General features: G+C 40.9%; 1 protein-coding gene across 1 annotated transcript; it reads right to left on the minus strand.

Moving 5' to 3' along the window:
* Window positions 1-24,745: 24,745 nt before the first annotated feature.
* On the minus strand, window positions 24,746-76,547 carry LOC112859745 (RP1 axonemal microtubule associated). The gene is given in 5 exon segments (XM_025923001.2): window positions 24,746-24,808; window positions 24,810-30,435; window positions 33,131-33,302; window positions 34,126-34,761; window positions 76,527-76,547. Coding segments are annotated over 4 exon segments (6,468 nt in total). The 5' UTR covers window positions 34,750-34,761; window positions 76,527-76,547; the 3' UTR covers window positions 24,746-24,762.
* Between the last annotated feature and the right edge of the window lie 67,632 nt (window positions 76,548-144,179).

Below are 144,179 nucleotides of genomic sequence, written 5' to 3' on the forward strand. Positions count from 1 at the left end.
CCATCTCCTTTGGAAAAGTACTATAACACAAGATTTAGATTTGGTTTTTAAAATATTCAATAAAACTCTCATGTCCTACACCGTAACTGTGAGGATATTTCCTAGAAGATCTTTAATGATAAAATTAGAGAGATACAATTATCCTGCCATACTTGGTCATGCCTGGACTCCAAGAGAATTACTACATAGCTTCTCTTAAGTCCCCTGCATTTTGAAAAAATATTTCTAATACTGTCAGCTCTGACATGTAATATGTGCATTCAGAATTACATCTTTTAAGATCTTTTGAGTTTAGGTATTTTCCAAAGTAAAAAAAATATAATAATTTATATAAGCATAAAATAATATAATCATATTTAGGCAATCATAAAGTCATAAATGTATACATCATAAGATCATATATAATCATAAATGATAAAATTTATAAAATCATAAAAGGTTTAAATTAGAAGGAATTTAAGAAGTCATCTGGTAATTTCTTCAATTATTGTTTTAAGTATCCTTAATTAACAGACGAAGTAACTGAGTTCCACAAATGTTAAATAAATTTTATATCCCAGCAACAAATAAGCACAGTGCTAGAAAATATATGGCTATGATGAATATAACTAAGATTAACGAAACACTATAGCTACATTGATAGTGGTGTGATATTACTAACTAGAATTTTAATTTAATTAGGTTTCTTTGGAATAAACATCAAGTGTTAATAAGAAAATTGAAATAATGAGAAATTAGGGAATACACTCAAGATTATATAAAAGAAGTAAGAATGTGAGGCAATAAACTTCAGAACCCTGGATTTAAATTACAATTACTCTTCAGACTATGATTTTCTCTCTCCCATATTTAAATTAAAGTTTATTTCCCATCTTATTCAAATAGTAATCAAATTCCAAATTTAAGTTTTACTTACATAGTACAATAAATGTATGCTAAGTTAATGCATGTGTTTAAAAATCTATTTTGAAACAGGAAATTCTACTTTATTTCTCCAACACATGACAAAAATCCAAGTTAGGCTACCAACTCATCTTGGCGGACAATCAGTAAATAACCTCATTTTTAAAAATTGAAAGAGGATAACAGGCTATCTTTAACAATGGTAAAAGCAGTTAAAATGCAATTACAAACTACATAACTGGGAAAATTCTAGCTATTTCCTACAGAATAACTAGTATATTAGTGCTTGTTTGAATAAAATGAAATAAAGCTCTTCAGCTTCTGCTCTCTTAGAAATGCACCAAAAGAGTTCAGGGAAGAATCAATACTTGCTAAATGTACAAGGACCAAATCAATAGGGAAAGAAATTGCATTTTCCAACAACTAAGATGGAAAAGGATAAAAAGTATAGGAATAGAAATAAAAAAGAATATAATGAAATATGATGTCAGGTTACCATAAGTCCTTGCACCTCTTTAAATCATTAAAACCTTAACCTTGGAAGGGAATGTTGTAAAAACTGGAGTAGAATGTATGTAAGGATCATGAACCAAGACTCATCTTTACTTTTATAAATTATACTCCAATCAATCAATAGCCAACAGGTCACTGAGTCACGACTAGGTGTCCGGTGTCATGGGGAGGAGTAGATGGAAAACATAAAATGATGTCTTTGTCCTCTGTCATTCTGTAACCTATATGAGGTACTAAGGCCAACATGCTAAAAGGGAAAAAAATCAGAACTTTTTTTAATGTATTTTCTTTTTTAGTTTATTTTTAGAGAGACAGAGAACACACAAGCAGGGGAAAGGGACAGAGGGGGAGAGATGGACAATCTTAAGCAGCCTCCACATTCAGTGAGGAACTCGATCCCAGGACCCTGGGATCATGACCTGAGCCAGAATTAAGAGTCGGAGACATCCAGTGTCCCAGAACTTTCTTAATATAAGATTTTGGATAAGAGAGGCCAGATCATAGAAAAGCTAACAAAATAAATATGAAAAATAATTTTTGAAGCTGTTCCAAAAAACAGAAATGGAAGGAAAACTTCCAAACTCATTCTGTGAGGCCAGCATTACCCTGATTCCAAAACCAAAGACCTCACTAAAAAGGAGAATTATGGACTAATTTCCCTGAGGAACATGGAGGCAAAAATTCTCAACAAGATACTAGCAAATTGAATCCAACAATACATTAAAAGAATTATTCACCACAATCAAGTGGGATTCATTCCTGGGCTCTAGGGCTGGTTCAGTATCTGCAAATCATCACATTAATAAAAGTAAGGATAAGAACCACACGATCCTCTCAAATAGATGTAGAAAAAGCATTTGACAAAATGCAACATCCTTTATTGATAAAAACCCTCAAGAAAGTAGGGATAGAAGGAACATACCTCAACTTCATAAAGGCCATATATGAAAGACCCACAGTTAGTATCATCCTCAATGGGGGAAAACTGAGACTCTCCCCCTTAGATCAGGAACACAAAAGGGATGTCCCCTCTCACCACTGCTGTTCAACATAATACTGGAAGTCCTAGCCTCAGCAATCAGACAACAAAAAGAAATAAGAAGCATCCAAATCGGCAAGGAAGAAGTCAAACTTTCATTCTTCACAGATGACATGATACTTCAGGAAAACCCGAAGACTCCACCAAAAAACTGCTGGAACTGATACATGAATTCAGCAAAGTCACAGGATACAAAATCAACCCACAGAAATCTGCTGCATACACCACTAATGAAGCAGCAGAAAGAGAAATCAAGGAACCAATCCCATTTACAACTGCACCAAAAACCGTAATTTTAAAAAGAACTGGCAAGAAAAAATAGTTCAAATTAAACAAAGAAGGTGCAAAATCTCATGCTGTAATCTCTGTTAAGTAGAAGCCAAGAGAAGAGTGAAACAGAAGATTTTAGGAATTTGTAGGACACCTAACCCATCTTGCCCAGCAACATTACGGGAGAAAGAAGGTGAGGAGATAAAATTCTAAAAAAAACCTTCTTAATCTTCATATCCCATTAGACCCTAATTTGAAACAGAGTAGGTTGAAGGGGTGGTGAGTAAATGGACTGGAGAAAAACAGGATGCAGGGAATTGACAAAGAGCTTGATCAAAGACTCAAACACCATATCAAATATAGAACAACTCTACAATGTGAATAGTCCTATATATTCAAAAAATAATAAACTTGTAGTTAATTTCTTTTCACAAAGAACTGCAGGCCCAGATGGTGAATGATATACCAAACCTTTAAGAAAAAAAATACCAATCCTACACAAACCCCTTGAAACAGTTCCCAACTCATCACATGAGATAAGCATTACTTCAATACCAAAGACAAAGGCATAATAAGAAAACTACAGAGCAATAACCCTCATGATTATAAATGAAAATGTTCTCAACAAAATACTAGGAAATCAAGTTAACCACCATCTGCAGGTTTATCCCAGGAACTGAAAGCTTTTAAACATTTGGAAATCAATCAATGTAATTCATCACATTAACAGAATAGGAGAACATGTACCTGATCACCTCAACAGACCCAAAAACAAGCATCTGGAAAAATTAAACTCCCATTCATGATAGAAACTTGTTATTGAAAACGAAAGAAATGAGAAACATGTTATTGAAAACTGGAGTAAAGGGTAGTCTTGTTAGCCATGAAAGTGGCAAAGAACATGGCTAAATTGTGGTCTATTATTCAGGAGTGCAAACAGAACTTGTAATGATGAACTTGGAGATTTAGGTGAGATTTCCAATCAACATGCAGAAACCAGGGTAGCCTGGTTTCTCCTTGCTGCTTATGGTAAAATTCAAGAGGAAAGAGATAAATTAAGGCAGGAATTGTTAAGGAAAAGGGAACATGCGCTTAATAATTTAGAAAATTCTCAACGAATCTAAATATCTGTTCTGAAAACAGAGCCAAGGACATGGCAGGAAAACTGTTGGCTAAAGAGATCAGGCATGCGATTTATGGATTCAATCAACTCTCTCATCAGAAGCCAGGAGTAAAACTTAGTTATCCAGGAAGACTCTATAGAGTACTCTTGCGCCTACTGATGGGGATTCCCATGACATCCATGGAAGACCAACAAGATTTTCAAGAATTTTATTCCAGCAGATTAAAAGGACAGAGATGTAATGAAATAAAAGAAGAATGACTCTGAGGGCCAAAGTGAGTAGAGTAACTGCTCTGGGGCAAGGCTGCCATCCTGCTGGCCAAGAAGATGGGGCTGTTCCCCTAGTAAGACTGAGGGAACAAAGCAGTACACCATAGGGGTTATTCTCAGGACTTCCAAATGAATGAAATTTGCCCTTCTGGGTTAGACTTCTTGGGACATATGACCCCTCTCTTCCTTCTAATTTCTCCCTTCCGGATTGGGAGTGTCGTTTTTATCTATGCCTGTCCCGCCATTGTATTTTATTATTTTTTAATGTGTATTTATTTTTGAGAGAGCAGGAGTGCAAGTGGGTGACAGAAAGAAAGAGAGGGGGACAGAGAATCAGAAGCAGACTCTGTGCTGACAGCAGAGAGCCCCACATGGGGCTCAAACTCAGGAACCGTGAGACCATGACCTGAGCTGAAGTCAGACAGCTAACCGACTGAGACACCCCCCATCACTGTATTTTAGAAGCAGATAACTTGTTTTCCAGTTTCACAGGTCTGTGGATGGAGAGCAATTTTGGCTGAGAATGGATTATACCCAGTGTCTCACCCATACCTGATCCAGATGAAATAAAAGATGAAATTTTCAACTTTTTGAGATGATTATATTTAGATGAGTATTTTATACTTAAAGTTGATTCTGGAATCGTTAAGACTTTAAGGACTGTTAGAGTGTGGTAAATGCATTACCCACATGAGAAGGACATAAATTTTCCAGTGCCAGAGGAGAACTGTTGTAGGTTGAACTGCATCCCCAAAAAGATATGTTCAAGTCCTTACATCTGGTATCTATGAATGTGATCTTATTTGGAAACAGTCATTACAGATACAACCAAGATGAAGTCACACTTGAGTAGGGTAGACTTCGTTAATTATAACTGGTGCTTTTATAAAAAGAGGAAAAGAGACAAAGAGACACAGGGCAGAATACCAGGCAAAGACTGGAAATACCCAGTTGCAAATGAAAGAATGCCAAGGACTGCCGGCAGCCACCAAACACTAAGAACAGGCAAGGAGGACTTTTTCCCCCAAAGCTCTCAGCGACACCATGAGACCACCAACATCCTGATTTCAGACTTCTAACATCCAGAACTGTGAAAGAATAAACTCACGTTTTCAAGCCACACTGTCTCCTATAATTTGTTATGCTAGCCCTCAGAAACTAATACAAAAAGTGACAACATAAGCGAATTCTGTTATATAAATAAATATAATTCTGCAATTAAAAGGCACAAAATACGGATACGAAAAGCTGGGTGAATATCAAGCTTTATGCTGATCAGAATCTTGGTCACAAAAGAATATACACTATCTGATTCCACATAAAAGCTTCTAAGACAAACTTAGGTGCAGTAACAAAAAGCAAATGAATTCTCTTCTGGGGCCAGGAGTGGTGCAATTACCTGCAAAGAGCACGAAGCAACTATTTGGAATGATGTAATTATCCCAGACCTTGAGTGAAGTGGCAGTTACACAAGTAAGTTCAACTGTCAAAACAAATTACACTGGAGACTTAAAATGTGTGCCTTTTGTTTATGTAAATTATACCTCAATACAATTGATTGTTTTAAATGTCAAATAAACAAAAACTTGTAAAAGCCATACTGAAATTGGTAACGTTGGGAAAACAGCCACACAGATGAAAAAGAACTAATTTCTTTCACTTGCAAACATCTCATACAATCAATAAAACTAAGCTAAACATGAATTTCACAATAGGAAAATGGACAATATGAATGAGTAATTCATTAAAACACACACACACAAAGCAGCAAAGACAGAAAATATGCTTACCCTCCCTTACAATTAAAGACAGGCAAATCAAAACAAGACATTGTTTTTCACCTATCAGATTGGCATAAATCTTAAGTTTTAGAATATCTAGTGGCGTAAGAGTGGGCCTTCTCACACTGTTTGGCATCAGTGTACTTTCCTGAACCCTTTTTGAAGGGCAATTTGGCAACATGTATGAAAATTTACAACACATGCCCTGTCACTTAAGAGTTTTACTGCTATAATTTACTGTACAAATATACTCACAAAGATGACAAACTATGTGTACTAAGGATATTCTTCAAGATTCCTTGGAATAGTTAATATTTGGACAAACCACATAGCTTATAATACACAGGACAAATCACAAAAAAAGCTGCAATGAAATGCTACACAGTACAATGATTTTAAAAGAATGACTAAAGCAATACATGGCACAATTTTACATGGAATCTCAATTTTACAAATAAAAAGGATATCACAGATATATGGATACAGATGGTGACATATGCGTTTAAAATTAGGGGGAAAATTGAAGACCGCTTTGAGTAGCTTTTAGAAGTTGGACCTGGGGAAAGGTTAACTTTTCATTTTATATTTGCCTACACAATTAGATTTCTATCATACTATTTTCACCCTTTTAAATGTGCAAATATGAAAAGGGAAAAAAATAGAACTTTAAATGATGAATTGCATACTATACATGAAGAGCTCTTTAGGAACATCAGAATACAGGGAAATTGTGTCTAAATTCTTCAGAGACAAAATAAGGTTTTCTGTGGTTACAAAAATCCTCTCTAGAATTATTCTTTTATGCTTCCAGAATTCCTTACAATCAACTTGCCAACTGTTCTGCCCAGTAAACTATAAGCGACTCACAGACCAAAAATTCTTTGATGACCTACCAGCAATGTCAAACAGGAAGGACAGAACCATTCCTAAAAGTCAGTATGTTGGAACTTCAAATGCCACAGTAAATTATGTGTCTGTGGCCACAAAATAGCATGACTTTTCAATTAATTTGAATAATATCATTGTGAGGGGTGGAAAATAAGAGGAGGAGACTTTTGAGGTCACAGAAGAATACTGAGATCTACACTTTGAAACTCAGTTTTAGATAAGGTAACAACTCCTCTGTCTCAGTTTCTTTATTCAAAAAATGGAAATTATACACTCATTTGATTTTTATGAGAACTATATCAGATAAATGTGTACAGCACATGGTACAGTGTCTGATACATAAGAGTCCCTTAATAAAGGAAAGTTATTACCATTGTAATTGTCACTGAATTACCTTTTCTGTCAACTAGACCATGCATCCTCAATGGGGGCAATATCACTCTCAAAGGAGGAAAACTGGTTCTTAAAGGACAAAAAGCTTAACTATTACAATAGTTTGTGGCTCTTCTAAAACTCAACTTTTTCCAACAAAATATTATTCCTTCATATTTAATTTCTTTCTTAAAAATAATGAGGGGTTCCTGGCCGGCTCAGTTGGTAGAGCATGTGACTCTTGATCTCGGGGCTGTGAGTTCAGGCCCCATGTTGGGTGTAGACATTACTTAGAAATAAAATCTTTTTTTCAAAAGGCAATAATGAAAAGAAAGTTGGGAAAGAATGAATTAAGCTAATGACTTGCTTAAGAATTACATACAAATACTGCTATCAGCTTTGTAAATTTCAAAGAATCAAATGTTTATACAAATTAAAATTAATATCCTGAAGTATAAAACTACAGAAATAGTGCCTGTTCCCATCTACAAGCCTGAATGATTACAATTCATATATGCAGCAATAAAAAGAAACATAAAAGAAAGGGGATCGGCCTTCAGGACATAGTTATGTAGACAGCAGGGTCTATAAGGAAATTTACATTGGTGGGTGTTAGCCAAATATAAATCACAAATACTTGGAATTAAACCACTGGAAATCTTATTCCAAGCAAAGCAACAAGCAAAGAGTGTTTAATCTCAGCTACTATTGTTTGAAGAAGATTGATTGTATGAAATCAGAAGTAGCCATAAAATAAATAACTTCTGAGTAGTAAGAGATATGGGACTAATAGAAAAGAACTGTTTCTTCAATCATGCCACAAAAGACTTTCTTTTTGCTTTCTCCCTCCTAAAGTAGCAAAACACCAATTTGAAAGCCAAAGACAAAAATGGACTGCTTTAAAAATGGACAGGATCATTGTGTACGGTCCTCTGTTGCACTCTTTTGCACACTAAGTTGACCTGACTGCTGAGTTCTTCGATGGTCTCTATTTTCATCAAGGACTACAAGGACCAAGACCTACTTCAATGGCTCTGTAGTCAGCAGTGAGGGAAAATTCCAAGCTAGCTACTCCGGGCTTTGGTTTCTAGCTATGGTTTGAACAGAGTATGACGAGGGGAGAAATAAAAGAACATAGAGTAACTAAAGTCATTTTAAAAGAGAACAAAGTTGGAAAAAATCACACTATCTGGTTCCAAAACTTACTATGAAGCCATAGTAATCAAGACAGTATATTTGGGCATACAAATAGGAACAAAGATCAGTGAAATAAAACAGGGAATACAGAAAATACTCCCACATATATATGGTTGACTGATTTTCAACAAAAGACTATCCTTTCCAATTCAAAGTATTTCAATGGGAAAAGTATTCCCTTTTAAACAAAAGGTGATGGAATAATTGAGTATCCATATGAAACAAAATGAGCCCTGCCCCTTACTTCCTACCATATGCAAAAAAATAACTTTAAATGGGTCAAACAGACCCAACATAAGAACTAAAACTAAAAAATTCCTAAAACACAGAAGTAAATCCCATGACTGGGGCCAGGCAGAGGTTTCCCAGATAGAGTTTGAAAGACATAAACCACAAAAAGAAAATAACTGAACTTAACCAAAATTAAAAACTTTTGCTTATTGAAAGTCTCACCATTTAAAAAAAAAAAGGAAGAAAAGGCCAGCTATAGACTGAGAGAAAATATCTGTAAAACCTATATCTGAATATGTTGTGCCCAGAATACATGACTAGGACTACAAGCACCCAACAGAAGAGTTGAAAAGACACTGTACCACAAAAGACAGGTCAACGGCAAACATTAATAGTCACTAGAGAAATGCAAATTAAAACCACAAAGAGACATCACTAAACACACACTGAAATGAAAGGACCGATAATACCCAGTACAAAGAAGAATACAGAGCAACTGGAATTCTCATACACTGCTGGTGGGGATATGAAAAGGTACAGCCGCTTGTGAAAACAGTTGGCAATTTCTGATAAAGTTAAACATACAACCTAGCAGTTTCACTTCTAGATATTTACCTAGGAGAAATAAAAGCATGCCCTGTAAAAGGGCTTATATATGAATGTTTACATAACTTATGTTCATAATAGCTAAAAACTAGAAATAATACAAATAAATGTCCTTTAACTGGTGAATGGATAAACGAACATATAATGGCATAACACTCAGCAATGAAGAAAAAGTGCTGATTCAGGTTAACAACACTAATGAATCTCAAAAGCATTTTGCTAAGTGATAGAAGCAGACATCAAAGATTACATTCCATATGATACTGTTAACACAGCAGTCTAGAAAAAATATGAAACTTACGGAAAATAAATCAGTGGTTTCCAAGGAGACTGACTGCAAGGGGGCATGAAAAACCTTTCTGGGGTGATGTACATATTCTAGATCTTGACTGCACTGGTTACAGGACTGCATATTTGTCAAAACCATTAAAACATAGGCAAAATTGGAGAGTTTATTAAATGTAAGTTATACCTGAATAAAGCAGGATTTTTTTTTAGAAAAGAGAGAAAAAAGGAAAACAGGAAAGAAAAATTGAGGGACTAATTCAGAGATTCATCATCTTCAGATGATATTCATAGTGGGAAATCTAAAATGAAAGGACAAAGAAACAGTTACAAAACAACTCTCCGGAACTGAAGAATATGGGGTACTGAATGCTTAGTACAGCAAATGAAAAATATACTTACACCAATGTGCATCTTTGTGAAATTTCAGAATACCAGAATAAAGAGAAGGTCCTAAAAGCTTTTTGGAAAGAGAGTCCAATAGATTGAAGCAGAAATGAGAATGGCTTAGCACTTTTCACACTGGGTTGGAAGATAAAGACAAATGAAGAAAGCTTTCAAAATCTTATTTCCAACCTATAATGCTGTATCACTTTTGTCCGTTAAATATGAGAACAGAATAAAGGTAGCTTCATATATTTAAGATCTCCCAAAATTTTACCTTCTGTGCATTCTTCCCTATAAACTATCAGAGAATTTGTTCTATCAAAACTAATACCTAAACTAATAGTAGGATGTGGGTTTCAAGAAATAGGACATTCACTATAGAGAGGGAAAGATTCCCAGGATGTTGCTGAAGAAAAGCTTCAGAATGATAGGTGTGGAGAGCAAACATTCCATTTTGGATGAAAAGAGATGGGGTAGGGTATGAAGGAACTTTAAGAAGAATGCCTCCAAGACAACTAATGTCCCCAAGGAGGGAAAAAATAGAATAAAAGAACTGACACACACATCTATGTTGATAACAGATTAACAGCCCTGGAGAAGGGCTGTAATGAATGCGTGATAATCAATTTTTAACTTCAGGGAAAACAAGAAGTAGTCAAGAAAGGAAATACAGTCAAAGCACATAAAGCGGCTCAATTTAGAAACAATATTTACATGGCAATTAAAATAAAAACTCTGAATAGTGATTTTTTTTTTAAATGTTTATTTATTTTTGACAGAGAGAGACAGAGCATGAGCAGGGGAAGGGCAAAGAATGAGGGAGACACAGAATCTGAACCAGGCTCCAGGCTCTAAGCTATAAGTATAGAGCCCAGTGCAGGGCTCGAACCCACGAACCGGGGATCATTACCTGAGCCAAAGTTGGATGCTTAACCAACTGAGCCACCCAGGTGCCCTGATTTTTAAAAATTATAACATTATTGGGAGGAACAGGGACAGAAGTAGAAGGTGGGAGATCAATAAACAAAATCTAAAACTGAAAAAAATCAGTATTTTCCTAAATAAATAACAGAAGAAAGAGTTAAAAGTTTTAAAAAGTAGATGCCTCTATGGAGTCGGAATTAGGTATGTAAAAGGTCAGAAAGTGGTCTATTACTTTTTATTTTGAGGCTTGTATTTCCTTTTTTTTTTTTTTAATGTTTATTTTCAAGAGACAGACAGAGAGAGAGAGAAGAGAGGGGCAGAGAGAGAGGGAGACACAGAATCAGAAGCAGGCTCCAGGCTCCGAGCTGTCAGCACAGAGCCCGACGCAGGGCTCGAACTCACGGACTGTGAGATCATGACCTGATCCAAAGTCAGACACCTAACCGACTGAGCCACCCAGGCATCTCTTGAGCCTTGTACTTCTGACTTTTCAAAACTAACTATACATGTACAACTTTAATAAAAAATAAAAATATAAAAGGAAGGATTCACCATTCAAAGAACTGAGCCGGATAATCTGCCAGTGCAGGCCTACTATGTGGTTTTGGCTCTTAATGCCCTACAGAAACTAGTGGACCAGCTGTCTGCAGATACCTGCCAACTAGGCAGTCACTGAGGATCCCATTCCTATCTCATTCAAGACCACTCCAGGGTTAAGTCAGTGCTATCAAGATGTTCCATATCACTCCACATACTTCATATCAATTAGACACTTTGTGTTAACCCAACTTAGCCCAGGTCAAAGCCTATGCTAGAATTACACCTGGTGGACCGCCAACAAGGTGTATCAGGCTGATTCCAATAATAACCTTTTGAAGGAATAGAGTGGCAGCCTGAAACCACACAGTGCTACACTATATCGTACCTTCCAGAAGGGTGGAAAGAGGGAGCATAAGTTCAATGAAATATAGGCCAGAGCTCAGTATGCACATCGGTGTAAAATAATGAGTGAACAGAGAGAAAGTAAGCAAAGCCATGAAATAACAAATCTACAGAGCTTTCTGTTGGTCCAAGTCATTCTATTTTTTTGACAGAATTCTCACTGCCTTACATTTAAACATGGGTATTCCCAATATCATATGAATGAGGTGGAATTATTCCTTTGAATTTTCTACACCACATTCATAAGAATACATGGGATATTTTTTGCACATAAGTATGCATGTGTGTGTATGTGTACTCCTTTATGTGAATATATAGAATTAAATGTCACTTATTTCTTATTAGCCATTTTCAGTCTTAATGTAATAAAATTCCTGCAATGTGCAAGTCATGTTTCTCCATAAATCTAACATCGTAATTTATTTGGTTATTCTGATTGACCTTTAGCTTTAAGCACTCTTATTTATGTAGTAGTCTATAGATTCCAGCGATCCATCAATATTACTCTGACAGGAGAGACATCGCCAAGATGATGGAGTAGGAGACCCCGTCTCCATCCTCCCACAAAGATCAACAATTAGACAGCTATCCAAGCAAAAACAACTCTGGGAGAGCTCAGGAATCCACTTGAGCAACTTCAGCAACAGAGTGAACCAAACCTCTGAAAATAACCACACAAAAAGGAAAATACAGCTTCATTTGGTCTATGTCATCTCATCACCCAGGACACCACTGCCCAGCACCAATAGGAAACGCCACAGCGACAAAGAATTTCCCTCACCAGGAAAGGGAGAGCAGGGTGAACAAACAGCTCCCCCAGCCCTTTGGGGAACCACCTGAAAGACCCACTTTGGTTTCACCCCACCTAGAGACTGGTAAGGCTGAGACGGACAGAGATGGCGAGGAACAAGGACTAAGAACGGGGGCTCCCAGTATAAGCCTTGTGGCCCAAGTGCGATCACGGTTTCAACTGACCTGCTCCCCAGAGGATCTCAGCAGCTTTCACCACTGAAGAGATCAATGGCCAGCAGAGCCCCCACAGGCCCCCTCCAGATTTCACCAGTTCTGCCCCTCAGGCACTTGTATCTAAACGTACCAGCCACCTGATCCCTTCCCCACTGCCTCCCACCCACCCCTTCTGAAGACTGGGATCCACACCAGCAGCTAACGTACAGGCCTGTAAAGCTGTGCGAGCGCAAGATGCCAGTCTAGACGTTTGTGGCTGACCTCCACCACGCACGCTCAGGGCCAGCATCTCTGGCTACGTACCTGCTCTCAAAGAGCCTGCCTCTCGTCACCAGGCTCTACTGCCACATGTAGGCCCACCGCAAGTTCTTGGTGCCATTGCACTGCACGCTGACCGCCAAGGCCCCTACGGCTATCTGTAGGCCCAGATTCAGTCTGATTTCTAGTCACCAGCCTGAGCCACTGGGCTCACCTGTGGCTAGCCAGAGGTGCCAGCTGTGCACCTGAATGCTACCAGCCCAACCCTCACCATGGCCTCCACTGCCACGTGCATGCCTGTGGGAATACCCTGCAGCCACGGGGTGCACGCCAACAGACAGACCCACTGACGATTGTGGGCCTGATTCCAACCCAATTTCCTGTCACTGGCCTGCACCACCGGGCTCACTGTGCTTCTACATGCTCTCAGCCTGACTCCTGACAACGAGCCTCCACTGCTGGACAACCAAGGTGAGACCCAGCGGCCACGGTAGTGCATGCCAGCAGCCAGGGTCCACCTAGCTATTTGATAAAACACACACACACACACACACACACACACACACACACACACACTCTCAGAAATAAAATTTTCTAAAGTGTATTTTTAAAAGTCATGGACGCTAATGGCTCTTCTGAAAAAAAGAACTAACATGTGATAGTTCGGGAAGAAAAATTAGGAGAATCATGGGCTCACCTTGCTCCATGGACAAACTAAGATAACAGCTCTATCTGTACAACTAACTCTGAAAATGACCTGTAGCAGAACAGACCTTCCACAGTTAGTTGTGGAGAAAAGGCCATATCAAAAAAGGTATGAGGGGCAAAGACACAGTTGGGAACTAAACTCCTGGCAGCACTATCCACAAACAGGAGGGACGCCCCAAGCACAGAGAAGCAAAAGGATCAGACCCCACACTAAGCACCCCAGGCACTGGGGACCTGCACTGGAAAGATCACTCTCCAAAACATCTGGTTTGGAAAACCAGTAGGGCTTAACTTTGGGAGCTTTAAAAATCAGGGGTGCCTGGGTGGCTCAGTCACTTGTTCATGATCTCACAGTGGGGTGGGTTCGAGCCCCGCGTCGGGCTCTGTGCTGACAGCTCAGAGCCTGGAGCCTGCTTCGGATTCCATGTTTCCCTCTCTCTCTGCCCTTCCACTCGTGCTCTGCCTCTCAAAAATAAATAAACATTAAAAAAAATTTTAATAAATAAATAAAATCAGTAGGGCTTAACTCCAATAACTCTACAAATTAGTGAGCTTAATGCAAAAGAGCTAGAGGACAATAGGAAACTGAGTCTCTACTCTTAAATATCCAGCACAACAAATAACTCAGCCTTAGACACAGCAAAGCAGCAGCATTTTGAAAATCACCTGAGGTATATGTGAAGGTTTACCGACTAATCTTAGAATATGTGCTGGAGGGGTAGGGATCTTCAAGAGATTTTTCCAGAAACAAAAGTGCTGCCAGACGCCGTTTCTCTTTCCCACCCCCCAGTCTAGACAGCCAGATGTTTGTGGGAGCCAGTGCTAACACGCTCCTGTCTACTTTGTTAGCACCACATGCCCTACCCCAGTGTTCCCTTGCGGACCGCCCCACCCAACCTACCTGCCTTAGCAGCATCCCTCCAAAGCAGCTCCTGCCCAGCCATACCACGTGAGGATCCCTGGCAGGAACCAAGAAAATGGGGAGGGGATAGATAACCCCAGACACCAGTGAGCCCTGCGGTTCTCATAGCCCAGCCTCCTGGGCTGAGAGAGAGAGCAAGCCAAGAGAGCAAGCCCTGTCCTTCGGTGCACCTGCAGCTGAGGCGGGAAGCAAACTGCAGACAGCTAGTCTTACTGCTGGCCCCATCCACCAAAGAGCCTAGAGTGACGTCAGACAGGCCTCTCAACAGCACGAGGACCCTGCCCGGTGCACCCACAGTGGGCAAAATGGGTCACTGCAACTGAGTTAGGCTGAAGGCAACAGTGGCTCAGTCACAAGAGTAGCATACATGCAACCCACACAGGACACCAACAGAGCCTGATTCTAGAGACCAGGAAGGACTGTGCTAACAGATAACTCATGACCTCTTCTACACAAGACCACTACTCTCAAGACGAGCAGATGTAGCTGATCTGTTCAATACACAGAAACAGAGTTAGACAAAATGAGGAGACAAAGAAATGCGTCACAAATGAAAGAACAAGACAAAAATCCCAGCAAAAGAGCTAAATGAAACAAGGATAAGCAATATGCCTAATAAAAAATTCAGAGTAATTGTCGTAAAAATACTCACTGGACTTGAGAAAAGAGTGGATCTCAATGAGGACTTCAACAATGAGCTAGAAAGAACGAGTCAGACCTGAAGAGTTCAAGAAGTGAAATTTGAAAGTACACTAGAGGTGATTAAAAGCAGACTAAAGGATGCAGAAAGATAAATTAGTAATCTGGAAGACAGGGCGATAGAAAGCAACTAAGCTGAACAGCAAAAAGAAAAAAGAATAATAAAAAATTAGAATAGGTTAAGGGAGACCAGTGACATCAACAAGCATAATAACATTTACATTATGGGACCCTCAGAAGGAGAAGAGACAAAGGGACAGAAAACTTATTTGAAGAAATAGCTGAAAACTTCCCTCATCTAAGAAAGGTAACAGTCATCCAAGTCCAAGAAGCACAGAAGCCCCTAACAAGATGAACCCAAAGAGGGCCACACCAAGATATGTAATAATTAAACTGACAAAAAATAATGATAGAAAATGTTTAATGTGGCAAGAAGAAAGAAACAGTTACATACAAGGACATCCCATAAGGTTATCAGCAGATTTTTCAGCAGAAACTGTGCAGGCCAGCAGGAAGTGGCATGATACATTTTAAGTGCTAAAAGGAAGAAACCTATAACCAAAAATACCCTATCCAGCAAGGCTGCCATTCATAATGGGCAAGACAAACAAGTTAAAAGGAGTTCATCACCATTAAACCAGCCTTATAAGAAATGTTAAAGGGAATGCTTTCAATGGTAAGCAAAGACCATAACTAGAAGAAAATTATGAAAAGAAAAAGTTCCACTATAGTAAATGTAGTAAATTAATCATTTATAAAACCAGTATGAAGGTTAGAACACAAAAGCAGTATAATCAATTATGATTATATCTAAAAAAAATCAGTCAAGGGATACATAAAAAGATGTAAAATATATGGAGGAATAACATGGAGGAATAAAAACTTAATGCTTTTAGAATGTGTTCAAACTTAAGCAACCCTCAACTTAATACAGACTGCTATACACATGTTATATGAGAACCCAGTGGTAACAACAAATCAAAACCTATAATACATAAAAAATAAAGACAAAGAAAGCCAAACATAACACTAAACAAAGCCATCAAACCAAAGGGAATACAGAAGAAAGAAAGAAAGAAAGAAAGAAAGAAAGAAAGAAAGAAAGAAAGAAAGAAAGAAAGAAAGAACGAACTACAAAATAATCAGAACACTAACAAAATAGCAATACCATTTGACATACCCATCTTAAAATTTTTTTTATGCTTATTTATTTTGAGAGAGACAGACAGCAGGGGAAGAGCAGAGGGAGAGGGAGACAGAGAATCCCAAGCAGTCTCTGTGCTGCCAACCGAGATCCCAAAGAGGGGCTTCAACCCACGAACCATGAGACCATGACCTGAGCCGAAACCAAGAGTCAGACGCTTAGCCAACTGAGCTACCCAGCACCCCAAATTGCTTTAAATGGACTAAATGCTCCATTCAAAAGACATAGTGTGACAAATGGATTAAAAAAAAAAAAACTCATCTAATATGTTGCCTATGAGAGACTCACTTCAGACCTAAAGACACACACAGACAGAAAAACATGTATTATGTAAACGGAAGCAAAAAAAGCCTGGGGGAGCAATGCTTACTAAACAAAATGAAGTTTAAAACAAAGACTGTAGCAATAGACAAAGAGAGCACTACACAAGGATAAATCAACCGAACAAGAGGATATAACAACTGTGAATATCTATGCACCCAACACAAAATGCCTAAACACATAAAGCAAACATTAAGAGATATCAAAAGAGAAACTGACAGTAATAAAATCATAATAGGGGACTTTAACACCCCACTTACATCAATGGATAGATCATCCAGACAGAAATTCAACAAAGAAACAGTGGCTTTGAATGACACATTAAACCAGATGGGCCTAACAAATATGTACAGAACATTCCATCCAAAGCCAGCAGAATACACTGGTAACACTGTAACCCGTGTAATACACTGGTAACTTTTCAAGTGTGCACAGACCATTAACCAGGATAGATAACATATTAGGCCACAAAACAAGTCTCAAAAAATTTAAGAATACTAAAATTATATCAAACATTTATTCTGACCACAATAGCATGAAACTAGAAATCAATTATAAGAAAAAATCTGAAAAGAACACAAATACATGGAGACTAAACAACATGCAACTAAACAATAATGGGTCAACCATAAAATCAAAGAGGAAACCAAAAAATGCATGGAGACAAATGAAAATGAAAAGATAATGATCCAAAATCTTTTGGACAAAGCAAAAGCAGGTCTGAAAGAAAAGTTTATAGTGATACAGGCTTATCTCAAGAAACAAGAAAAATATCAAAGAAACAACCTACTCTTACACCAGAGGAGCTAGAAAAAGAAGAATAGTCAAATCTAGTAGAGGGAAAAAATACTAAAGATAAAAGCAAAACTGAATGAAATAGAGACTAACAGAATAACAGAAAAAAAAATCAATGAAACTAAGAGCTGGCTATTTTTTTTTTTTTTATTTTTAAAAAATTTTTTTTTTTCAACGTTTATTTATTTTTGGGACAGAGAGAGACAGAGCATGAACGGGCGAGGGGCAGAGAGAGAGGAAGACACAGAATCGGAAACAGGCTCCAGGCTCTGAGCCATCAGCCCAGAGCCTGACGCGGGGCTCGAACTCACGGACCGCGAGATCGTGACCTGGCTGAAGTCGGACGCTTAACCGACTGCGCCACCCAGGCGCCCCAGAGCTGGCTATTTTAAAAGATCAAGAAAATTGATAAACCTTTAGCTGGATTCATCATAAAAACAGACAGACACATAGAGAAAAGACTCAAATAAACTCAAAAATGGAAAAATAACAACCAACACCACAAAAATACAAAGAATTATAAGAAAATATTATGAAAACTTAGATGCCAACAAATTGGACAACCTAGAAGGATAAATTACTAGAAACGTATAATCTCCTAAAACTAAATCAGAGAGAAATATAAAATTTGAAGGGACCAATTACTTAGTAATGACATTGAATCAATAATCAAAAATCTCCCAACAAAGCCCAGCACCAGATGGTTTCATAGGCGGAGTCTACCAAACGTTTAAAAAATAGTTAATACCTATTCTTTCTATTCCAAAAGACAGAGGAGAAAAAGTTCCCAGTTTGTTCTACAAGGTCACCATTATCCTGATACCAAAGCCAGACAAAAGCACTACAAAAAAAAACAACAAAAAAAAAAAAACAAAAACAAAACTACAGGCTAGTATCTCTGATAAACGTAGATGCAAAAATCCTCACCAAGTATTAGCAAACCAAATTCAACAATATATTTTTAAAAAGTATTTACAACAATCAAATGGGATTTATTCCAGGGATAAAAGAATGGCCCAATATTCACAAATACATCACACTAACAAGAAGAAAGAAAAATAACATTTGATCATCTCAATAGATGCATAAAAAAACATCTGATAAAATACAACAACTGTTCATAATTTAAAAAAAAAAAAAAAAAAACTCTCAGGGCACCTGAGTGGCTCAGTCGGTTAGGCATCTGACTTCAACCTCAGGTCATGATCTCGCAGTCCGTGAGTTCGAGCCCCGCTTCTGGCTCTATGCAGACACCTGAGAGCCTGAAGCCTGCTTATGATTCTATGTCTCCCACTCTCTCTGCCCCTCCCCCACTCATGCTCTGTCTCCTCGCAGTTTCAAAAATGAATAAATGTTAAAAAAAATTTTTTTTAATTTTAAAAAAGCTCTCAACAAAGTGGGTTTAGAGGGAACATACCTCAACATAATAAAGACCACATATGACAAACCCACAGCTAACATCATAATCAATGGTGTACACATGAAATTTTTTCCTCTAAGATCAGGAGTAAGACAATAAAGTCCACTTGCACCACTTTTATTCAACATAGTACTGAAAGTTCTAGCTGCAGCAGTCAGACAAGAAAAAGAAATAAAAGATATCCAAATAGTAAATAATAGGTAAATCTGTAACTATTTGCAGATGACGTGATACTATATTTAGAATACCCGTTTCCAACAAAAAAACTATTGAACTGGTGAATGAATTCACTGAAGTTTCAAAATACAAAACTAATATACAAAAATCAGTTGCATTTCTATACACTAGTAACAAAGTAGCAGAAGGAGAAATCAAGAAAACAATCTCATTTACAACTGTACCAAAAAAAAAAAAAAAAAAAAAAACCTAAGAATAAATTTAACCAAGGAGCTGAAAGACCTATTCTTTGAAAAGTATAGAACACTGAACACAGAAATGAAAGAAAACAAATGGAAAGATACTCCATCCTCATGGATTGGAAGAATTAATATTGGTAAAATGTCCATGCTACTGAAAGCAATCTATAGATTCAATGCAATCTCTATCAAAATACCAACAGCATTTTTCACAGAATGAGAATACTAAAATTTGTATGGAACTACAAAAGACCTCAAATAACCAAAGCAATCTTGAGAAAGAAGAACAACATTGGAGGTATCTCAATTCCAGATTTCAAGATATACTACAAGCTACAGTAATCAGAACAGTATGGTACTGACACAAAAACAGACACATACATCAGTACAACAGAATAGAGAGGGCAGAAATAAACCCACACCTATATGATCAATTAATCTACAACAAAGGAGGCAATAATATACCATCGGGAAAAGACAGTCTTAAATAAATGGTGTTAGAAAATTGGAGAGCTACATACAAAGGAATGGAACTAAACCACTTTCTTACACAATACATAGCAATAAACTAAAAATGTATTAAAGACCTAAACGTGAGACCTGCAACCATAAAATTCCTTTAAAACAAAACAACAACCAAAAAAAGGCATTCATCTCTTGGACATCGCTGTTACCAACATTTTTCTAGCTATGTCTTCTCAGGCAAAGGAAACAGCAGCAAAAAACTATTGGGACCATACCAAAATAAAAAGGTTTTGCACAGCAAAGGAAACCATCAACACAACAAAAAAAGGCAATGCAGTGAATTGAAGGAGATACTTGCAAATGATATATCTAATGAGGGGTTAATATCCAAAACATATAAAGAACTTACAACTCAACACCAAAAAAATAAATAATCTGATTAAAAATGGGCAGAGAACCTTAATAGTTATTTTTCCAAAGATGACCAACAGATACTTGAAAGATATTCAACATCACTAATCATCACGGAAATGCAAATTAAAACCACAATGAAACATCACCTCGTGCCTGTCAGAATGGCTAGTATTAAAAAAATAAGAAGTAAGTTTTAGCAAGGACATGGCGAAAAGGGAACCTTCGAGTGGCCAAGGGAACATGGCGAAAAGGGATCTCCCATCTACCGGTGGAGATGTCAATTGGTGCAGCTGCTGTGGAAAACATTACAGAGGTTCTCAAAAACATTAAAAATAGTGGGGCGCCTGGGTGGCGCAGTCGGTTAAGCGTCCGACTTCAGCTCGAGCCCCACGTCGGGCTCTGGGCTGATGGCTCAGAGCCTGGAGCCTGTTTCCGATTCTGTGTCTCCCTCTCTCTCTGCCCCTCCCCCGTTCATGCTCTGTCTCTCTCTGTCCCAAAAATAAATAAAAAACGTTGAAAAAAAAAACATTAAAAATAGAAATACCATATAACTCAGTAATCCCACCAAAGGAAACAAAAACAGTAATTCAAAAAGATATATGCACCCCTATGTCTATTGCAGCATTATTTACAATAGTCAAGATACGGAAATAATCCAAATGTCCAACAACAGATGAATGGATAAAGGAGTGGTATACACATACACAGAATATTATTCAGCCATAAAAAAGAATGAGACCTTGCCATGTGCAACAACATGGATGCACCTGGGAGGCACTACACTAAGTGAAATAAGTTAGTTAGGGAAAAACAAATACCGTATGGTTTCATTTATATGTAGAATCTAAAAAACAAAACAAGCCAAAACAGCAGAAACGGACCCATAAACACACAAAAAAACTGGTGGTTGCCAGAGGGCGGGGGGGAGGGGAGGGGCAAAATGGGATGGGAGCCGTAGGTACAGGCTTCCAGTTGTGGAATGAATAAGTCACAGGGATAAAAGGTACAGCACAGGGAATACAGTTGGTGCTATTGTAATACTGTTATATGGTGACAGATGGTAGCTACAACTTCTAGAGAGCATAGCATATAGAGTTGTCAAGTCACTATGTTGTGTGCCTGAAACTAATATAACATTGTGTGTTAGCTATACCTCAATTTTTTAAAAGGGTAACAAAATTTAAATTGTAAATAAAAAACAAACCAGCTAAAATGTATTAAGCACATTGTAACGTTTTTACAATCATTCCCTGAAGTGATCCTCTCGCAACAATCTTGTAAGGTAGCTACGTCATAAAACCTTTAAAGTGGTGGTCCCATTTTACAGATGAGAAAACTAACAAAATGAGTGTCACAAACATGAAACATGGCTTTGAAACCTCAATATAAACCCTGAAAACGGGACATGTGCTTTATGTCACTGAAAGATGAAGATATCTGAAAACTTCATGTAGAAATCACTGAACCAATGACTCATTAACTTAGTTTCAACTTGAGTTCGGATTTGGGGCTGTCCCCACTCTCTCAAAATTCACCTTTCCTTGGGATCAACTCTGAGGATTCTTGGACAGGTTGCATTTTTAATATCGCCTCTACTTTTGAACTTCAGCTCCTTGCTACTAACAGAATATTTCCTCTAATTCTGATTCTTGTTATGCCCTCTGGTTTAAGACTTGTGGGGGAGGGGAGTTGTACAAATGGATCCTCAGTTTTCCTTGAAGCAGAAGCAAACTGCCCAGAGAGTGTCCCAGTCTTGGATACACTCCCTTTGGCCTTGCAAGCCTCCTTCTGAGTGCTGCAACAGAGCTACTGGCAAAGCATAGCACAGCTGACATCTTGTGGGCATAAACAGTAATTACACCGTTCCACCTGGATTCCAAGATTCTGAACTTGGCTGTATGCTCCAAAACACAATAGGCTAGCACTTCATTTTTAAAGCAAAAGCCAAGTCGGTGTAACATTCTTAAATTTCTTCTGAAGCTTCATTTAGTCTTCTACCTCTCAATGCAAGTCTCGTGAAAAAAAATTTTAATCATTTGAATGTTAAAAGAAAAAAATCACTTTCACGGACCTTTTTAATGATTTAAATATTGCTTCAAAAAATACAAACAACTCAGTTCTATCCCTCAGCCTCTTTGCATATCTCCCTACATGTGTGGATCTGAAGATAAGGGGTAAAGAAAAAGCATTTGTAACCATCCAACACACATTTACTAGGTGCTTACCATGTTCCACGCCACATGCTAGAACTGGGAGAGAAACATGATATAAGATGCGATTCCAAATCTCAGAATTCAATGCATATCAACCCATTTATCTTAAATAAGAACATTACCCAGTCGTGCATTACCAATTCATGTATGTCACTCTCAACTTCTTTTTCCCAATATCATCTGGGCCCAGCCGGTAGTGTTATTATAGTAATGTAACATATGTAGTAAAACCGCTAAAAATCATATGCTACACGCCACATTTTCCCAAAAGTTCCCAGCTATTGTGATTTCCCCAATTGATACATCTAAATATCATTCTCTTTCCAAATTAAAAAGAAAAATAATTTCCTTCTCTCTCTTCTTTGGGGAGAGCACTAAATAATTTTTTAAACATTCTACCACTCTTTCCTCACATAAAAAGAACAAAGGTGTAGTAAAAGTAGCAGATTTTCAAGCACAAAGGTCTGGGTTCAAATTCTGACATGATACTGTGCACCACTGATGAAAATACTTTACCTGCCTGCTCTAGATTCTCTCACCTATAAAAAGGGAATAGCAAAGCCAAACTCACAGTCTTTATGAGCACAGAAGGATTACATTTAATAAATCTGTAAGACTACCACAGACACTACTATAAAGTACGCACAAAATGAATTCTTCCCCCCTATTATTTCTCCACAATTTCAGCCCTTTTATGTCAACAAAATTCTCACTGGTCATTACCGAAGCTAACGTAACACCACAGCTTCCGCTTTTCAATGGGAAAAGCATTATCACTTAATGTAAAAAAAAAGCATACTCTATGTAGAGGCAGTCTTTATCTGGTGAAATAAATAGCAACTCATATTTTTTATGGATTTATGACTCACGCTGAACTGATATTTTTTTATGTAATTAGTTACCTTTAATTACTCAATGCCAAATTTATTTTAGCACCTCCATATGTGGCTCCAAAAAACATAAACTGTTCTACTCTGAGTCAGTTTCAGACAAGAAACATAGACTCCAATGATTTATAAGACTTGTTTCTATACCATCATATAATCATTAGGTGTAACGAATTTTACTTAAAAGGTTCCCTGGATAAATCCCAGGCAAAATACCCCATGTATTCAAAACAAGCAATTTATAGTCTAATCAAATTTATTTATCCTTCTAGACATGTTTTTATTCATATCTAATTAAATTTCTTATTTATGCAGCTCGACATAAAAAAAAAATGTCAAATTCTTCACAGCAGTTCTTCAATGCTGAGAATTTTAAAGTCACCTTTCTCTTTTCTTTTCCAAGTTAAAATCATTCCAGCTCCTTTAATTTTTCTTCACAGAGCATACTTTAAGTTTTTCCTTGTTTTTTTTTTTTTTCTGATTTACTTGGATTTCTTGACATTTTACTGATGTATAAAAGATTATAATTTCAGGGCACCTGGATGGCTCAGTTGGTTGAGCATCTGACTTCGGCTCAGGTCATGATCTCACGGTCCATGGGTTCGAGCCCCATGTCAGGCTCTGTGCTGACAGCTCAGAGCCTGGAGCCTGCTTCCGATTCTGTGTCTCCCTCTCTTTCTGCCCCTCCCCTGCTCATGCTCTGTCTCTCTCTGTCTCAAAAATAAATAAAAACATTAAAATATATATATATTATAATTTCTAGGCAAAGTAATAGAGAAGAAGCATAGTAGTAAAGAATCTTTTTCTCATCATGAGAACAAGCGATTAATTCTGTCCCAGTGAAATGCTCACAAGTTCATTAGGTAGATGTTCCCAGGAAATTAGATTCAAGACATTGGCACAAGAAACTTACAAGAATGTTGTATAAACCTTACAATCATACCTTTATTAAATCAGTAGTTAAAATTAATAAAGGAAGTACATTTGAGGCTAAGTCTATTCCATTTATTCACCAATATATTTTATTCACCAATATACATTTTACAAAAAAACAGACAAAAAAGGTATAATTCCTGTCCTTAGGACATTTGTGATGTCCTAGAAGAAAACCCACAGTTACAGGAAATTATGTACACTCAGGGAAAACACAGACAGAAAATTCAAAAATAACAATAAAAACTGAGTCTGTTATTTTTGGAAAAATAAAGAGCAGTGGAATACTTCAAGTCAAACAAGATTATCCAAGTGCAAGCTTTCTAGAGTAAGCTCATTTTAAAGAAGTGGGAAATTTTTAGAGGTTATCTAGTCTATACCCAACCCAAAAGGCGGCGCTGATATTAAAATTATAAATCTTCTTGTTCATCAGTGCTTTCAAGACCAGTCAAATTGGTTTTCCTCTTCCCAAATGAAAAGATCTTCATCCTCAAATACATAAAATATTTCTAATACATTTCTGTTGCTAATATTTAAAGGTGTCTCAACTTTGTAAAATAGGCAGGCTTGACCACGCATTTCAAAGAAATGATAGTTGATATTTTCTCTTACTACTTGGTTGAGATTTGTTCTTGAGTTCTGGAATCTGTTATTTAATAAGTTGTTATTCTCATCCACTACTTGAAAGATTTCATTCGTCTGACTGCTGGGGTCCTGTGTATTTGAATTCACAATATCTACAACCAACAATGATGGGTGCAAGAAGTTCACACAAAACGTTTTCTTTAAATATAATTGAAATTTCTTTAAATTATTTTCTTCCTCTAAGTCCAAGGAGCTACTTCTTTTTAATTTTCTTAATTTCCTTTTATCCATCAAGTCAAATGTATTATTAAAATAAAACCGATTAAAGGTATCATCAATGGCATTATCAATAAATGCTTTTCTACCACTTGCTTTACCGTTCTTATCTCTAAACACGGTTTTGTTCGACTGTAGCAAATATGGGTGTATTTTCATCCACAAATGGAGACCCAGGAAATTTTCAATATCAGAATCTTTGCAATATGCAAATCCTCGGTCTTCTTCATTTATAGGTTGTATGGTAACAGTCAGTATTGGGCAATGCTGACCACAAAGAGCATAGAGTTTATCCAGAGAGTCCCCTTCCTGAAGTGCACCATGAATTACATTATTACCAGGCAATGGTTGGTTTTTAATAGTATCATCAGAGACAGGATGGACTTTGCTACCAGCTGATGTGAAGACCTGAGTGACTGATGTACATACTCTTTCTGACTTATGACTAGCTTTCTCCTCCGCATGATCATTGGGCATTCTCTCCTTGGCACAAGTTCTATTTTGAACATCTAGCAAATCCTCACAAAAAGGCTCAGAGTCACTACAATGAGGCATGTTGAAATAACTGCATTTCAGTTCGAGGGGCTGAGTCAGTTCCTCCAATTCTGAAGAGGATAGCTCAGCCATGTTTGGTCCTGGGGCCAAATTTCCAAAATGTGAATATGGTACATCAGTGCTGTTATTAAGTAGAGTATCCACTGATGTGGTGTCTGCATTGCCACATAAGCCAGAATTTTCAGGAGATGATACTCTCAACAAATGATTTTCTTTCAGAAGCCACTTGCCTTTATCAATCAGTACTCCTTCCTCCAGATCTCTGACAAGTCTGTGATGATCATTTTGTTTTGTACCATGTCCTACAATGTCTCCCCCATGATAATTGGCCCTCACACCATTAAAGTCACATTTATGTTGGCCTTCTTCTGGAAATTTCTGCAACACAGATGAAATGCTAGATACCTGTTCAGAAGAGCCAAATGACTGACCTTCAGAATCATAAAGACCTACTTTCCTAGCACACTGAAATTCCATAGAATTATAAGGACAAACCTGAGATCTGTGTGTAGACCCAGGAAAAAAAGATGGTTTAATAATCTCCCCTTTAGCATAAAGTTTTTCAATTGTTCTTTTAACAAACCCTTTATTGTATTCTTTCTCTTGGGCGATCTCCTCACAACTGCCATTGGGGCCATGACTGGATGGCTGTTCATTCTCACTGTCCTGTCTAAAGTCTGACCAATCAGAAGTCACTGGTCTTGTGAAGCAATTTTTAAAATCAAGAGAGGACTCTGAATAACTTCCAATTTCCATGCTTCTCACCATCATTTTTACTCTCATTTTCGTTTCTCCTTCATTGAGTTCCTTTTCACTATTTTGCTTAGAATCATAGCAAAAAACTAAAGATGGTGGTGTTTCCAGCCTCCTACTGACTGTCTCACCAATCACACCACTTCTTTTTTCTTCTTCTGTAATGCTCCTGCGAGAGACTTCCACCAATTCCAAATTTTTACTAGCCTCGAATTCTTTTTGGATCAACTCTTCAGTGGCCTGTTCTTCTGCATGTATCTTTGTGTTAAAGATATCAGTGTCTTGGTTTTCTAATTCTTCAAAAGATTCCAATTCTGAAACGCTTCTTTCACTGGATGTCAAGCTATTGGTTATTGAGCCTGGTTCTTCAGACGTCTTTGAGTCTTCCTTATCAGAGGATGCATATGCATTTCGACCCTGAAATTTCTTCAATGAATAATTTTTAAATTCAGCCAGAGAGCTATGTTCCTCATCAAATTCTGGTTTGGTTTCATTTAGGGGAAAGCCACAGTGGCTTAAATTGCTGATATTTTGGTGTGACACCAATGTATTAAAGCCATGTTTACACCCAGGGTCTGCCAAAATAGTTAGGTCTTTCTGAACTTCATCGACTCTTTCTAATTCTTCAGTCAATTCCAAATTATCAGTACATGTGTTTTCTTTGGAATTTAAAAAGTCATCGGTATTGTTGTCTTTTGGGGGAATGTAGGCCTCATCAATTGGGCAAGCTGTTTCATAAACACAGTTTTCCTCATAAGCACAAGCCTTATCAGAAGACAGAGCATGAGTAAGTGAACAGACCTTTCCTAGGAGACAAGCCTTATTCATGGAGGTCTGATCTACGGTATGATTGATGGTATGGCCATCAATAGGTGAAAAAACGTCACTGAGGTTACAAGACTCTTTTGGAGGATAAGACTTATTCCCAGTGCACATCTCACATGTAGAGTAAGTCACCTCTGAAACACAGACTTCAGAGGCATGGTCCTCACTGGCAGAGTAGCCTCCATCTATAGAGGAGAGTTTCTGTGTTTTTTCATTCTCAGTGCACTCAGGAACTCTCTGAATGTTGGGTGTGGAACAATTTGCAGGAAGTCCTATTGGAACCGTATCTTGTTCTTTCTCAGCAAGTCCAAGGTGATTTGTGGTGGCCTCCACTAAACTGGCAACAGCAGCCTCCAAGTCATCAGCTTCCTCTGTGATGGCAGTATGCTTTAGGACTTCTAATAATGCAAGTATTTCTGAAGTTCTGGTGGTAGTCTTGTGAGCATCACTTTGGCAGAAGCTATTTATACTTCCCTTTAAGGTTAGCACCAGAAGCCAAGCTAGAAGGACATTGGTATATGACTTAGATATTGGGGAAGGAAAGGGAGTATCTGTAAGTGAACCTGGCATTTGAATAACTCCATTCTGAGTCTTAGGAATACTAGGAAGTAAAGCTTGCAGTTGGCGAAGCAACAGGACTGGTAAGAGGTCTTTTGAAGTGTCTTCTACAAGATCTACTTGAATAGCAGCCTCCACACTGTGTCTTTTTGTAGCTAGGTTTATTTCTTGGTAAACAAGGCTTACCTCTGGTCCTAAGTTTTTAGCACATACCTGGATTTTAGTATTACGATCATCAATAGCTGACTGTGACACAGCACAATTTTCATTCAAGGGAAGTAAGCAAGCATCATTCAGAGATTCAACCTGGCTGTCACAGAGATCTTCAGTAAGTTCTTCACTGGTACCTTTGTCAAAAGATTTACCTATTTTTTTACCTAGATTATTTCCTGCCAAACCAGCATTTTTACTTACGTGTTTATTACTTTCCCTAACAGAACTATTTCCTTTTCCAGAACTTGAGTGGGAATTCATTTCTGCAAAACTACCGTCGTTACAACTTACCACACTCCTTTCCTTTTTGCATACTGGAGCTAATTTTCTAGGTTGCGAGGTTGGATGTGGATTTATGTTCTGCAACCATCTCTGTATGTAATTTTGAACTGAATGATGGCTAAAATCCTCAGGAGAAACAGCTTTTTTCAAAGAAGCTAAGGAATTTGCCCTGGTTGTAACATGTTGTTTACTTATAGTAGTACTTAATTTCAACTTATCTCCTTTTTGTTTTTTCTGAGTTTTCAAAGTTGTGTGTGAATTATTAACTTTTGAAACTACACTTCTCTTTGTCATTCCTCTCAAATACCAAGATGCTACTTCTGCTTGAGCCTGTGGTCCACAAAAAGCATTGGGGTTTTGCTCAAGGAAGTTAAACACATGAAATAAATTTTGATCTCCAAAACTATTTTTGCAACACCTAAAGTCATTATAGGGAAATACTTTATCTCCTTGACCAATTTCATTTTTTGCAGGTCTTCCTAAACTTACTTTATTTAGTGGTCTGGATTTTCTTTTGGCTAAAAGTCCTTGAACTTTCATAGGATTCTGTACGTGGATATTCTTGGGATTCACAGGACTGAGATCACTTTTGGAACAAGAATAATTTGATTCTATTACCATATCACTTGCATGGAGATCTTCCTCACAAAGTATTCCTCTTTTAAGGGAACTGTGTGAATCCTTTAATCTGATTTCCTGTGCAATTCTACCTCCTTTGTTTATTCTCTTACTCTTACTAAGAATTGCTTTGGTTGCAACCTTCCCATCCTGATGCCTGGAGTTTATCACTTGTTGCTGACATTTCATCTTCTTTTTGCTGGCAGCAGATGATGAAATCTGCTTTTCATTTGCTGGAAATTTTGTTAAATCACGCTGAGCACATTCATTAATTAGTCTGTCAATTCTTGTGGTGACAGTGGAGGACCCTACTGAAGCTGGGGTCTCAAAAATAGTTATGTCAGTTCCAGAGTCATTACTTAAAGAATGAGTTGTATCTGCTAAAACAGGACCGAATCTATCACTGGTGTTACCATAAGGTCTTAAGTTTTTGATACTAGTTTTGGTGTCTGACGTTACACTATTAACTATACCTTCCTCCACAACTGAATGTTCCGATGCAGCCTGTGGCAAGCCATTACTATGAGACATCTCTAACACCTTTTCACTTGTAATTTCTACAACCTCAGCATGTACTGCACCTGACTTGAGCAGTCTGCTTTCCTTTTTCCTTTCTAAAGATGCCTCTATCTTCTCATTGTTATCGATATGAACAACCACTGGTTTGTTAGATACTGATGACATTTTACTGCAGGAATGTGTAAACATGTGATACTCAGATTTGTTTTCCCCGTCTTCCCTTTCTTCACTATAGGAAAACTGTCCAATCATTTCCTCTTGAACTTCAGTTTCAGATACCAAGGTCACATGCCCCTTCACAGATTTCTTTTGTCTCACCCTCCTTGGCCCAGGTGTAGGTGGCCGATAAAAATGACGCTTCGCTTGATCCTGAGTTTCCTGGATGGTGTTTGTGTCCATAGCAGCATTCTCCCAACTAGCAGATGTGCAAGTTTCAGCCTCTAGAGCTGTCATTTGAGTGTTTATCTCCTCAGCCAAACTGCCCTCTTGATCATGGCCTTTCCTCAGAGATGAGACATCTGCAGACAATGAGCATGCTGCAATCTTTAAACCAGAGGAACAATCATCTGTTCTTCCTGGAAAACTGCCTACTTCACTCTTTTCATCATTATTAGAAAGACCAGCTCTACTGACAGTGGTCCATTTTATGGTTTCCTCCTCTTTTATCTTAAATCGAACTTTCATCTCAACTATCATGGTGCCATCTTGATTAAAAACAATTGATTTCTCAATATCATCATCAGACGGATATATCAATAAATTCTGAGAATCTTTTTTTTCTAAGGCCAAGTAATTTTCAGAAGCAAAAGAATGGTCTGAGTAGCAATCACTATTATGCATTTTGTTGGAAGAAACAGAATAAATCTGGGACTTTGGGCTTGAAGGCACATGTGTGCTCACTTTCAAGATTTTAAGAGTAAAAAATGCCCCACATCAAAGTGTAGAAGATAGAGAAGTTATAAATATCCAATAGAAGAGGCAGCAAAGAAAGAAAAGAAAAAAATAATTAGTATAAAAAATACCACATTTTCTAAATTTTATAGTAAGATATTATTAGCAGGTTTCTCACTTCTATGTATTCATTTGTTATTTGAATTCGAAGTCACTGTAATATCTGGTGCATCTCTACAAGCTACTTTTAAAACGAGAACCTTTAGGGGTGTCTGGGTGGCTCAGTCAGTTAAGCATCCAACTCTTGGTTCAGCTCAGGTCATGGTCTCATGGTTTGTGAGTTCGAGCCCCATATCGGGCTCCATGCTGGCAGTGTGGAGACTTTTTGGGATTCTCTCTCTCCTCTCTCTCTGCCCATCCTCCACTTGTATGCTTTCTTTCTCTCTCTCTCTCTCTTTTTCTCTCTCTCAAAAATAAATGAATAAACTTTAAATAAAAATTTTTAAAAAGAAAATCTATAATCCTACTAAAATAACAAGATTCACAGAATTTTAATTTTAATTAGTTTAATTAGGCAATTTTAATAAGTATAAAGTAGAAATTGCTAAATATTCTAACAAAAAAAAAAAGATTTTTATGGGATTCTGTTTTGTTGTTTTGTTTGCCAGTACTAAAATTGGAGTCTAACGAAGTGCTGCTTACCAATGCAAACAAAGCAAGTAAAAAGTTACAGTAATATTTATTTTCCTGTCTTTGTATTTCCAAGAGAGGCACTATAGCATTATGAAAGCTAAAACATTTTTAGACTTTATTTAAAAGTCAGGATTAATCAGGGCACCTAGGTGGTTCAGTCAGCCAAGAATCTGACTTTGGCACCTGACTTTTGGTTCTCACAGTTCATGAGTTCGAGCGCTGCATTTGGGCTCTATGCTGACAGTTCTCTGTCTCCTCTCTCTCTGCCCCTCCCCATTTACATACAGACTCTCTCTCTCTGTCTCTCAAAAATAAACAAATAAATAAATGTCAAGACTAATCAAGTAATAATTATTAATTTAGCATTCCCTTTGTATAACTAGTGCATTGATTTGATATAGGGCACAAAAGAGAATAGAGATAGACAAAGATCCAGATATCTGGTTATATTTTTTTAATTTTTTTTTTCAACGTTTATTTATTTTTGGGACAGAGAGAGACAGAGCATGAACGGGGGAGGGGCAGAGAGAGAGGGAGACACAGAATCGGAAACAGGCTCCAGGCTCTGAGCCATCAGCCCAGAGCCTGACGCGGGGCTCAAACTCACGGACCACGAGATCGTGACCTGGCTGAAGTCGGACACTTAACCGACTGCGCCACCCAGGCGCCCCTCTGGTTATATTTTTAATGTGCATCCTAAAGACAACTTTGGTACTCATGCTTCTTAAACTCAATCAAATTCTTATAAGCAGGTTGCATATATTTGCATATTCTTGGCATCAATTAAATACCTTTAACATTTCAGAGTATAAACCTAAAATATGTTCTCCAATTTTTGGTATACATTTACCAAAATTGCAAATCAAAATGTTTCACTTACAACTTTTTAAAATAAAATTTAACAAAACCCTTAGATTCCCTAACACCATCAAAAATCATATTCAGCAACCCATATCAAACACAAAATAATAAAATCATTTTAGTAAAATGAGCACAGTGAAATAGTACAACCATATGCTTAACAGACAACTGGCAGCTAATGCCCACAAAATAGAAACATTAATAGATATCTATTGAGTTTATCCCTAATAAATGAGTTTCACCCATGTTAGCAATAAGTAGAGGCATTAATACTACTTAAAGAGTGTATTATTCAGTGCCTACATAAAACCCAAAATTTAAGTATAAATGGCATTCAGTTCCTTAGCAAAAGAGCTAAAAAAAACTGTGCACAATGAATAACGAGATTAAAATATTGAGCACAATGAATAATACAATTAGCCACACCTTCATGAGAATTTATAGCCCATCCCACACTCGTATCAATAAACCCTCCTCTCCCCTACCCAAAGGATAATGCGATATTGTGTAGCATTTCCTAAGGAACTGTCAACCTGGATTATTATTAACCAGCGTGAATTGACTACGTGAAATTTTTTTAATAAATAAAAAATGGATCCGAGGCCTGTAATTTTTACTGTAATAACTTCAGAAAGTAGACTTCATATGTAGTTAGAGACTTTTGAAAATACACTCAACTAACCTGCTGAGCTCAGCTATGATGCCACATAGTATTATTTGCAAAAATCTCTACAACAACCAGAGATGTCACTTCTACAAATTCCATAGAATTCCTCTCCAAATCAAGAAAGGCTGCCATTTTTATTCTTTATCTAGGTATCAAATGCCCGCCCCCCCCCCCCCCCCACCAAATAAAGCATACCTCATCAATTTAAACAAATATATCATTGATCGATTTGGGAAAATCTAAAAAAGAATCATACAATCTCTATGACTCTTTCCAACTATTCATATGACCAATTCCAGTTTAGAATGTTTTTGACCCCCTCATTTTCTCTCATGTGATGAAGAAAATTGGCCACTTAAGCATGGATTTTTTTTAATATTGTGGCTAAAACACACACACACACACACACACACACACACACACACACACACACACACACACTTCAGGGCTAAAAATAAGGGCTACATATTTAAGTGACTTACTCTTTCTTCTTTCTGACCTAGCAGTTCCCTTGGTATACACATGATGAGAGGCCCCTGGTAATCTTGAAGAAAGCAAATACTTCTGGATGTCATAATTTCCAGGTTTAAACGGCTCCCTTCCTGCTGCCACCACAGCTCCAGAGCTCAGGATCACAGCCTGGAGACTGGGAACCTAGAAGAAACCAAAGAGTTAAGGTCCTTATACATGAGCAACATGAAATTTTGTTCTTTTCATATGGTCATTTTCTAGCAGAAGGGATCAATTCAACAGCCTTTAGGGCTTGAAAGAGATAATCACCAAGCATTCCTTAGGCATCAATACTGTATACAAAGTTACCAAGTATCAAGGTGAAGGTGGTTAAATCAACATCCTACTGAGCCAGCATACTAGCTGAAGATATCGGTCTTCTGGTCTTCTGCTATAACTAAAGACTTTTATTTATTTTAATTTTTTTTTTATGTTTTAAGTTTATTTATTTACCTTGAGAGAGAGAGCAGAGGAGGGGCTGAGAGAGGTAAGGAGAGAAAGAGAACCCCAAGCAGGCTCCAACCTGCAGTACAGAGCCTGATGTGGGGCTCACTCACAAAACCGTGAGATCGCGACCTGAGTTGAAACCAAGAGTCAGAAGTTTAACCCACTGAGCCACCCAGGCGCCCCACCAAAGAAACCTTTCAAAGGTATGCAGTACTGCCTCTGCATTCGCCACCAAAATACCCAGCTGTAGCCAAAGGTCTTCCTTGAGCCAGCTGAGAAAAGGGCCTGGGGAACATGCTGTCAGCTGCAGGTGAAATGCAGCGATTTCAGATTTCAATCTGAAATGCAGTGATTCGGATTCCGACCAGAGAAGGACGGGGCCACCCACCCAGGTGAGCCCCCGCCACCCCACGAGGATGGGAATACACACACACAGGCACAAGAAGCCTTCCTTCTCCAGGGCCTCCTTCCACGTACCACACGGCGGGAGCTCAGACGTGAGAAGCACCTGAACACTCACCCTCCTTCCGTCCGTGGCGTACAGCTTGGTCACCGGGAACCGCATGACCTCCATCAAGTGCTGCAGGAAGGCCTGGAAGCTCTGGGTAACCCTTCGGTTCAGAACGACCGTGCGCCTCGTCTTCGGGTCGCCATTTTTAAAGACCACGAGCCTCCGCGGCGCGCGTAGCACGCCGGGAGCGGCGGCGGCGGGCGCCGTGGGTGGGGAGCTGTGCGCGTGCGTGCTGATGGCCCGGCTGCTGTACCAGGGTCGCGGGCGCCGGCGGGCCTTGTCGAGGTCCACCGGCTGCACCTTCCTCCGGTGGGAGCACAGGTACGATTCGCCGTCCTCCAGCTCCTCCAGGCGTGTGATGCTGTGCCTTCCCCGAGGGGTGCTGATGTTCCTCACCCCGAAAGGTAAGGGCACCTTCCTTGACAGGTTATCCAGCAAAGCATCAAATGTCTTAAAGGAACGAGGGTTGACCACCACCCTGACCCCACCGAATTGCGGGTCTCCGCTTTTGTAGAAGCTGATCTTTTTGGCCACAACAGGATGCATGACGCTCAAATGGCGAGGAGAAGGACCTTGACCTTCAGAAGAGGTTGGATGAATCACGGAAAAACTAGTGGAAGAAGTTTCGCTCATTTTGGCCGAGACCTCGAAAGGGAAAAAATTATTCATCTCGACAGTGACAACACCATAAACAATATATGATAATTCAAATGTAATCTAATTATAGTTGTAGGTATCTGGGCTGTTCCTAGGATTTCATGAATCCATGTATTCATTCATTATTCATGATTATTTTGCCTATTTTGAATGATAACTTGTAAGGGGCTTACAATAAAAAGACACAAGTAAAACAGTTAAATAAGGATATGTGTAATTTAAAGATGAAAACAATCTAAAGACACCAATAGGGGTGTCGTTCAATAAATTATATATACAGCCATGCAATGGACAGCTGTACAACCATTAAAAATGACTTTATGTTTATTGGCATAAAAAATGATCATAATTTATTACTAAGTGAAAAAGCCGTTTATAAAATATATGTGCCATGCCATTTCCAGTATGTGTGTGTGTGTATGTGTGTGTATATATACACACACATACACACATATGTATTTGTTATACGATAGATAGATGTATTTGGGGTTTTTTTCCTTGACTGCCAGGAAAAATGGGGAGACAGGAAAAGTTTATCAAGCTCAAATTATTGCATACAACCAGATGAGTTCACCAGAGGAAAATGTTTCTTGACATTAAATTCTAGAAGAAATGAATCACGTGAATCCTTAAATGGGGGCCATTTTAAGATAATGTAAATGTTTCCATTACAGATATAAAAAAGTGCAGGGAAAATATCTAACATACCATTAATCTATTTTTGGAAACTCTGCACTAAACAAATATTTCTTACTACAGGGCAGCTTTGCTATGAGTTGCTAAAAATGATGCGATCTAGGGACTGCTCCCATCGGTGGTTCTAAAATTAAAACTTTAGGAGGGAATTTAAAAGCCCTTTTCAGCCAGTCACTGAGGTTTTTGTCTGTACTTTCCAAGTGAAGCCAGAGTCTGACTGACCGTTGAGCAGCTCAGGGAAGGGTGTATCTGTTTCTGGGTTCATTTCTCATTTGTCACACTGTTTGTGTGACTGTTTTCTGTTGTTTTAGTGTTTATTTCTGAGACAGAGAGAGACAGAGCATGAGTTGGGGTAGGGGCAGGGAGAAGGGGAGACACAGAATCTGAGGCAGGCTCCAGGCTCTGAGCTGTCAGCACAGATGCCCGACGTGGGGCTCGAACTCACGAACTGTGAGATCGTGACCTGAACCGAAGTCGGACGCTTAACTGACTGAGCCACCCAGGCGCCCCTCTTTTCTGTTGTTTTAAATCAATGTAATTATTAGTATCTTTTGACAGGCCTGCAGCCGTAAAGACAAATTGAACAAACTAAATATAAGTGGTCAGTATTACAGAGATGAAAAAGGCATGTTTGTCATTATAAATCAGCTATAAATTTGACCCAGATCACCTACTTAAATGTTTGCAAACTGTTGTCTGATTCTTCACATATCCCCAGGACGACTTACAAATTTTATTGATGTGTTATTTAGGAAAATAAACTCCGAGATCAGCCTGGAAGTTCCATATGTGCCCCCTACTCCCTCCCTAAGCAGTTTACAGTAATTATAGTACTTAAGACAATGACGGATGTAGCGGGCATGTGCTCCCAGAGCTGGAGAATCCACCTTTGCGATGGAGTCAGCAAAACTGCACCTCTTCTTATCCTCAGCTGATAAACTGTGCGCTGACCTTGGGGTGCTACTTAATCTCCATGCCCTCACTAACTATCAGAGATAAATTCTTTCCGTATTTAAATAAAAGACTTCAGAATTCTGCCTCCAGTAACTTTTTAGGTTGGTGTACTTACATACTCATTTTAAAATAGTTTACATTAATAGTGTTTGAAACACATTTTCCACTTAATTTTGGAAAATTGTATTTATCTGTAAGTGTATAGTGAGATTTTTTTTTTAATTTTTTTTAACGTTTATTTATTTTTGAGAGAGACAGAGTGCGAGTGAGGGAGGGGCGGAGAGAGAGGGAGACACAGAATCTGAAGCAGGCTCCAAGCTCTGAGCTGTCAGCACAGAGCCCGATGCAGGGCTCGAACTCAAGAACCTCGAGATCATGACCTGAGCTGAAGTCTCAGACACTTAACCGATGGAGCCACCCAGGCGCCCCATAGTGAGACTTTTAATTGCAATAGTCTTCTGCCTGGTTGGCACTACCTGGAGAGCTGTTGACCTGATAATCAAGTTAGGACACCGTTATGTAAGCTGATAGGCTAAGGGGGTTGTTTTGGGGGTGGCTTTGGTTTTTGTTTCCTTCTGTTTTGTTTTGTTTTGTGGCTCAAATAAAAGAACGGAGATTTTGTGCTGGCACCAGGAAGGAGAACATAGAACATGAGGACAGTTGGAGGGAAAAGGTGGCCCCCACTGTGCTACCCTACTGCTGCCCAACCCTGAGCACTGGTTTTAAACCTGATGCATGAAGGGAAGAAGCTGAGGGTACCATGTCCTGTGAAAATGCCATATGCCCAGGAGTGAATGAGCACTTATAGAAAAAGAACCTGTAGCAGGATGGCTGCTAGGCTTCTTGAGGAGGAGACTGTAGGAAAAACAAATAAAATATAAATCCAGATGGTCCTCATTGCACATAAGAGGATCTCTCGGGATGCCTAGAAGTCAGCGGGGAAGTTTTGTAATGGTGAGATTTTGTATACATGCAGGTGAGGTTTAAGAGTCTACAGTAAGGTGGGCATCGTGTGTGTAACACAGAACATGATAAAGATTCAGTGTTATTGAGTTGAAGGATCTGTGGGCATATAGTGCACAGCATTATCATTATTGGAGAAGAAAGTACAAGCCAGATTCCTTCCAGAGGAAATGTCTCAGCCTCTGCCTTGACATAATCCTATGTATCTTCTACAATTTCCCTGAGAAATTCGCAGGGAAGTGACTAGCCCAATAAAGGAGGAGCAGGGCGTCATGAGAATATGAAGAAGGGATTGGTAGCCCAGCCTGTGGGAGTGGCACTGAGGGTGGGAAGGAATGGCCGCTTCCACAGGAGAGCCTGTGTGAAGCTGAGATGCCAGAGGCCGAGTGGTGGAGATGCCCTGCAGGAAGATGGCAGGGATCAGTGCAGCTTCCGCCAAAGACACAGGTGCACCTTTTTTTAAAAAAAAAAAAAATCTTTTTAATGTTTATTTATTTTTGAGAGAGAGAGAGAGAGAGCACAAGTTGTGGAAGGACAGAGAGAGAGGGTGACACAGAACCCGGAGCAGGCTCCAGGCTTTGAGCGGGGCTCAAACCCGTGAACCGGGAGATCACAACCCTGGGCCGACGTTGGATGCTCAACTGACTGAGCCACCTAGGTGTCCCACATGTGCACCTTTCTTAATCAGCCTTAAAAACCAATCAGAATGTGAATGAAAATTTTAAAATATTCCTTTCTATACTTGTTAAATGGTAAGGTTTATTCTACACCCACTGAAGTTGGGATAAGGCAGTAATATACTTAGGGGATATCTGGAAACAAAGTAGCCTGAAGCGGTCTGATTCTTCTCCCAGCAGGTTAGGCCGGTGCAAAGATGTACCAAGAGGAAAGCAGATTCCTACTTTCCTAGAGGACCTGGCTAACAAAATCTCCTCCCTGCAGTCCACGTTATAGTGCAATGGGCTTCCAGTGGCTCGACAGCCTGCTGCTAATACCTTCCCCTCCGCTCCGTGTTCTCTTCGTTGCCAAAAGTCAGACTGTGGAATGATCGTGAATTACTTGTATTGCTTTTTAAGATCAAGCAGATGTCTTCAACACCTTTTGGTTCACTGGGCTCACCCATGGTTATGGCCTCCCTGTGCCGTCGTTGCTCTCAATATCTGTACCGCCCAGAGCTAATAGTTGCTCTACCAAGAGGGCTGTGCCTGCTCCCACCACCATTCACTTGATAAAGCAAATTAGAGACCTATAAGCTGTACGTGTGTCATTTCACTAATTATATCTTAAATTTAATGTACAACACGCTAGGAATTCAGGCAATTCAGAAAGAAGAATGAAGTAGACAACAAAATAAGAATATTAGTATAGTCATACGGTCAGTTCTGTGGCAATTCAGAGATTTGACACTACATGAAAAATTAGTTCATTACACAGATTATCATAATTCTGTGAGGTGGGCTTGGGGGTGGGAGTTCAAAAAGGAAATACACCAATTATCCCCTATGGTGATCATAAGCATTGGTGAATTAAAAGTAGCTTCCTTCTTTAATGGATTGCACAGATTCCTCCAATGAGTAAACAGTGCCTTTGTAATCAGAAAAAAACAAAGAACAAAACTCTACCCCCGCTTGAATATACTAGACTTTCTTGATTTCCTGATCCTGAAGTTCCCTCCTACTTCAATATCAGCATATTGTGAAGGTTTCTGGCATGTTTGGATAAAAAGTAATGATTATTAGCAAGGTTGATTCCTTTTTTCTAACGGTTAAAGATGGAACACATATGTAGTCTAGATATAAGATGGAAAATAAAATACAACTAGCTAAACACAGATTGTTTTCAAAATAAAGATGCAAATAGTTTTGTACTTACCAGAACTTGAAGCTTCCCTTTTAAAGAAAAAAATGTCTTAAGTTGTTTGTATAATTCATGTAAGGTTACTGGATAGGTAACCTGCTCATTTCATGCAAGGAAACTAATGTCTTTGGATTTATTCTTAGTGTATCCACTCAGGGATTGAGTACAGCCAATTAATTTAATCCAAGGTGATGCTAATCACCAGACAGAATTTACCTTAAGGGGACCACAGCCAGAGACAAACTAGTTCCTAGTGTGCGGCACAGCTCTGAAGTCTTCCTAATTAAGAGTTTTTCTGGCAGTGTCTTGCTTACCCAGTCTCATTCTCAGGAGAAGATCACCAATTCATAAGCTTTTCTGTCTCAGACAGCCTTAAGTTCCCATTTATTTATGTTAAAGAGAAAAGGCTGTTATGCTGCTAAAAATGAAGTCGTTTGACATTTTATCATTCTTTGATAAGTATTCCAAGTCAGTGTTTGCTCATGGTAGTCATTTAAGCATTCCTGTTTATCACTGCATCAATGTAGTTCTAATGAAAATGGCTGTGTGAACAATTTGGCTACTCAGCCTAACACAAGACAAATAAGAGAGGCACCACTCAAAGTGATTTTATGCTTCTGCATACACAGCACTCTTCTGCTTTGCTTAATCATGATGGGATTTGAGCAAGTTGCAAGACTTTGTCACACACGAGGTCCCCAGATGCACCTGCTGCCTCTAATGGCTACCTGTAGTCTAATCTGATTTGAAGATACCTCACCTAATCAGATTTCTTTCCAAGCTTCCTGCCTCTGCTCTGAACCACAAAAACAAGGTAAGCAGTCCTCCAGGAAAAAAGGATCAGGTTCAAACATGTGCTATCGAATGTTGTCTCCAAACAGATCACAAAAGGAAAAAGATTATGAAATGGCACGCTCTGCCTGGTAAACACTGACTTCATAAGAAGTCAGCTATTAAAAAGTAAAAAAGAGTAAGGGAGGAAGGAGAAAGAGTCACCAAGTGAAGGAAGGAAAGATGGAGGGAGGGAAGGAAAGAAGTTGGGAGGCAGGGGTAGATACAAGAAACGATAATGTCTAACTTTGATACAAACGTCCATTTATAATCATCACTATTCACACAAAGACATGCCTATTGACTCAATAAAGAAATTTATGTTTACAGGGTAGAAATAGGCATGGATGGCATCATTACTAGCTCCAAATTGAAGTGCACATTTACAAAGTTTAGAGTTAGATATAACCAGCCCTGAAATAGTTAAGACTAATGAGGCATTTCTGTTGACATTATTTTGAATCCTACAACCCACATCTGATAAACAATTCACATCCATCGGTTCTAATGAACAATGAAAAAATGTCAAGTAAAGAACTTCTTCCGGGCACTTTTAGGAAAAGTAGAATTTCATACATCAGCACAAAGGAGCTCTCCTTTTCTAAGCATCTCCCATGGCACATGCCGCATTCCCACGACTCCAGTTGGGAAGAGGGACTAAGTGCACCTGTTGCCCAATCGTGCCACCGTGCTCTTTCCCATGGCACTTGTCTCTGGCAGACGCCAGTGTGGAAAGTCTACATCATTCTTCCTCAAGCTTGAAGTTGCAAATGAATCCCCTGGGGATGTTGCTAAACCGTTGCGTCTGACTCAGTAGGTCTGGGGTGGGACCCTTGAGTCTGCATTTCTGATCCGCTGATGCCAGTGGCTGCTGGCATTCCACCACACTTTGATTATAAGGAGTCTAAGAAATGCCAGAAGCCTCTATGACACAGCTCACTTTAAGGTTCTTCCCTGCTAATGGCTTCAGTGGCCATGATATCTGAGGTGACCTGTCTGACATACGTGGACTCCATTCCATTCTACGTGGTCACCACTGGCAGAGAAGCCAGATCCCGGGGACTGCAGTCCACAGTGGTTGAGCATACGTGCTTTGAAGTTAGTCAGACTTCAGTTCACCTCCTGTCTCCTCCTTCCCCCTAGCTTTGTGGTCTCAGGCCATTGACTTAGTTTCTCCTCCGCCTGTTTCCTGGCCATGAAATGTGAGGAAATCCCTTATAGGCTCATCGTGAGGATTAACTAGGATAATACATGTGTTTGGCAGAGAGTGCCTAAATGTCCTAATAATTAATGGAAATTATTTTTTCCAAGTTAATCTTTTTAAACACTCTCACGGTCCTTGCAGCCTTTGCTCAAACACCCCACACCCTGCCCCGCCACGCCATTTATGATCTGACCAGCTTACCTTTCCAGTCTCATCTCAACCCACGAGTCTGACTCTGGATTGAATTATTTGATGCTTCTTAAATGTGGCTCAAACTTTTGGGCCTACTGTTTCTTTCACTTGGAATGCCTTCTCGTAGCCCAAACTCCCTGCCCTCCATCACCATCCACCTTTGCCTCTCTTCGTCCAATACTCAGTTCACCTCAGAAACCTCTCATGAACCCCTTGCCTTCCCACTACGTGAACATTCCCTGCTGAAATAGATACCCTCCACTGTAATCTCTTATTTGTAAAAATACACACTCTTGCACATTTCATACTGCCCCACAACTGGTGATTTCTTAGTAAGCTCATTAAGCACCAGAAGTGCAACTTATCTATCGCCTCAGAATTTCCAGAAATAACTCAGTGCCTTGTACACGGTAGACAATCGATAAATGTCTACTAAAGGAATGCTCCTCTGCTTGTGTTTAATACAGTAGGTTATAGAGAGATCGATGCCTGAAGAACCCTCCCTCATCTTAACTGCTAGAATTTACCTCTCCAGGCAGGCCCAACGAACCCAGGGCAGATACCAGATTTAATCAGGATGCATCATCATTTTGTACAGTTAGAATGGAACACACCCTCTGTCATTTCCATCCAACCCAAATGGAAGTCTGAGTATGGTCCATTCTGATGAAGTTACGTTGCTGGATGTCGAACCTGAGAGGTCTCTGTCTTGGAAACCATCCCTCACATCAAACGTCTCCCGGACTATGACAGTGGCATCTGTCTTAGGCAACCTGTCTTCTCAGGCTGCTGTAACAGGATACTACAAACCGGGTGGCTTGAACAACAGACATTGATTTCTCACTGTTCTGGGAACTGGGAAGTCCGAGGTCAAAGTACCAGTCAGTCCGGTTGCCGGCGAGGCCCTCTTCCTGGTTTGCAGACAGCCAGCTTCTTACTGTGTCCTCACACAGCTAGAGGGCAGGGAGAGTGCAAGTGCTCATGCTTACCTGAGTGAGAGAGCTCTCCCGTGTCTTTTCTTAGAAGGGCACTAATCCCTATGAGGGTCCCACCCTCATGACCTGATTACTTCCCAAGGGCCCCATCTCCAAATTGCATCATGTTGCGGGGTTAGGGCTTCAAGATACAAATTTTGGAGGGGCATAATTCAGCCCACAGCAGCACTGCCCTGCAGACTTGGGGTTTGTCACACAACTTCCCTCGTGTATTTGTTCATTCATTAATTCTACAGACATTTAATGCACACGTTGTGCACCAGGCACACACAGCAACGAATGCAACAGAAAACATCTCTGCTTTCGTGGAGTTTATGTTATCCAGCGGAAACGAATCGTAAACAAACAAGTGGACAGCATGTTACACGAAGCTAGGTGCTATGAAGAAACATGAAACCAAGTAGCAGTGTTGGAGGTCAGAGAAGGCCTCCGTGAGAAGGTGCTGTGTGGGCAGATACCTGGAAGCAGTGAGGGGAAGGGGCACTAGGCATCCGAGAGATGAGCGTTTCTAGCGGAGGATGTAAGTGCAAAGGTCCTGGGTCAAGAGTGTGTGGGAAGTATGTGAGGTACTTGGGAAGTGATAGAAAGGTCAGGGTGCCTACAGTGAGTGGCAGGACACCAAGCTACGTAAGGCCCTGTGCCCTTTAGTAAAGACTTTGAAGCGAGATGAGAAACCAAAGGAGGGTTTTGAGAAGAGGAGTAGTTTCCAAGATTACTCTAAAATATTTACTTTGATGATCTGGATATTGTGTTAAAAACTGAAGTTAAATACAGGGGTAGGTGGTGGGGAAATGGTGTGGTAGAAGGTGCTAGGACTCGGAATACCTGGAAAGCACTTGCATTGGCAGAAACTCTGAAGCAACTCTTTTGGAACTCTGGAGGCTATGTGAATGCTCGCAGCTTCCAGAAGGCTTGGCTACTAAAATTGTGGTCAAGTTCGGTCTATTGCAGCCACTGGCATGGTAGTCGCCACTTATCTCTCCTCCACCAGCCCTGGGGCAGGCAACTATGGGGAAAAGAGCCTGCATTCCTGAAGCAGCTTGTGGGAGCCAGGATGAGTAATAACGACCTTGTCCTCCAAATACTGGCATTCTGTGTTCTAATTCCTAATTACTGCTCCTGGTCATGGGGGCACATACAGAGGTGGGTGGCAATGGTTGCAACTCCCACTGCCTGAAGTAGCTAACGGGATTTAAAGGGACAGCACCTGTGATTCCCCCCCCCCCTTTTCCCTTTCCCCCCTTTTGGAAGCAGGCATTCAAGGCTAGCATATTCAGAAAGCAACTGTGTATACGGGAAGATTTATCAGGCAGCATGATAGAGGCTCACTCACACTGCGCAGCACTAACCTGCTATGATCGGATAGGACAGGACCATTTCTTCGTCTGTACCCTTGATTTTCCCTGACATACACCCATCACAGCTTACTGTCTGCACCCAGCCTTGCTGAATCTGGGCATTGCTGGGCCCACCTACAGAGCTTTTCCCACACCTCAGCCTGCCTGTCTGCAACCTAGAGTCCCGCAAGACTAAGCAAAACAGCCTGATCTCTGGTGTTGGATCCTGCAACGGGACGATAGATAAGACAGGCCCAGCTTCTGTCCTCGTGATGCTTAGCGCCTAACGGGAAAACAAACTCGGCCTGGATAAACTTTACTAAACAAGATGTCGTATGGAATGCTTCTTGGAAGAAAGAGATTAACTAGCAAAGATTTCAGTATACACGGATGTGGTATAGGAAGGCGGGGCTAAGATGACGGCATAGCAGAACCCTAGGCTCCTGTCGTCCCTCAAACACAACTAGACAAGTATCAAATCATTCTAAATATCCCAGGAATGAACCTGAAGACTAACAAACAAACCACAACTAAAAGGAGGAAAGAGCCACTCAGAAGAAGGCAATTAGTACAGAAACATGGTTTGGGGGAGAAACTGATCACAGGTGCTGTGGAGGGGAGAAAGCCCTGGTTGCAGAGAGAGAGAGAGAGAAGAGTACACAGGTACAGGGGATCAGACACGGAGAACAGTTCCCCAAAGCCATTGGCTGTGAAAATGACTGGTGCTGATATTCCAGAGTTCTCTCGACCAGCGGGGCTAGAAGACGAGGTTTAAAGGTCAGCGGGCTCAGCTGAGAAAGAGCACTGAGGGCACTGCCCTGCTCCTGGGGAGGAGCCTGGCACAGAGCCCCAGGGGAGGGGGCGGAGGGGGCAGAGGTGGGGAGGGAGGAGTGGGGGCAGACTGCCTTGGAAACTGTGAGCTGAAGAAGGCCTGGGGCACCCAGACGGGGATAATTCTCTCTTCTTGGAGGAGGCCCTGAGAGGCAGTGTTCACCACAGACGCCTCTCTGGGGACAAAGGAGAGCCAGCAGGAGCCGTTTCTCTCCCCGGCCCCTCCCTCAGCGTCAACACAGAGCCACCTGCAGAAAGCAGCTCTGCCCCAGCACTGGCTGCCTAGCCTGCTCACGCCAAGCCCCGCACCCCTACACTCTGGTGGTGCTGCCCTTCTCGGTCAGGCTAACCTCGGTCCCGGGGTGACGGGTGCTTTCCCCAGGAGACCAGCAGAAACCCCGACCACGGCACGTCTCCTGACCCGAGGGCTCCGCACAGCCTCCAGCCTAGCGGAAGTGGTATCGGGTCTCCCTTAACGAGCAGAGCAGAGCACAAGTCGGCGAAATCCGCCACGCTCTGGCCGAGGTCGAGAAACTGCCCACTGCAGGCAAGGAGAGCCTCTGGCCCGAAGGATGCAGCAGCCAACGGCAGGGCCGAAGCAGACACTCCGTGAAGCTCCAGGCCCTGGGCACCACGTGACCTCTTCTTCACGAAGCCATTACTCTCAGGAGCAGGAAACATAAAGGACTTTTCAAACACACGGAGGAAGGCAGAGACTTGGACCAAATGCCAAGATGGAGGGATTCAGCCCAAACAAAAGAACAAGAGAAGGTTACTGCTGGAGATCTGACCGAAACGATAACAGAGAGAGAAGAACTAAAACCAGGGATTTCAGCATACGTGGATTATTGTTGTCATGATATTTGCTATTAGCCTAGTAACTATAGTTAAAACTTCTAATTTTCACTAGATTCCCCCTGTTATTTTCCACCATGTTTTTTTTTTTTTTTTCAACGTTTATTTATTTTTGGGACAGAGAGAGACAGCATGAACGGGGGAGGGGCAGAGAGAGAGGGAGACACAGAATCGGAAACAGGCTCCAGGCTCTGAGCCATCAGCCCAGAGCCCGACGCGGGGCTCGAACTCCCGGACCGCGAGATCGTGACCTGGCTGAAGTCGGACGCTTAACCGATGCGCCACCCAGGCGCCCCTTCCACCATGTTTTAATAGGATTTGCCTGTTCCGGACCTTTCATAAAAATGGAATCATGGTCAGTGTATATGCAAAACCACCCCATGCTGTTCTCACAGCCAAGTCATTTACCCTTTCCTTAGGCACAAATAACTCCCTACAGTGACAACAGAGGGCACAAAGCTTCCCACACACGTCCATTGAACACCCCACCGTGGTTCTCTCTACTTTTAAACAGCTTTCTTGAGTTACAATTTATATACCATGAAATTAATCCATTTAAAGTGGATGATTCAATGAGATATTCACAGAGTTGTGCAACCATCACCATAATATAGTTTGAGAATATTTAGAACATTCTAATTTTAGAACACCCCAGAAACTTTGTACGCATCCAACCACCCGCACACCAGCCAGAGACAACCAGGAATCTCTTTCTGTCTCTAATTGCATATTCTGGAAATTTCATATAAATGGAATCATATAATATGTGGTCTTTAGTGATGTGTGGCTTCTTTCATTTAGCGTAGTTTAGCATAGTTCTTAAGTTTCATCCATTTTATAGCATGTATCAGTACCTCATTCCTGGTTATTGCCAAACTGTAATTCATTTTATGGATTTTTAAAATTTGTTTTATTTTCCTTATTCATTCACTGGTTAAAGGGCATTTGGGTTGTTACCAGTCTCAGGTTCTTGTGGACTGTACTTCTATGAACAAAAATGTGTAAGTTGTTGGTGAAATCATTTCTTTTTCAGGGAAAAAAATTACACCTATCTACATGTTGAAAATACTTTTGGTTTTCTTTCTGTTAACCTTGCTTATGATGGGATTTCAAAGCTTAACTTTTTTTACAGTGAAGAGGGTGTCTCTTTGATAAACCCCATTACTTGCTTGTCTGGCCATTATATAAGTTCCTTATAGGTCCTGCAAATCAATACTCCTACATTATAAAGCAGAGTGGCAAAACAAAATGGTCAGATTAGTTGATAAAAATTTATTATCCAGACCAAGAAAGCCTTGGCAAAGAAATAGAAGATATAAAGAGGAACCAAATGGAAATCTTAGATCTGAAAATATATAATACCTGAAATTTAAGAGCTGAGTATATGGTCTCAACAGACCATGGAGAAGACATGAAGAATCAGTGAACTTGAAGGTGGAACAATAGAAGTTACCCAACTTGAACAATAAAGAGAAAATGGATTTTTTTTTTACATGAACAGAATCTCAAGGATCTACAGGATTGTAATAAAAGACCACTTCTAATTCCTCTTGCTAAGTAAAACTAAAAACCTTGGACATTATATATAAAATAAATACAGAGAAGGAGGCAGAAGGACTAGGAATCTTAGGACACAAGGAATGATATGGCAGTCCATTCCCTGGGTTGTCTTTTTGCCTCATGCATCCAGACTGGGTACTAGAGAAGCCAGCAACTCAGAAACACCAATGGAATCAGATTTAAAAATGGCCCAACAGAAGCCAGCTCTCTCTAGCCAAAGGTCTAGGAAAAGGGCAACCCCAGCAAGGAAGAAACAATATCTGCAACCACAGCCGCACACCATGGAGAAAAAGAAACCTCCATCTGCCTTGAAGAGTTTTGACTTCTCTTCTTCTCCAGCTTCATGGTGGCATCTCTCCCTTTCCCATGCTGAGATGACATCAGTGAAGACCAAGTAGCCACTCAGCACTTCCATCCCCACCGGCAGTAATGAATCCACACTGCTCCCCTCCTTGCAGTGTCAGAGGAGGTAGCAGAAGGAACCCAAAAGAAAGCCAAAGCTTTCACCACTGTTTGGCAGTAGTGAGGCCACCTCTCCCCACTGGGTCAGTGAGACCACACAGGAACCCTGAAACCCACATGCTATAATTTGACATTCTGGATCACAGATTTGATGGTATTTAAAATGAATTTACACTTACATAAAGACACCTGACATCACTTTAAACTTCCTACACGACTTAAATCCACATCTACCCAGAAGTAACAAGGTCCCCCTTCCCCAGGATGCCAAATGAGGCAATGTGGGGAACCTGAACTTCCATCCACACCTGACAGTAAAGAGGGGTACTGCCTTTCTCCTGGCAGCACTGTGTCAAAGAAGATCTGCTAAAACAAGTTTTAAACAGGATCCACAGTCTCATAACATAATACCCAAAATATCTAGGATACAATTAAAAAAAAATCATTCTTCATACCAAGAACCAGGAAAATCTGACCTTGACTGAAAAAGACATCAAAAATGCCAACACCAACATGACAAAAAAGTTGGGATTATCTGACAATAATTTTAAAGCAGCCGTTATAAAAATGCTTCAATAAGTAATGACAAACACCTTGAAACAAAAAATAAAAAACCTTGGCAGTGAAATAGAAAACATAAAGAAGAATTAAATGGAAATCCTAGAACTGAGAATATATAATAACTGGAATTTAAGAGCCCAATGGATGTTCTCATCAGCACAATAAAGACAGAAGTAGAATCAGTGAACTTGAAGATTGAACAATAGCAATTACTCAATCTGAACAACAACGAGAGAATAGGTTTTTTAAAAATAGAACCTCGGAAAATTCTTAACAAAAGAATCCTTAACAAAAGAGCTAACATTTGGATCATCAGAATTGCAGAAGGAAAAAAGAAAGAAGGAAGAGCTGGAAAAAAAAAATTCCCAGAAATAGCGGCTGAAAATTTCCCCAATTGTGCAAAAGACAAACTGCAGATTCAAGAAGCCAACTGAGCCCCCAAAGACGATAAACTCAAAGAAATTCACACAAAGACACATCATTATCAAACTTCAGAAAACTGAAGACAAAATTTGGAAACCAGAATAGAGAAATGACACATTACCTATAAGGGAAAAACAATTTGAGTGACAGCAGATTTCTCATCAGAAACCACAGAAGTGAAAAGGAAGTTGCAACCATTTTTCAAATGCTGAAATAAAATAGCTGTCAACCAGAGTTCTAGATCCAGTGAAAACATCCTTGAGGAATGAAAGGTAATCAAGACATGTTCACATGAAGGAAAGCTAAGAGAATTTGTCACCAGCAGACTTACTCTAAAAGAATTGATAAAGGAAGTTATCTGATAGAAAGGAAATGATAAAAAGAATCTTGGAATATCACGAAGGGAAAAAAAGAGCAACAGAAAGACCAAAGGGATGCCTGGGTGACTCAGTTATTGTCTGGCTCTTGATTTCAGCTCAGGTCATGATCTCACGGTTTGTGAGTTTGAGCCCTGCATGGGGACTCTGCGCTGACAATGCTGAGCCTCTCTCCCTCTCTGCCCCTCCCCACCACTCGCGCGCTCCCACGCGCACTCTCTCTCTCTCAAAAATAAACTTTGTTTAAAAAGACCAAAAATATGGGGCGCCTGGGTGGCTCAGTCGGTTAAGCGGCCGACTTCGGCTCAGGTCATGATCTTGCACTCCGTGAGCTCGAGCCCAGCGTCGGGCTCTGTGCTGACAGCTCGGAGCCTGGAGCCTGTTTCAGATTCTGTGTCTCCCTCTCTCTGACCCTCCCCCATTAATTCTCTGTCTCTCTCTGTCTCAAAAATAAACAAACGTTAAAAAAAATTTTTGAAAAAAAAAACAAGAATATGAGTAAATATAGTAGACTTTCCTTCTCTTAAATTTTTAAATGATTTTTGACAGTTGAAGCAAAAAGTATAATATTGCTTTACATAATTCTCAATGTATGTAGGGGAAATATTAAAACAATTATAAATGAGAGTTTTTTTTTTAATTTTTTTTTTCAACGTTTTACTTATTTTTGGGACAGAGAGAGACAGAGCATGAACGGGGGAGGGGCAGAGAGAGAGGGAGACACAGAATCGGAAACAGGCTCCAGGCTCTGAGCCATCAGCCCAGAGCCCGACGCGGGGCTCGAACTCACGGACCGCAAGATCGTGACCTGGCTGAAGTCGGACGCTTAACCGACTGTGCCACCCAGGCGCCCCAATGAGAGAGTTTAAAGGGAGTGAAGCTTTCTACATTTACACTGGTAAAATGTCTACCTCAGTAAATTGATCATTATATAGGTATAATGTAATACCTAGAGCAACCACTAACATACACAAAGAGATATGCTCAAAAATAATATAGATAAATCAAAATGGAACTCCAAAAACTCTAAAAGAAGGCATGAAGGAAAAAATAGAAAAATGAAAAAACAGAACAGAAAATTTAAAAATAGTGTGGCATATTTAAGCCCTAAGATACAAAAAATTACATTAAATATAAATGGGCTCACATACTGTATGAGTTCATTTATATAAAATTCTTGAAATGACAAAATTATGGAGGCGGAGAACAGATTAATGGTTGTCAGGGGTAGGGATGATGTTGGGAAACAGTGAGTGTGACCATAAAGGGGTAGCCCAAGGGAGATCTTTGTAGTGATTGGACAGTCCTGTGTCTTGATTGTGGTATGGGTGACACATGTGATAAAAGAACGTATAACTATTCTCACACATTTCCGTCAACCCAGAAAGACACTTTGTCCCCATTTACCGATATTTCTCCAGCCAGTAATCTTTCTTTCCTTATAGATTTGCCTACTCATGACATTTCATATAAATGGAATCATACAATATAGAATCTCTTGTGTCTGGCTTTTTTTATTTAGCATAATGTTTTTGAGGTTTGGTGATGTTTTAGCATATATCAGTACATCATTCCTTTTTATTGTATTCTGGTGCATGAATATACCATATTTTATCCATTCACCAATTGGTAGACTTTAGGGTTTTACGACTAGTCTTGTTAGGCAAGTGGTGATGACAGTTTTAATGTGCTCCATACAACATAACAGGCATAGCCCTTCATCTGGAGATAATTGCTAATTAGAAATACACAGGAACTAAATAGTGGGAAGCCATAATTCCCAGGGCCATAGCAGACTCATTTCCCCATTTGCAAAACTTACAGAGTAGAACTGAATGGACACCAAATTCCACGAATAACATCTGTTTATCAACTCATCTAGCAGCTCTGTAATAATAATATTATAATGTATCGATTACTGGAGCGCCTGGGTGGCTCAGTCTGTTAAGTGTCCAACCCTTGCTTTCAGCTCAGGTCACGATCTCACAGTTCATCAGATCAAGCCCCACATTGGGCTCTATACTGTCAGCACAGAGCATACTTGGGATTCTCTCTCTCCTCTCTCACTGCCCCTCCCCTGCTTGCACTGTCTCTCAAAATAAATAAACTTTAAAAATATATATATGGATTACTTATTTTGTGACAGGCACCATGCTTAATGCTTTAAATGAACTATTTATTTAATCTTCATGATAGCTCTGTGAGAGATGTACTATTATCGTCCCTGTTTTTCAGGTAGGAATACTGGTGTTGAGAAAGGAATAGTAATTTACCAAAGGACACGCAATTAGTAAATAGTACAGCCCCTTACCACCTTGCAGTAATGTTCTCTAGTTAATGTTGAAGCCTATCTGTGTGGAGAATCAAAAAATCCGGGCTAAGGAATTTTTATTCCATTCTACAGAACATGGAAATGCACTGAGATTTTTGAGCAGGGAAATGACTTCATCAGGACTGCACACTTCCCTGACATTGCTAAGTCAGATAATTTGGAGGGAGGAGACGGTGATGACAGACCAGGGAGGTGGCTCTAAAAATAGTTAAATCAAGAGTTCCTGAGGCCTGAGTTAGAGTAATGAAAACAGGAATGGAAAGGAAGGAAATTATTCCCCCAAAACTTCAGAGGTAGACCCAAAAATAGCATAACAATAGGTTGATTATAGAAGGCAAGGAGATAGATAATTTATTTGATGCTTTAAATGAATAATCTTTTGTAAGTAAAGAATCCAGCACAGAGCACATTTCAGCAAAACTTGTATGAAGCAGGTGGGGCAAAATTGGCAAGGGTTGACTCTTACTGAGTGCCTGCTACGGCCTCATTACAATGGACAACTTGACTTTTTCACGCCTGGGCAAAATTACAGTGTCACAAACAACAGTAGCCAACATAAGAGGAGAGGATATTAAGTCAGGAATTGCATAAATCCATTCCATCTTAACCAACTTCGTTAAGGTCCTTGAAAGACATGCAGGTGATAATGTTCAAACAGCGGTTATTAATATGACACTACAGATTGAGAGAGATTAAAAGAAGCAAAAGATTTTAGAAGCATTCAAGTACAGGATGTAATCTGTGCCTTGGAATCGCTGAGAGAAAGAATTGTGAAAAAGGTGAATGTTATTACTCATGTAATGAAATGAGCAAACTCTAGAATTACGTATTTATAGTTATGACATGGACAGGGCCTATAATGGACAAGATAGCCTACGTCCTGTTGAGATAACAGAAAAAACCCAAATCACAGTGGAATTTCACATTCCCATTGGTGGCTAATCAGATGAAACTGATCTAAATGTACTCCAAATTAAAATTCAAAATGAGGGGGGCGCCTGGGTGGCACAGTCGGTTAAGCGTCCGACTTCAGCCAGGTCACGATCTCGCGGTCCGTGAGTTCGAGCCCCGCGTCGGGCTCTGGGCTGATGGCTCAGAGCCTGGAGCCTGTTTCCGATTCTGTGTCTCCCGCTCTCTCTGCCCCTCACCCGTTCATGCTCTGTCTCTCTCTGTCCCAAAAAATAAATAAATGTTGAAAAAAAAAATTTTTAAAAAGATAAATAAATAAATAAAATAAAATAAAATAAAATTCAAAATGAGGGGCACCTGAGTGGCTCAGTCGATTAACCATCCAACTCTTGACTTCAGCTCAGGTCATGATCTCATGGTTTGTGAGTTCAAGAACCACCCCCCCACCCCCGTCCCCATCGGGCTCTATGCTGACAGGACGGAGCCTGCTTGGGATTCCCTCTCTCTCCCTCTCTCTGCCCCTTCCCCCTTGCGATCTCTCTCTCTCTCTCTGTCTCTCTCTCTCTCTCAAATAAATAAATAAATAAATAAATAAATAAATAAATAAAATTCAAAATGATTCTGATTTAAATGTCTTGAAGTCTGTTATAGTCTTACAGAAAAATAGTATTATTGAAGTAGAATTCTACATATTCCAAGAATTTAAGCCATACTAAATTATAGCTTATCATTTCTGTGGTTTGACAAAACTTATTTTTAATTCAGGGCAAATTATTAAGTTATAATCACTTAGTCATACTTTGGTAAGTATTTACTGAATGAAAAAAAAAATGGGTTTCTCTAAAAAAATGTGCCTGTCAGGGGTAAATCATATCTTCCATAAAGTCTTCAAGAGTGATCAAAATACTGGTAAGGAATATGTTTTATTTCACCAAAAAAAGGAATAACTTCAGCATGAGTGAAAGAAAATGCAGTTATCTTCAAAACGTATATAACCAAGCTATGTTTAAGAGACAAGTAAGTCAATACACAAAATTATTCCTAAATACCTTGGCAAAGCAATAAAGCAAAGTTTCTGCTTAGAATAATCAGGTAAATAGATCTTAGGTTTATAATTTTCTCTCTCAACTGATAAGTAATTCTTGGGATTTCAAGTCAGTTATTAGAAGCTGCCAGTGAAAAGAGTGATGTGGGGTAAATTTCCCCTGGGGTATTCTTTTCTTTTTAAGATTTTATTTTTAAATAATCTCTACACCCCACGTGGGACTCAAACTCACAACCCTGAGACCAAGAGTGCCATGCTTTATTGACTGAGACAGCCAGGTGCCCCCTGTCCCCAGGTGGATTCTTAGCACCCTACCACAGGGAAATATTTAGGCGCTTAAAGATACCAATTTGCCATAAAACAATGATGCAGGAAAGTTTCAACCTATCCATGTGATTAGACTGTTAGTTTAAATTATTTGGAGGATCCTTATTGCTTAGAGGACATAGACATTCTTGAATCAAGTGCACTATTCAGAAGGATTTATTTATTTGAAGACAGATGTAGGTTACTTTTTTTTAAGTGAGAAAAATACCTTGAAATTTTACTCTGGCTTGACATTTTTACCTTAAGAAAGAAGACATTTAGATATTCTCTCCAAATAGCAGTTTTATTCTAATCCTTAGCACCAAATGCTATCATCAAGAACTTTCCTTTCCTGTTAGAGAATATTTTTTTAAACCCAAGCATGGTCTTTTTAACTCATTCTAAAAATGGAAATTTCTGAATTCAGTTTAAATTCTTAGTGCACATATCTTTAATGAACAACTTTCATAATCATTACAGTGTCTCCAGTGGCCCTTGATTTGTCTTAGAATTCTCTATTTCTGTTCTTTCCCTTCTAGCACCCCTAATGAAATGAATGAGTGCATAATCATAGACTGGAGTTTTAACTGAAGTTTGAAATTTAACTCAATTTTGCCTGAAAAACATCATGCCAAATTTATCTGTGTCTATACTGTTTCGTTGTAAAACTGGTTTGAATGATTATTCATCAAATAAGTTGAGATCTAGCATCATTGTCCCCCTTGGTTTTTCAAAATCTCCCTCGAAGCACACCAGAAAATTCCCAAGAAAAAGTGGAATGCTTGTAAAGGGAGAGAGAAGACGTCAAGTGGACTCTATCGCCAGTCCATACCTAATGGACACGGTCTGACTGCCACCACTGAGGCTACAAATTGTAGACTCAGCCTCCCCAGTCTCAGACCAACAAGTTCCAAGGCTGACTGTCCGTGGTCCTATCCTCTCTAGGGGTTTAGGAACGACTTGGCTCCTGCTCAGCGGGACAGGGAGCCCTTGGACACCTGCATGCCCCAGAACTTCAGCCTTCCCTGTACTCTGAGCGCTGTGGGCCAGACTGTGTTTCAATCTGCTATTCTTGATCTTGGTGAATGCTCCACTTAGCTGGGGACAAAGAGACTGCTGTCAGCACTCCACTGATTGGACCAGCTCAGTCCAATCCCGATATGAGTCCCAGCCCCCTGCCTGATAGGAGTGCTCCCAATGAGACTGTGAACTAAACACCAGTTCAAAGTGAATGGTAACTGATCCTACGCTTTCAACAGAGCAGTGTGGCAGCCCATCCCATACGGAGAGTCTTCCCCGTATCTGGTCTCACCTATTCCCTTCACAGTGAAGCCTTTTGCCTTTGTCCCCGTAAGCCCTGCCGTCTGTCACCCTGCATACACTGGATATGACGATGTATACCAGATGGCCGCGAGATTAGCTGGATTTGCGAGTGATTACCAATTAAGTCGCTGATGTGGGAGAGGGAACAGACAGCTAATGCAGGGAGTTGAATCCCAGGCTGAGAGATGGAGATTTCCTGCAACAGCACTAATACAGATTTTTGAGAAGGAAAAAAGGACAAGACAAAACGGTATTCCAGATGAGAACGCAATGCAGGCAGAGGATAGAAAAGACTGGGGAGAGTTGCATGAAAACAAATCTTTAATAATTGTCCTGGGCCTGGGTAGTTCTGTAATGCAAAAGATAAGGTATATTTTTAATTTTTTTTAAGTTTATTTATTTTTGAGAGGGAGACAGACAGACAGAGCTCGAGAAGGAAAGGGCCAGAGAAAGAGGGAGACGCAGAATCCGAAGCAGGCTCCAGGCTCCCAGCTGTCGGCACAGAGCCCGACGCGGGGCTTGAACTCACGGACTGAGAGATCATGAGCTGAGCTGAAGTCGGACGCTCAGCCAACCGAGCCACCCAGGTGCCCCTAGATAAGGTATATTTTAAAAAGAAGACTCCAGCCGTTGCTAGTCAGTCAATGAATGTGCCAAACGTTGTTCTAAGCAGTGGACAGATTGCAATGAGTGTAGCATAGCCTCTGGTCCTCAGGAACCATCATTATAATGAGAGGGACTAAGAATGTGATGGGCGCCGGCCATCACTTTATTCAACACACATTGTCTAGCCTCCTCCCTTCGTGCCTTCCTCATGGAGGTCAGAGTCAGATACTCCCCTCCCAGTCTCTCAGGTCCACCATCTAGGTGGTCTTATTTAGGCGAAGACAGTGTGAGGGAAGATCTAAAGGGGCACTTCTAGAAACTTTTGCTTTTTTTAATAAAATAAACAGACACAGCCTGTGCCAGCCCATGTTCCCCCTGCCTGCCTCGAACATGAAAGGAATACACAGAGCTAGCAGGAGGCAACAGCATGAAGATACAACTATACACACTAAGGATGGCCAGGTAGGAAAATAGAAGGAGAATCCTGATAAGCCGTCTGAGCAGCTGGGCTAACCTGGTAACTACCTAACTCTTCCTGTTATGTGAGAAAAATGAACTCCATTGCTGATACCAACTGCTGGAACAGAGCTCTTTGTAGCAAAGCGACCAAATCTGACCCAGGGAGATTACAAAAAAAAAAAAAAAAAGTATTTTAAAGAATATGGAGGGGGTTACAGAATCTGTGAGATGTCTAAAGAATAAGGCTCAAACTTACGACTCCAGAAACAACATAGCAAACCTTGCATAGAACTGACCCAATGAGGAAAGCCGCTCTATACCACAGAGCTGGAGACACCCCCCCCCCAAAAAACTCAATTCCCCCGGGAGTCTGCTGTCTTACCTTGTTCTCTTCCAACCTGCACAACTGCCTGTGCCTTAGGGGGAAAAAAAATGAAAATATGAGGCTTGTTCCGTTCCTACAGGAAGGAATCTCTGCCCTACGAAAATCCATAAGGTGGGTAATCTCCCAAACTCAAAAAGGGATTCAGATGCTAAGAATCTAAAATGAAGTCCAAATATACACAGCTACGGTGGGTTTTTGCAAAAATGATTACCAGTATGTATTTTTTCTCTATAGCCACACCCCTTTACCAGGTCATCTGTAAATTAAGAGGTGATGTCTGTTCCCCACCCCTTGAATTTGGGCAGCTTTGACCAATAGAATGAGGCGGAAGTGACAATATGCCAAAACCTGAAGAGAACGGATGCACTCTCTTCTTCTGACAGTCCTATTATCTACCACATAAATAAGCCTGGGCTGGCCGGCTAGATGATGAGAGAAACCTCATCCAGGTGCCCTAGTCACCCCAGCCAACAGGCAACCAGCCCTCAGAAGCGGAGCCACCTACCTGACCATATATGCATGAGTAAGCCCAGTCTAACCCAGAAGATCACTCACTTGAGCCCAGTCTAATTGGCTCACTCAAAGAACTGTGACTTTGCTTTAGCCACTAACTTTGGGGTGACCTTCTATGCCATAAGAGCTGAAAGAAATACAGGTAGAAAGAAAGAAAGAAAGAAAGAAAGAAAGAAAGAAAGAAAGAAAGAAAGAAAGAAAGAAAGAAAGAAAGAAAGAATAAAGAAAAGGGGAAGGAGAGGAGAGGAGAGGAGAGGAGAGGAGAGGAGAGGAGAGGAGAGGAGAGGAGAGGAGAGGAGAGGAAAGGAAAGGAAAGGAAAGGAAAGGAAAGGAAAGGAAAGGAAAGGAAAGGAAAGGAAAAGAAAAACAAAAGGAGAAACAAAAAGAAAAAAAATAAAGACGAAATAAAGAGAAAATTAGTAAAGAAGATAATTTGACACAAAAATGATTTGAAAAAGATAAAAGTAGGTTAATTTAGTAGAAAATAATAAGAGCTACTTAGTTTCCCAGGGAAGTCCTCTCTGAGAAAGGAACATATAAGGGGAAAACTAAATCTGAAAGACAAAAAATGCTATTCAAAGATATAGAAGAAATGTACTCCAAACAGCAAGGACAGCATGTGCAAAGGCCCTGAGACAAGAATGAGGCCAGCATGGCTGGAAAATATGAACAAAGTAAAAAGTAAAGAAAGGTAACATCAGAGAAACTGAAAAGAGACCAGATTATTTAGGGCTATCTAGGCCATAGTAAGGAGTTTGGAGTTTATTTCCTGAGTCATCTGATTTATATTTTAGAGTTCACTCTGGTTGCTACCTCAGGAGTAGAGGCTGGATCCTCATTAGGTTGTTACTGTAATAGTGTTGGGAAATCTTTGTACCTTCTGCTCAGTGTTGCCATGAACCTAATCCTGCTCTAAAAAATACAGTATTTTTATTTTTATTTTATTTTTTTTTAATTTTTTTTTTAATGTTTTATTTATTTTTGAGAGAGAGAGACAGAGTACGAGCGGGGGAGAGGCAGAGAGAGCAGGAGACAGAATCCACAAAGCAGGCTCCAGGCTCTGAGCTGTCAGCACAGAGCCCGATGCGGGGCTTGAACTCACAAACCATGAGATCATGACCCGAGCCAAAGTCGGATGCTTAACCGACCGAGCCACCCAGGCGCCCCAAAAATACAGTATTTTTAAAAATTGGGGGGGAAATGAAAGAATGCATCTCTAAGAGGTTAGTAGGAGAAAGAGATACAGGCAAGGAGAAAGTCGACAGCACCTGATCCTTACCGAAAGCTGCTCTATGCCAAGTCCAGCTCCTGGAGTCACTGGGCCTCCGTAGGAAGCAATATGGACGAGTGGAAACAGCGGGGACTTTGGAATCACGCAGACCTGGAATCAGCTAAAAGCGACGGCTTATTATCGTGTGCACTAGGGTGAATCACCCATCTGAGCCTCCCTCTGTTCTGTAAAATAGAAATAAAAAAAGCTATGTCCTGGGCTGCTGTCTTAGTTCAAGGAGTAGTGTAGGGAAGCGCCTAGGTACTTCTTAAATGGTAGACATTCTAGAAGTGTCTGTTTAGTTCCTTCACATTTTACTTCCCAGGTGGAAGATCCAGCATCTGAGTAGAAACTGAAAGCCAAGGGCCACTGAAATCAAGGTAGACCTATGTCTGGAGGTGTTATAAAGTCAGCAACCTCCTTTCTTCCGGTAAATCTCACTCAACAGCATGTTCCCCCCATTACTCTCACTTACCTGCACCTACACGCTGCCAACACTAGCTTGTGACCTAACATGGCAATTATAAAACCTCAGGCTAGACTGAAATGCCAGTTTGTGTCCTTTTCTGTTGCCAAAGCCCATTATCCAGATCCTTCCCGGGGCCCTGCTTCCTGCCACGGTGGGATCCTAACACCGCAGCTACTTTCCTAAACTCCAGCCCGACTGCTTGCTCTAATCTTCCAAACGTGCTTCCTGCACCAGTCTGGATTCTGAGCCCAGCTCTGAACGTCAGTGCCATGATTAACGTTCTCTGGGTCCCTCTCAGTCCCACACTGGCCTCTCCTACTGCTTCTCCATTCTTCTGTTTGCTTTTTCACACCCAACTCCCTTCCATATGCTCACAACCAGTTGCACTCCTCTGTGACAGGCCGTCCTGAAAGCCTTGTCCATCGTGGAAGCATTGTTCTTGCAAGATTGCTTCTTTAATCTTTACAGCACAAAGGATTCTTCTGCATTTGGGCTGCTTTTCCATCCCTGCGAATACTTTAAATTCAACCAAGCTCCATAATCTGCAGCTATATTCACAGCATAAAATCACAAGTTGACCTGCCAATGGATACTAAATTCTTCATCAAAGGTGGATTAACTCTACTCTAAATGTAATTCAAAAATAGCAATGGCCATAAGGCAACATGATGGGACAGCTTTGCTTTGTAGGAGGAGAAATTTGCAAGACAGGATTTAAAATGGACTAAACTTAACAGTATGAAATGGCATTTTTGCTGTAATTTTAAGCTTTGTAGAATTTATAAATATATCTGAGGGGGAAAAAAATACCAAGAGGGCTAAAGAAAAAAAATACATTCGAAAATACAAAAAAAAAAAAAAAAAAAGTAAGAGAGCTTTCCATAGACTGACAAAAATTAAAAATGGAAAAAGTCCTTAGGCCACCTTGTTCATTTCCCTGCCAGCATAGCTCACTCTCGAGTGTTTGTCCAGTCTAATTTCAGATGACCTAAGAGTTTTGGCTTCAGGCACTTTGTTTGTAAAACCATTCCAGTGTCTAAGGAACCTCCATAAGTTGTCAACCCCTCCTGTTCTTCAGCCTAAATTTTAAAGTTTCCAATAGGTTCCAAAGGTTTCCTTGGCTTTCCCTGGTTGCCACATCCAGATACAGTACTAGAGGCAGAATTTCCTCTTCCTTGTCAGATCTATCTTTAAAATACCTAAGAGAGATGAAGCCTCACCAAAACCAGGATAGGCATTCTCTAAAGATCCCTGGACTAGTAGAGGAGAACTCGAGTCCTGGTTTCCTTGTTTTCAATATTACAAACTATGCCAGAGTCTTAAGTATGTCTGAGTTACATTTTGCTTCCCACCGTCCAAATAGTTCATTGAAAGACATCATAAACACTAACAGTTATCAAATGGCTAATACATGCCGGTCACTAAAGCAGGTGCTTTAGACACACTGACTCTGAGCTTACAACAACCCTGCACAGCAATTATTCATCTCCTTCTACATACGAGGAAGCTGAGACTTGTCTTGGGTCCCATGGCCAGTTAAATGCACATTGGAGCCAATATTTCCGTTAAGCTCATCTGGCTCGAACTCTTGCTTTTTCTGCCGCCGTATGCTGAGCCCTGATCCAGGGCTCTCCAAATCCAAACAGAAGGCGTGTCCTGATCCAGGCAGCATGTGAGGATAAAGAAGAAGGAGAATACTACACTTCCTAGGACATCAGCTGCCTCTGAGAGCTATCTCTAGAGACAGGCTCGGAGAGAAGTGGGTGAATATTGTAGGTCCGTGCATGCAGACCCATTTTGAAGAGGGGATTGGTAAACGGAGTTAACTTGTGGGCAAGAGGAACCTAGACTCGAAGGCGAGGGGAAATGCCAGGGTATGGAGTGGAGTCTAAAGTTCCCACCTTCTCTAACCACTGATATTCAGCAAGCACATTTTCATTGCTGGTCATTGTAGGGTGGCTTCAGGCATCCTGGATCTATATTATCCAAGGCTTTAATTTTTTTTTTAATCTTTATGTATTTATGAAAGAGAGAGCAAACGGGAGAGAGAAAGAGAGAGAGGGAGACACAGAATCCAAAGCAGGCTCCAGGCTCTGAGCTGTCGGCACAGAGTCCAACACAGGGCTCGAACTCACGAACCGCGAGATCATGATCTAAGCCGAAGTCACCACGTAACGGACTGAGCCACCCAGGTGCCCCATCTATTATCCAAGGCTTTGAATCAGGGTCTGAACAGACTTATGGGACCAGGTGTTTTAAGGAAGCTACCCCAGCCCCTAAGAGAAATAGTAGGATTCATTCCTGCAGCTGACTCGATAATCCCAAACACCCCAGACTGACAGAGGATGGAGATACGACACGAGTGAGCAAAGCCTTCCTTGCAACAGGGAGGAGCACATCTGCCCAGGAAGGTGAGTCATTAATGCCCCCGTGCTCTTCAGCCTTCAGAATCGATCCTACGTTTCAGCTTCTTGAATCTTTATGGGTAAAACATGCTGACTAGACTCAACATCAGTTTTCTTACTTTTCTCCCTCATTTGGAGGGAAATGTGGAGAATCATCAAAGGAGCCGGTCTGTAGTTACTGATTTGCAGCTGTGTGTCTACTGCGATAACGCAAGTGGAAATCTGGACACTTGAAGCCCCTGACTTCCCTTTCCTAGACAAAAGCTATGTTGATTAGATTGGCAGTTCTCGGAACAACAACACCAACACAGCTCTTCAAACTTGCTGTAGATTTCGAGTCGCAACTCTCGTTGACCGTATATCCAACCTTCAGAATGAAGCGTTGGAACAAAAACAATTGGAAGGTTAATTAAGAATCTGCTTATTTGGGGAAATGATTTCATTTCCCTCATTTTTCAAGGGACAATAAATAGAATTCTAAGAAGGGTATGAGGCAGATATGCGACCAAATCCCAGCCCTGTGGCTTATAGCGTGTACGACTTGTGTTGAGGCACTTAACTTTCCTGACACTGTTTTGCCAGCTGAAAAATGTCTACACTAACACCCAGCCCCCAGTGTGCTGTCAGAATTAAATGAAGTAACTTGCTTAGCACAGTGTCTTCTGTGCCACAAATGCTGGAGTCCTTCCTTTGACCCACCGGACAAAAAAAAAAAAAAAAAAAACAGAGCAACTCATTTTGTGAAACCATAATGTATTCTTATTTGAAAAGAACCACATCCTCGCGGGACCCTTGTTAGAAATTTTTAAATATTTCACGTCCAGGGGCGCCTGGGTGGCTCAGTCGGTTAAGCATCTGACTTCGGTTCAGGTCATGATCTCACAGTAGCGTAAGTTCGAGCCCTGCGTCAGGCTTCCCACTGGGGCGCCGAGCCCACTCGGGATTCTCTGTGCCCCTCCCTCTCTGCCCCTCCCCCGCTCAAAGATAAAATGAACAAATATTTTTTAAAATTACAAAATAAAACATTTCACTTCCAGAGCAAAAATCCAAGGCAAAAGACACGAAATACAGAATTACCCTGTAAACTTTCAATTACTTTTTGTCAACTAATATCCTTTAAGAAATTACTCGATTTCTCTGAGCCATTTCTCACTCTATAATTAGAAAACACTTCATTGCTTCCAACTTCTCCTGTGTGAAAATGTCTACCAAGTTTCTCACCAATGGAATTTATCCAAGTCTGAGGTTATCAATGTACCATGTGAAAAGCCAGGGGAGCACATTGACGAAATGCCTAGTTTGACAACGGACATACCTAGATTTGAGCCCCACCTGTACCCTTTCTAGCTCTGTGTCCTGGGTAATCACACAGTCTAAGCCTCTATCTCCTCATCTACAATAAGGTTATCATATCTGCCTTAAATTTTATTTTGAGGATTTAAAGAGATGAAGTAACATAACACCAAGAAATCATGTTAGCCACAACTATTAACACTTAGCAATTCGCAACACATGTGACTGCTCCATAACATACTTACCATGTAGGAAGGACATGTGAATTTAATAATACATTATTCATTATTTTGTACAAACAAAAAAGTAATTATTCACAAAAGGAAAACCACATAGACCGTAAACTTGGCATGCAGATTCATTATTTCTAACATTTTTCTTTCAGTTACTATAATGACAGTAGCATTTTCTCCCTTACATATAAACAACTGACATTTTTTACACCAAAAATAGTTTCTTCCCATTACTCAGATAGCTTTCTCTTAAAGTTTTTGTTTTATATTTAAAATTGTTGAATAGCAGAGCAACTACAAATATCAGCATCATAAAGAAATCTAAAGCATATTCTGATTGATGAATTTAATCAAGCCTGGTTGTCAGAAATAGCTATCAAATTTAACCCTAGGCTATTGATAACACTGTCCACACCTAGGATTGCCTCACCACCTTATTCCTGTTGGCCAGAGCTGTAGGGAGTCTTATCTAGGAAACAAAGCCCATGAATTTCCGGACCCAAAGTGGAAAGAGATTAACTCTTGTCCTGAAATAAATCACTTCCTGGTGTTTTTGCTTTCAGACGTCTAACATTTTCCCTGCAGTTTGGGATATGACCAGAACTGTTACGTTCTATGACAAAGATAATTTATTACACTCAGGTCCCAAATCAAAATGGGAACCCCTAGGTTGGAATCTCTTCCTTGTGACCCACGTGACATCATTTTTTTTTTTAACACAAGCTGTCAATGGTTCTTTGATGTCTAACATACCTTTGAAAGATGTCTTTAAAGCCTGAGAAGAGGCCCAATGTAAATTAGGTCGTCCTTAAGCAATGCAAGAGAAGTACAAATACAGTCTGTGGTTGCTAATAAAGTTGTTAAGCGAGCAGATGTCCAAGGCTGATTACCAGCCTTAATCAGTGGTAAGAGTCTGACATATTCATTCATTTTTTTCTTTTCTCCTTAGGACATGTAAATAGCACATGGGCTGGGAGATTTCTAAGGCAGCAAAGCGTGAGTGATTGAGAAAGCGGTGTCCTCCTTCTCTCTCTGCTCATACCCGCCGGGTAAGAAAGAACTCTCCCACCAGTTAGGTAATCATGATGCTGCAGAAATGGACATCTTCTATGCTTCCAGTGATCAAGTACCCCACTGTTTCCAGACATCTCAGTGGCTTTTCTGCATCTCAATAGCATTGTTACGTTAGGGAACAACTAATTCAGGTCGTCGTAAGACCATCATCTTAAGAGTGAAGGAATTGCTTTTGCAGAATCCCTGAGTCACAGTTATGCATCCCCTTCTTCACTTCATCTAAAACTGGAGGGCTCACTGGTTGAGGACAAGTTAGCTCCAGATATAAGAAAGTTCTGATTCACACTGAGCCAAACTGATGTCCGCCCTTTTGTAGAAGTTCTGTACTTGACAGCAAAGGGAGTTTCCTTGCAAATTGTGGACACGTCCCCCAAGGTGGCCTTTGACAGGGAGCCTCCGGATGGGATTAGCTGTTTCTCCAAACTCTTGGCAGAAAGACAAGCATTAAACATGAAGGAGCCTGAAAATAGGTGATAGGACCGCAAACGCCCGGTTGGAGTTCTAGGGCAAAGTTCTAACTCCTGGCTGAGCCATCCTAGATTGCAAAATCATAAGAAATAATAAATTGCCGTCTCAGGTCCCTCCGATTTTAATTTGCTTTGGAGTGGTTGGTTCTGCAGCAATAGATAACTGAAACACGGACACATTCTCCAAGTTCCAAATAGAACTTCACAGACTCACTGAAGCCCGGTCCTAGGCTCCTTGGAGAACCATGAGACTGAGTTTGAAGTCCCTGGACTGGAATATTCCCAGGCCCCAGTCTTACGAACCTTGGGCTGCGTTTTCCAGTACTTGCCCCAAATGATGCTGTTCTACGGTAGCACCTTTTCTGTTTGTACAGTAGCACCACCCTTATACCTCTCTCGTATCATTCCCCCTGCTTTGAAGGCCACCTCCCACCTGAATTTCCTCTTACCAAAACCCTCACCATCCTTTAGACCCATCCCCATGCCGTGTCCTCATGTATGCCTTTCCTTATCTTCTCCCCAGTGATGCAGCCCACTACCGTCCGTGGTCATCGGTGGAGTGGAGTTCAGAATGGGTTTTGCTACCAGGATCTCTCCCTCCTTAGACTCTCAGGATCATTATTTCACAGTTCCTCATGGGACTCTTATTGTCCCTTTTATCGTAATGATGTGCGTGCTTTGTTTCCTCCCAAAAGTACTCTGAGGAACTGCTTCCCTCACCTCTGCATGCCCCTTCGTGCCTGCTTCCAGCCCTCCTCCTTCTAACTCCACCAGTACTGGCCTGGCTAGGAATAATGATGCCGTAGGAATCCGTGTCCGAGCAAGGCCTTTGTAGTCGTCGGATTCCCTCACCAGCAAAGCTGTGTGACACTGGCCCCAATTGTGCCAATCAGGCCCCTGTTTGGGGCCCCAGAATATTTGGAAAGAGCTCAGGGCTTGAGTCAAATGGCCTGCTCCATGCACGAATCCTGGGCATGCTATTTCCTAACTGGATGAACCTGAGGAGACTATTGAACTCCCTCTGTGTTGTCTTCTCCCTCTGTAAATCGGAGCTGTTCTAATCCCATAAGGTTGTGTTGCTTTAAATACCATGTATGCTCGGGGCGCCTGGGTGGCTCAGTCGGTTGAGCAGCCGACTTCGGCTCAGGTCGCTGTCTCGCACTCTGTGAGTTCGAGCCCCACGTCGGGCTCTGTGCTGACAGCTCGGAGCCTGGAGCCTGTTTCAAATTCTGTGTCTCCCTCTCTCTGACCCTCCCCCGTTCATGCTCTGTCTCTCTCTGTCTCAAAAATAAATAAGCATTAAAAAAACTTTTTTTTTTTTTTAAATACCATCTATGCTCAACACCTCACCTAGTGACTGATACCTACCACAGAATGTAAAATGTTGGGATAAAACTTTGATGATTGACTTTATTGTTACGTTGCTGTAAATCAACTCCTCGCCTCATTATACTGTTGTCAAGGGGGATTTTTTTTTTTTTTTTGCAAAAAGTAAAGCTCTGAAATTAGATACTACTTAACTGTAACTCAAGGCATTCTCAAATTTGAGGGAAAGGCTGCTGTATTGAGAGCTTGTCTCCCTGACTTCATATCAAATTCTATATTCTTTTCAAACATGAAACTAGAAATAAGTTCACTAATCAATTCTCTTTCTCCTGATGTTATTTTTTATCTCAGTGTTAAATGAGACAAAACACTGATAGTTTGGCCTCCCTCTCTGCTCACGGTAAGGATGGCTGCATCCTGAAAACTGAACGCCCACACGGGTGACACAGCACAGTTAGCAGACATTTGCGCCTCTTTTCTGTTTGCTTTGGAAAGACCGGATGGAAAGTAGGGTCTACGCCTCACTCAAGGCACTATGTCTCATTTTTCTTGGAAAAAAGGAGGGTGATGACTGATTTATCCAAACACGGTTTAGACAGCTGGTCTACTTTGTATCCTCCCTGCAATCAGGGGTCACAGTTTTATGACAAAATAAAGAAAAGGGATTAGGATACATTGAGCATTGTAAGAGGCGGTACAATAGAAGGACAGAGCATCTAAAGATCTTTGTTTATAGTCAAGATGCTATTATTAGCAGAAGTTTTTATGCCAAGATGATCAAGAGTGAGTGCAGACACCTCAAAGGCTCAGTTGTACCTAGTAACAAGTAACTAAACCTCTGATCGGGTTCTAAAATACGTTAGCAGACACGCGTATAAATAACTCCTTAGAAAATTACTTATTTTGAGGGTGAAAATGACACAGTCGAACCATGCAAACTCTGACACTACAAACCCACCAGTGTGTGACCACTGGGGTGGGTCAGGGGAATAGTGCCCTGTTAGCAGAGGACATGTGTCCTGTGTGCTGGTCTGTCGCTTGCAAGGAGTGGACAATGAGCACAGAAAAATGGATGATGGCAAGGACCAAGCCTTTCCTTCTATGCTGAGGCTGGAACCACCTCATACCTACTTACGCTAATGAATCGGAAATGTGTTTTAACAACTGATTCCTTTTTATACTCTGCACAGCCCAATTCCTTAGAGCACTTTTCTGCTTTCAACACTAAAAGAACTACGTAATCCCAAGAAGGTTCCAGTCAGGAGGGTCCTTGGAGGTTACCTAATCCAGTACATGCTTTACAGATAGCATGCTGATGTCCAGACAATTAAGTGACTTGCCTAAGGCCATACAGCTAATATGTGGCAAACCTGGAATTACTTCTCGTTTCAAAGGTTGGGTGACTTTAATTAAATTGTTGACAAAGTCACTTTCTCTAAATAATTGTTTATTGATCCATGGGAATAAATGAACTCCCGTGACTGCACTTCTTGGTAGACATGCAGCCAAGTAGGTCTAATGACAATCCGTTGAAAACACCACGTGAAGACCATTTTCCAAACCTAGCAAACAAGCTCCATGGCCTGAGTGAACTAACCCCTTAATTTATAACCCAAGCTTTCCTCTGTCTTACTGTTCTTGTTCACAAAAGATAACAAATAAGACTAGACCTTGGGAAAAAACCCAACCCCACTTTCCAAAAATGGTGAGTCAGGAGCATCATCTTTCAACGGAGGGGACAATGTGCTGTGAACTGAGTCATTTCTATGTGTTAATTGTGTCCCCCTCAAAAGATCATTAACGTCCTAGCCCTTGGTAGTTGCTTCCTGCTTGGAAGCAGGATCTTTGCAGGTGATGGAGTCAAAGGGAGGTCATTAAGGTGGGCCCTAACCCCATATGGCTGGTGTCCTTATAAAAAGGGGAAATATGGAGACTGACATGTCCTGAGAGAGAAAACCATGTGAAGATGAACTCAGAGATCAAGGTGATGCTTCTCCAAGCCAAGGATCACCAAGTATTGCCAACAAACACCAGAAGCTAGGAGGAAGGCAGGCCACTGATCCTTCTCTCTCTCTGCTCTCAGAAGGAACCAGCCCTACTGACATCTTCGTCTTGGGCTACTAGTCTCCAGAACTGTGGAAACAATAACACTCTCTCATCTAAACCACCCAGTTTGTGGTAATTTGTTTGTCAGACCCAGGAAACTAAAACCATTGCTCCATCTGAAAAGGGAGGGAGTGAACAGATCGATTTCACCAGCCTTGGGGACCAAGACCTCCATTCTATGTAGTCATTGACAGAGGCTCTGAGTACATGCCTGGCCCTGGGAACCTGTCTATGGTGATGGGGGGGAGGGACTGCATCTGTCAGACAATGAACAAATATTCACTAAGCACCTATTATGTGTCAGGCACCAAGCTAACACATTCACTAGAGCCATGAACCAGAAGACACAATCCCCGTGACCCTGAATCCAAGTCTCCCAGGGAAGATCAGCTCTAAACAAGTCATGACAAGTGTGAGGCATGCTGTGGAAAGTCAGCAGCTGCCCTGGGAAAATTAGATTAGTCTGTGGGCCAGGGGAGACTTCCATGAGCAAACAAGGAGAAAGGAGTGAGGGTGAGGAATTACCAACAAAGAAAGGTGGGTGGGAGGAGGTGGTGTACCTGCTCCAGGCAGGACCAGCACAGAGCTCACACTCTCTGCCCTTCTCAAGGGAAGGGAGAGCCTAGACAGCCAGAAAGGGCAGAATGGAGGGTTGGCAAGTGACGGAGTGAACACATCCTCCATGATACAGTGATAGCCGCCATTCACAGCCCGTGGAGACCACACAGGGCTAAGGAGGTAATGCTCACAGCAGCAACAATAGCGCGAGTTTCAAAGCAACCGTACCTTCAAGACTCACATCATGAGTGATGTGCCAGACTTCAGTTATATTTGGATATCTGTTGGGCCTGATGGCATTCTTTCTGTTTCCTATTTAACAATGGAGTTTAGCAGGCTGAGAACTGAAATTATGAACAAGCACGCATTACTTAATCTAGACCGCAAACCCAGGTTTCCTTTTCAACAAGTGTTGGCCATTAGGTTCCTATGAGAAACTGTGTTCTTATTTGTGTGCTTGCTGATTTATTTGAAAATAGTGAAGAACACTTTGACAAGTACCTTAAACAAGACGAAAGCAAAGAGACACAGAACATGGAATACCCGCAGGATTTGTTTCTGAAGAGTGATGAGAACATTCTGTGAATGCGTGAGGGAACTGGGGTCTTCCCTAGATCTCGTCCCATGTGCTGACTGTATGGAGGGAACTGGAGAGGTCAGATCAATCCCATTCACCCTCAAAGCATTTGATTTTCACCTGATGGAACTTGAAAGCCTTTGTCTCACATTATTCGTGTTCACACCCAACTTCTTGAAGGACAAGAGAGCACAAGGGTTCCAATGTCCTTGCCCACAGAAAGTCAAGGTCAATGTTGTTCAGGACCAGTGTTCTCTCTCCCAAACCCCACACTTAGCACACTGCAAGGTATGATAAGAAGCTTCCTACCCAGGTTTTCACGAGAGAAGATGAACCGACAAAATATCTCATGTACACCAGTTCTGGCCAATTGATCCAATCCAATCAAACCAATATTCTTTGAGCTCTATAGCAAGGATTGCTAGCTGTATCTCAAAATCCATTTTTTCCTTATTTTTGGTAAAAGGAATCAAGCACATTTCCCAGTGTCTGTTGTAGCCACCTGTGGACCATGTTACTGTTCTAACCACTGAGGTAGAAGCAGGAGTCTTGTACGGTTCTTTCAAGAAGACTCATTAATAAGGAGGGGTTCCTTTTTTCCCCCCTTCTTCCTCCTTCACGTCCTAAAATGTGGTTCAATGGCTTTGCAGCCATCTTGGACCATAAGGCGATCCAGGGAATGGGAGCCAGCCACAGCAAAATGAAAAGATGGAAGAATTCTGAGTCTCAGCATTCAGATCCACCGTATCAACCCTGGACTGTATTTCACATTTTTTAGGAAGAAAGAAATACATTTAAGTCCATTTTTCACGTTTCGGTTATGTGCAACAGAAATTATCTGAGAGAAACACCTGCTATTTGCCAGGCATTACACTAGAAACAAATCTCCCTCCACCTTCCCCACCCCCAATACACACATACAGACAAAAAGTAAATAGTTTGGGTATTTCGACAATGCCTGATCTACTGAACCAATCACAAATAGATCACACTGACTATAAACATCTCTTCTAAAGATTTTAGAGAAATGCTCAAGGGACCCCAAAATTTTATGAAACGTTCTCAAATCCGTGACTTTAGAACAGATTCTTCTCCGACACAGAGTGGATTTTTTTCACCTGTATCTACAAAGGGAGGTCTAGCTTCCCATCGCTTTCTGCATTGAAAGACCATTCTGCTGAAAATAATTACCTCAAAACCAGTGGGAACATTTTTCCCTCTCCATCCTACCTGTTAAAAAGTAAAGCTCTGGAAGCCTATATTTTTACTTCACTTTTCCTCGGGAAGCCTCTTGATAATAAGTGAAATGTCTGTGACCTTGATAAGCTTTGAATTATGCTGTTAAAATAAAGCCTTTTGTAGTTTCCTGAAGGGTGTTTGAATCTGAACTGTAAAAGAAAAAAATTGCTTCAATATTGATGCCCATATTAAATTGGCCCTTTTACCAGAATATAATGGAAGTTCTCTACTCATTTGGCCAAGTGCAGGCATCCCTCTGTAAGTCTAAAGCCCTTAACTGATGAATAACAATAGTACATTCTGTGACTAAAGCAAAGTTCGACAAAAATATGTCAAACAGGCATGTAGACGTAAGGAGACACAATAATTGCCTATATTGAAGAGTTTTTCCTTTAAGATTTATCTTTGGAAAAGCAAAGGCCAGATTGCCTTTTGAGCTACAGGGATTTAAGTATTCAAACCATGTGTAAGAAAAGCAGGGAACACCCAAGGCCAAGGTTAAGCCAGGAGGGGTTGGTCAGCTCTGGTTCCCCCCACCACCACCCTCAGGGCTCCCAGCAGAGGCTGACCAGGGGGTGTCCAGGACCAAGAGCACTGTCCTCAGCATTCCCCACAGGGTGCACCTGGGGCCCTGTGAACATGCCTACTCCATTCGGTCAAGTTCAACACACCTTCCCTGGCCTCGTGAGGTAGTTTTGTCTCTGTGGCCTGTAGCAGTTGCTTGTTTGAGCCCTTTGTAAATAATTAGTCAGCATTAAATCTCTTCTCTTTTCTCTCGATTTCACTTCCAGACAAGTGGGGTGGAGGCCAGGGTCTGGGGAGATAGATGTGGCTTTGAGCTCAGCTCTGGCTCTTTACTGCCTGTTGATCACAGCGCTCTGGGGCCAGCTTGGGTTACAAAACTCAGCTCAAACAGGAGAAGGCAACCTAACTGAGCTAGGACAGCTCTTAATGAGTAAGGCGGAATAAGGCAGCCACTGGACGGAGATTCTCGAACTGAATGGCTCCGATCTGACCAGCACCTGCTCTGGCCAATCCTTCCCCCAGCAGGGAAGGAAATAGGAGGGGTGAGGCTTTGCCAGGTGAGGTCTTTCACTCTCCTCAGAGAGTACAACCTGAGATATGGGAACTTTCCTTTGATTTGGAAGGCGGAATACATAGGACCTATTTTAAGTTTTAGCATCTTGACCTACCTCTAGGATAGCCTGGGGGAAGCTCACTGCCTTCTGAAGTAGGGATTCAAGTCTTCCTGTGTCCCTCTCTTATCAGGAGAACATCGATTAATTTTGTATTGAAAGGAGTAAAAGATTATCATTAGGAAAAGGGAAGGCATGATGGGCTAAATTGTGTCCTGTCCTCACCCCCCAAATTCATATATTGAAGGCCTGACCCACAGTCCTCGGAAAGTGACCTTATTTGGAAATAGGATTATTGCAGATACAATTCATCAAGATGAGGTGATACTGGATAGAGTGGGCCCTTCATCCTATGTGACTGGTATCGTCATAAAAAGGAGAAATTTGGACACACACACACACACACACACACACACGCACACACACGAGGAATGCCATGCAGAAATGACGGCAGAGATTGGAGTGATACTCTAGAAGTCCAGGTACATCAGATATTGCCAACAAGGACCAGGCATGGACTGGATTCCCCCTCACAGCCCTCAGAAGGAACCAGCCCTGCTGACACCTTGATCTTGGACTTCTAGTCTCCAGACTGTGAGACAATAAATTTCTGTTTCTTAAACAACCCAGTCCACCGCGCTTCATTACGACAGCCCTATGACACTAATACAGAAGATGCCCAGCTAACCAAAGGCCCTGAACAACCTCATGCTTGTTTAGAGCAGTCATGCTTGTTTAGGGCCCAGGGCCCTCCAAGCCCAGCTTTGTGCCCACAGAGAGTAACAGTGAAGGCTGGGCTCCTCTCCAACCCTTAACCACAAGTCTTCTGTCCACGGACTGTGTGAACTGTCTCCCATCATGCCCATTTAGGGAAGAATGGCCTGATGACCACTTCCTAAGGCCAACCCTACTCTTCTCCCTGTGTCACCAAGAAGGAAATTGGGTTTAGAGAACTTGGGTGCTCACCATGTTTGCACCGCAGGTGTGCGTTTCAAACCCAGGCCAGACTCGGGCTCCAGACTCTACACCCCACCTTTGTCATAAACCATGGCACAGGCACCAGGCATTTGGAGGCATTCATTTTAGTGTCACCATCAGACTCCATCATGACCAGATAGGAGAAATCCTTCTAGTAAAGAAGCCTACAGTAAGAAAACAAGCCTTCACAAGTTGAAGACCACTGCTGTAAATCCCAAAGGATATCTGTTCCCTGAGCTGACCGGCCCTATCAAGAATACCAGGACGGAGGCACCTGGGTGGCTCAGTTGGTTAAGCATCTGACTCTTGATTTTGGCTCAGGTCATGATCTCACAGTTTATGAGTTCGAGCCCTGCATCAGGCTCTGTGCTAACACCGTGGAGCCTGCTTGGGATTCTCTCAATCCCTCTCTCTCTGCCCCTCCCCTGCTCTCTCTCTCTCTCTCTCTTTCTATCTCTCAAATAAATAAATACATAAACAAACAAACTAAAAAATATGATTAAAAAAAAGAATACCAGGACAGGGATGAAAGCTGCCAAGCCCCACCCAACAGGAGACCTGGCCTGGAATGTTCTGAAGAGAGTTAACATCTCTGTGCAGAAAAGCCATGCACGGGCCACCAAATCAATCACATCAGCATATCTTGAGGTAGCTCCTCAAGGTGCATTTACCCACATTTGTGATGAAATGGCCAACGTTTCAATTAGACTGTTTATAGATTGGTCCTTTTCTGCTGTTTCCATGTGTTAGGCAAATGAGCGGGCCTTGAGGCCAGGAAATGAAGATTTCGGTGTCTAAAAATAATGCCTAACACTTGCAAGGCATTTAAAATGTGCTGGGTTCTTAATTACCAAACCACCTTACAAAAGAGGTGTTTTATCTGCATCACATATATGGAAATGGAGACCCCAGGAGGTAAATGACCCTCTCCTGCCCTGCAGTTCTCTTTGAGAGGCCCTTCCCAACAAGTGCGCATGTCTCAGGAATCCAGACTTCCAGTATGACTGAGGGGACAAGAGGCCGCGGACCTCCTCCCTTTTGACCCGTTCCCAATCTCTGATCTCCTTAGGAAGCCCCATAGCAGCCAGAGCCAACCCCAAGGGCTAGACCTTCTGTTCTGGGCCTTAGGAGGAAACGAATTACGCTCTCCTCATTCTTTCTTTAGATTTGATTTCCTTCCCTATCAGGGTGGTAAGACCTGGGGAGAAGATAACAGGGTATAGACTTAAGGGAAAGAGACCACAATTACAACTGGGATATCTTGAGTATTGTGAGACCTGGGCCTTCCAGGTCTTGGTAAAGGATGCCCCAGTGTGGCCGGCCTGCCTGACGAGCCTGCAGCACTCACTCAGGGCAGAGGCTGTAGAAACAGAAGGCATTTGACCCCTTGTTCTTTGCACAAAACCTTCAGAGGCCTTTTCTCTTCTGTGCTGAACAAGGCGCCAACTGTGTGGTATCTACTCTGAAAATGCTGTTTTAATCTATTCATATTGAAATCTGAATAATTATAAATCAATAGTAACACTTCACCACCCCCTAATATTACTAAAAATGTTTCTTTTAACTTATTCTAGAGACTGGTGTATGTATCCTAAACAAATGTTATCATTTCGATATGCTCCTTGGGAAAGCCTTGTCTCAAACATCAAGGAACTTGAGATGTGACTAATGCAACTATTTGAAACAAAGCAGGCATCCGTCAGTCTTCGTTTTCTTAATGGGCATGAAAATGTTACACCCATATTCACTAGCTTTACATATGACATAAGACAAGGAATTTGAAATTCTGAGCTTTGAATCCTTGGAGTAACAGAAAAGCTGCTGAGTGTTTTAGGAGGATTCATTTTAAATTACTTAATGTTAACTGTAAGGACCTCATCTTTCTCTAGACAAGTTAAGGACCATCCATTCATTTGACAGCCAATGTCATAGACCTTAGCTCTGGTACTTTGTTGCAATAAGTAATATTTATATTAATGTCCTTGAAATGCTATAAAATTTTGAAACACCTTCTCGAGGGAAAACAAAAATTATTTTCATTTGCACTTGAGTGTGTTTCCATTATTCAAGTACAGGTATTGCATGTGTGCTATTCTGATATTAATTCATATATTAGCAGGATGTATAATTAATCGGAATTCGGCATTCACCAACCGTGCATAGAAAGCAGAGGTGTGCTCATAGAATGTTCTAGCAATGATACCTCTTGTTGATCTTTTTTTCTGTTTTATAGTTACTAAAATTCTTTTGTGACTAAGTAAATCAACCTGGAATAAAATAATCCAGTGGGTGGAGTTTATACACCACTGACAACTGAAATGCCACAACTCACTTTTTTATAAGTTAATGGTTTGTGCTGTTCACTTCCTGCCTGACTTGACTAGTTGTCATAGGCCTGCCAAACTCCTCTAGCGTTTCCTTGTACTGAAGAAATCCCTCAGCTGTGGTAACGCCCCAGTCTCCGTTTCTCTTTTTTTTTTTTTTTTTTTTTGAGAGGGAGAGAGCGTGCCAGGGATCAAGGGGCAGAGAGAGAGAGAAGGGGGGCTCCCCCGAAGTGGGGCTCGTGCCCCCCCAAAGCGGGGCTCGTGCTCACCCAAAGCAGGTCTCAAGCTCACCCAATGTGGGACCTGAACTTGTGAACCGTGAGATTGTGACCTGAGCCAAAGTCAGACGCTGAACGACCGAGCCACCCAGGCGCCCTGTGTTTACAAGTTTCTAAGGGTGTTGTTTGGCTTTTACGTTATGTTGCTATTAAATTATTCTAAGACACTGAATACAGCAAATACAAACAGAAAGGAAACACCTGTTACTATGGTGTCAATGGCAAGTAATTTACCAATCACTTCGAGCCTACTCAGAATCCACATTACAAATTTTAAACACATAAATTACGGTTGTCCAAAAGGAAGAGAGAGATTTCATAGTGTGTTTTAATGAAGGTATTATGCCACTAATTTCAAATATACCAAACGAATTGAGGCGATTGGGGATTTATTAAGAAGCTTTAGCAGTAGGAGGTTTACCTGGACTGGCTTTTCAGTCCATGAGGCCAGGCTACGGGGTAAGGGGGCTCGACTCCTACCACCAGTCCCTGCGGGGCAATTTCACTGTGTGGCCCTCTGGAGATCAGCTCTGATCTCTCTAGTGTCCAAATCTTTGTCACAGCTCCTGGGGCTGCCGAGTAGCCTTGTCTCCAATCCTCAGGGGAGTCCGAGAGCCAGCCATGTACCCATATCCCCACCCGGAGGCTCCCGCTCCATCCCACATAAAGCTACCGACGGCCACCCACACAGGGATGACACCAAATATGCTACAGACGGTGCGGGTCTCCCAGCTCAAATGAAGTCCGCGTGTCAGATCCAGGACAAGTAAGATCTACTTGTTTGTATGTTGTGTGCTCGCAATGTACTAAGCACTGTAGGTGGTGACCTTCCACAGCCCTGCCCTTCCTATTCTCAGTTGACAGGTGGAAACGGGAAGGTGGCAGTGAAATAGCTCACACAGGCTTGGGAGACTCGGAGCAGGTGTTCTCAGCCGGAGCCACTGGCCCCTGCCTCGGTGCAGGGACCTCGGGGACCAGCCACATTCTTCTCGCTAGGGAGGGCGTACAGGGAACACAGCACTGAGCGAGGTAGGAGGGACCTCTCGCCTGCGCACCTAGCAAATGCATTGAGCCTGGGGGACCCTGTGTGTCCCCTGTTGCTCCTGCCAGCTCCACGGCAGTCAGAACAGCTAGTCACCTCATCGAAACGCAAACACACCTCCTCTTGAACTGATAAGGAAAAAAAAATCTAAGATAATATCTAACATTCAGGCAGCACTTTAGTGTATGGATGTAAGGAGCTCTGAGGCACCTGCCTGCAGACACACGCCCGGGGGAGGGGGAGGGTGGGCTTCCAGCTCAGGGCCCACGTGCCGTGATCCCCCTTCCTGTGAACTTGTCCTAACACGTCTGTGCCTCTCCTCTCAGTCTACCCACTTCGCAAACGAGGAAGACGTTTGCAGCTTGAGTGTTAACTTATTGAACGTGAAAACCTGCATGAGTCCCTAATATATCCCCACTCCGTCTTGTTCCCTGAATATTCTTTTCCTGTTCTTTGATGTGGTTCTTCTCATTTCTGTCATCCTGTGTTAGACTGTCCCGAGAGCCTCCTAAGTGGCCTTCAGGCATATAGCGAGTCCTGCCCCACCGTGAGCCACTCTCCTATTTGCCTCCGTTGTCAATAAATGTCAGCTGTTACTTCTAAAACTAAGATTATGCCTGCTACTGCTCTGCCTAACACCCTCCAAGTGTCCCCAGGTGCCACGCATGGCCCACAGGCTCTTGAACTTAAGAACAAGTGTCCGAGCAACCTCTCAAAACTAGAATATCTTAGAAACATCTGCCAAAATGCTCCACGAGAAAAATTAGTTCACTCACCTCCCCCACAGTAACCAAGACTAGACGTTATTTAGCTCAGGCCTTTCCTGCTTCCTTTACTCATCTTTGACATCTTTTCCACACCATTAAGCAATCTTCTGTGTCTAAATAGAAGTGAAAGATATCTTCCCTTTGAAACACCTAGTAAAGTTTCCTAAAACTTAAATTTTAATTACCATCCCCCCCCAAAAAAAAGACCAGGAAAAAACAAAATCACGTATTTTACCTGTAATTTCCAAAGCGTCTGTAGAAAGTCCCCAGCTGCTTCCAGAAGGTCTTAACCAAGAGGGCTACAGTTTGGAACGTTCAGAGCCAAGGGCTTGGCATCGTGTGGCATCCTGTTGCTGAGATGCAGCTTAGGAGTAAACCTGGCTTTTGTTTTGTGCGGGTCAAAGGAAACAGCGATGTTTGCATTGTCCTGTGTGTTACCTGTAGCGACAGCAAACACTTCACATAACCCCCAAACCACGCAATGACCAAGGACACAGCTACGGTGAGATTCAGGACTGTTACTATGGATCAGTGAGTAGATTGCTCTTATTCTGATTTTTTTTTTAACATTACAAACTCTGGCACACATCACTGCTTTCCCTGGTCTTTCCAGTTGCCTGTAATGTCCAATAAAATAACTTATTCTAGATAAAATTAAATTTTATTAAATGGTCAACAAAATAACCGATTTTTTTCCTTTTTCTAACCAATAGGTCCTTTGTGGCATACGAATATAATTTGGCATATGAGCGTATGAGCATTTTACCTTATTTTGAAGTTGATGTTTTGAACACTTATCTTCAAAAGTATGTTTTAGTTTAGACACCGGGAAGTCGGGTCAAGTCCCCATAATAAGTGAATCGGTTCAATTTAACAGATGTTTGTTAACTACCTGCTCCATTTAAGGCATGTGTCTGAAAAAAAAGAAAAAAAAAAAAAAGGTCTGACTTCAAAGAGTTCGCGAGTCAGTATTTTTTGTACTAAATGATTACCGAATGCACGTATTATCTCTACTGTTCACTTATTCTTTCAACAACCACGTATCAGTTCCCACCAGACAGAGCAATTGCTGAGAATGCCAGCAGCCCGGGGAGGTGGAGCCCCAGAAGGAGACAACTGAACCCCATCGCGTGTCCTCAACATTACCTTCATTTTGGCCACCAGAACCCCTGGCTGAAGGCCTTGTATTATTCTGTGGGGTTTTTGAATGGCTTTATTGAAGGATAATTGATATACAAGGAACTATACATGTTTATGTGTACAACTGGATGAGTTTGGACGTACACAAATACCCATGAAACCACCATCCACAATCAAGGGAGTAGACATAACCATCGCCTCCCAACGTTCTCTTGTTTGCCTTTGCTTTGTGTTTGTTTCATAGCAAAAATACTTAACATGAGACCTACCCTCTTAAATGTTGGGGTGCACCGTATAATATGTTAATTTTAGGTACTGTGAGGTACCAGGATCTCTAGCGTTATTCATCTGGCATAAATGAGATTATAACGACTGAGCAGCAACCCTCCATTCCCCCACCCCCAGGCCCTCGCAATCACCGTCGTATCCTCTGCTTTTATGAAGTTCACTATTTTCGTTACCTCATGTAAGTGGAATCACACATTATTTATCCTTCCGTGACCAGTTCATCTCACTTTGCATTATGTCCTCCAGGTTCATCCATGTTGTTGCAAATGTCAGTGTTTTCTTCTTTTTCAAGGCTGAATAATATTCCATTTTATGTGTGTATGTATTACGTTTTCTTTTTGCACTCACCGGCCAATGGACTGGTGTTTCCATATCTTCACTACTGTGAATAATACTGCAGGGACCCTGGGAGTGCAGATATCTCTTTGGGATCCTGATCTCAGTTCTTTTGGGTAGACACCAGACATGGGATTGCTGGCTCATATGGTAGTTCTATTTTTAATTTTTTGATAAATCGCCATGCTGTTTTCTATAGTAGCTACAACAGTTTGCAATCCCACCAACAGAGTACAAGGGTTCCAATTTCTCCACTTACTCACCACCATTTGTTATCTTTTTTTTTTTTTAATTTTTTTTTCAATGTTTATTTATTTTTGGGACAGAGAGAGACAGAGCATGAACGGGGGAGGGGCAGAGAGAGAGGGAGACACAGAATCGGAAACAGGCTCCAGACTCTGAGCCATCAGCCCAGAGCCTGACACGGGGCTCGAACTCACGGACCGCGAGATCGTGACCTGGCTGCAGTCGGACGCTTAACCGACTGCGCCACCCAGGCGCCCTGTTATCTTTTTTTTAATAACAGCATCCCAACCGATGTGAGGTGATGTCTCATTGTAGTTTTCATTCACATTTTCCTGATAATTAATGGTGTTGAGTGTCTCCTCGTATCCCTATTAGCCATTTGTATATCTTCTTTGGAGAAACGTCTGTTCAAGTCCTTTACCCACTTTTAATTGGGTTGTTTGGGTATTTTGGCTATTTAGCTGTAGTCTCATATTTTTGTTGTTTTTATTTTTATTTTTTAATGTTTATATTTGAGAGAAAGAGAGAGTGAGAGAGAGAGCACAAGAAGGGGAGAGACAGAGAGAGAGAGGGAGACACAAATCCGAAGCAGGCTCCTGGCTCTGACCTGTTAGCACCGAGCCCGACACGAGGCTCGAACTCACAAACTGTGAGATCATGAACTGAGCTGAAGTCAGACACGCAACTAAGCCCCTGGTGTTGTTGTGTTTAGAGAGAGGCCGTGTGCAAAGGGAGGAGAGAGGCAGAGGGAGAGAGAGAGAATCTTAGGCAGGATCCACACTCAGCCCGGCTCAATTCCACAACCCTGGGATCATGACCTGAGCCAAAATCAAAAGTTGAACATTCCACCAAACGAACCACCCAGGCGCCCCTAGTCTCCTATTGTCATAATGCTTAGAGCAAAGGCACGATCTGTTTGGTTTTCTCTTCAATGCAAAAATTATGTTTTTTGTGAGGTGGGACACACAAGAAGCAAAGTTCCTTCAAATATGACCATAGAATGTCAATTGCAGAGAGCAAGAAAATCTATCTAAAAGAATCTGAGCATTTGAAACACTTGGCGTTTCTTAATAAGTTAAGCAGCAGGGGGCAGGGTGGTGCAGCAGAAAGATCAGAGGCTGACCGCCTGACCGGCCAGAAAGAGACACCTAGGGTTGGTTTCATCTCTGCTGGGCGTTTGTTATCCAGTCTGCAAAGTAAGGAGCTGAGTTGGATAGACTTTCCTACATCAGAATATATTTTCTTTCATTCAATAATACTATTGCGTACCTACCATGTGCCAGACGTTGTGTTAAGTGCCGGAACAGATCAGTACACAGGAGTCAACAGAGTCCCTGGCAATTTAGAGTTTACCTTCTTAGAGGGGGTAGTAGGCAATTTACAAGTAATTTCGTGAGTTACATTGTTTCCGACAGCACTGAATGCTACAAGTAAACCACCACTGGCCTTCCTGACCTCTCCTTTACTAATCCTGACCCCTTCAAGAGCTTTGCACACAGTGGGCTGCTTTTTTCCTTCTCCCCCCCCCCCTTAAGTCTCGGCTCTGAATGTCACTCCTCTGGGACCGCCCTGGCCAATATCGGCTCACCGTCCCCCAGTCACTGAACAGGATGTCTGTTGCTTTATTTGATTTTATTTGGAGCATTTGGCACGGTCTGAAACAATGTTACTAGTTTACCGGAGAGTATACAATCTCCAAAGAGCCACTTTTTTCATTGATATGCAGGTGGGCAAATGATTTTATTTTCACCTTGTCCAAAATGCCCCACAAACTATAAAATGAAGGAAATATTTCTGACCTATCTTCCGGGGATGTTCTGAAGAATACTTGTAATGAGTGGTAGGTATTGAACATATTTTACTTATTTATTTGTTTGTTTATTTATTTATCTATCTACTTTACGTCTTCTTAGAGAAATCACATATATGCACCAGAAATTTGTCTCTTTTAGTAAAGGAATCTAGACAACGCCCTTAATTTCTCTAAGCCTCTGTTTTAAAATGGGGCTAATCATCCTTCCCTGCAGGATTTTTTTTTCTGCCTCTTAAACAGGATAATTGAAAGCTCCCAGCAAAGTATCAGCCATAAAGAGGGTACGCCTACTGAATCTTCACTGAATTAGAGTTAGACTTCAGTGAATATTTGGAAAAGCTTCCAGTAATCCGATTCACTGCGCTCTGATACGTAACTCCTGAGTTCAGAAAATGGCAACAATAAAGGCAGATTCTTAATGATGTGTCAGGACACAGAATGATGCCATGGGCAATGCACACGGAACACATCCCAGCCCATACCTCGAGCCCGTCACGCCAAGAAACCACACAGGTACCAATAATACACCACGCCCCGCACCCTCTTCAGGGTCCGGCCACAAACAGCCCCAGGACCGAGGGCGCTGAGAGCACCCGAACAGCTCCAGGCAGGGGACAACATCACTGATGAGCTGGCAGACTAAAGAATAACGCGAGACAAAGGGTCAACGTGAAGGGCACTCGGTCTGAAGGATGCAGACGTGGGGCCCAGAGACCTAGAGCATTTTCCTGAGATCAAACGCCCCTATAGTAGCTGAGTCTGACCTCAAACTCGGCCTCGTGACTATTTAATCCACGGAAAAGTAGCTACTATAGCCACATGGTCATGGTTCAAGATCTAAGTACACAGTGGGACAAAGGAAATTATTTTCATTCCTTCCCTCGACAAACATTTATTGCAGACCTGTTTGGCTGGATACAGACATTCTGAGGATTACAAATTCAATGAGCTCCCAAACAGATCTATAAACGCTTGAAAAACCTCTCTTAGCCTCCCCCTGCTCTCTGCATAGTCACTAAAGGCCAGCCTGACCTCAGCCTTCACAGCAGGGGGAAGGGTCCTGATGTATTCAGAGGATACACAATCATACTATTTAAAGACAGATAGTATAGATAAAGCGTTTCTCAGAGTGTATTTTGTACTGAAGCTCAAATTAAAAAAACATGCACAATCATCACATTAAGTACTCATGACTTGTGCAACAATTTGCTTGGGATATATTTATATCAGGGAAGGGAGGAGAAGAGAGACAACATCTGCAGAAACATGGAAACCAGAGAAGCTTGGTGCATTAAGACAATGAAGTATAGTATACCAATGTGACTGATGGTAGTATTGGGTTGAACTGTGTAAATTAACTATTTTGTCACTTACCAGTGTGTGTGTGTGTGTGTGTCTGTGTATGTGTGTGTCTGTCACTTACCAGTGACAAATGGTCACTTACCAGTGTGTGTGTGTGTGTCTGTGTATGTATATATATATATATATACACACGTATATATGTATATATATGTGTGTATATATATATATATATACATACACAGACACACACACACACACACACACACATATATATATATATATATATATATATATATATATATATAGTGAGGCAGTGAGAAAGGCTGCTAGAAAGGTGGGCAGGGGCCCCTCCATGATGGGAGTTTAGATTTATGCTATAGGCTACCAGAAGCCATTAAAGAATTTTAACAGAGGAGTGACATAGTGTTTATTTTACAGTTAGTAGTCCAGTTAGTAGCTGACTAGTATCTATTTTACAGTTACCATTCTGATGATTTGGTGGAGCTTAAAGGCAATCAAACTCAACGTAAAGAAACTCGTTACGTGACTATATTAATAGAACATTAATTCAACAGTACTTATTGACTGCTGTGGCCGACAGAAAAACGGCCCAAAAGATGTCTCGAAAGACTTTGAGAATGTGCTTAAGCCAAGCACCTTGAGATGGGAGGGTTGTCCTAGGTCATGTCGGGGGTCCCAGTGGAATCACAAGGATTCTTACAAGAGGAAGACAGGAGGGCCGGAGTCGAAGAAAGAGTGGAAGATGGTATGTTTTAAGGCTGGAGGAAGAGCCCACAACCCAAGGAACGCAGGGGGCCCGTAGAAGCTAAAAAAGGTAAGGAACTGATTCTCCCCTAGAGCATCCAGAAGGAATACAGTCCTGGGGCATCTTGGTTTTAGCCCGTTAAGACTCATTTTGGACTAGTGACCTCCAGAACCGTAAGATAATAAATTTGTGTCGTTTTGAGCCACTAAGTTTGTGGTGATTTATTACAGCAGCAATAGCAAACAGTTAACTACAGTGGTAGTGAATTTTACGTGTCACCTTGATGGAGCCATCACGTGCCCAGATACTTGCTTAAACATTATTCTGGGTGTGCCTGTGAAGGTGTGCCCGGAAAAGATTAACATTTTAATGGGTAGACTGAGTAAAGCAGATTGCACTCCCCCATGTAAATGGACCTCATCCGATACATTAAAGGCCTGAATGGTACAAAAAGTCTGAGAAAGATAGACTCCACTCTTTCTGCCTGCCTGTCTTCAACCTGGGATGTGGGTCTTCTCTCCTGCTGTCAGACTTGGACCCAGACTGGAATTACACCATTGGCTCTGTGGATCTCCAGCTTGCCAGCTGTAGATCTTGGGACCTCTTAGCCTTCATAATCATGTGATCCAATTCCTTCTAGTAAATTTCACTATATATTTACATATATATACATATATATACACATACGTATATATGTATACATATATACGTATGTGTATATATATGTATATATATATATATATGTATAATAAAGGGGTGCCTGGGTGACTCAGTTGGTTGGGCATCAGACTTCGGCTCAGGTCATGATCTCAGTTTGTGAGTTCGAGCCCCGCCTTGGGCTCTGTGCTGACAGCTCAGAGCCTGGAACCTGCTTCAGATTCTGTGTCTCCCTCTCTCTTTGCTCCTCCCCTGCTCATGTTCTCTCTCTCTGTCTCTCAAAAATGAATAAACATTAAAAAAAATTTAATATATATATAATGTACATATACATAAATGTGTGTGTATATATATTCATATATATGTATTTAAATATATATATATATAATCTATTGGTTCAGTTTCTCTGGAGAACTCAGACTAACATGCCTACTGTATATAAAGTCTGGGCAAGAAGTAATTCAGGCTTGAATTCCTGTGGAGTCAGGGGGCGCCTGGGTGGCGCAGTCGGTTAAGCGTCCGACTTCAGCCAGGTCACGATCTCGCGGTCCGTGAGTTCGAGCCCCGCGTCAGGCTCTGGGCTGATGGCTCGGAGCCTGGAGCCTGTTTCCGATTCTGTGTCTCCCTCTCTCTGCCCCTCCCCCGTTCATGCTCTGTCTCTCTCTGTCCCAAAAATAAATAAACGTTGAATTCCTGTGGAGTCAGGGCACATCACCCTCCCTGCACATCGATATTCACCAAGGAAGCTCTGCTGAGTTTCATGTCCAGTGTATTTATTGGAGTTTCATTATGTAGTCATGATTAATTAAATTATTGGCCGTGTGATTGAATTCAGTCTTCAGCCTTTCTCTCCTCCCCAGAGGTCAGGCAGTGCAGAGCAGAGTCCCCAGACCTAATCACAAGGTTGGTCTTTCTGGTGACCAGCCCCCATCCTGAAGCTCTCTGGGAGCCTGAGAGTGAGTCACCTCGTTGGCATAACAAAGACAGTCCCGTCAATCAGAAACCCAGGACAAAGACCAGACAAATTCTTTATTATGACACAGTTCTTTTCACAGGAAATGTTGCGTTTGCACTGCCATAACCCCTGGAAGCTTTGGTCGATTTTGAATGGCCCTTAATGAGGGTATCCTTGACACTGTTTAGAGGTCATGCTTCATTTGTAAGGGTACAGGCTTAAAATGGATCCTAACAAGTATATTCGTTCCAAACATGACATCCACAGCTATGAAAAACAATACTGTTCATATCATTACCTTCCTTTCTCCCTAGAATTTTGAAAGCAACAAGAAAGGAAAGTTTGTTTTAAAAAAAATGTTTAAGAGACAGTGTACCAAACGCTCCCTTGGACAGAGTTTCAGTTTTGCAAGATGAAGACAGTTCTGGGGATGAACGGTGATGTTGATGATGCAACAGTGTGAATGTACTTAATGCCACTGCACTGCGCACTTAAACGTGGTTAAGATGGTAAATTTTATGTTATGTATATTATGCCACAATTTAAAAAGAGAAAGCTCCCTTGTGGGCTAATTAAAAAAAAAAATCTTTTTCAATGTATATTTATTTCTGAGAGGGAGTGAGACAGTGTAAGCAGGGAGGGACCAAGAGAGAGGGAGACCCAGAATCCAAAGCAGGCTCCAAGCTGTCAGCACAGAGCCTAATGCAGGGCTCGAACTCACGAACTGTGAGATCATGACCTGAGCTGAAGTCAGATGCCCAACCAACTGAGCCACCCAGGTGCTCCCCTTGTGGACCAGTTTAATCTGAGCTCAAGGAGAGAATCTTTTCCAGTTAAATCAGTAGCCTCCTTTCTCCACTCCCTCAACCGGGACCATGGACAGCTGCCAGTGATGGGGTGTAAAAAGTGAGGTCGCCTGGCTGGCCCCCTCTTGGCAGCTACAGGGACAGGAAGGGGCTTCTGCGAGCCAGCACCATCTTCTGAAGATGTCCTGCTGTCTTCACGGAGAAACCTGGTTCGCAGGAGTGGCCACTCTGGCTCAGAAGGTGAACCGAACCTTACAACCAGAGTTTCCATGCAAACACTCACTGGGCACCTGTTCAGCAAGAAAGCATGGTTAAATGTAGCTGATGTGCAGTGAGATCCTGGTTGGCTGAGTTTGTTTTTCCTCCTAGAAACTGGGATTAGAACTTTTGGTGAAAACTTTGAAACCTGAAGTATCTCTCAAAGACATTTCTCGGCAGAATTTCAATATGTTGCCTTCTCTTCCCCTTCTGTGCCTTGAAATGTTGTGTCTCCCCACCTCTATTTGCTGTTGTATTACAGTGACTCAATTTTTCATCTTTATGTTACAACTGCTTGTCTGGATACACTCTCTGGATGCTTCCTATCAGCATTTCCCCATGTAGCATCTAAAAAGCTTCAGGGAAGGCGTGTCTGGGTGGCCCAGTGGGTTAAGCTTCCGACTCTTGATCTCGGCTCAGGTCACGAGCTCGCAGTTGGTGAGTGCGAGCCCCACATCGGGCTCCGCGCTGATGGTGTGGAGCCTCCTTGAGATTCCGTTTCTCCTTCTCTCTGCCCACCCCCCACCCCCAGCTTGTGAGCTCTCGCGCTCTCTCTCAAAATAAATAAATAAACCTAAATTTTAAAAGCTTCAGGGAAGCACTTTACATTTCTCCCCTGAAAAACCTACATTTCAGGGCCACCAGGCTGGCTCAGCCGGTAGAGCATGCGACTCTCGATTTCGGGGTTGTGAGTTCGAGCCCCAAGCTGGGGGTAGAAGTTACTTAAAACAAACCTACATCTCACATTCCACGAATCTGTGAAATGTTCGGGTTGATGGACGTTTGTTGAACATCTGTCACATGCCATTGACTGGGGCATGTTAGGCTCTGGGGACATCAACACAGTAGAGAAACAGGCTGTAGAGAGTTCCTGCTCCTCCAAAAACACTTGACACTAAGGTGAGCTTATTTTCCTCATAGCAAGGATTCTCCCATTTTTTGAACAGGTTTTGGGAACTGAGGATAATCAAATAACATTGAATAAAGATTTAATTTTAGAATGGAGAGCCTTCATTCTTTCAGCACCGTCCAGACCTCACCTACCTGTGGCTATAATTGAGGTGCATTCTCCTGAGCTTTGCTAGCTCGCGAGGCCTCACTTGAGGCTATGGAACCTCAGTTCTTGGCAAGCCGTCCTCTTCAACAGTCCCCTTGGGCTTATGAGGTGGGTGGGTCCAGGCTTCACAGGCCTGATCAATCCATCCAGCTTCCTCATGAAAATCCACTACACGTGGGCACCTGAGGGAGGGTCCTCTGAGACAGACTGCCAGCTCCCTGGGGTCACGGGCTTTCTCAGAGGGCTATGACTTTCCCTGAGGGAAGCCCTGCCTCCAGTCTTTGGAAAATGACAGGAGGATGTCCCTTTCTCCAGTGTGGGATCACATATTATCACCTCGAAGCCACACGGTCTCTTAGACAACAGTCTCTTAGGCTTCTGGCTCCTGCTTGAATCACTAGCTGCCTTGTGCCAGTTTGACAAGGCAGGCAAGACCGTACCCTCCCAGGAAGCCTTCGTGGTATGGCTCAGCGGCCAGACCATCCCAGCTCTGCGACCTTGGGCAAATCCGCTAGCCGATCCGAGCTTTAGTTTCCTTAATTATAAAAGGACGGTATTAATAGTCATTATTTAATCGGGCTGTTGAAGATCAAATCAGATCATTAAACACAGTGCTGAGAATACTGCTCCGCGCCTAGGGAACACCTGATAAATGTTAACTGCTGCTTTTATCGTCGTCACACCTGTCCGTTAATCCCTCTCCACGGGGTCCGCAAGGCACACACGCACCAGACTTCCCTCTGCTTCAGCAGTCCTCCCGCCATGTCACCTGCCACAACTACATCCAGAACGACTGGTGTCATTTGGCCCAATCCGTCTGAGCCCATGAGGAATGAAACGTACACAGTCATTTTCAGAAAGCACCTCGTTAACCTGCGTATAGTAATTCTACACAAGGAACCACCCAAAATGAATGCGTTAATTATACACTGAAAGTTAACCTGAGCCAACAGATAATGGATGGATGGATGGATGGATGGATGAATATGTTATCCAGGCAGTTTCAATGTTGAGTCGCTTGACTCTCGCATATGATCAGATTTGGATCCAAGTGTCTGAATTTAACATTGGATGTAGACAGTCTGACAGCAAGATCACTATATTTTACCCCTGTAGCTTTACTTCAAACTTCCTCGGACTGTGAGCCACCCACGTAGTACCGTCAAAAGCACCCACCCTTTTTCCTCACAGTTTATACCCCTGCTGTTTTTCCACTTGTGTCGGTGACCTTATTTTGCTCCCTGGTTTCCCAACCACATAACCTTTGAGTCATTCTTGACGCCCCTCTCCCCTTTCCTTCCTGAATTTTCCTTCCTGAATAAACTACCAACAAATCTGCGGCTACTGGCTCCAAAGTCATGCCCTACCCCAGAGCAATAGTGCAAACGTCTGTTGTTGTGACCACCTTCCAGGGGGATTCCAGCCCCAGGCATTCCTGTGGCCGCGTGGTAACCTGCGCAGGGACTGCTCCAGCCTTCCACTGCCTCCTTTCCTGACTCACCCAGAGAATCAGCTCTCTGCAGAGGCAACAAGGGAGGGAAACAACCAGGCAAGTGCTTCCTACCAGCGCAAAGTACCAGGAACCGGGGGCTTTCCCACAAGGCCAGGCCAAGCTCTAGGCAAAGGAATGTCCGTGTTCCAAGGCACAGCCCGGGCTGGAGTCTGTCACCACCCTTGCAAACCCCTTTGAAGCCGAGCAAGAGGCCTGCCAACGCCAAGCAGGAGAGCTCCTTGTCTTACCCTGGGAGGGGCGGTTTCCTGCCTGCCTTTCGAGGCCTCCCACAAGAGGGAAGGGGACTAACAATCATTTTGCAAGATTCTCACTTTAGACACCAAAATCTAAAAATGCAATGGAAGCAAGCTTTATGTGAGATCAAGATCAGACTGGCCAAGACTATTCAGTCCTGCAAGATAATTCTACTAACTCGGAGACTGCTTATCATTATGTATATACATATATATTACGTATGTGCACATATGTGTGTGTGTGTGTGTGTATACACACACACACACTCTATTTACAGATTCTTCCTTCAAAATCGGATCAAACATTCCTGGCTTCTTCTTTTATAAATTTTTTTTTTTTTTACATTTATTTTTGAGAGACAGAGAGAGACAGAGGGTGAGCAGGGGAGGGGCAGAGAGAGAGAGGGAGACACAGAATCCCAAGCAGGCTCCAGGCTCTGAGCTGTCAGCACAGAGCCCGACGCAGGGCTCGAACCCACAGACTGTGGGATCATGACCTGAGCTGAAGTCAGACGCTTAACCGACTGGGCCACCCAGGGGCCACACATTCCTGGCTTCTTAAATAGTTTTAGACCCTTGCCCAGTTTAAATATCCTTCTCTGAACATGTTTCGAGTTGCCGATTTCTGTTAAAATACAGCATCCAGGAGGGAATGAGGGAATCCTGAGTGAGCCTTAAAGTGAGCTTTTTGCCCTCACACAGTAGTATTTTCACATATTGACTAAATCCTCACTCTGTCTTCACATGAACTCCTCCCAAGTCCAGGTGTTCTGTTCTAGACTAAAGGAATTGGGTTTGGAGGCTTTTATTTGGTTTTGTTTGTTTATTTGTTTTCTAAGAGAATCAGAGAACATTAGAACTGAATAGTCTATTGAAATTGCTAGGACAGGGGCGCCTGGGTGGCGCAGTCGGTTGAGCGTCCGACTTCAGCCAGGTCACGATCTCGCGGTCCGTGAGTTCGAGCCCCGCGTCAGGCTCTGGGCTGATGGCTCAGAGCCTGGAGCCTGTTTCCGATTCTGTGCCTCCCTCTCTCTCTGCCCCTCCCCCGTTCATGCTCTGTCTCTCTCTGTCCCAAAAATAAATAAAAAAAAAAAAAAACGTTGAAATTGCTAGGACAGGTTTTGGGCTACAGCCCATTTGTGGGCCATGAAATCAATTCAATAAGTCACCACCAGCTTTTCCTTTTAAAAATGGAATAAAATCAGAGTGCCTGGGTAGCTCGGTTGGTTGAGCGCCCAACTCTTGATTTCAGCTCAGCTCACGATCCCGGGGTCGTGGGATGGAGCCACCGGTCCAGCCCTGCGTCAGGCTCCACACCGAATGCGGAGCCTATCTGAGATTCTCTCTCTCTCTCCTTCTACCCCTGTCTCTTGCTCATGTGTGCGCACCCTCCCTCTAAAATAAAAAAGAAAGAAAATGTTAAAAAAATAAATTGAAATTTAAAAGTTAAAATAGTGTAAGATCTATCAGAGGGCATTGCACTTGGGAGGAGCAAGTCTCATTTCACGAAACTCTTTTTCAGATTTATACTCCCGTGTGTTGGTGCATGTACACACACGGGCATACGAAATTAGAACCATGATTAAGTTTGGGTCAAAAAAATTTTAAAGCTGACGGTCTAGTCCAACCAGGAACCAGTAGTGTGCTACAATGGGCAAGTGTCCATTTGAAATGGGGAGTCAGAAAATCCCTGATTTCAAGTGTTGGCTCTGGGCACTTAGGAATTGCATGACCACGGGACACTCTTGAGCTTTGCTGAAACTCACCTCAGTTCTTCGTCTATAAAACAGAGATGACAACAACATTTTCCTCCAAGAGGTATTAGGGAGAAACACAGTAAGACACAGTAGCCAGCACATATCATGCGTGGGGAAACATACCGTGCATTACACTTCTGCCTTTCACCATGACAACCCTTTATGTTGGATACTGTTATCGTCCATCGGATGAGGAAACTGAAGCCACTTGGTCCCAGCACATGCACTCACATTCCACTACACTATGCCTCTATGCACATAGGATGATGCATTTGGAGCACTTACCACAATTAGTACTAAGTACTTGGTACTAACACCAAGGAGCCTTTAAAATTCAGTGCCACTCAGGGCACTTGGGGGCTCAGACTGGTGAGCCTAGGACTCTTGATTTCACCTCGGGTCACGATCTCAGGGCTCGTGGGATCGAGCCCCGCCTCGGGCTCTGTGCTGACTGCGTGGAGCCTCCTTGGGGTTCTCTCTCCCCCCCCCTCTGTGCCCCTCCCCTGTTCGAATTCTCTCCTTGCTCTCAAAATAAAGAAATCAACATTAAAAAAAAATCAGTGCTGCTCAAAGGGCTTACCCTCCACGAGAAGAAAAATGTGTGCAGGAATGCAGATTGATGCCCTGTTTCCTTCACCAGGGAAGTTTTCATTTGTTTGGCTTTGCTGAATAATGTGCTTTGTGATCAAGTTCACCGACACCCTGGCAGAAGCTCCTTACCCTGTCGAAGATAGGCAACAAACGGTTTGGCGAACAGTGGCCCACACTCTGAGTGACACTGTTAGAATCACTTGTAGCTGTTCACACTCATCTCGTAGATTTCAGCCCATGGAACTACTTTCAGAATCTCGTCAATATCATCCAAATGCACCAGTTTTTGTGTCATCACACACCTGCTAAGCATGTCTTTTGCGACTTCCCGGAAGATGCTGACAATAGCGTTCATCAGGATAGGGCCAAGGACAGATCAGTTTTCGTTATAACGATGACTAGAACAACACTCTAGATCCCCTCAAGGTCTGTGCGCCTCCTCATTCCTGTACGGGCTTTGTTTTTTCCCCCCCACCCCGAACACTCCCAAACCCAGATCTTCACTGTCCAAAGTGGGAAACGGGAAGGAAGCACTGGGAAATAAGCAGCTTCGAAGGCTCCATCTTGTGGTGTGGAAGCGTCATTGCACCTCGATGACTGAAGGCGGAGGGGGCACTCGTGGAGAGTGCCTCAAATAATACTTTGCCTCAAAGTAAAATCGACACTGATCCTACTCCTTTTGTTCAGGACTATTAATTAAATAAATATAACACCATCCCCATATTTGATTAGTGGCCCAGGAAAAAATATTTTTTAAAGAGCCACATAGGTAAAGAGAACATTAAAAGAAATTTTTTTTTTAGAGAGAGAGAGGGAGAGAAAGAAAGCGCAAGTGGGGGAGAGGGACAGAAGGGGGGGAGAGAGAGAGAGAAAGAGAGAGAGAGAGAGTAGGCTCTCGTAAGTAGGCTCCACACTCAGCGGGACCCTGATGCGGGGCTTGATCCCATGCCCCGGGGATCACGACCTGAGCCAAAATGAAGAGCCAGACGCTCAACCGACTGAGTCCCAAGCACCCCAAGAGAAAAAATTTTATTCTTTTTTTCCACCCTTAGTTGTAAATTTGAAATAAAAGTTTCCTCTTCTTCCCTGACTTGGAAATGATCTTCGAGGAATGCTGGATTTCATACAAGTATTTATAAATAGAGAGGCAATACCACACCAGCCAAGCGGCCTCCTCACGATCTTGACTGACGCTGGCACTGATGCCCTGGTCCCTCCGGCCTGCTTCTCCCACACCTGGATCCGAACTCCTTCAGATGCAAGGTGGCGCTGCCTTTCCCAAGCAACTCCGATTTCTATTTCCTTCTGGGATGCAAGAGAGGGCCAAGGAGAAATTCAAACACATGGTCAGTACAGGTATTCAATGTGGTTTTAATGATGATGACCAGGCGCGCCTGGGGTGGGCTCGGCTGGTTAAGTGTCCAACTCGCGATTTCAGCTGAGGTCATGATCTCATGGTTCATGAGACCCCCTGACAACATGGAGGCTGCTTGGGATTCTCTTTCTCCCTTTCTCTCTGCCCCTCCCCCACTCATGTGCTCACGCTCTCTCTCTCTTTCTCTGTCTCTCTCAGGATAAGTAAAAATTAACTTTAAAAAACGATGATGACTAATAATCTGGGTTAGAGCATAAGGATCAGCCAAGAGTGCATATGCAGGGCCTGTTAGGGTTAAGGATGGTAAAAAAGAGACGAAAATTACAATAGGGAGCAAGAGGCACCCAGGATACGAGTATCAGGGTATGACCGTGTTTCCTAAACCAAACTTAGAACACATGATCTGAAAGTACAAATGTGAGGAAAAAAACAGTACTCTCGTTTATTCGGTCAACAAACATGCGCCCATGGTAAGTCTTGAGGATCAAGAAAACAATGAGACCTGAATCCTACCCAGAAGTTCACTGTCCGGGAGGGTGACCTACATGTAAATGAGTAATCACACCGGTTCCTACAACTCTTGAAACAGACTCTTCCAGAAAAGCAGGTAGAAGTAGAATCCGGCAAGTTCCCCTTGGTGTCTCTTCCTCTCAGGAACCCAACAGGCATTTTATCTGGCAATCTTCTTTACCACGTTAGTCTATCAACTCCAGAATTATGGTACCTCAGCCCCATAATGCCTCTGATTTTGATTTATGATTATAGTTCCTTCTTAACCTTGAAACAACCTAAGAGCCAATTTTTTTCTTTTTAATATATGAAATTTATTGTCAAATTGGTTTCCATACAACACCCAGTGCTCATCCCAAAAGGTGCCCTCCTCAGTACCCATCACCCACCCTCCCCTCCCTCCCACCCCCCATCAACCCTCAGTTTGTTCTCAGTTTTTAAGCGTCTCTTATGCTTTGGCTAAGAGCCAATTTAATAGAGCACCGTAGTCTCACAGATGAGAGAAAAACTGGCCAACCAAGCGGAATGTCTTCAAGCAAAGCCTTTCCACTCTTTATGTCAACTGTCTGTGACACTTATGCCCAAGCTTCCTGGCGGATGAGACCCTTGCTTTGAGGGGTTGGAGAAATACGATATGAAGTCCTAATAAGCCACATCCCACAGATTAAAGACCCAGTCAAGTTACCTTTGGAGATCTGCCCTTCACGGGGAGAAAGTCATTACAGTAAAAAGATATAGTCAAGTGTGTTAGTAATTAGTAAAATACCAAGAAATTCAATCCCTTCCCAAGGAGACTCTTTCCGCTTAACATTTATATTTTTATTTCGCTGAGATAACTAAAGGATTCAGTGATCTCGTCTTTCCACCATTTCATCTCCCCCTGGTCGCATCCCTACTGAGGACATCATCAAGGCGTGGAAGCATTGCTTGAAATCCTGCAAAGCAACTTCTTCAGGAAACTCAAAGGGCAGGAACTTGAGACACTTCATTCAGAATGTTCCTCTCCTGTTGATCTTTTGGGAATTTGAAAACGCCTCACCAGTAGGAATTGCCAGTGATCTTGGGAAGGTGACATTTTTCTTAATGGGAGTACCACTGGCTGACTTAAGTAAGCATGGGTAGTGCTTGCACGTGCATCCAAATAAGCTAAGGATCTAATCCAAACTGCCCAAGGGGGTCTGGGGGGCTCAGTCGGTAAACATCCAACTTCAGCTCAGGTCATGATCTCAAGGTACATGAGTTCGAGCCCCGCGTCGGGCTCTGTGCTGACCGCTCAGAGCCTGGAGCCTGCTTCGGATTCTGTGTCTCCCTCTCTCTCTGCCCCTCCCCTGCTCGCACTCTGTCTATGTCCTCTCTCTCTCTCTCAAAAATGAATAATACTTTAAAAAAAATTTTTTTAACTACCTGAATATAAAGCAAAATGCCTTGGCTTCACTGTCATCTGGACAATAAAAATCAAGTGTCACCGTTGTGTTTGTGAATCATTCAAGTGAGAAAGAAGAGAAACATAAAATCACTAAATTCTATGCCTTTATTCTAAGTAACTAAGGAGGGTGAGGCTTAACATTGGTTTTGACATGAAGCTCTCTTTCGTAAAGAAACGGGAGGGGAATGCTGTATTTTGGCCGACACCAGAATTCTAGTCACGTGAAAGTTGTGCTTAGTCCACGTCCAACAACATGGGAAGCACACTGGGGCAAGAGTGAGGTCAAACCAATAGAACTGTAGAACATAATACCACTTTTTGTTAACAATGTGTTTGGGTAATGGGAATCCCTAGGTTCTAGGAATGAAGAGAAGACTGGAAACAACGTCCAGAAGTTGTTGCCATAGGGATCCACAGGGATCTCAGACTTGGTGTGAAAGCTTGGATCTTGATGCCAAGGGGAAGACAGGAGAAGAAAAAAGGAGGGAGCGGGGACGGCACCATGTGCTTAATGTCCAGATGTGTTGAAGGGCGGGCCAGACTGAAGAGCAGTCAAGGAAATTCTGTTCACTTGTCCTAAGAAGCAGCAAGGAAGCTTTCAGTCTACAGGTGCCTTGTATAAAGAAAACTGCTTGCAAGAAAGCAAAACATCAATATACCACGTGTGGATTGGAATCCACACCTCCTTCAGGGAGCAGGAACCACAACTTGAGAATGAAACATGAAGACTGGTCCAGGAGAATTGAATTCTGAGATCCTAGGAAAAGCCAAATGTAAAACTGCTCCCTAATAAAACTTGCACAGCCCAGGGCACAGAGATCTCCCATGGAAAGAAGAGCCCTTGCTGAACATAAATCAAAATTCAAAGTGACTTAATCAAAACCCCACATGCAAACACCATCACATCTACATGAGGAACCACCTTGAAATGAATTAGCACTCAAGAATGAGAGGAAATTGGGTGCCTGGGTGGCTCAATCAGTTACGCGTCCAACTTCAGCTCGAGTCATGATCTCACGACTTGCGAGTTTGAGCCCTGCATCATGCTCTGTGCTGACAGCTCAGAGCCTGCACCCTACTTCAGATTCTGTGTCTCCCTCTCTCTCTCTCTGCCCCTCCCCTGCTCGTGCGCTCTGTCTCTCTGTATCTCTCAAAAATAAATAAAAAAAACATTTTTAAAACATTTTTAAAAAAGAATTAGATTAAATAGAAAAATCTGAAAAACACCATTAGAAAGATACACTTAAACTGACATAAACTAAAAAAGGAAGATAAACAATAACAAAAGGCACGACAGCCTTTTTAAAAACCAGGAATATCTGAGAAAAAAGCAAATGTAAAACGTAGAAATTTAAAAATCTCTAGATTCAGCATGGAGCCAGAAAGAGCTGGGAAAGAGACACGCCCACTACCCTTAGGACAAGAAAAATGCCGGACAAACTGCAAATTAATGACTCTCCTTGAATCACGGGGAGAGTCGAGGTCACAAGAGCACGCAACTAACTGGAAATCCTCAAAGAGACAGGTGCTTGCAAGAGGAAACAGGACCCAAGCGTTTCCTACCAGGGGCAGAGGTCGTCAGATGCCATATACACCAATAAGAAGATTCAGCTAGAAATTTTTAATGAATTCCTAAAGACCAAGTGTGGGGCAGAATGGGTTTGAAACTTGGGGGGCTGCAGACAACATGGGGGTAGGAAGCTGGCACCTCATTGCCAGCAGTCCAAATCCACAAGAAATGTTAAAACTTGTTAAGTCAGTGGCGCCTGGGTGGCTCAGTTGGTTAAGCGTCCGACTTCAGCTCGGGTCATGATCTCATGATTTGTGAGTTCCAGCCCCGTGTCGGACTCTGTGTTGACAGCTCAGAGCCCAGAGTGTGCTTCGGACTCTGTGTCTCCCTCTCTCTCTCCTGCCCCTCCCCAGCTTACACTCCTTCTCTCAAAAATAAATAAAAAAACATTAAAGAAAATTGTTAAGATGTTAAGTCAAAAGGAATATGATATAGGTCAGAAATTTGGATCTACACAGAGAAAAGCAGAGTATTAGATGTGGAAAATGTGGGTAAAAATAATTTTTTCTTATTTTAATGTCTCTAAAAGGTAATTGAATTATTAAGCAATAGTAATAATGTATTCTGTATTGATAGCTTACAGAAAAGTAAAATATATGACAATAGCATCAAGGATGATAAGGAGAAACTGAGAATATACTGTTATAAGTTTCTTATGCAACATGGGAATAATACACCATTATTTGAGGACTGACTCAGATGATTTTAAAATGTACATTATAAACCCAAAGGCAACAGCTAAATAAAATTTTGAGGTATAAGTAACTTCAATTAAAAAAAAATAAAATGTAACAATAAAAATGCTTAAATAAACCCAGAGAAGGCATTAAATAAGGAAAAATCAAACAAAGAATAAACAGGATAAACTATAAACAGCAAGATGGTAAATGGTAATTTTAATCAAGCATTATTAACAATCACTTTAAATGTGACTGAGCTAAACAAACCAGTTTAAAGAAACATTGTCATACTGGATAAAAACATCAAGACCCAACGATATGTCGTCTCCAAGAACCCTACTTTAAACATTAAGATGTGGACAGGTTAGAAGCAAAATTTTAGGAAGATATACATCATGCAAACACTAACCATAAGACAGCTGGAGTAGCTATACTGATTTCAAACAAAGTAGACTTTAGAACAGAGAATATTTTCAGTAATGAGTAGAAAACTTACTAATGATAAAGGTATGAATTTTGCAAGAAAAATTTCCAAGACAACAAACGAGTATGTGCCTAACAGCAGAGTTTCAAAAGAAAAGAGACAGAATCTGATAGGTCTGAAAGAAGAAATAAATTATTCCACAATTGCACTCTCAGTAATTGATTAAACAAACGGACAGACCATCTGATGAACTGACGAATGGATAAAGAAGTTGTGGTTTATATACACAATGGAAGACTACGTGGCAATGAGAAAGAATGAAATCTGGCCATTTGTAGCAACGTGGATGGAACGGGAGAGTGTGATGCTAAGTGAAATAAGTCAGGCAGAGAAAGACAGACACCATATGTTTTCACTCTTATGTGGATCCTGAGAAACTTAACAGAAGACCAGGGGGGAGGGGAAGGGGAAAAAAGAGAGAGGGAGGGAGGCAAACCATAAGAGACCCTTAAAAACTGAGAACAATCTGAGGGTTGGTGGGGGGTGGGAGGGAGGGGAGGGTGGGTGATGGGTATTGAGGAGGGCACCTGTGGGGATGAGCACTGGGTGTCGTACGGAAACCGATTTGACAATCAATTTCATATTAAAAACATAAAAATAAAAAAAGGAAACAAATGGACAGAAAATCACTAGTAGCATAGATCACAGTCTGTCAGCCAACCTGACATACGAACATGTAGGAAACTCTCAATCCAAAAACAGCAGAAGGCACATTCTTCACAATAGCACATGGAATATTCACCAACATGGGCCATCTTCTGGGCCATCAAATAAACCTCGGAAACATTTTAAAGTATAGAAATCATAGAAAGTATGGTCTCAGACTATAAGATTTAAATTAAAAATCAATCATGGAAACAACCTGGGTGTGGACCCCACATATTTGAAAATTAAATAACACATGGGTCTAAGAAGATGTCGCAACCAAAACTGAGAACTATTTTGAACTTAATGAAAATTAGAATGCAACCTATTAAAATTTGTGAGACACAGGTAAGACAGTCCTCAAAGGAAATTTATAGCATTAAATGCTTCTATTAGGGGGGGAAAAAGTTCTAACTTAAGAAATTAGAAAAAGAAATGTGTAGTAGACTTAAAGCAAGAAGAAGGAATGAAATAATAATGAGAACAGAAATCAATGAAATTAGGGACTCCTGGGTGGCTCAGTCGGTTAAGCATCCGACTTCAGCTCAGGTCACGATCTCGCGGTCAGGGAGTTCGAGCCCCCCGTCGGGTTCTGTGCTGATAGCTCAGAGCCTGGAGCCTGCTTCGGAGTCTTCGGATTCTGTGTCTCCCTCTCTCTGCCTCTCTCTCCCCACCCCCTCAAAAAATAAATAAACATTAAAATTTTAAAAAAAGAAATTAATGAAACTAAAAACAAAACAAAATAGAGAAGACCAATTAAACCAAAATCTGATTTTTTTGTAAAAGTCAAAAACATTGGTAAACCCCTAGTGAGCCTAACCAAGGAATAAAAAAAAAAGGACATAAATAACAATACTAGGTGTGAAAAAGACCTCTTGACCGCACTGACATTAAATGGATAATAGGAGAAGAAAGGGAAGAACTGTATACTCATAAATTTGGCAATGTAGATGAAATAAGCTAATTCCCTGAAAGACATCAACTACTTAAATGCACTGAAGAAGAAATAGAGAACCTAAATAGTACTACATTTAGTAAAAGAATTGAATTTGTAATTAAAAGTGTTCCTGTACAACGAACTCCCGGCATAGATGATGTCCTTTGTGAATTCTACCAATGTTTAAGGGGGGAAAGTACAGATCTACACAATCTCTTTCGGGAAGAAAAGAGTAGGAAACACTTTCCAAGTCATTTTAGGAGACCAGAATTAGCCCAATATGAAACCCAGACAAGGGCTTTGCAAGAAAAGAAAATCACAGAACAATGTTTTTGGTGAATGTAGGTGTAAATTTCTCCAACAAAACATTACCGATTTGAATCTAGCAGTATACAGAAAAGATTATACATCCTGCTGGACTGGGAATCATTCCAGGAATGCAAGATTGGTCCAACATTCAAAAATCAATTAATGTAATTCATGATATTACCAAAGAAGAAAACCCTGATGAACATCCCAACCGATTCCAAAAATAGCATTTGATAAACTTCAACATCTGTTCATAATAAAAACTCTTAACAAACAAGGAATGGAAAGTAACTTCCTTAATTGTATGAAGGGCATCTACATATCCACCCGAACCCTGCAACCAACCTCAATGGTAAAAGACTGAATACTTTCTCCCTAAGATGAGAACAAAAGCAAAATATCTTCTCTTACCACTTCTGTTCAATATTGTACTGGAAATTCTAGCCCTAGCAATAAGCAAGAAAAAGGAATAAAAAGGATACAAATAGAAAAGGAAAAAACACAACCATGTCTATTCTCAGAAGACCTGATTGTCTATTGAGAAAATCCTGAAAAATCTACAAAACACCTCTTAGAACTAGAAAGTGAGTTTAATAAGGTTGCATGATACATACTCAATATATAAAAAGTCAATTGTCTTTATATAGCAATAACCTACATATAGCAATGAACAAATGAAATTTGAAATTCAAAAAAAACCACCATTTGCAATAGCAGTAAACATGAAATACTTAGGCATAAATCTAACAAAATATATGCTAGGGTCCGGATGCTGAAAAGTATAAAACACTAATAAAAAAAAATTAAGGTCTAAAGAAAGAAAGAAATATACCATATGCATGACTTGGAAGAATAAATATTTTAAGGAATCCATCTCTCCAATTGATACATTTAGTGCAATCCAACTCAAAATTCTAGCAAGGTTTTTGGAGAGATAGATGACTTAATCTAAAATTTAAATGGAAAGGCAAGAGAACAAGAAAAGCCAAAATATTTTGAGCAAAAAAAAAAGCAGAAGTTGGAAGACACACTATACCTGATTTCAATTTGTACTATAAAACTACGTTATCTGGACAGCATAATTTTAGTGAAAGGATGTATACATATAACAATGAAACAGAATAAAGGGCCCAGAAATATACCCACACAAATACAGCCAGTTGATTTTGGCAAAGATACAAAAGTAATTCAATGGAGAAAGTTTTATCTCTTCAACAAATGTTGAGGGAACAATTGAATATCCATGTACAAAAAAGAAGCTGGACACATACCTCATACTCTATATAAAAATGGATTCGAAATAAATCAGGAGCTAATTTAAAATCTAAAACTTTAAAACTTCTAGAAAAAAAAACAGAAGAGAAAGTCTGTGTGACCTTGGATATGATAAATTTTTAGCTATGACACTAAAAACATAAGCCATGAAAGAAAAATTGGTAAATTGGGCTTTTAGAGATTTGTAAACGTTTGCACTGTAGGAGACACTGTTAGGAAAATGAAAAGTCAAGCCACAGACTCAAAGGAAAATACATACATATCCAGTATCTAATAAAGGACTTGTATCCTTGGAGAATATATAAAGAATTGTTATAGCTCGACAATCAGAAACACACAACCCCCTTTTAAAAATGAACAAAATATATGAAAAGGTATTTCTCCAAAGAAAATATACAGTTGGCAAATGAGCATATAAGAAGATGTTCAACATTAATGGTCACTATGAAAGGTAAATTCAAATCATAAAGAGGTATCGTCACATACCTAGAATTGGCTAAATTTCTTAAATTAACAATGCCAAGATTTGTGAGGATACAGAGCAATAGTAATCCACATTCATTATAGTATAGATGGGAGTGCAAATAATACAGCTATTTTGGAAAACGGTTTAACAATTCCTGATAGTTAAAGGTATACTTACCATATGGCAGGGAAATCTCACTCTTTAGTGCTTATCCAAAGGAACTGAAGACCTATGCTCACCTAAAACGCTCTGTGTAAATATTTTTAACAGCTTTATTCATATCCCCAAACTGGCAAAAACCCAGATGCGCTGCAACAGGTGGCTGGATAAACAAATTATGGTACATCCCACAAAAGACTACTACAACTCAGCAAGGAAAAGGAACAACTATTGATTCACGCAACAATATGGAAATTTCGATGCATTTTCCTAAATGAAGGAAGCCAGACCCCAAAACCTTCATATTGTAAGATTCCATTTATATGACATTCTGAAAAGCAAAATTGTACAGAAAGTGGATTAAGAGTTGAGGATGGAAAGAGTATTTACCTTATAAAAGGCTGTGCGAGAGCCTATTCAGCTGGGATCATTGAACACGACCGTCCCAGAAAATGGTAGATCAAAATGACAAAATACTAGGAAAGTATAAAGTGTTCCCTCCCATCAATGGGCCTGATGTAATCAAAATACATATAAAACACTGCACTCAATGAATAGAAAATGTTTCTGTTTCAAGTATACATGAGATACTAAGAAAAACACACAGTAGGTCAAAAGGGAATCTAATAAATATTTTTAAAATTATATATGGATCACAATATCTGCTCAAAATTCAGTAATATTAAAAATCGATAACAAAACAATTGCCAATACCCTAACACACACACACACACACACACACACACACACACACACACACACACAATTTTAGAAACTACAAAGCACACTTCTATTTCAGTTTAACCTATTTGGGGTCCTTTGGGCCTCGTGGATTGGGATGTTCATTTCTTTCCCCGGGTTCAGGAAGTTTTAGTCATCATTGCATTAAATATACGTTCTGTCCCTTTCTCTTTCTCTTCTCCTTCTGGAATTCCCATAATGTGAGTATTGTTTCTTTTCATTGTGTTCCATAACTCTCAAAAGCTTTTTTGGCTCTTTTTCTTTTTTTTTTCTTTCGCTCCTCTGACTGGGTAATTTCTAGTCTCCCATCCCCCAGACCACTGATTCATTCTTCTGCATGGCTGAGTCTACTTTTGAAGCTCTATGGAACTCTTCAGGTTTTTGTTTTTTTCAACTCTAGGGTTTCTGTTTGGGCTTGTTTGCTCATTCATTTGTTTCACGGCTGCTCTTTCCTTATCAAACTTCTCATTTTGTTCATGCGCTGTGTTCCCAATTTTGCTAAATGGTCTGTGTTTTCCTGTAGTTTACTAAACTTCCTTCAGAGGATTTAGGTTTCTTTGGGTGGTGTCCTAGTCGCCTGATTTTTTGTGATTCCTGATTTCTTATGTTGGTTTCTGCTCCTTGGAGTGGGGGGTGGGGGCTGGTGATGTCTCTGGGAAGGTGGGGCCTGCTGATATGGTCTATTTTGGGGTGAGGCGACTGCCCAAGCTCTGAAGCTAGAGGATGGGCCGCCGGCTGAGAACAGTTCGATAGAACACCTGCTTGGTTCCTTACCCAAGCGAAGCTGTAGGATGAGCTCTGTGGTTGCCTGGATTCCCCGGTCAGGTTTACTAGATGGTTGGGACTGGGTAATATACTCAGTAGCGAATGGGGCTATGAATTATCTTCCCTGCTCTGATAAGGCAAGAGGCCAGGCCCAGGGCCTGTGCAGCTTGATGTTTGGGAGGCTGAATCAGTGGGTACTGAATTATCTGATCAGGTGAGGCCACCAGTTTTGCTCTGCCGGCGAGAGAAGTCACAGGCTCTGCTCTCTGTTCAAGCACCACTGTATGTAGGGGTGCTGAATGGGCTACACAGCTTCCGGTATGTTCTGTTTAGGTTTTCTGGTTGGGCAGGCTGAAGACTGTACCCAGCAATGAGCAGGGCTGGGAATTGGATTCCCTGCCTGGGCAGAGTGGGAGGAGCAACTCTAAAACCAGTAAAACTCCATTGGTTATCTTAACCCATGCTGACCCACGCCCCAGGTTTCCTGGCTGGACAGGGCCACTGAGTTTGCTCTGCAAACTATCGGCTCTGCCTACCTGTCTCTTGGCTTTACAGCCATTGGGTCACATGGTCTTCAGGGGGTTTTGCCATCCCCTCTGGTCAAGTGGGGATGGGAGACACTCTCCACAGTGGGTACAACTGTGATTCAGCACCTTGCCTGAGCGTGGGCAAACCAGGCTCTAGGGCTGGCAAACCTCCTCCCCGGAGGATCCAGATCAGACAGATCTGCGCTTCACTGAGTTCTTTGATCCGAGCGGACCCCCAACTTTGTTCTGTAGATGAACCAAGCAGCTGGTTGGGACTACGACTTGGTCACTGCAGATATGAACTGGGTCTGTCAAGATCCATGTGCTGGTCATTGCCAGCCCCTCCCCTTCTCCATCACGGTCATATCCCCAGTAGTGGAGCCCCACACGTTCTCCTGCAATCCCTGTGGTTTGAGATCAGAGTAGGGGCTCCCACGAAGTGACCCACAATGATGGTGGACGTGCTTGTTGCCCTCCTTGGGTTCTCCTTGGACACTGAAGACAAGGAGAAACTGGACTGGACAAACTGGACAAACTGAAGGCTCAGAAGAGACCTCTCCATGTGGTGCAGTGCAGTCTCGGGGCGGTGGGGGGGGGGGGGAGGTGAGGGAATGCAGGTAATGTGTAGCCGCTTGTCTTCCCTTCCAGTGTGGTCTGTCTTGGCCTCTGAGGTGCAGAGAGTGCTTTGGCCTCACCCCGCATGTGCCAGAATTCTCTCACCGGTGTCTTGCTCATGAATAGATGTTAGTTGTTTTTCCCATGGGGGGGAGGGGAGCGAACAACCTATGTCACCATCCTGGTGACATTATGCTCCACACTTGTAAAGGATTCATGGGTCAAAGGAGAAATCGTAAGAAAAATTATTAAATATTTAGATTTAAATGAGCGTGAAATCTTTTTCCATCATGGCATTTGTGTAGACACACACAAATATACAGGTTATATATAAATATATGCTTACAAATACATAAATATGTAAACATATTTGTGCCTTTCTGTATGTGTGTGTGTGTATACACACACACACACAAATAGGATGATGGAAAATAAGAGTGGAAGGATAAGAAATATAGAAAAAAATAGAGGATGAGTCCAGAAGCTCTAACATCTAATTAATAGTTTTTCCATAAAGACATAAAGAAGAAAATAAAAGTGATGGTTTTATCATAGAAATAATTATAGAAATTTCCCTCCTACTGAACAACATGAGTTTCCAAATTGAATGGGCTTCCTAAGTTCCCAGGACAATAAAAGGAAAAGACCCACACCAAGGTACATTATGCTGAATATCCAGAATAATAGAGACAGATAAACATGACAAATATCTCAGAAACTGGAAAGAATTATATAAAACGATCAGGAAAAATATGCAGTCATTCTCAAGAAGCCACTGAAGAACATGCCCCCTCAAAATAACAGCATAAACAAAGGGGAAAATACAGGATGCAGAAAACTAGTAGCCTGAACACTGGAGAAAGTTCCTTTTGCGTTTCTCCAATGGACCAGCCACCTAGCATGACTGTGACAAGAAATCCCTGGACGACAGCCCCATAACACGCAGAGAGCACAAGAGGTCTAGATTGGAAGAAGAAGATACAGAATTCTAGGAGGGTTGTCTCTAAGAAGGAGAAAATCAAATACCTGATGTGTATGACCGTAGTGAGAAAATATTTAAACTTAGGGAGGAGACCTTGAAAATGAAGGAATGATAAGAAAATAGAAAACTAAGGAAAACGTAACTTTATTTAACTTTAACTTTTTTATTAACTTTAAGAAGGAAAAAAATTGCAAATCAGGAAGTGCAGTCACAGTACATTACATAGCTCTTTGGTGACTACAACTTCTATAAATAAATATTTACAGAGAATGTATATGCCTAAGTGTATATCTTAGGAAAAATGGAAATTAATGAGCTGAGTGCTCATTAATGCTGATTTGGTAAATGAACACAGTTAACTCCAAAAAAGTAAAAGGGGGGGCGCCTGGGTGGCGCAGTCGGTTAAGCGTCCGACTTCAGCCAGGTCACGATCTCGCGGTCCGTGAGTTCGAGCCCCGCGTCAGGCTCTGGGCTGATGGCTCGGAGCCTGGAGCCTGTTTCCGATTCTGTGTCTCCCTCTCTCTCTGCCCCTCCCCCGTTCATGCTCTGTCTCTCTCTGTCCCAAAAATAAATTTAAAAAAAACGTTGAAAAAAAAAAAAGTAAAAGGAAATAAATAATGAAAAATGATGAAATAAGAGAAAAATTAAAGAAATAAAAGAAGGATAGATAAAAAGCAAAGGCTGATTCTTTGAAATAAACAAATAAATCAGATTTTGCTGATTTATAAATAAGTCATTCTTTCCATAAGAAATAGGTCACTAGAGGTACAACAAAGTTTAAGACATCATGAAAGAATACCCTAAACCACTTTATGGCAACAAATTTGACAACTTAAATGGAGTGGAAAATATGAACTACCAAATTTAACTCAAAAAGAAATTGAAAGCATGAGGACACACAAACATTACAGAAATTGAATCCATTGTCAATATCAGAAAATTTCCAGGACTAAAACCTTTCAAAGGTGAGGTTTACCAAAACCTTAAGAAACAGATAATTCCTATTTTTACATTAACCCACTCAAGAAAATAGAGAAAGAAAACTCAACAACTCACTTTTTGAAGTTTATAAACCTTAGAAACTGATGGAATAGTATGAGAAAGACAGATCATCAGCCAATCTCATTTTGAGTAGTACCTCCAATTGATAAACTCTATTAGCTCTTTATACATTTCGGGCACCACTATAAGAGCTTTTGTTGTTATTGTTGGTTTCTAACAGCTTTATTCAGATATGATTAATATGTAAAGAACTGCACTTATTAAATGTATAAAATTTGGTGAATTTAGACATATGTGAACACACATGATACTATTGCCATAACCAAGGTAACAGACATATCCAATACTTCCCAGTTTTCTTGGTCCCTTTGTTTTTGTTTTTGTGTGTTATTTCCTGTGTGTGTGTGTGTGTGTGTGTGTGAACATTTAATATCAGGTCTGCCCTCAACAAATTTTGAAGTGCACAACACCATATTGTTAACCATAGGCACAATGTTGTACAGCCAGTGTCTAGAATCTATTCATCTAGCATAACTGAAACTATACTCCTAGAATAACAACTCCCCATTTCTCTTGCGATAAGAGTATTAAAAGTGTCAACTTATTTAGTCTTCAAAACAGACTTATCAAAAGGATACTATTCTAATATTATTCTCATGTCTGTTTTATCAGTTAGAATAGTAAAATAGTTTGGAGTTAACTGTGTTCATTTACTAAATCAGCATTAAATTTGCCCATGATATCAACCAGGCAGTGTTCCAGAGTTCCGTAATAGCGAAGCCTCATGCAGACTATGAATGGAGAATAAACTTGGTTCCGATTGGTCATTTTTTTAAATATGAAATTTATTGTCAAATTGGTTTCCATACAATACCCCCGACTGGTCACTTAAGGACACAGAGCTGCTACAGTGCAGGTGCACAGCTACACCAAAATAAAAATACTAGCCAACACAATAAAACAAGAAAAATAAATAATTTTAAGTGCTGAAGAAGAAAAAACAAAATTCTTTTTAACAGGTGGTATAATTATCCATGTAAAAATCAGAGAAAATACATAGACCAATGATTAGAACTTAATGAGTACTTCAGCAAGGTTACCGGAGAAAAGTTAATCATTTACTACATACCTGCAAAAGTCTGTCAGGAATGTCACCTTTTAAAACTTTCATTCAAATTACAACCAAAGCTACAAAGTACCCAGAAATAAATCTAACAAAGAATTGCAAGATATTGAGAAAAATGATAATTACTTTTTTTTAAAGCTATTACAGAAGACTTAAAAAGAAAAATACTATGCTCATGGACAGGAAAACTCACTATTCTAACAAAGGTAATTTCCCCAAAATAGACCTGTAAGTTTAATGCTATTCTAATCATGAGACTAACCATATTTTTCAAAGTTGACAAACCTCATACTTCATTTAAAGAAGTAAGACTCAAGTTTGAGAGAGAAAAAGAGAGAGAGAGAGAGAGAGAGAGAGAGAGAGAGAGAGTGTGTGCGTGTGTGTGTGAATGGGGGAGTGGCAGAAGAAGAAGGAGAAAGAGAATCTTAAGCAGCTTCCAGGTCCAGTGTGGGGGGAAGGGACCCCACATGGGGCTTCATCTTACCACTCTGAGATCAGGAGCCAAAATCAAGAGTCTGCTGCTTAACCAACTGAGCTACCAGGTGTCCCATGATGCAATTTTGAAGATGAGTAAAGTGAAAGAAAGACTAAGAAACATTCCCATCCAAATATTAAGACTTATTACAAAGCCATAATAATGTTTGAAATTTTCGGACTGATGAAAGAATTCACAAATAAACTTGTAAAGCAATAGAGAGCTTAGAAATGAAGTGATAGATGATTAGATAGATAGATAGATATAGAAACTTGGTATATAACAGGTGTTGTATTGTGAATCAAATTCAAATCTCTACTTAATAATTCTGGAAAGTCCTTTATCCAATTCCCACTCATCTTTTACTCAAAAAAAAAAAAAAAAAAAGCTAGCTACAAAACTTTTAGAAGACAATGTAGGAGACTATTTCCCTGAAACCAAAGTAAGGACAGATGTCTAAAACAAGATGAAACCCATAAATTATAAAAAATAAAAATTATTAACATTGACAAAGTTAAAATAAAATTTTCTGTATGATAAAAGCCATCATAAATATTGTTAAAAGAGAACTAGAGTCTAGGGGCAAATATTTGAATTGTGCACAATAGACAAAGAATCACAGTCAGTCCTCATTATTTGTAGAGTCCAGATTTGTGAATTCACCTCGTTGCTAAAATTTATTTGTAATCCCAAATTAATACTTGCAGCACCTTTGTAATCATTCACAGTCATGCCCAGAGAAATGAACGTTTTGAATCATCCAACGTGACATTCCCAGTCCCGGTCAAACAAGGCTATATCTGCCTTCTTGTCAGCTCTTGTACTTTAATAAGTGTCCTTGTTGAGATTCTATTCTATTCAAAGTTTCCCAATTTGGGGATTGTCTGTGCTTTATTTTTAAAATGTCCCCTGAGCATAGTGTTAAAGCACTAGCTAGTGCATTCCTAAGACCAAGAAGCCTATGGTGTGCTTTATGGAGAAAATACATGTATTATCGAAGCTTCATCCAGACATGAACTGCAGTGCTGTTGGTCATGAGACTCATTTGTGTTCATAAATCAATGATACACATTAAATAGAGTGTCTTTAAACAAAAACACACATTACGCACTGATTGGTTGACAAAAATGTTGTGGTCAAAGGCTCACAGGAACCTAACCCTGCATTCCCCCTAGGAGCAATGGTTCAGCGTTCACAGTGACTTTGTAGAACACTTTGTAGAATAAGGAGAATTAACTGTACTTTCATGAATCTATAAAGATCTACAGATGGAAAGAAAAAGACAAACAATCTAATAGAAACGTGGCAAAGTATTAAAACGCAAAAATATCTGAAATGCCAATAAACATGAAAAGACTCACAGCTTCCCTATCCATAATGGAAATGAAATTCGGGGCTCCTAGGTGGCTTAGTTGAGCATCCAACTCTTGGTTTTAGCTCAGATCATGATCTTAGGGTTGTGGGATCAAGCCCCATATTGGGCTCCACACTGAGCACGGAGCCTGCTTGAGATTCTCTCTCTCTCTCTCTCTCTCTCTCTCTCTCTCTCTCCTTCTGCCCCTCTCCTCCACTCTTTATCTCTTTCTCTCTCAAATAAACTTTTAAAAGTGCAAAATAAAACCACAGGAGGGACACATGGGTGGTTCAGTTGGTTAAGCGTTTGACTCTTGATTTCGGCTCAGGTCCTGATCTCATGGTTTGTGGGATCAGGTCCTGCACTGGGCTCTGCGCTGACAGCATGGAGCCTGCTTGGGATTCTCTCTCTCCCTCTCTGTCCCTTCCTCACTCACACATGCTCTCTTTCTCTCTCTCAAGATACATAAATACATATTTAAAATTTTCCAAAAAACGGGCGCCTCAGTGGCTCAGCATCTGTCTTTGGCACAGGTCATGATCTCATGGTTCGTGAGTTTGAGCCCCGCATCGGGTGAGGACAAGCCCCACTTTGGGCGAGCCCCACTTCTCTCTCTCTCACTCTCTCTCCCTCTTTCTCTGCCTCTTGCTCACTTGTGTCCTCTCTCTCAAAAAAATTTTTTTTAATAAATAAATTAAAAAATTGCAAACAAACAAAAAGTACCACAGGATGTCTTTTCACACCTATCAAATTAGCAAAAATACAATACTCACATTGACAAAAAGCTGGAGGAAATAGAACTCTCTCATACATGCATTTTTGTTGGAATCGTAACTTTGTTTAACTAACTTGGAGACCAATGTGGTGATATCTATTATGTCTGATGATGTCTAATTCCTATGACCCAAGAAATCTACTTCAGCTAGACACCTTAGAGAGCCCAATGGAAAATGGATAAGATCATTATTGGCTCACTGAATGAAAAAAATGAACTGTCTACATGTGCATTAATTGGCAACAAGTAAATTCCATGTCATACATTAGTGAAAATCAATAAATGCACATATATCAACATAGATGTATCTATATCAACATAAACAAATCTCAAAAACACTTTGCAGACTGAAAACAAGCTATAAAAAATGTATGGCAACTAGGGGCACCTGAGTGGCTCAGTCAGTTAGTTAAGCATCAGACTCTTGATTTCGGCTCAGGTCATGATCTCACGCTGGTGAGACTGAGTACCACGTGGGGCTCTGTGCCGGACGTGGAGTCTGCTTCAGATTCTCTCTCTCCTTCTCCCTCTGCCCCATCCCAGCTCGCTCGTTCTCTCTCTCTTAAGAAATAAATGTATCACAACTATATAAATTTTTAAAGCACATACATACTATTATTTATGGATACCCAAAGACCTGCATAAGAACGATGCAAAGATACATGTTACTTTGAAGAGGAAGGAAACCATATTGGGGGAGGGTCAATAATAATAAATAATATTAATACTAAAAACTTGCCTATAGTATAAATATATTCACTTAATCTTCAAAATAGTCCCTTGAGGGAGGTACAATAATTTTTTTTAAGTAGACTCTACACCCAACATAGAGCTTGAACTCACAGCCTTTTGAGTTCAGACCTTTTTCTTCAGTATGAAGAAACTTTGTATAAAGCTTACAAAATGTGATCTTATTAAACTAGAATTTTGAAAAGTAGAAAACTGGTTTTTAAAAAAAAAAGGAAGAAAGGGGCACCTGGGTGACTCGGTCAGTTAAGCGTCCGGCTTTGGCTCAGGTCGTGATCTTGCGGTTCATGAGTTTGAGCCCCACATCGGGCTCTGTGCTGACAGCTCAGAGCCTGGAGCCTGTTTGATTTTCTCTCTCTCTCTCTCTCTCTTTCTCTCTGTCTCTCTCTCTGCCCCTCCCCTGCTCACAGTCTGTCTCTCCCTGTCTCAACAATAAATAGACATTAAAAAAAGAGGAAGAAATAGCTGATTTAAAAATTAAGAAGCATAATTGCACTGAATCGTTGATCCTTGATGATAGAAAATTATATGTTTGTCAATATGTTATACATCAAATATAGGTTTAAAAGATGAAGTAGTCACACAATTACACCAGGGGCCAGTACTGGTATGCCGTGCTAGAAACATTTTAAATATTTAAATATTTGCAAACTAAGTCACAACATTTAAAAGATTATTTGGCAAGAACCAATAATTTCCGCCCAGTTATATCAACATAGAGGGATTGAACACAAACAGCTCATCCAGAAAAACTTCTTTTGACAGTTTACATTTAAGATACACACAGAGCAAAGAAATGCAGAGCAAAGAGCAGGAACGGGCTCTCTTTCTGCTGGGGCGGAACGGGCTCCAGACTCCAGCTATTGGCGGGAGGGAAGGGAGTCCAATCCGCTTCTCCGCCCCCTGCAACCCTCCCCAATCTCATTTCTCTCTCTCCCCCGCAGAGAACCAACATCCTGGATTTGGTTTTTAATATTTCCCTGCACTCATTTGGTTTGTTTGGTTTTTTTTTTTAAGTAAGAATGTGTATAATTTTAATTGGAATACAGTACTGGCTTGTATTTTTTACACTTTTTTAAATGTTTATTTGTTTTTTAAAGAGAGAGAGAGAGAGCGCACGAGGGGAAGGGGCAGAGAGAGAGAGACACACAAATCTGAAGTAGGCTCCAGGCTCTGAGCTGTCAGCACAGAGCCCAAGGTGGGGCTTGAACCCAGGAACCGCAAGATCATGACCTGAGCCGAAGTCAGGCGCTTAACCGACGGAGCCACCCAGGCGCCCCTTGTATTCTTTAAACTTTCAACAGAGGTACTCTTGCACACTTCTTTCTGTAACTTACCACTTTGTCCAATCACATCTTTGATATTTACCTATGTTAATAACTAGAGCTCTCAGGGCTCCTGGGCAGTTCAGTTGGTTGGGTGTCCAACTTCTGTTCAGGTCATGATCTCGCAGTTCGCGAGTTCAACCCCCACTTCAGGCTTGGTGCTGACAGCTCAGAGCCTGGAGCCGACTTCAGATTCTGTCTCCTTCTCCCTCTCTGCCCCTCCCCAGCTCTTTCTTTCTCTTTCTCTCTCTCTCAGAAGTAAACATTTAAAAAAGTAAAAATAATTAGACCTCTCTTTATTTATTTCCATAAAAAGGATATAATATTCCATTATATAAAAAGGAGCACAGTTTGTTTATCCATTCTCCTAGACTTTTTAGACATTTCCAACTCTTTACTTTAGTAAATAGTGATCACTTTTACACGTATATACCTCACCTAAGAATGGAATTATGGTGTAATAAGCTATTGGGGATTTTTAATTTTAGCGTAATGCTCAGAAAGTAATAGTACCAATCCTTACCTCTCCTCACCACCCACCCACCCCACCCCCCCCCCAGCACCGAGCAAAGCATTTCTTTTGCCTTAGAATTTCAGTACACGTTTGCCTATCTGGTGCGTGAGAAATAGTATACACTGACGCTCCAACTGGCATTTATTTGCCTGATAAATGGGGAAGTTGAGCATCTGAGTATTCCTTTTTTTTTTTTTATGGCTCGTCTCTTTATATCTTCTGCCTATTTTCTGTCAGGTTATTTGTCTTTCTTGACTTTTAGTTTATTGTATATTTTTTATACTTAAGCCTCGTCAACTGATTCAGTGAAAATATTTTTTTCCAGTCTTTTGTTTTCTAACTTTGCTGATGGTGCCTTTTGATGTATAATAGTCCCCCTGATCCCGAAGGGATACGTTCAAAGACCCCCTGTGGATGTCTGAAACTGGATTGTACCAAACCTGTAGATACTATGTTTTTTCCTACTATAAATTTAATTTACAAATTAGGCACAGTAAGAGATAAGGAACCACAATAATAAAATAGGGCCGTTATGACAATATACCATAATAAAATTATGGAAATGTGAATATCGTGTCCCAGTGGACTTACCCTTCTTCTTGGGATCACGTGAGGCGGCAGAGTGGCCACGCCAGGAGATGGAGGTGAACGAGGCAGGCATCAGAACGTGACCTTGGGCTCCTATTGACGTTCTGACCATTCCTCCCAAGGAGGGATCATCTGCTTCCAGACCGCGACTGACTGCGCGTTTCTGAAACCAAAAACCGCAGGTAACAGGGAGCGCTCTACTAAAATGTTTGTTGTTTCAAATTTATTAATTACAACTTGTGCTCTCTGTTCTTGTTGTTCTTTTATTCCCCCAAATCCCTCCTGGCCGTGATTTTATAAAATGTTGCCCTATCTTTCCCAAAACTTTCAAAATAATCTTTTTTTTTCTCCGAAGCTCTACCTCTAGCTGAGTGTGTGTGTGTGTGTAATAGTGTGAAATGTCTTTTACTTTTGTCCACATCCATTAACGTATTTTGCCTATTCCTTACCTCTTAAGATAGAGTAGATATGATCAGAGTTGACAAGTGAGGAAAATAAAAACCTGGAATATATTTGATTGACCCAAGGACACACAACTTTTCAGAACCAGGAAAGTCAAAGCATCTCTATCTAAATGACCCCCAGACGTATCAAGTTCATCAACATTTAAATCTGTAATCTTAGGGGCGCCTGGGTGGCGCAGTCGGTTAAGCGTCCGACTTCAGCCAGGTCACGATCTCGCGGTCCGTGAGTTCGAGCCCCGCGTCGGGCTCTGGGCTGATGGCTCAGAGCCTGGAGCCTGTTCCCGATTCTGTGTCTCCCTCTCTCTCTGCCCCTCCCCCGTTCATGCTCTGTCTCTCTCTGTCCCAAAAATAAATAAACGTTGAAAAAAAAAAAAATTTTAAATCTGTAATCTTATCTCTACCATTCACAACCCCCCCCCCACTCCCCGACCCCCCACTGCCACCCACGCCCCCGCCCCCACTGCTCCTCCTTCCACGGAGTCCCCTGCTCTGGGAACTGGCCCTGCCCCTGGCCCAGCACCCAAAAGCACATTGGGTTTCCATATTGGGTTTCCCAAAAGCTGCCTGGGCCCCTCCCCCGCCGCCACCGGAGATTAGAACATCAGTATGGGGGTGGTCGGGCACTGATGGTCCCTAAAAGCACCCCAGCTGATTTTCGTATTTAGCAGGGCTGTAAACCACCAGAGCAGCGCCTGCTCCCACCCTTCCGCACCCCCGCCCCTGACCCTCCCTCCAATTCGGTGATACCTGGAGATATTTCGGGTGGTTCCACTGGGGGAGCCATAACGTCATCTAGCGGCCAGAGGCCAGGGATGCTACTGAAAATCCTGCCAGGTCTCCCCACTTCTCCCCCCCCCCACCCCGTATGTGGCCCAAAATGTCCACAAGTGGGGTTGAGAAACCTGGACCCAGAGTATTGTCGCCTCAACCCTTGCTGTTCAAAGTGTACTTGCTGATCGTGTCCGCCACCAGGAAGCTTGTTACCTGAGTGGGGACTGGGATCTCTGCCCTTCCCCACACCCTCCCAGTCAGAATCTATATTATAATAGGCTCCCTGGGTAATTCCTGTGCAGGTTGAACTTTGAGAGGCCGTGCACCGGACATGACCGCGCTCTCTCTCTGGCTCCCCCTGCAACTCCAATGGGATAACCAGTCCTACCCCACCATTTCTTACCTGTCTCTGAAAGTCCCCTTGCCTTCTACCCCTCGAGTAACTTTCTCAGTGCAGGACATCACTGCTTGTCATCTCGCTTATGGCAATAACATTCCAGGCTGACCACCCTCTCCTATCCTAGCAGAGATTTTCACCCTTGGTGAGAATTACGGAGCTCTTCAAGCCGGAAAGAAAGAGCTGGACTTTCCCAGGGCAAAGCCTGCTCACACAGGCACACACCCACACTCACGTACCCCTGCCCCACTGCATACAACTTCAAAGGATTCACAGAACCCCGAAAGCCCTCCACAGGCGCTTCTAGGTAAGGAACCCCACCTTAGTCTCCGAGCAGAGGGCTTATTCTAAAATGCAGATGCGATCATTTGAAATCCCCTTCTGAAAGTTCCAGCTCTTCACACAGCCTGCTCCAGCCAACCGAGCCTCAGCAGTTGCCCTGTGCACCGGTACTCTGCACACCTCAGTCTGCGGATGCCCCTTCCACGGTCTGACACACCCTTCCTCTCTTGGGTGCCTGCCTCAACCCTCTGCTTCGAGACTCAGTTCAAGGATGATTCTCCCGGAGAAACCTTTTCGGACCACTCACCCCATCCTCACTTCTACTCCGCGTTAGATTCTCCTTCTCTGTGGCCCTCAGCTCCAGGCGCTTCTATCTGCCATAGCATTTCCAAGAGTATACGGCGTTGTGGGGTTTCCTTTTTTTTCCTGATTATCCCATCACATCTGAGCCAGCAAACGTATTTTTCATGTCTGCGGCCCCTGTGTCTGGCATGAACAAGAGCTCAATAAAAGTGGCTAGTAAGTTTGAAAGAACAATAAAACCAGCAGTCTTTATACTCTATCACATATTGCTTCCAATTCATGCGTTGGTGACTTATAATTTTTTCCCTTATAATTAAATTCCTCATTTCTTTTTTAAAAACAAAATGTTTATTTATTTTTGAGAGACTACAAGTGGGGGAGGAGTAGACAGAGTGGGACAGAGAATCTGAAGCAGGTTCTGCACTGACAGCAGCGATCCCAAGATCGTGACCCGAACCGAAGTTGGATGCTCAACTGACTGAGCCATCCAGGTGCCCTGTAATGTGTTATTTCTTTTTCTTTTTTATTTTTTTTTTAATGTTTATTTTTGAGAGAGAGAAAGAGAGAGTGAGTGGGGAGGGGCAGAGAGACAGGGAGACACAGAATCCAAAGCAGGCTCCAGGCTCCGAGCTGTCAGCACAGAGCCCGACATGGGGCTCGAACCCACAAGCCGTGAGATCATGACCTGAGCCAAAGTTGGGAGCTTAACCAACCGAGCCACGCAGGCGCCCCTATAATGCCTTATTTCTTAATCAAGGTGGTAAGTGTCTGGGTGTTCATGATATGATTCTTTAAACATTTTTATATTTCTGGTGACGCCTGGGCAGCTCAGTGGGTTAAGTGACAGACTCGAGTTCAGCTTAGGCCATGATCTCACGGTTTGTGAGATCAAGCCCCCAGTCAGGCTCTGAGCTAACGGTGAGGGTCTGGTTGGGATTCTCTCTCTTCCCCCTCTCTCTCTCTCTCTCTCTCTCTGCCCCTCCCCTGCCCATGCACACATTCTGTCTCTGTCTCTCCAAATATGTAAACTCTAAAAAAAGTTTTAAAAATTTTGTATTTCTGAAACATTTTGTACTTACAAGGAAAAACGATTAAAGGTACAATCATGATAAACAAGTGACTGTCTCGATGTCCCCTGGGTTCTGTGGAAATGTACCCCCAGATCTGTATTCCTGTAATATTGCTTTCTGGGACCCAGTCCTGACTTTCCCAAGAGCCCTTGTGTGGGAATGCCAAACCGTTCCCAGCTGGTTCCAGGAGGTGAGAATTTAGAAACATTTTTCCGTGTTTGAGTGTCCAGGTGAAAAAAAGAAAAGAAAAGAAAAGAAAACTCATCAAGGGCAGAAGAAACAGAACTTGAATGAGGATCAGAGAGAAAGACTGGAGCCAAAAATTTGACACAGAAAGCATGTTAATACCCTCACGCAGGTTATGACCTGGAGTATTCTGTTTATTTAAAAGCGATGGGAACCTCACTAACACTAGATTACCACTTTCCACGTAAAACCAGAATCTACACACTCCCCATCCTCATCTAGAGAGAGATCAGAAATCTTGTTTACTAAGAACAGAGCACACTCTTTACAGAAAGGGCTTTTACCAACAACTTTAAATTCTTCCAAGGCTGTGTCGTTTTCTATCACCTACCTTTTTGCCGTTACCATAACCTATTTCTCTCAGCCCTCTAACGCAAACAAACAAAAATGTCATTTGCTTATAAAATATCACCTCGTTTTCACTTTGATTTACTGCCCTCTGGCTACCAGTCCCCTGGCCCCGGACCAAGTCGTCAGGCTCCCCGGGCTGCCTTGGCAAGGGAGGGTTCTGGAACAGCAGCTCAGGAAGCCTGCTGGGGCCCGTGTCACGTGCCCCCTGTGTGTCAGCTGCCATCTGTCCCGCTTGCTCTCCTTGGAAGGGGCAGAGGCTCAGTCCGCAGCCCCCACGAAAGGGTAGGGAGGCAAGGCCTTTCCAGGGACCGACTTACAGGAAACAGCCGCTACGCGTCTGAACGTGTTGACAAGGGCCTATCCCAGGAAAACAACAACTACCAAAACAAGACTACCCTCTTTTCTTCCAAGGACCCTAAGTCCTCAGTCTGGGAATCATTTCCTTGCTATCTGCGTGAGTCTGAGCTGCACGCGGCTCGGTCACAACAGACAGCAAGGATCACCGAGGACCAAGTCCACAGACTCATCCGTAAGCTTCTTGGATCTTACAGAAAGAGCACATTCTGCAAAGCGTCGGGGGGTTGGTGTCGTAGGGTTCGAAATCAGTTCTGCTCCCACTGGCTCTACGTCCAACAAGTTCCAGAACCTCACTGAGTGTCAGCTTCCTCCCCTGTACGATTCGAATGGAGATGAAAATAAATCCTCTCCCTGCGGCCTCCCAGTCCTTTCCTTTACCTCATTTAGGGAGAAGTTCTGCCTGAATTATCAAAGGATGGTTTTAAGACTTCCAATTCCCTTTGTGCTGTGAAGAGAATTTTTAAGAGTTAGAAGTTGTTCTTGGCATTGAGACAAGTTCTCCAAGAGGAAACAGCTCCAGATTGATATTTTCCCAGAGTCGCACTGTAAGAACCCATCATGGTAGAATATTTATTAGGAAGACATATGTTTCTCCCTTTGGAGCATGTGCCCTTTGAACATACATTCTGTAACAGTTTGAAAAAAATAAGAAAAAAAATATATTTCTATGATGCCGTTCTTACTCTTTTTTAATCCTTATTCATTTATTTTGTGAGAGAGAGAGAAAGAGGGAGAGCACGAGCAGGGGAGGGGAAGTGAGAGGGAGAGAGGGAGAGACAGAAGGAGAGAGAGAGAAGCGAGAGAGAGAGAGAACCCCAAGCAGGCTCCGTGATCAGCTAGACGTGGGGATTGATCTCGTGAACCGTGAGATCATGACCCCAGCTGAAATCAAGAGTCAGATGTTTGATGGAACCACCCAGGTGCCCTAGCTCTTACTTTTTTAAGACAGTAGTAAGAAAAAAGTCAGATCGGTTTGGAATCCCTGCTCAATTGCACATAGCATCAATTAACATCCCTGTAGTACAAAATCTCATGTGCATACGCATGCACACACAGACCTGTGTATACGGAAGTTACGTGTATTAAAATAGAAACTAATGTGTCATGTAACAACCTTGGAATGCTTTATCCTTCAGCGTTGTGGACGCTGTCTCTTCTCCTGGTGGATAAGCCAATGGATCACCACAAAAGAATACATGGTGTGCGATTTAATTCTGATCAATCAAACATCAATATGATGCTTTGCAAATGCAAAAACATTTGCATCCAAGGATCTATTCATGTCTCAGGCTCTGAGGTCAATTATTGTCTTCCATTAAACAACTTCCTGTTTTGCTCTACGGTATCGTTTATCACACTGGACTCTTTGACTGCACTATTTTTGTTCAGCTTTTTTTCTCCCAACAGGATCGTTGCACCTGAACAAGAAACTGATTTTTTTTTTTTTTAAATCTAGTTTTCTCACAGAATCAATGACATAAGAGGATTAATTGTTTGTTTTCAGTCCTGACTTTTGCTCCCCCTGGATCTATTTTTTGAAACCAATTTTATTTTGGGATGTCCTGACTGGGATGATACTAAATTGGAAAGCCTGGTGCAAATTTTATTGACCTCCATTTCCTACTATAAAGGATGTTCCTCGCTAATCTGTCATCTACAGGGCAGACAAAGGCCAGAGGCTAGGGAAGCCAAGCCAGATGGTGTGTTCAGGGAACCCAGGGCCAGAATCTTTATGTTTTGTTGGTTTGTTTTGAAATAAACGGTCAGCTAGAAGGAGGAAAAAAACATTTGGGCATCCTTCTTCTTATTCTCAGCTCTAGCCAAACTAAATGCTAATTATAATACGTATGGCAAACACAACATCTGAGAACAGGTACTTACTTACTGAATGTTGCTTGAATATGATAGAATGAATGGATGTAGTGATGAATGCATAAGTGAATAACAGATGGAGAGATAGATGAATGGATGTAGGTATGGTTGGGTAGATGAGTGGAGGAATAAATGAATTATCAATGGGTTGTTTATTCAAACAATGCAGAAAAATCAAAAAGATAGAGGTTACTACTTAGAAAACTATGTAACTTACAAAGTGAATATCACCTCCTCTACCTTTCAGAGAAAAACAACGTTCACGGTATTGTCCATATTCTTCCCTATTTTGTCATATTATATGTCATGTATTTACCTAGATTATTTATCCATCATCTACCTATATCACTAATTTCTATAGTCACATTGTCTATAGTGATCTACATCTCTCTTTTGCCATTTATGTATCATTGACATGTGGTCCTATCAGTGTAGACACCTACCTTGTTCTCTTTTCATGACTGCATGGTACTCTACTGTGCAGATACACCATTTATAATTCAGTCGGACTCCTATTAAAAATTAAACTGTTTTCAATTTTTACACCATTACCAGCAATATTGCAATGTACTTCCTTGTACATATGTGACCGATGACCTGTATATTTGAATTTTTAACATCCTTTGCTATTTTCTCTATTGGTTTGTTTGTCATTTTTTCTTTATAGATTCTGCATACGAAGGGTTAGTGCCTGGGTGGTTCAGTCAGTTAAGCATCCCACTCTTGATCTCAGCTCAGGTCTTGACCTCAGGGTTGTGTGTTCAAGCCCCGAGTTGGGGTCCACGCTCAACTTTAAAAAAATCTGCACATTAGGACTTTTAAGGTTTTGCCATTTATGTGTGTGACAAATATCTTCTCTCAACCTGTCACTTGCCTTTTAAGCTCACTGTTGGCATTTTTCACTGCCTCATGCTTTTCTTTTAAGTTTCTTTATTTATTTTGAGAGAATGATGGAGAACGTAAGAGGGGGAGGGAGAGAAAGAGAGATTCCCAAGCAGGTTCTACACTGTCAGCTGGAGCCCAATGCAGGGCTCAGTGTGGGGCTCGAACCCATGAACTACGAGATCATGACTAAGCTGAAGTCGGATGCTTAACCGCCTGAGCCACCCAGGCGCCCCACTATTTAATGCTTTGAAGTGCTTTTGTAGCCAAATCTATTTTTCCTCTCATTGATTTTTTTTCTAGACAATCATCAGAAATTCTCCCAACTCTGAGTCTATAAAAATGTTTATCTATATTTGATTGTAATACTTTTTTGATAGAGACATTTAATGATGATTGAATTGCCACACGCGTTACCACATTTTCCAGCCTGTCTTAGAATTAGGTTATAAGTAGATCACTAGTTGTAGCCAATAGGGTGTGGACAGAAGGAACACATACAGCCTATGTCATTTCTACCCCTGGCCATAAATACCCCCGTCTGCCTTTCCATCTCTCTCTTCTTACCTCAAAACCAAATATTCCAACGAGCACAGGAACAATTAGAAGCAGCTTCAATACTTAAATGATCATCTGAAAGGAACTGCGTACAATTAAGGCACCTTGCTTAATCATGACACTTTCCTATGTTAAGTCACTGTGATCCTAAGATATTTTTGCTATTACATGTAGTTACTTTACAATACTATATAGTTTGTTTCTACATTTAGATGCTCAGTTCCTCTATAATTTTTATAACAATGTGCAAGTGGGAGAAATTCTATTTTCTTTAAAATAACTTCATTATCATAATAGTAAACCCACATATACAAATGTCTTTTTCTGCATTCCTTGTAAGGTACCACTGATCTATTTATCTATTTTTGTATCATTGCCCAACTGTTTTGATTTCAATACTTATATATTTCAAGATCTTAAAGAGCAAATCCCCCATCATGTTTCCTCTTTCTCAAATTCTTATATTTCTTAAATTATATATTAATATAGATTAAAATATATGTTATATATTTCTTATATTATATTTCTTAAATTCTTCTTTATTCTTCCAAATAAATATTGGAATCAACTTGTTTATTTCCCCAAAACAATCTCTTGAGCTACTAATCAAATTTGCATTAAAGTTGTACATTAATTGGAGAAAAAACAGCACCTGTACGCTATTTAGTCTTTCCATGAGGAATTATGATATTTATTTTAGTCCTATCGTACATCCTTTAATAAAAGTATAATTCCCTTATTAAGTAATTCTTAGGTGTTTCACAGACTAATTTTGGCTTTATCTTGAATATGATTTTCTATATTTCAGTTTCTAATTGTCGAACGCTGATAAAAATAAAAGTAATATTTATTTTTGTATTTTGTTTTACATATTGCCATCCTATTAATTTTCTTATTGATTTAACAATTTCTGTTGAATGTACTGGATTTTTAGAAACATCGCATATTATCTGCAACTAATAACTGTGTTTCTTTCTTTTCAAGGTAATTTTCTTTGATTCGTATTTTACATAAAGCTTTGTTCAAAAAGGGAATTAGAACTTGCTTCAAAAAATAATTATTTGCTTTTTCTGGTCATCTAATGATATAATCATGATTTTTCCCTCAAATTTTTAAATATAATAAGTAAGGTTAATATATTTTCTCTTTTTTTGCTTTTTATTTATTTTTCGAATGATTGTTTTCTTTTTTTTTAATGTAATTTATTGTCAGATTGGCTTACATACAACACCCAGTGTTCATCCCATCAAGTGCCCTCTTCCCTGCCCATCACCCACTTTCCCCTCCCTCCCACCCCCATCAACCCTCAGTTTAGTCTCAGTAATTAAGAGTCTCTTATGGTTTGCCTCCCTCCCTCTCTGTAACTTTTTTCCTCCCTTCCCCTCCCCCATGGTCTTCTGTTTAGTTTCTCAGGATCCACATATGAGTGAAAACATGTGTCTGTCTTTCTCTGCCTGACTTATTTCACTTAGCATCACTCTCTCGAGTTCCAACCACGTTGTTACAAATGGCCAGATTTCATTCTTTCTCATTGCCAAGTAGTATTCCATTGTATATATAAGCCACATCTTCTTTATCCATTCATCAATTGATGGTTATCCATTCATCAATTGATGGACATTTAGGCTCTTTCTATAATTTGGCTATTGTTGAAAGTGTTGCTGTAAACATTGGGGTACCCATCTTACAGTTCATCCATAAACCCTATCAAGTTTATGGAATTGCATAGAAGGTTAACTTTAAGCAACTAGAAACTACCTATTCCTCAGGAATTGAGGAATAGTTTAATAAATTAATGGGATAGCAACATTATGAAATATATGACCACTAAAAAAATACTCATAAAAATAAGGTACATGCCTAATTCTCAATCAAAATCTTTAACAATGTCATGAGATTTAGTGTTCTATGTTACCGAAGAGCTCAACAATAAGAAGGAAATTTTTCTTCTCTCAAATATAAATGAGAGCATTGATCATACCCAACGGTGCAACTTCTGACAGGCATACCACTACCTAGCATATGATTTGGAAGTATGATTCTGCTCTTATGTTAGAAACAGGGTTGTTGTCAATCGTTACTTTGAACACCCATGTTACACAATAAAGCATGCAAAATCCATAAAATATCACATGACAGATTCACTATATAGTTCCTTGAATTGTTTATCAGTGTTTTATCTGTAATTCTTTTTCTTCCTAAACCTTCAGCATCTTATTATTCTTTTTTTTAATTCTTTTTAACGTTTATTTATTTCTGAGACAGAGAGAGACACAGCATGAACGGGGGAGGGGCAGAGAGAGAGGGAGACACAGAATCGGAAGCAGGCTCCAGGCTCTGAGCCATCAGCCCAGAGCCCGACGTGGGGCTCGAACTCACGGACCGCGAGATCGTGACCTGAGCTGAAGTCGGACGCTTAACCGACTGAGCCACCCAGGCGCCCTTTATTATTCTTTTCATTATCCTATTTATGAGCTTATAGGAGTCACTCAGTAAATATGTATTAACTTATTGGAAGTCATTCTTTAAAAAACAAACTGTCAACTATTTATTACTATATTCATTTTCTATTCCAAAATCTATCAAATTCCTACAATGTGGTCATTAAGGGCTCATGTGCCAGGATTTAGTTAGCCAGGGGCTTGTAGAAGTTTGGGTAGGTAATAATAAAGGGAAAACAAAGCAACTGACCTTTCTCTTGAACTTGTGTGTTATGTCATATGCGCGGTGTGTGAGGCTTTTTGTCATGTGGTCTCAAGTAATCCTCATCCCAGCCTTAAAGATGACTGCCACCATCCCTAAAAAAGTAATGTTTCCCAGGTGTTTGGCATTGAACTAAGAATTTTCACAGATACTTTTAAGAATATCACCTTCAGAAGATTATTCTTTTTTTTAATGTTTGTTTGTTTAATTTTGAGAGAGAAAGAGCATGTGCATTCACGAGCAGGGGAGGGGCAAAGAGAGAGGGAGAGAAAGAATCCCAAGCAAGGCTCCATGGTCAGCATGGATCCCAACGCGGGACTCAGTCTCATGACCATGAAATCATGACTTGACCCAAAATCAAGAGTCGGACGCCCAACAAAGTGTGCCTGCCACCTAGGCACTCCCGGAAGACTCTTCTTTGATGTGACTTCAAAGTCCCCACTCATTCCATTTTCCAAAGTGCCCCTTGAGGACCCCTAGATAGTGATGCCATAGCTGAGAGGTGACCCCAAGTCCATCTTTTCATCACATTGGATCTCATTGCTATGGTCAGAGCATGGCAGCGGGGAACCCAGGAGCAGGGACCAGGCTCAATTCTCATATGCAAGCAGAAAATGGAACTGGGCAGATCTGCCCAGGCCCACATCGGTGTAGGCTTCAGAAGTATCACTGTAATCGATCCTGGGACAGCAAGATTGGACACCTAACCCTAGATTAAAAATCACAAACTGAAGGCCTGAGGGCCAAATGAGGCTATAGACTCATTTTATTTAGTCGGTGCTTTGAAAAACTGAGCCAGGAGGTTCTGATTTTCAGTTTCTAGTTGCAAGTGTAACGAGCTTGGAAGTCACCACTCTGCCCAAACAAGTAAAAAGTGAAACAGACTGAAAAACCAACAGCCCCTCTTGGAAACTCCGTACCCATTAGGCACTAGCTCGTTGTCGCCCCCATCCCATAGCCCCTGGCCACAATTCTCCTTCCGATCTCTATGATTTTCACTACTCTAGGTATCTCATATAAGTAGGATTATATAGCATTTATTTTTTTTTGTGACTGGCTCATTTCACTTAGCATAACGCTCCCAAGGTTTATCCGTGTTGTGTCAGAATTTCCTTTTTAAAGGTCGAATGATATTCCATTTTGTGTTTATGCCACATTTTGTTTATCCATTTATCTGCGAATGGATACTAGGTTGCTTCCACACAGTCTCTTCCTTTTATTTACTTCTGACTACACAATTCCTGTTGTGCTCCCTCTGAGTTCTTGGTGGGGTAACAGGTTCAGAATCTGTAGGGGATGGGTCTCCCCTTTAATCACACAGAGCCCAAGAAGGAAATGGAAACTGAGTAAAGCCAGTGGGGAAATATCTGAACATAGCAGAAGGATCTTCTTAAAGGGGGCATTTACTGTTCAGCTCAAGAGATTTTAGCCGCCTGTGCTAGACGTCTCTAATTCATAAAAAGAAACTGAAAACCTAAATCTGTATTTGAAACCCCCTGAGTTCTAAATGGTGACTCAGGCTTTTGTTTGTTTGTTTATTAGACTATAATTCTTTAGAGCGGTTTTAGGTTTACAGCCAAGTTGAGGGGAAAGTACAGAGATTCCCCATATACTCTCTGCCCCAATACACGCATTGTGTCCCCCGTTATCAACATCTTCCACCAGAGTGGTACGTTTGCTACAACTGATGAACACTAACGTATCAAAATTACTCAAAGACCATGGTTTACACGAAGGTTCGCTCTTGGTGTTTTATATTCTCTGAGTTTGGACAAACGTATAATGACATGTATCCATCATTATAGTATCTATGGAGTATTTTCACAGCCTAAAAATATTGTGCCCTGCCTATTCACCCCTCCCCCGAACTTCCCCTCCTCCACCAAAACCCTGGCAGCCACTGATGTTTTACTGTCTATATAGTCCTTCCTTTTCCAGAATGTCATATAACTGGAAACATATAGTACGTAGCCTTTTCAGATTGGCTTCTTTCACTTAGCAATATGCAGTTAAGTTTCCTCTATGTCTTTTCATGGCTTCATAGCTCATTTCTTTTTAGCGCTGAGTAACATCACATTGTCTGGTTATAACACAGTTTATTTATCCATCCACCTACTGAGGGACAACCTGGTTGCTCCAGATTTTGGCAATTATGAATAAGACTGCTATAAACATCTGTGTGCAGTTTTGTGTGGACACATCTTTTCAAGTCCATTGGGTAAATAACAAGGAACTCCATTGCTGTAGTGTATGGTAAGAGTATGTTTGCTTTTGTAAGACAGCCACACTGTCTCCTCCTAGGTGTATAATGTTTGAATTTGCAATTCCCTGATGATGTGACATGGGCCATCTTTGTCTATGCTTATTTCCCATCTGGTATATCTGCCTTGGTGAGTTATCTGTTAAGATCTTTGGCCCATCTTTGAATCAGGTTTATTTTTTTTTTTACTGTTGAGTTTCATGTGTTCTTTGTATATTTAGGGTAATGGTCCTTTATCAGGCGTGTCTTCTGCAAATACTTCCTCCCAGTCTGAGGCTTGATTTCTAATTCTCTTGACATTATCTTTTGAAGAGCATATTTTTTTTTATTTGAATAAGGACAAGTTTGTCAATTGTTTTTCATGGATCATGTCTTTGTTGTTGTACCTGAGAAGTCATCGTGTTACCCAAAGTCTACGTTTTCCCTGTGCCACCTTCTGGGAGTTTTATAGTTTTGCGTTTTACATTTAAGTTCAGGATCCACTTTGAGTAAGTTGTTATGAAGGGTGTAAGATGTTTGTCTAGGTTCATTTTTTTTTTGCACCCGGATGTCCAATTGTTCCAGCACCATTTGTTGAAAAGATTACCCTTAACCAATTTGACAATAAATTTCATATATTGAAAAAAAAAGAAAAGAAAAGATTCCCCTTGTTCCATTGTATCGACTTTGTTCCTTTGTCAAGGATCGGTTGACAATATTTATGGGATCTATTTCTAGGCTCTCTATTCTGATCCATTAATCTATTTGTCTATTCTTTCACCAATACCACACTGTCTTCATTACTGTATGTTTAGAGTAAATCTTGAAGCCAAGTAGTGTCAGTCCTTCTCCAATATTGTGTTGGCTATTCTGGGTCTTTTGCCTCTCCATATTAACTTCTAAATCTGCTGATAAAGTTGGAAAAAACTGACATCTTGACAATACTGAGTCTTCCTGTCCATGAACAAAAAATACCTCTCACATTTTTTTTAATTTCTTTCCTTAGAGTTTTGTAGTTTTGCTCATATAGATAGTATTCATATTCTGTTTGATTTATACCTATTTTGTGTTTGGGGGGGCTAATATAAATGATATTGTGTTTTTAATTTCACATTCCACTTGTTCATTGCTGATATGTAGGAAAGCAGTTGACTTTTCTGTGTTAATCTTGTATCCTGCAACCTTGCTATAATCACTTAATAGTTCCATGAGGGTTTCTTATGCTAATTCTTTCAGATTTTCTACATAGAGAATCACGTCATCTGCAAACAGTTTTATTTCTTCCTTTCAATCTATATATGCTTTATTTACTTTTCTTGCGTTATTGCATTAGCAAAGATTTCTAGTACAATGCTTAAAAGGAGTGAGGAGGGAAGACTTCCTTACCTTGTACCTGATCTTAGTGGGAAGGTTTCAAGTTTTTCAACATTAAAGATGTTATTAGCAGTAAGGTTTTTATGTTCTTTATTAAGTTGAGGAAATTCCCCTCAATTTCTAGTATACTGAGAGTTTTTAACATAAAATGGCTAATAGAGTTTGTCAAATGCTTTTTTTTGCATCTATTGATATGATTATATTATTTTTCATTTTCCCTCTTTAGGTGGTTCTTTTTCTCTTTCCCCAGCCAGAAGCACAAGGAATACAGAATTCTGGGTTAGCAATTCTTTTCTTTCAGTGCTGAAAAAATGTTGCACCCCTTCTTTTTGGCCTCAGTTGTTTCTGATGAGAAATCCACTATCATTTGGATTGCTTTTCTTCTATAGGTAATGCAGCATTTCTCTCCTCCCACTTTCAAATATTTTCTTTGTCTGTAGTTTTCAAAAATTTGACTTTCATGTGTCTCGTCGCAGAAATATTGAGTTTCTCCTCTTTGTGTATTGTTTAGCTCTTCTAATCCATAAATTTTTACTTCTTGCCAAACTTGGGGACTTTTCAGCTATTATTTCTTTTAATACTTTTCAACCTTACCTGATCTCTTCTCTTCTTTGGCACTTTGGTGACATGAATCTTAGATCTTCATTATAGTCCCACATACCACTGAAACCCTGTCTGTTATTTTTACATTTTTTTGTTATTCAGATTAAACCATTTCTAGTGTTCTTTCTTCAGCTTCATGTATTCCTTAATCTATATTCCAAACTCTCCTATTGAGCCCCTCCGTTAAGTTTGTGGGGGATTTTGTTTGTTTTTTATTTTTAGTTATTATATAACTCAGTTCCAAAATTTTCATCTGGTTCTTATTTATATCTTCTATTTCTTTTCCAACGTTTTTATTTCTTTGCTGAGACTTTCTGGTATTATTCATTTGTTTCTAAATATGTTTATAATTGCTTATTAAAGTACATTTATGATAGCTGCTTTAAAATTTTTGTTAGATAATTCTAATATCTGTATCAGCTCAATTTTGGTTTCCATTAATTGCCATTTGTATTCTAGTGGTATTTTCTGGCTTCTTGATAGGATGATGAGCGATATTCAACTGATCCCTGGACATTTTGGTCATGATGTTATGGAATCTGTATCTTATTTAAATCGTATGTTTTAATAGGTGTCGTCTAACACCATTCTGGTGGTGCCACTCATTAATACCAAGTTTTCCACTCGGTCTCTGTTGACACCTGGGGAAGGTCTTCATTAGTGCTGCTCACATGCTCTACATTCACACTATGGAGGATGACTTCCTTTCTACTTAGCAACAGTGAAAACCCTGGCTTTCACTTGGCTTTTTCTCTGACATGGGCAGAGGGAAGGGTGGAAGTCCAGTCATTCCATGTTGTCTCCACTGACATTGTGGGAGGTGGGGGGGGGGGGGGGGTGAAAGTCTCATCTCCCCAGTCAGATCACTGAAGCCACATCATTGGGGTGGGAGCACATCATTACATTATGGAAAGGATGGAAGTCTAAGTCTTAGCTGGCAGGACAATGTGGAGAGACGGGACTTCAACACTTCCTATGGTATTTGCTTCAAGTAGAGCACATACTGTCTAAAAATTTTCTTACTAGGGTGTTCTTTTCTTGGTCCTTTGGCTAGAGATTGAAGACTTTTCTTGGGGTTGTTTTTTTTTTTTTTTAGTCCATGTCTACCGGTATTTCCAGGTTGCCCGTTTCTCTAATGTCCAATCTGGGATACATGAGACAAAACAATAGCGTATCATCTTGTGTGAGCCTTTCTCTTTGTTTCATTTACTTTACCTTCAATGAGATACTTGAGAATGAATAAAAGACTATGTGACACGAATGTTGATATGGCTTTTCTTTTTAGTAGTCCCACAAAATTACTTAAATATCTACCAATACAGGACATATATTTTATTTTCACACAAGGAAATAGTATTTAGCCACTTTTAAAACTAAGATATAAGTTCATGCGTAAAAATGTCTACAGTAAGTTGCCATGGGGTAAAACCATCTTTTTTAAATAATTTGTGCTTTTTTGTTTTGAATTTCTAAAAGATCTTCGACAATAAGTGGTGCTTGAGCTAAAGAAATAAGAAATGTCTTAGTTTTTCAATAGCTATGCTCTGAAAGCAATCTCATTTGATGTTCACAATATATATAGCTGAGGTAGGTGTTATTCTCAATTAACGTCCAGTCCCACACAGTTTCTAGATACCACACAATGTTCTATATAAACTTTTTTGGTTCCAGATGTAATCGTATTTTCCTCTTTAAAGCCATCTATCCAAACACTTGAAAATCAGACTATGACGTAAAATAAACAAATGTATAGAGAATCAAAACTTGCAAACTTCTGCTCCCTAATTCCTCGGTCCATTTTCAACCAACAGGTGTTTCTCCTTTTCTATATACTCTACATACACATCAGATAAACAACCTTAAAGTTTTTAATCACAAGGAGGTCTATGACATATGACTTTTCTACTTCAAAGGTCTCTAATAATAGCACATGCATAGAAATATAGTGCTCCGTGCAGAATAAACAAACACCTCTCTCTCCTGAGAGGGATCAGATGAATCCGCTTATGTCAGATCTCTCCCAGAATTCCATTGTTGTCTCTCCAAACAGGCTTTAAGGAAAACCACTGAATCTGGGATTGGGAGCTTTTCTCAAACGTGTTTCCTTTAAAAACACAGGGAAACAGGATTTTTGGCCACAGGAGGTCAAGGTCAGCAATCTAACAGAATTGGTCCTTTTGAACTTCCTTTCTAAGAAACACATTATGTTATCTGATAAAAGCTGTTACATTGAAAATCTCAACACTCATGCTATGATCAATTTTGTTTATCACACAAGGAATGAGCTCAGGAAGCACATCTACAAAATCCATAAATCAGTCTAACGATACTTAAATGTAAATTTCTAAGAAAATGTGAACAGTATAAATTCCATGAAGAACAGGACTGTTTTATCTGTTTTGTATGTCTCATAAAGAACTGTACAGTGCCTTGCAAATAGTAAGTAATTAATATTTATTTAATGAATAGTTGTATTTTTAACAATAAAAAAAGAAACACAAAAAGGCAGAATTAAGGATGCAAAAAAATGCAAATGAAACACACACTGTGCTCCTCAGTTGTATATTACTTTCAGATACCTGAATTTATATGCAATTATTTGCAAATATACGTATTGTTACCAAATAAAATAGAAATGCATTTCTCTTAGAATGGTGTTAGTATCACTGTCTTAGATGTGCATGGTATTTTTTGAGAATTTAAGACAATTTCCAATAAGTTCTTTCACATATGTGTTACAGAAATTTCAACGTTATTATCTCCATTTAAAGACGGAAAAATTCAGAGGCGATTTACCTAAAAGCACCCAATGAGTGAGAAGCAGAACCTGATTGTCATCTAACCTTTGCTCCTGAAGAATGGATTGCCTTTCCTTTCTAGAAAAGGAAGGCAGGCCCCGAAGCTCTTATCTCAGTAAAAATGGTTTAGGCCAGGTCTATGCATACCACTCACTCCCTAATCACTTTCCATGATAGTCTGCCTTGTTTTCTTCCTGATACTGAGGTGTTCCTAAGCTTTGGTTCAATTGTATATAAGTAAACGCAAAGAAGAAGAAAGCCCCAAAAGTAGGGGACGTAGATGTTTTGTCACCCTGGTAGGTTTTCCTCCCATCTGATGGCTGCTTTTGGCTGATACTGCCCACTTCCTGCCCAGCAGGAGAATGTTCAAGGATAATGTCTGAAACACATTGCCTTTTGCTTTACACGGAATCGTGAAAATCCATAAAAGTTTCTCATTCCACACCACACCGTGAGAACTACTGGATATTGTCACAATTCTAAATCGGGAAATAAGAAGCCTTAAACGACATGGTCGTTTATTTACATGAAATACCACAGGATTGCTGTTCATCACTTGGTCTTCTAAGTCTTAGCTTTGACGGCGTTGGCTTATTTCCAAAGGAAGCTTCTAGTTCCTCTTTTTAAAAACTCATTGCGGTAAGAATTAATTTGAAGCTGTCCACCTTTTTTAAAAGTTTATGGCATCTGTCATCAACTTATGCTTGGAAATTATGAGATGGAGAGAAACAATTGACTACCTAAATTGTTCCTTTTTAGTAAAGTTTATTTATTTTTGAGAGAGAGAGAGTGCACGAGCAGGGGAGGGGCAGAGAGAGGGGGAGAGAATCCCAAGCAGACTCCACGCTATCAGTGTGATTCCCGATGCAGGGGTCGCATTCACGAACCCTGAGATCATGACCTGAGCTGAAGTCAAGGGTTGGACGCTTAACCGACTGAGCCACCCAGGCGCCCTTTAAACTTTTCCTTTTAATGTTGGAAATGTCCAGGAACCCCAGTGAGAATCAGATTTTGCTTATGATATGTTAATTAGGGATTCGTTTAAAATGTTTTCTTGAAAGGTACAAAATGTCTATTCAGTGATGATATCCACTGTCCCTAAATGCTAAAAGCAGTTAGCTTCATGTTACAGTCAGCTTTACGTCCACTGGGTGACATAACGTTGTCAATGCAATGGTCGTATGGCCCCCAACCTACAATGTTGGAAGGTAATAAGCATCCCTGAGACTTTACGGCTTCATAGCTGTCTCCGGTCTTGGCCCGATATACAAGGCAGTCCACAATCCAAACACGGCAAGTAGCCTCACAGGAAGTTCCATCTCTAAAAAGGGTCTTGCTTCCTCTCCTGCCTCAGGCAACAGTTGGAGTTTGAGTCTCAGGGAAATGCAGAGCCAGCTTAAATGTACCGCTACTCAGGATAATGTGCAACCCTCAACAGCAGCCATGACAATAAAGACAAGTGTACAGACAAGGGTTCTGTCTTAGAACAGAATATTGTATGTGGAGACCACTCAAGGCATGTCCGGTCGAATGTAGAATTATATTGGGCAGCCTTTTGTTAGCTTCTTATTAGAACTTCTGATAACCCCGTGTTTGGAAATTTTGTCTGAACTTGACATTTTGCTTTGAGAAACACCTGTGTGCTCTTAACTTAGAAAATATCGTATATGTCAAAAGAAAAGTGTTGGCTCAAACTCTAGACTATTGCAACTTTATGGGACCAAAAAATTCACGTTGTCCAGTAATTCCCAGAAACAATTGTAAATCGCTCCTTAGCTTACCATCACCTCTTATATGTGAGTTGAAGACTCAGAATCAGAAAGGCAGGTGATTTGAACAACGAACGTATGTTGGACATTTTCCGCAAAGTTCTCTCATTGGTAAGAAACGTTGGCAAGCGGCAGCTTTCAAGAATATTTTTTTCATTCCAACTCTCTTCTATAACCATCAGCCTATTTGAAGAGATACCCACCAGCAGCTACGTGAATGTGACAACGTATGCCTCCAAGAGACCTGGTTCCACCCGGGAACAGGAAAGGAGTGCCCTTCTTTTCACCTGTTTCCTGGCAGCAAGGCAAGGATGCCAGAGCTTCTGGTCATCAACAACAACAGAACTTTCTCTTGTAGCTTCACTTTTGCCTTAATCAGGCATCTCCATCACTCAGTAACATCCGGAAATTTAATTCTGTTACACAGAACCCCAGAGGTCCTCATTCCTCAAATACACGGAGTCCCGGATACGGAAAGATAGCGGTTAGGGTATTCTTTTCTGGTAATGGCAGGCTAGTTACGTTGGAAGAATCACTTCTACCTGAAGGCAACAGAGTGTTGAGATAGTGGAGAACTTCCAAGCCAGAAAACAAGCAAATGTAGTGGACAAGGGGCTTGAACCCTTCTTGCCTGGGGCCAACTGACAGTTCTAGAGGAAGAGAGACTAAGGAGCTGAAGTGCTGAGTTGCAGTTTGAAAGGCTCATGGGTTAGAGGGGAAAGTGTGAGTCCAGGGCTTGTGCCTTACCCACCACCACCTCCATGCATTGGCTTTGAACTTCAAGCTCTGGATAAGGGGGACCTAGAGGGCCTGGAGGTACTGAAAAGCCTGGGTTCAAAGCATTACAATGACTGAAATTGGACTAAAATGGTCTCAAGGTGCTGGTCTCCCCCAGGGGGCTTAAGAAAGAAACATAAACTGCTTCTAAGGGGGAAAAAAAACTATTTAAGACTCAAATGATTTCTACAAATGATAGTCCACCCTTGAACAATGCAGAAGTTAGGGGTACCAACCCCTCAAGATTAATACCTGTTTTGTATAGCATATGTATCGTATACTATATCGTTACATAAAGTAATCTAGAGGAAAAAACATTATTAAGAAAATCATGAGGAAGAGAAAAGACATTTACAGCACTATACTGTGTTTACTGGGAAATGTCCACATATAAGTGGATCCATGAAGTTGAAATCCATGCTGTTCAAGGGTCAACTGTATTTGTGAAGGTGGTAACTGTTGTGCACACGGTAGAGAATAATCTGGTAAAAAAACAAACACCAACAAGAATTATAGCTGATAACCGAACAGGAAGATAAAAATAGAATCATAAAAACAAGTCGGTTTAACCAAAAGCAGTCAAGAAAAAGATAAGACAGAGAGAATACAAATAACTAGAGGTAGACTCAGACCTAAACTAACTTTAAAGGGAGATCATCTAAACATCATAATTAAAATGCAAAAGTTATCAGTTTGACTAAGGAAGCAAGACCAACTATATGCTGCCGACTGGAAGCCCACTTTAACTGGAAAGTCAGAAATAGGTTAAGACTAAAAGGGTGGAAAAAATATACATCATGCTAAGACGAGTCAGAAGAAATCTGCAGAAGCTACACGAATATCAGACAAAGTACATTTCAGAACAAAAGATATTATCAGGGCTGAGGAAGTTCATTTCATAATGATAAAGGGCTTTATTCAACAAGAAGACATAAAAATCCCAAATGCAAATACACCTAACGGTGTTTCAAATACATAAAACAAAAACTCGTGGAACATCGAGGAGGAAAGGATAAATCCACAGTCATAGTCAGAGATTTCAATACCACTTTCTCAATAATATATCCTTGAAACTTTTCCAAATATTTGTAAATTTTCCAAAAATTTGTAAATAACGCGTGGATCAAAAAAAATCAAAAGGAAAATTTTTAAGTATTTCAACTGAATACAAATGAAAATACATCGGGGCGCCTGGGTGGCTCAGTCGGTTAAGCATCCGACTTCGGCTCAGGTCATGATCTCACGGTCTGTGAGTTCGAGCCCCGCGTCAGGCTCTGTGCTGACAGCTCAGAGCCTGGAGCCTGTTTCGGATTCTGTGTCTCCCTCTCTCTCTGCCCCTCCCCTGTTCACGCTCTGTCTCTCTCTGTCTCAAAAATAAATAAACGTCAAAAAAAAATTTTTTTAAAAAAAAAGAAAATACATCATGTAAAAAGACCATTAAATCAGTACTTAGGAGAAAAGCACTAAATGCTTAAATTAAAAAGGAAGGTGGGGCGCTGGGGTACCTCAGTCAGTTGAGTGGCCAACTCTTGATTTTGGCTCAGGTCATGATCCCAGGATTGTGGGATCCAGCCCCATATTGGGCTTTGCGCTGAGCAAGGAGCCTGCTGAACATTCGCTATCTCTCTCACCTCTGCCCCTCTCCCAAGCTCGGGTGGTTTCTCTCAAAAAAAGAAGGGAAGGCAAGGAAAGGTGAGGAGAGAAGAAGAGAAGAGAGAAGAGGAGAAGAGGGGGGAGGGGAAGAGGAGAGAGGAGACGGGAGGGGAGGGGAGGGGAGGAAAAGAAAAGAAGAAAGGTCTCAACTCAATAGCCTCAGCTCCTACCTTAAGAAACTACAGAGAGAGAGAGAGAGAGAGAGAGAGAGAGAATTTGAACAAAAGTAAGCAGAAGAAAGGAAACAAAAAATAAAGGAGACACCAATGAAATTTTTAAAAACAGAAAAACCATAGGAAAAATAAATAAAACAAAAAACTGGTTCTGTGAGATCAATAAAAGTGATAAACCTGTAGCCAGACTAATCAGGAAAAAATAAAGAGAAAGAAAGTGAGAGAACAAGAAAGAGAACACAAATTACCAATACCAAGGAAAGAGGTGCTATCACTAAAGATTCTACTAAAAAGATAAGGAGGAAATATGACAAACAAGTTTACACCAATATATTTGGCAACTTAGATGAAATACACAAATTTCTTGAAAGACAAATTTCCAAAGCTCATTCAAGAAGAAATGTATGACTTAAATATCCCTAAATATTTCATAGAAATTAAAATTATAGTTTAAAAACTTCCCACAAAGAAAACTACATAACTAAATGGCTTCACTGGTAAATTCCACCTAATACTTTAAGGAGAAAAATTGAAGTTCTAAAAAAACTCCTCCAAAAAATTGAAGTTCTTTTCAACTTATTCTATGAAGCCACCATTACCTGATAGCAAAATCGGACAGACATTATAAGAAAGTAAAACCACAGATGAAGATAAATGCCTTATGGACACAGATGCAAATATTCTAAAGAAAATTTTAGCAGATTGAATTCAAAAATATAGTAAATGCATCATACATTATAACCATATGATCAAATGGCACTTATCCAAGTTTTACAGAGGTGGCTTAATATTTAAAAATCAATCTATGTAATTTATGAGACTTTTGAACTAAAAAATCAACCTGTATGATTATCTCAACAGATACCAAAAAAAGAAAGAAAAGAAAACAAGAGAAGAGAAGAGGAGAGAAAAGAAAAGAAAAGAGAAAAGAAAAGAAAAGAAAAAGAAAGAAAAAAATCTATATGATGAAATTCAGTATCCCTGAAATAAACTCTCAAGAAATTATGGTTCAAGGAAACATCCTTAACCCGATGAAGGACACACAAAAAAACAGCTAACATCATACTTAATGGTAAAGATCTGAATGCTTTTCCCCTAAGATTATAAACAACCTAGGAATATTTGCTCCTGCTGCTTCCATTCAACATTATCCCTGAGGTTGTAGATGGTGTAATCAAGCAAGAAAAAGAAGTAAAACTCATGTAGATTACAAAAAAAAAAGTGCATTTTTGTTATTCACAGATGACACAATCTTTGTATAAAATCTGACAGAATTTACAGAAAAGCTAAGAGAATAAGTAAGCTTAGCAACATTTCAGATTACAGAATCAATATACAAAAATCCGCTGCATTCCTACATACTAAAAATAAAGTCCATATGGACCTAGGAGTGCCTGGGTGGCTCAGTTGGTTGAACGTTGGACTCTTGATTTCAATTCAGGTCTTGATCTCAGGGTCATGGTTTGAGCCATGCACTGGGCTCTGCACTGGGCATGAAGCCTACTTAAATAAATGAATAAATAAATAAATAAATAAATGAATAAATAAATAAATAAATACAAAACAATTCATATGGGCCTAGAGTAGCTGAAACATTTCTGAAAGTGAACAAAGTTCAAAGATTAACATGGTCTAATTTCAAGACTTAATACAAAGCTCTATGAATCAAAACAGCATGGTGTTGTTGTAAATAAATCAATGGAACAAATAGAGAATCCAGGAATAGTGCTGGAACTATTTGATACCTACACAGGAAAAAAAACACTTCACCAAAGAAGATAAAAAATGGCACATAAGCACATGAAAAAGTATTTAATATCACTAGCCACTACAAAAATCCAAAATAAAAACATGAGAAGCTACCACATACCTATACCATTCTAGAATGACTAGAATGCCTAACATTAAAACAATGAACCATACTAAGTATTGGTGAGAACATGGAGGAACTAGAATTCTCACATACTGCTGGGAGAAATTAAAAATGCTACATGTAACTACTTTGGAAAAGTTTGTCAATTTCTCTAAAGTTAGATATATATACTCTCTCTTATACTCCCTTGAGATCCAGCCACTCCATCCCTACATAGTTACCCTAGAGAAAAGAAAATATATGTCTATACAGAGACTTACATGTGAATGCTTATAGCAGCTTTGTTTGTAATAACCAAAAACTAGAAATAAATCAAATAGCCAACAATAGATGAATGGGTAAACAAATTGAGGTTTATGCATTCAGTGGAATACTATTCAACAATAAACACAGGAATGAACTGCTGACACATATAGCTACAATATGTATGATTTTTAAAAATTATTATTCTGAGTGAAATAAGCCAGACCAAAAAATACAGTGTATACTACGTGATTCCATTTATATAAAACTCTAGAAATCACAAACCAATCTATAGTAACAAAAAGCAGATTCTGCTTGCTTGGAGATGAGGGGAGAGGCAAGAAGGAAGGTCTACGAAGAGGCACATGAAGTATTCTAGGTTTTATGAGTATTTTTATTGTCTTGATTAGGGTAATGGTTTCACAGAAGTATGAACATTTCAAAACTAATCATATACACTTTAAATATACAGTTTATTGCATGTCATTTATACCTCAATAAAGCTGTTTAAAAAATTTTAAGATGTAATTTTCTTATCCAGAAATAAAGTATATTTCCCATTTGTTTGAGTCTTATTTTCCAAAATTGCATTCTAAAGTATTCTTCATATAGTCTCTATATTTCTTATAAAGTGCATTTCTGTGTATTTTTTGTATTACTATTACAAATGAAATCTCTCTACTGCATTTTTTATTGGTTTTGGTTTATTTAGAAGAAAACTTGATTTTTGCTATAACTTTAGAATTAAAGGTGAGATTTTTTTCTCCACTCTGAATTATTTTGACTGATTTCTTATTTGATTTTACTTCATATTGCAAAGTAATTTTTCACAAAGTACACATGGATAGTACCTTCCCCCAGTTATTTTGTGTTTAAAATAGGCTACCTGTTACATTTTTTAGTAGATTGTGTTATTGCTGGCAATTATTCACTATCTATTTTCCAGTAGGAGGGTTATATATCCCCATCAAATCAACTTTGGAAGATTTTAAGAAAAGAATGATTAGCAGTATTAAACAGGTCACTTAAGGAGAGAGTTGTGGGGATTGAAGAGAAAAGGAGAGACTGATGAAAATGTAAGTTTATATTTGACGCTTAGCTTCCAGATACTCGTTCATTCTATCCATTATTGAGAGTGAAATATTGAAGTTTCTAATTATTATTACATTGCCAATTATTTCTCCCTTCAGTTCTGCCAATGTGTGCCTTATATATTTGGGGGCTCTGATGTTAAGCAGGTATATAATTGTGATATATTTTTGGTGAATTGACCCTTATGTGATGTCCTTCTTTGTCTCTTGTTATATTGTTTTACTTAGAATCTATTTTGTCTAAGTATAACCACCCTTGCTCTATTTTTGTTATATTTGCACGGAATATTTCTTTCACTCAGCCTATGCATATTCTTAAGTCTAAAGAGGATCTCTTGTAGACAGCCTAGTTTTGGATCTTGTTTTTTGTTTGTTGTTGTTGTTGTTGTTGTTTCAATCCATGTAGCCATTCTTGAAAAAACATGTCTTTTAATTGGAGACTTTGATCCATTTACATTTAAGGTAATTATTGACAAGAGAAACGTACTATTGTCAATTCATTAATTATTGTCTATTTGTCTTGTAGCATTTTGGTCCCTCTCTTCCTTTCTTACTGTCTTTTTTTATATCTTGTTGACTTTTTTTACAGTAATATGCTTTGATTCCTTTCTCTTTCTTTTGTGTATCTGCTGTAGGTATTTTCCTTGCAGTTGCACTGTAGCTTACACAAAGCACCATACAGTTAAAACAGCCTATTTTAAACTGATAACAATTTAATTTCAATTGCATACAATTCTACAATTTTACATTTCCTACACACACACACACACACACACACACACACACTTTATTGATATACAACTTATATCTTCTTATATTTTTTATCCATTAACATATTTTATAATTATAGTCATTTTTAATGCTTTTGTCTTTTATCTTTTATACTAGAATCATAAGTGCTTTACACACCACAATTACAGTATTACAATTTTGTATTTGTCTAAATATTTACCTTTACCAGCAAGTTTTATACTTCCACATGCTTTTGTGTTACTGTGTAGCATCCTTTTATTTCAACTTGAAGAACTCCCTTTAGCATTTCTTGAAAGGTAGGTCTAGTGGTGATGAATTTCCTCAGCTTTTGTTTGGGAAAGTATTTATCTCTCATTTATATTTAAAGGACACTTTTGCTAGGTATTGTATTCTTGTTTGGCAATCTCTTTCAGCACTTTGAAAACATCACCCCACTTTCTTCTTGCCCACAAGGTTTCTGCTGAGAAATCTGCTTATAGTCTTATGGAGGGTGGCATTCCCCTATATGTGACAAATTGTTTTTCTCTTGCTACTTTTAAATTCTCTTTGTCTAATTTTTGACAATTTAATTACAATGTGAGTGTGTATTTTCTTTAGGTTCATCTTTTTTGGAATCCATTAGGATTTCTGGATCTTGATGTCCATTATCATTCCCCAGATTTGGGAAGTTTTGACCACTATTTCTTTGAGTAACCTTTTTGGTCCTTTCTCTCCTACCCCTCTGGGAGTCATATAATGCATACATTGTTCTGCTTGATGTTGTCCCATAAGTTCTTTATTTTTTCTTTTTTCTTGTTCATTCTTTTTGGTTTTTTTTCTCCTAAGACTGGATAACTTCAAATGGTTCATTTTTTAATTCATTGGCTCTTTCTTCTCCTTGATCTAGTGTGTTGTTTAACCCTTTTAGTTAATTTTTCAGTTCAGTTATTGTATTCTTGAATGCCAAGATTTCTATTTGGCTTTTTTCTATATTTTCTGTAACTTTCTTGAAATTCTAATTTTGTTCATACATTTTTCTCTTGAATTCTTTGTGAATTCTATCAGGTAATTCATATACCTCGATCTCATTAGGAGAGTTTTATCTTGTTATTTGTTTGGAGAATGTCCCCCTGTTTCTTCATGTTTCTTGATTCTTTGTGTCGATATCTGCTCATTAGAAAATGAAACTACCTCTCCCAGTCTTCATGGACTGACCTCATTCTGGAAAAGACCTTCACCAATCATCCTGGCCAGATATTCTCTAGAAATCTCTCAAAACTTCCCTCTTTATGTATCTTCTCTGGACTTGTATTCGTATATTCCCAATTAGAGGGATTTGCCAGTTCCCTCACCAAGCCCAAGGGGTTCATAATTTCTTGCTCCCTCTGGTGTCTGTCTGTTATACAATGGATCTTCTGCACCAGTGGCAAACCTCAAGATTTTTGTTGCTGTTATTCTCAGTATTCTCCAGGCATCTATAGTGCAGCCAGGTCCCATCTGTATTCTGAGACTGTTGACAACGAAACTGGTTTTAGGCCGCCACCTGAAAAGTCTAAATGTTGGGTGTTAGTTTCGATCTTTTTTTTTTTTTTCCTTCCCCAGGAATAAGCCAGGGACTGAGAGCTTCGTTGATGGTGTTATGCTGAGCCAGGGCAAGAACTCTGGCAGGTAATTGCATTCTGGCCCAAATCTTTGCCTTTGTTCCTAGTGGCCCTCAGGCATCTAAAGTATATGGGGTCCCATCAGTGTTCTGAGACAGGTACAGAAGGCTGTACCTCAGTCAGCACTCAGAATATTTGGAACATTGGATATATGGCCGCATGTTTTTCCCTCTCTAGGTAGAAGCTAGGATCTGAGGGTTTTTTTTTTTTTTTTTAATTTTTTTTTTCAACGTTTTTTATTTATTTTTGGGACAGAGAGAGACAGAGCATGAACGGGGAAGGGGCAGAAGGAGAGGGAGACACAGAATGGGAAGCAGGCTCCAGGCTCTGAGCCGTCAGCCCAGAGCCCGACGCGGGGCTCGAACTCCCGGACCGCGAGATCGTGACCTGGCTGAAGTCGGACGCTCAACCGACTGCGCCACCCAGGCGCCCCACTGAGGGTTTTTTTTAATACTCATTCTACACCAAGCTGGTGGAAGGGGTTATGTGAGTGCTTGCAGGCTAGTCCAAACTCCCATCTTTGTTCTCAGTTCTGTAAACCTAGGGTTCTTCCCGTCAGCACTCAGATTCAGGCAAGACAAAAAAACCAGTCCCTTGGGCGATCCCCAGAAAAATCAGAATATTGGACCCAGAGTCCAGTCGTTTCTTTCCTCCCAGGGGAGAGCTGGATGTTTCCTTCCAGTCACGTCATGTTGGGGGCAGTGGAAAGGGGAACCACAATGAGTGAATGTCTCCAATTTTCCTACCTGCTTGGGTGTAGCTGGTTCCATGATCAGCTCGGGTTCAGACGCCCATCACCTGGGGTCTGGATTTTTTGCAAATGGAATTGCCCTTGTGTTGTTGATCAAGTTTGTCTGTGGGGGAAAGGAGGCTCCCGGGCTTCCTATTCTGCCATCTTGCTGATGTCACCCATGGGGAAATATTTTTGATTTGGCTGCTTTCTTTCTGGTTGAAGACATTTCACTCAGAACTTGCAAATGCGGAAATACTATACTGTATTAATTTTGAAAGATTAGCACGAGAAAAAGACTTTCACACCCAAAGAAAAGACAGTCAAAGGGAAATGAAGAGTTGCGGAATAGGTAGAGCAACTCAGTTGTCAGTAAGCAAAACACACAGGTCTTGGTGTAAAATTTTCTTAAATGACCTCATCCTTGCTAAAAGATAGAAAGTCAAAGCAACTTCTTATAGCTGATCGTACAGGAGAGAGAAATAGTCCACTCACTTAAGGAAGAAGGAGGTAGGCTTAAAGGAATGAATTGGTTTCAGATCGGAAAAGACCTGGAGAAGCCTCATAGTCTTAGCCCCAGGGCATCTCCTGCTTGGAGACACATTTGCTTTGTGGAAATTGTATCAGAGATCCTGTCTTGATCCCAAGTCTCCATTTATAAGCTGGTAGTATTAGGCAAATCTGGAACTCACTCTCTCACCTCTAAAGTGGCCTTATGGATTCACAGAGTTCCTCATGGATTATCTTCATTACTATAGGATAGCTTCTAATATAATCTTCTAGATATACTCAAGAATTTTATCAGGAAATCTCAAAATGCTCAAGAAACATTTATTTTTGCCATTGTCCTCCCCTTGAAATAACTATTCACACTCACATATATTAAGAAGTGGGATAGGGGCGCCTGGGTGGCGCAGTCGGTTAAGCGTCGGACTTCAGCCAGGTCACGATCTCGCGGTCCGTGAGTTCGAGCCCCGCGTCGGGCTCTGGGCTGATGGCTCAGAGCCTGGAGCCTGTTTCCGATTCTGTGTCTCCCTCTCTCTCTGCCCCTCCCCCGTTCATGCTCTGTCTCTCTGTCCCAAAAATTTAAAAAAAAAAAAAAAAGTTGAAAAAAAAAAGAGAGAAAAAAAAAAGAAGTGGGATAAGGAGTGCTCCCTTCGACAGCACATACACTTAAAAAAAAAAAAAAAAAAAGAAGTGGGGTAAGGAAATATCCTAAAGTAATTTTTGGTCGACGAGGGAAACATATATGGTCTCTTGTAAATGAAATCATTGTGTTCCTCTTAGGAACACCTGCCCTGGGAAGCCTCCTTGAGGCTACAAGATAACCCAGCACAAAAGCAGTATTAGTCTCTCAGATTATTGTTTGTCAGATCTGAGTGTATACGCCTGTATCACAAGATCAGGCAGCGTGATGCCCAAGTTTGGCTGAAAAAGACAGGCGTTGATGAAGGGTTATCTGAATCATGACCCCTTTCTGCCCTGCAACGTCTTTGAGAATCCCTCCTAATCCAGTCCCTTCTTCAATCCTTTTAGCAGCCCACATTTCAAAATAAGCCACAGAAGCATCCATCATTAAGAGACAGAGCCAGTCAGAGCAACCCTCAGACCCAATGTGGTAAGGTCCACCCTCAGGGTGTCATCTGATGACCTTCTATTCTTTTCTGTTCTTTTAGTTTGAGGACTTCTTGGAATCCACAGTAACTATCAATTATTGGTGTCAAATTCCCACAGAGAACTGGTACTTGACTTGTACTTAACTGGTTCTTTATCATTTTGAGGCCCAAGTCCCCTCTGAAAACCAAGGAAATAGTTGCGTCTCCCCGCCCCCCCCCACCCAGAAAACCTCACATACACAAAAATTTGGCATGCAACGTAAGGGACTCCACTTGCTCAGAAGGCCATCCCTGGACTCCACATCAAAAATTCTGGGATTAAAAGCACCTCTACGTCCGGCAATGCTCAAATTACACAAATCCTAAAATCCAGGCTCTCTCAATCTATCCCTGAGGTCGCAAAAGGAGATTATAAAATGCCTTTAGATAAACAGAGTAAAAGCATGCTGCAAGAGAACAGAAGGAAAGAAAATACAAAGCTAAAGCTGTGTGGGCACCTATAGTTCACTCCATTCCACGTAAGCATCTCTGTTCCTAACAAAAGGCTTACTTGGTGGGTATTTGAACGAGACTCCCGAGGGAGTCCCAGAACCACAGGAAATGATGAGGGCCAGGCTCTCCTCATTCTATCCCATCACCCAGAAGCAGAGCACAGGGCTTCTGATAAATCAGGCTTGCTCCAGCGCTCCTTCCGATGCAGACAGAATTTTTAATGAAGCAACAACCTTCAGTACTGACCTCTCTGAACCTTAGCCTGGTTGGAAGAAAGCAAGGCAGGTGAACCTACTCATAATTTATCTAGTGTAATCCATTTTAATATTAGGAGATCACTTCAATTAGGTTAAGTAAGAAAAAAAGAAAACAGCATCTTTCTAAAATGTCTTTTCTCCCCATCAGTGCTTATTATCAGTCTACCCACTTCTAGAGAGTCCCACACTTTGACTTTACAAGGCAAACATCTTCTCCTCTGCGTGAAAATCATTAAAAATTATTTTCAGTGCGGTGTCACCCCTTGTGTAGCTCCACTGATTTAAAAAAAAAAAAAAAAGGTGTTTGCAACAAGAAAGTCTTAAAAACCAGCCCACTACGCGGCCATTTTATATTTTGTTGATCCTTCCCCCACCATCTATTCCCCCAAATATACTGGACTGGTACTAGGCTGATTACAATAAAATTGACTGGGAGCCCATCACCTAACCCAGAGATTCTGGCTCAGGAAGCCATGCGCGAGGCCTAAGAATCCTTTTGCCAAGCTCCCCAAGGTGATTTATGCAGCGTTCAGAAACTTCTCTAGTGCATTTGTGCATTTATACGGCATCTCAGCGCAATCTTCTTAAACCTGCATATTTTTCACATAGTACCTTCAGTCTCAACAGAAGTCTCCTTCGAACCATTTCACATACGTAACAGACCCCAACCCTTAAGCTTGAGCTCAAGTACCCTCATTATCATCCCAACTTATCACATCCTGGACATGCCTTTCACTACCTTCCTTTCCTCCTAATCCACTCTGAGATGTCAGGGAAAAAATGTACATTTTCTCCCTTCTACTCAACCAGTGCCAACACCTAAACTCTACTAGTCATATCCTCGGTAAGGAAAAGGTCATTCTATAATGATGATTATAGCATTTCATTACATTTGACTTCAGAACACAAGGGCTGTTTTATGTAAGAGGACTGGGATTTTTTTTTTGAGAGAGAGAGAGAGAGATCAGGGAAGGGGCAGACAGAGAGGGCAGGAATCCCACGTGGGCTCTGCACTAAGCAGGGCTCAAACTCACGAACTGTGAGATCATGACCTGAGCGGAAATCAAGCGTCTGACGCTTAGCTGACTGAGCCACCCAGGCGCCCCAAATTTGGACCAATTAAACATGGATGCATCCTTCTCCAACCTCCTAGCTCCATTTCCTGGTGTTCATTCTCTCCACCATCCAGCAGGGACCTCTGAGTCAATGAGGGATCCAGTTCTTGGCTTCTAAACATGCTCTTTCTAAAGGTACTCTTCCAAAATTGTAACACAGGCAACAGTCTTGAAAGCCGATCTTGCAAGAAATTTCAGACAGAAAATGCTTCATCACTGTTATTGTTGTTGCTTGCTGTGTGTTTGTATTAGAATTCCAAACTTCTGGCTGCAGCTAGAAAGAGATGTTTCCAGTTCTAGGGAACTCAAGCATCGAAGGTGCTTTACTTTTCTTTCCAAGTTTTTATTAAATTCCAGTTGCTTAGCATACAGTGTAATATTAGTTTCAGGTGTAGAGTTTAGTGATTCATCGCTTGCATTCAACATCCAGGGCTCGTCACAATAAGTACCCTCCTTAGTGCCCATCACCTATTTACCCCTTCCCCCACCCATCTTCCCTCCGGTAACCCTCAGTTTGTTCTGTATAGTTAAGAGTCTGTTACCTGGTTTTACCTCGCTTCCCCCCCACCCAACCCCTATGTTCACCTGTTTGGTTCCTTAAATTCCACATAGGAGTGAAATCATATGGTATTTGTCTTTCTCTGACTTACTTCGCTTAGCATAATACTCTGTAGCTCCATCCATGTCATTGCAAATGGCAAGATTTCCTTCTTTTTGATGGCTGAGTAATATTCCATTGTATATATACCACAACGTCTTTATCCATTCATCAGTTGTGGGACATCTGGGCTCTTTCCATAATTTGGCTATCGTAGATAACGCTGCTATAAACATCAGGGTGCATGTACCCCTGTGAATCAGTATTTCTGTATTCTCTGGGTAAATACATAGTGCAATTGTTGGGTCATCGCGGAGTTCTAATTTTAACTTTTTGAGGAACCTCCATACTGTTTTCCAGGGTGGCTGCACCAGATTGCATTCCCGCAAACAGTGCAAGAGAGTTCCCCTTTCTCCACATCCTCGCCAGCTTGCCGTCTCCTGTGCTGTTAATGTTAGCCACAGAATGTGCTTGAGAGTTCAAAGGGATGCAGTGAGAAATGCAAATTTTTTTACAAGCAAAAGGTGATTTTTGAAAATCTGACCAATGACAGAAATTTTTTTAAGCGATGATTAAAGTTTACTCCTTGCCGCCTGCCCACAACCTCATCAAAATCCTTATGAAGAGGGGCACCTGGGTGGCTCAGTGGATTAAGCGTCAGACTCTTGATTTCAGCTCAGGTCCTGATCTCACAGTTCGTGAGTTCAAGCCCCACATGGGGCGCTGCACTGACAGTGAGGTGCCTGCT

This window comes from Puma concolor, chromosome F2 (assembly GCF_028749965.1).
Source record: "Puma concolor isolate L17-30 chromosome F2, mPumCon1.1.hap2, whole genome shotgun sequence".
In the NCBI taxonomy this organism is placed as follows: domain Eukaryota; kingdom Metazoa; phylum Chordata; class Mammalia; order Carnivora; family Felidae; genus Puma; species Puma concolor.